General features: G+C 42.3%; 4 protein-coding genes and 2 pseudogenes across 17 annotated transcripts; 2 read left to right on the top strand and 4 right to left on the bottom strand.

Annotated features, from left to right (window-relative positions):
* Nucleotides 1-15,531: 15,531 nt before the first annotated feature.
* LOC109433988 (zinc finger protein 805-like) lies at nucleotides 15,532-34,866 on the bottom strand. Of its 3 annotated transcripts, XM_088800183.1 has the most exons (4): nucleotides 34,596-34,866; nucleotides 28,461-28,587; nucleotides 26,832-26,927; nucleotides 15,532-19,476 (listed from the first exon to the last, which is right to left on the bottom strand). In XM_088800183.1, the coding sequence occupies exons 1-4, from the start codon at nucleotides 34,608-34,610 to the stop codon at nucleotides 18,383-18,385; spliced, it is 1,332 nt and encodes a 443-aa protein (XP_088656309.1). In that variant the 5' UTR covers nucleotides 34,611-34,866; the 3' UTR covers nucleotides 15,532-18,382. The 3 variants fall into 3 exon arrangements, with proteins under 3 accessions (XP_088656309.1, XP_088656310.1, XP_088656311.1); XM_088800184.1 differs by lacking the exon at nucleotides 26,832-26,927; XM_088800185.1 differs by lacking the exon at nucleotides 28,461-28,587 and having other exon boundaries at nucleotides 34,596-34,865.
* Nucleotides 34,867-43,936: 9,070 nt separating this feature from the next.
* LOC109433987 (uncharacterized) lies at nucleotides 43,937-52,989 on the top strand. 9 transcript variants are annotated; one of them, XM_088800664.1, is made up of 7 exons: nucleotides 43,938-44,237; nucleotides 44,902-44,978; nucleotides 47,879-47,936; nucleotides 48,883-49,003; nucleotides 49,257-49,352; nucleotides 50,748-50,821; nucleotides 51,044-52,989. In XM_088800664.1, the coding sequence occupies exons 4-7, from the start codon at nucleotides 48,970-48,972 to the stop codon at nucleotides 52,217-52,219; spliced, it is 1,380 nt and encodes a 459-aa protein (XP_088656790.1). In that variant the 5' UTR covers nucleotides 43,938-44,237; nucleotides 44,902-44,978; nucleotides 47,879-47,936; nucleotides 48,883-48,969; the 3' UTR covers nucleotides 52,220-52,989. The 9 variants fall into 9 exon arrangements, with proteins under 9 accessions (XP_074171862.2, XP_088656790.1, XP_074171863.1 ...); XM_074315763.2 differs by having other exon boundaries at nucleotides 44,044-44,237; nucleotides 49,254-49,352; XM_074315762.2 differs by lacking the exon at nucleotides 47,879-47,936 and having other exon boundaries at nucleotides 43,939-44,237.
* Nucleotides 52,990-58,169: 5,180 nt separating this feature from the next.
* Nucleotides 58,170-69,863, bottom strand: ZNF599 (zinc finger protein 599). Its single transcript, XM_074316005.2, is given in 5 exon segments — nucleotides 58,170-60,659; nucleotides 60,662-62,296; nucleotides 65,354-65,449; nucleotides 67,498-67,624; nucleotides 69,514-69,863. Coding segments are annotated over 5 exon segments (2,280 nt in total). The 5' UTR covers nucleotides 69,526-69,863; the 3' UTR covers nucleotides 58,170-60,249.
* Nucleotides 69,864-74,662: 4,799 nt separating this feature from the next.
* On the top strand, nucleotides 74,663-75,157 carry LOC148757577 (mitochondrial ornithine transporter 1 pseudogene; annotated as a pseudogene).
* A 1,668-nt stretch (nucleotides 75,158-76,825) lies between these two features.
* LOC148757576 (porimin pseudogene) lies at nucleotides 76,826-82,549 on the bottom strand (annotated as a pseudogene).
* A 237-nt stretch (nucleotides 82,550-82,786) lies between these two features.
* ZNF792 (zinc finger protein 792) lies at nucleotides 82,787-91,474 on the bottom strand. Of its 4 annotated transcripts, XM_088800641.1 has the most exons (5): nucleotides 90,970-91,473; nucleotides 88,040-88,166; nucleotides 87,622-87,715; nucleotides 87,397-87,519; nucleotides 82,787-86,747 (listed from the first exon to the last, which is right to left on the bottom strand). In XM_088800641.1, the coding sequence occupies exons 4-5, from the start codon at nucleotides 87,476-87,478 to the stop codon at nucleotides 85,132-85,134; spliced, it is 1,698 nt and encodes a 565-aa protein (XP_088656767.1). In that variant the 5' UTR covers nucleotides 87,479-87,519; nucleotides 87,622-87,715; nucleotides 88,040-88,166; nucleotides 90,970-91,473; the 3' UTR covers nucleotides 82,787-85,131. The 4 variants fall into 4 exon arrangements, with proteins under 4 accessions (XP_088656767.1, XP_088656766.1, XP_088656768.1 ...); XM_088800640.1 differs by lacking the exon at nucleotides 87,622-87,715 and having other exon boundaries at nucleotides 90,970-91,474; XM_088800642.1 differs by lacking the exon at nucleotides 87,622-87,715 and having other exon boundaries at nucleotides 87,397-87,503; nucleotides 90,970-91,474.
* Between the last annotated feature and the right edge of the window lie 20,658 nt (nucleotides 91,475-112,132).

Genomic DNA, 112,132 nt, shown 5'->3' with positions numbered 1-112,132 from the left:
GTCAGACAAAACTTTCTGATGTGGAGAGTGAGGGAGAAGGGGAGGAATCAGGGATAAACCAAAGGTTTGGCCTTTGCAGCTGGAAGTTCCATATTGCCTCTGAGTCCCGATCACCCACACTGGCAGGGGGAACCCCTACCCCTACTTTAAAGGCCTCTGCACCATATCCTGTTCCTTGCTTCAGCCTCAGCCACCCAGAACCACATGCAGGTGTCAGATACTTAAGCTCTTGTACTGTACTGCACGTGCCGTCACACCAGCCTCAGCCTGCCTCTTTCCACCCAAGCCACATTCACCACTCAGCACCCCCGGTTTCCCAGGCAAGGCCTAGCCACTCGCCCAGCTGACCCATTTGTCCCTGAGCTTATCTGCCAACCTGAGTGAAACCCCATAGGCCCCAGCAAGCGTCACCACAAAACTCCTGTGAGCCTTTAGAGCTGTGAATAAGCCCTGGCCTTGGCCTCCCTGTCGTCTCACCTCCGTTACTGCTATGCTTCCTCATGCATCCCATGTCCATTCCCCTTTGGACGCCTTGGTCCCCTACCAAACCCACCTCTCCACAGCTACTACTTCCCCTCCCCTGTCTTTGTGATGCTCCCTAATGCCACTCAGGTGCTGGAGAGGCCCGGTCCTCCAATCTGGCCCTCCCCTTTGCCCTCTAACATTATTGTCACCATAACCTGAAGACTCCCCCTCCTAAATGTGACTCACAGCTACATCCCAGTCCACACACAGGCCATCAACTTGTAGTGTGTCCCCCCTGAATCCCTCCCCTGAACTCCAGACCTGTGTGCTCTGCTGTCTACTCAATGGCTCCACTTGGGAGTCTCTGCAACATCTCAGACTCAATGGCCAAAACCTAGCTCCTGAGACGCCCTCTGAAAATTACTCCCACGACTGACTTCCTCATTTCAATTCATGGTATCTCTTCCAGCTGCAAAGGCCAAACCTTTGGTTTATCCCTGATTCCTCCCCTTCTCCCTCACTCTCCACATCAGAAAGTTTTGTCTGACTTACTTAAAAAAAAAAAAAAAATCCGGAAGCCATATGTTTGCTCCCACATCCACAACCACTATCCTGATCTAGCCATCAACCTGGTCCAGCTGTCACCAACACTCATCTAGGCCACTGCAGTAGCCGCCCTCACCTCTACTGTCTGTTCTCCACTCTGTAGCCAGAGAAAGTCCACTAAGACCTGGCTCAGATCACTCCTGTCTTCTACGCCAAAACTTCCATGGCTCCCGGTGCTTTCAGAATAGAGGCACAATTCCTCAGCCTCACATTTCCACTGTCTCTATTCCTAATGCTGTACTCCGCCTCCTGTAACCATATACATACATATACATACATATATACATAAAATTATAGCTGGCATTCATTATTGTTCAGCTTCAGGTGTACCGTGCAGAGATCAGGCATCTACATCATCCCTGAGGTGGGGAGCAAGGCCTTCTGAGTGCAGTGAATGTGGGAAAGCCTTCAGTCTTAAATCCACACTTGCTCAGCACCAGAGAATACACACTGGAGAAAGACCTTATGAGTGCAGCAAATGTGGGAAATTCTTTAGCCGCAAGTGCATCCTCAATAAACAGAGAAGTCACATTGTTGAAAAGCATCAAAGTGCAGTGAATGTGGGACAGCCTTAAGCTAATGGCCTTTCCTCATTTGGTACCAGAAAGTTCAAACTGGAGAAAGGCCTTTGGAGTGCAGGGTGTGTGTGTGCTGTCGGCTTGGTGAGTGAGTAACACCAGTTCTGAGAGTAGCCTTTATGATATAGTCATAAATATAGTCATCAACCTAGAGTTGTATCGCTCATATGCGAACATCCACATTGGGGAGATTCCCTGTGAGTGCTGGGTATGTGAGAAGCTTTCAGGACCTGCATTGTACTTTCTGACCTGCCCAAGGCCCTTGCCTGAGTTAAATCACTGCCAGTACCTGTGGCAGAAGCCATCCCACCTCTACCAGCTGATAAACGTGCATCAGGGTGGTCTAAGGTTATTAGACCATCATGAGTGGTCTAAGGTTATTGGAGTCCACCAAAATTACATTCACACAGTGGGTGTAATACAGAGTTGGGGTGAGCAAACTAGAGAGGATGTGCCCTTTTCTAATGCTTCTAGAAATATTCTGGTCACCATAGGGATGAGTGTGTACAGATATCCTCAGGACTTCTAGATTTACCCCCTCCTATGGACAGAGTCACCTGTTGCCTTAGAGCTGCCGAGCCATTTGTTTCCCGCCCCTCTCCCAGGATTTCACAAAGGAGTCCCTCAGCAAACTGAGACTTGATGAAACGATGTCGATAAAGCTCCATTGAGGGGAGTCTCGGCAGACTAAGACCTGATGGAATAATATTGGCCCCTCCCCTTTCATCCCTGGAGTTATGGGTGTGTGTGAAGGCGCAGTACGTGCTGGAGCACAATGTGACTTTCAGAAAAACAGCCAGCAGGCATGAAACTCACAGATCTTGAGCTTAACAAGCTTTACATCCTCATTAATTAACTAATAAAAGCTATGCGTTGGCCCAATTCGGGGCTCAGTCCTTGAGGCTTGAGTCCTTTGGCCCCAGTTGCACTCTACTCTTGACTACTGTCTTTTCTTAGCCCTGCACCGCCCTTCTTGTTTCCCACAGCTCTTGTCGTCCAGGACGCGACAGTCACTGGCAAAACAAATAATCTTAAAGTTTTCTGGATTCCTGAGGCTACTTGGGCTATTTGCCTCAAAGCAGCTGTTACTCAGGCAAGAAAATGGAGACAGAGAAATATTGTAGTCCAAGGCTGTGATTCACAATCGGTATTGCTTGCCAGTCTTTACTTCCATTGAAGCAGGGCTGCCCCACCAGAGGGATGAGGGTAGTTATGGTCGAGGCAACATGTCTGTCAAATCTGGTTTTTCAAGAGAAGTTTTATGTGGAACCATTTTTTAACAGCTCTATTGAGATATAATTGACATGCAATAAACAATGCACATTTAAAGTATAAAATAAGATATGTGTATGCCCATGAAACCATTACTGTAATCATGATATTGAATATATCCATCACCCCCAAAATTACCTCATCCCCTTTTACAATCTCTCCCTCCCTGGCTCATTCCAATGATCATTGATTTACTGTCTTTCACTATAAACGTTCTTTTCTAGAATCTTATATAAATGGAATAACGAAATGTTTACTCTTTTCTTGCCTTTCCCCCATACAGCATAATCATTTTCAGATTCCAACATGTTGCATGTATGAGTACTTTATTTTTGTTACAGAGTAGTTCTCACTTGTATGGATATGCCACAGTTCTTTTTTTTCCTATTCATCTTTTAATGGACATTTGGATTGATCTAGTTTGGAGCTGTTACAAATAAAGCTGCTATGGACATTCATGTACTAGTCTTTCTCTTGGGTGAATAATTAGGAGTAAAAGGCTTGAGTGTCTCATTTGCATCCACGACACTTTAATTTATGGAGGTGATTAAGTGCTAACACAGAGAGGCCAGTACCATTGAAAGAAGAATTTATTATATTTCCCAAGGGAAGGGGTTCACGCCATGTCACACAGGGCCACGTGAAGAGCACCAGTGTTGGTCAGGAGGCTGAAAAGGGTGAGGGGAAGGCATAGGCTACAACCTTTGTTGGGGTTTTCATGGTAGGGCAAGGCAGGGTAGAGTAAACAGCTTAAGGTTGGCTATTTTGAATAATTACAGCGGGTTTCGGATTGATAGAATTGGTCACTAGTTGTCTGATACCTTGTCCTGGGATGGTTCAGGGCAGGGGAAATATTGGCTTGGTGCATGACCGATAAGCAGTGGTTGGGGCTATAGACTTGGATTGGTTGATTTATATATGAGAGACATGCTCCTGGCTAAACCATTTGTTATCTCAAGAATGGGATAGCCTTGGAGGGATGGTCTATCCCTGACCAGCAAGCCTTTTAAGATGTCAAAACAACAACAACAACAACAAAAATACAAAAAATAAAAAACATGAATACCCGGAGGCAAAGGGTGAGTGTGTATCTTTTTTATGAACTGACAAACTGTTCCAAAGTGGTTATACCATTTTACATTACCACCAGCAGTGTATGAGAATTTTGCTTGCTCTGTATTTTCACCAGCACTTGGTATGGTCAGTCTTTTTAATCTTAGCCATTCTTTTTAGGTTTGTAGTAGTATTTTTCTGTCACTTTATTTTGTATTTCCCTAATGACTAATGTTATTTAGCATATTTATATGTGCTTACTGTCATCCCTTTATTTTTTTAAAAATATTTTTATTAAAATATAGCTAACCTAAAATGTTAGTCTCAGGTGTACATCATCATTATTCAACAATACCCACCTGGTAGTATACATAGTTATTACCACATTACTGATTATATTCCCTATGCTAAAGAAATGTTCACCATGATAAGTCCAGCGACCACCTGACACCATACCGCGCTATCACAATATTATTGACTATATTTCCTATGCTGTATATTACATCCCCATGACTTATTTGTTTTATACCTGGAACTTTGACCCTTTTATTCCCTTTTATCTTTTCCCCCTTTTAATTTTTCAATTACAGTTGACATTCAATATCATTTCATATTAATTTCAGGTGTACAACATAGTGGTTAGACATTTATAAAATTTATGGAGTGATCCCCCTGACTAGTACCCATCTGGCACTATACATAGTTATTACCATATTATTGATTATGTATGCTTTACAGCCCCTTAACTATTTTATAATTACCAATTTGTATTATCCCTTCACCTTTTTCACCCTGCTCCCAACCCCCACCCATCTATCACCCCGATAAATCTAGTACCCAACTGACACCATACATAGTACAATATTGACTCTATTCCTTATTCTATACCCCACATCCTCATGACTACTTTGCAATAACCAATTTGTACTTCTTAATCCCTTCCCCTTTTTCACCCAATCCCCCAACCCCTTCCCATCTGGCAACCATCAAAATGTTCTCTATGAGTTGGTTACTGTTTCATTTGCTTGTTTATTTTGTTCTTTAGATTCCACTTATAAGTGAAATCCTATGACATTTGTGTTTTGCTGTCTCAGTACACTCAGCATAATACCCTCTAGGTCCATCCATGTTGTCACAGATGGAAAGATTTCATTCTTTTTTTTATGGTTAATACTCCATTGTATATATGTACCACCTCTCCTTTATCCATTCATCCATGCAGGGACACCCAGCTTGCCTTCATATCTTGGCTATTGTAACTAATGCTGCAATGAATATGTGGATAAGCACATCCCCTCGAAGTAGCGTTTTGGGTTTCTTCAGCTAAATACCCAGAAGTGGGGTTACTAGGTCCTTCTTTGTCTCTTGTTATAACCTTTGTTTTAAACTCTCTTTTGTCTGGTATAAGTATTGCTACCCCAGGTTTATTTGTTGCCATTTTCATGGAATATCTTTTTCCATCCCTATACTTTCAGTCTGTGTGTGTCTCTCGAACACACGTCTGAAGTGAGTTTCCTGTAGGCAGCATATGTAAGAGTCTTGTTTTCTTATCCATTCATCCCACATATCTTTTGATTGGAGCATTTAATCCATTTACATTTAAAGTAATTGTTGATAGATATGTAGTTATTGCCATTTTATTATTCATATTTTAAATCTTATTTTATTCTTCAAGAAGTCCCTCTAAGATTCCTTGTAATATTGATTTGGTGGTGATGAACTCCTTTAGTTTTTTCTTGTCTAGGAAGTTTTTTATTTGTCCTTTGATTCTAAATGATAACTTTGCTGGGTAAATTATTCTTGGTTGTAGGTCCTTACTTTCTTTCACTTTGAATATTTTATGCCAATTCCTTCTGGCCTGTAAAGTTTCTGTTGAGAGATCAGCTGATGGTCTTCCCTTGTAGATAACTAACTGCTTTTCTCTTGCTGCTTTTAGGATTCTTTCTTTGTCTTCATCCTTTGGCATTTTAATTATGATGTGTCTTGGTGTGGGTCTCTTTGGGTTCATCTTGTTTGGGACTCTCTTCGCTTCCTGGCCTTGTATATCTGTTTCTTTCACCAGGTTGGGAAAGTTTTCAGTCATTATTTCTTCAAATGGGTTCTCAATCCTTTGCTTTCTCTCTTCTCCTTATGGTATCCCTACGATGTGAATGTCATTATGCTTGAAGTTGTCCCAGAAGTTTCTTAAACTATTCTTTTTTTTTAAAATCCTTTTTTCTTTTTGCTGTTCTGATTGGGTGTTTTCTGCTACCTTGTCTTCCAAATTGCTGATTTGATCCTCTGCTTCATCTAACCTGCTGTTGATTCTTTCTAGTGGATTCTTCATTTCAGTTACTGTATTCTTCACTTCTTTTTTTTTCCAAATGTTTTCTATGTTCCTTTTTAATGCTTACTGTCTCTTTGTTGAAGTTCTCACTAAGTCCTTAAGCCTCCATATAACCATTGTTTTGAACTCTGTCCCTGGTAGGTTAATTACTTCCATTTCATTTAGTTCTTTTTCTGGATTTTTCTCCTGTTCTTTCATCTGAGACACATTTCTTTGTTTCCTCATTTTGGCTGCTTGTCTGTATTTGTTTCTATGTATTAGGTAGATGTGCTATGTCCCCCAGTCTTGGCCAGGTGACCTTACGTAGTAGGTGTCCTGTGGGGCCCTGACATAGTCTCCTTGGTCACCTGCTCTCGGTGCTCCAAGTGTGTCTGTTGTGGGTTTGTGTGTACCCTCCTGTTGTAGTTGAGCCTTAGAATGTCAGTTAGTGGGACTGACATTTAGGCTGCTGACTGTGGAGTTTAGTCACATCCACAGCTCACAGACTGCTGTGCAAGGGGCTTACCCCACTTAGTGGGACTCGCCTCAGTGGTTTCTTGTGCCTGTTGAGACTACCCTTCACGTGTTCTGCTGTGGTCTGAGGCCAACCTCCAAGTATGTTTGTTCTGGGGCCTCTTGGGAGGGGCTCCAGTGCAGTCCCAGGTGGAGCCTGTGACTATTCGGGAACTACCTGGTAGGAGCTACAAAGTGATCTGAGGTTGTTTGCCACCTGTGCTAAATCTTGAGGTGCGTGGGAAAGGCCACACTATGAACCAAGGATGTCTGTCACCAGTACTGGGCCTGGGATAGCTCTGAAAAAAGCCAGGACACCCCAAGGCCTGCTACCTCCCTCCTGCCTGCTCCCTTAAGGATCAGCTGCTGATAGAGCCTCGTGTGGTATGCAAGTTGGGTGAGGCAGGGTCTCAGGGAGTCACTAGAGTGAGAAGAATTGTGGTCACTAGATTAATGTAAATTCTGGTTTAGTGTCAGTGCTGAGCCTCAAGCTACTCAGCAAAAGTCTCAGAGCACACTGAGGCCAGTTGCTACCCGCTGGAGGCCTGCCAGACTCTGTTAGTTTTTCAGGAAAGAGTGCAATGTGGGCAGGGTTGGTGTCATGCAGGGTCTCTGGTCCTGCTCCCCGCATAAGAATGCAGGATATGATGAGGCCAAAAAGGAACACCCACGGAGCCATAGGTAGGGGAGTCATACCACTATATTCTTGCTGGCAACTGGGTTGAAGACACAGGAAGCAGGATCCACATGATCCACAAGCCACTGTCCACTTCTCTGCCAACCAACCAACCCTCTAGCATAGCCACGGCAGTTACATTAGTGGCTAATGGCTAACTGGTTACAGCTGATGGCCAACTAGTCCCAGCTGATGGCCATCTACTACCCAAGCCAGCACCTTTCCATGTGAGGCTGAGAGCCTGGAAACTGCTCTCTGGGACTCTGTCCCCACAGCTGTCTCCTAACAGAGAAAGTGCATCTGGTGTTGGGGGAGTTGAGTATGGCTGGGTCCCAATGAGTCAGCAGCATGGAGCAGCGGAGCTCACCAGACCAATCAGATTCAGAGTTGGTCGTAAGCATAGGGGGAGGGCTCAACACAGGAAAGATGGAGCCTGCCTGCCGGCTGCATGGGAGAAGGAGGACCTCACACAGGGAAAATGCCAATTATCCTCCAGCCCTTCCCCTGAAACCACACACCTCAGTCTGCCCCCTGTATGTCTCCGACACCTCCCGAGCCACCATCCCTCTGCTGGAGCCCAAGGTGGGTACCTGCGAGCGAATGAGTCTGAGCAGGCTATTTAAGAGGATGTCTGGGTTTCCCGTAGCCTTCCGTCCCACTCAGACAGTCAGAATCCCCATTGTTTTTCACAGCCAGATGTGGGGGCTTTTCTTCCCAGCACCAGTACAACAGGCTTGGGAGCCTGTGTTGGGGGCTGAGGTCCTTCACTCCTCCAGGGGAAATCTCTGCAGCCAAGATATCCCTCTTGATTCTCAACCACCACACGGAAGTTTGGGCCCTGTTTCATGTCTCCACCCATCCTACCAGTCTCGTGGCTTCTTTTTTATACTTTTAGCCACTGGACTTTCGTTTGGCTAGACTTCAGATAGTTCTCCAGGTTGATTTTTCTATAATTTAGTTGTAATTTTAATGTGTTCATGGAAAGACGCAAGCACAGTGTTTATCTACCCTGCCATCTTGGATCTCTCAGCTTTGCTGTTTCTTACAAAGCCAAACATACTCTTACCATGAGTTCAAGCAATTGTGCTCCTTGGTTCTTATCCAAATGAGTTGAAAACTTATGTCCACAAGCAAATATGCACACAAATATTTATAGCAGCTTAATTTATAGTTGACAAAACTTGGAAGCAAACCAAGATGATATTCAGCAGGTAAATGTATAAATAACCTGTGGTACATCCACACAGTGGAATTTTATTAAGTGATAAAAATAGAAGAGGTATCCAACCACAGAAAGTCATGAGGGAACTTTGAATGCATATTTTTAAGTGAAAGAAGCCATTTTGAAAATGCTACAGAATGTATGATTCCAACTATATGACACGGAAAAAAACCCAAAATTATGGAGTATAAAAAAATCAGTGATTGTCCGGGGCTTGGGGACACAGAGAGAGACAAATAGGTGTAGCACGGGATTTTTAGGGCACTGGAGCTATTCTGTATAATACTGTAATAGACACATGTCATTATATGTATCAAAACCCATAGAATGTACAACATAAAACTGTAAACTGTGGGCTTTAGTTAATAACAATATAACATATTGGCTCATCAATTTAACAAATGTACCACATTAATGCAATAGGGGAACTGGAGGTGTGGGGATATATGAGAATTCTCTGTACTTTCCCCTCAAATTTTCTGTAAACCTAAAACAGCTCTGAAAAATAATGTCTATTAAAAATGATGCATTTTATGTTCCATAAATGTCTCCAATATTTAACATTTGCAAATAGAATCATTTATTTACGTGTATAGGTGAATGAATTTTGACAAATATACACACCCATATAATCGTCACAATCAAAACAGAATACATCGATAAACTCCAATTTTGCTTGTGTCTATTTTCTGTCAACCTACATTCTCCGCTTTTTTATCAGCCACAGGCAACACCGATATGCTTTTTGACACTATAGATCAGTTTCAAAATTTTAGATCTATATGAATAGAGCCATCTCTTAAAACAGCTTTATTGAGATATAATTCACATAAAATACAATAACCATTTAAAGTGTACAGTTCATTGGGTTTTCATATATTCACAGATATGTGCAACCACCATCATGGCCAATTATAGAACATTTTTATTGTTTCAAAAATAAATCCTGTATCCTTAGCTGTCACGCCCTTAACACAATACTTCATTTCTTTTTATGAGCAAATAACATTCCATTGTATGACTGTACTACATTTTCCCCATTCATCAGTGGATGAGCATTTGGGTTGTTTCACCATTTTGCTGTCATGAAGAATGCTGCTATAAATATTCATGTACAAATTCTTGTGTGGATATGTTTTCATGTCTCTTGGGTATATACCTAGGAGTGAAATTGCTGAGTCATGTGGTAACTCTATGGCTAACTGAACATCTGTCGGACTCTTTCCCCAAAGCTGTTGCATCATTTTACATTCCCACCAACACTATATGAGCGTTCTAATTTCTTTATATCCTTGCCAGCACTTATTATCTGACTTTTTGAGTCCTGCCATCCTCATGGTATATCATTTTGGTTTTGACTTGCATTTCCCTGATGACTAGTTATATCTAGCATTTTTTTCATGTGCTTATTGGCCATTTGTCTATCTTACTTGGAAAAATCTCGAATGGGGTCCTTTTCCTTATTTGTTCTCTTTCCTCTTATTGTTCAGTTGTAAGAGGTTCAATATTCTGGATACTAGACACATATATGATTTACAAATATTTTATCCCATTCTATTAATTGTATTTTCATTTCCTTGATATTGTTTTTTTGCAGCACAAAAGTGTCTAATTTTGATGTAGTTCAAATTATTTTTTATTTCTTGTGCATTTTTGTGTCATATCTAAAAATCCTTTGCCAAATCTGATGTCAATAATATTTTCCTGTTTTCTTCTAAGAGTTTTATAGTTTTAGCCCTAGCCCTTACATGTAGGTCTCTTATAAATGAGTTAATAGTTGAAGTGTGGATCCAACTGCATTCTTTTCATGTTGTCCCATCACCATTTGTCCCATTATCCAGTTGTTCCAGCATTATTAGTGGAAAAGACTGTTATTTACCCATTGAATGGTCTTGGCACCTTTGTCAAATATCAATTGACTATACATGTGAAGATTTATTTTGGGGCTCTCTATTCTGTTACACTGCTCTGTATTTCTATTCTTGTGCCAGTACCACATTGTCTTGATTACCGTTGCTTTGTAAAAAGTTTTGAAATGGGAAGTGTGATTTCCCCAACATTGTTCTTTTTCAAGATTGTTTTGAGTATTATGGATCCTTTGAAGTTCCATATTAACTATAAAATCAGCTTAATTTCTACAAAGTAGTCAGCGGGGATTCTGTTAAGTATTGCACTGAATCTACAGATGAATTTGGGATTATTGGCAACGTTATTAAGTGTCCTTATCCGTAAAAATAGATGTTTCCCCATATATGTAGATATTTAATTTCTCTTAATGCTTTTCATCTTGTAGTATTGCACTTTTAAATTTTTTTATTGTGGGCCGGCCGGGTGGCTCAGGCGGTTAGAGCTCTGTGCTCCTAACTCCGAAGGCTGCCGGTTCGATTCCCACATGGGCCAGTGGGCTCTCAACCACAAGGCTGCCAGTTCAATTCCTCGACTCCCGCAAGGGATGGTGGGCAGCGCCCCCTGCAACTAAGATTGAACACGGCACCTTGAGCTGAGCTGCCGCTGAGCTCCCAGATGGCTCAGTTGGTTGGAGCGCGTCCTCTCAACCACAAGGTTGCTGGTTCAACTCCCGCAAGGGATGGTGGGCTGTGCCCCCTGCAACTAGCAACGGCAACTGGACCTGGAGCTGAGCTGCGCCCTCCACAACTAAGACTGAAAGAACAACAACTTGAAGCTGAACCAGAACTCTCCACAACTAAGATTGAAAGGACAACAATTTGACCATTGTTCCCCAATAAAGTCCTTTAAAAAAAAAAATTTTTTTTTATTGAGGTAATATTGGTTAATAACATAAATTTTAGGTGTGCAACATTATAATTTGATATCTGTATACTCTATTGCATGCTCACTACCAAACATCTAGTTTCCACCTGCTACCATATATTTACCCCCCTTTGCCTATTTTGCCTTCTTCACTCTCTTCTGCTCTGGTAACCACTATTCTATTGTTTGTATCTGAGTTTGTTACTGATTTATTTTATTTCATTTGTTATTTTTTGTTTTATATTCCACATGAGGAAAATCATACAGTTTTTGTCCTTTCCCTTCTGACTTATTTCACTTGGCATACCATGTTTCCCTGAAAAAAAGACCTAGCTGGACCATCAGCTCTAATGCGTCTTTTGGAGCAAAAATTAATATAAGACCTGGTCTTACATTAAAATAAGACTGGGTCTTACATAAATAAGACCGGGTCTTATATATTAGTTTTTGCTCAAAAGATGCATTAGAGTTGATGGTCCATCTAGGTCTTATTTTCAGGGAAACATGGTATATGTATATGCGCATATATATATTAATAAATGTTATGTCTTCTTGATGTATTGTCTTTCTTATCATTATAAAATATCCATATTTCTCTCTTGCTATTTGTTTTTCTTGAGATCTATTTTGTCTGATATGAGAATGGCTATACCTTCTTTACTCTGGATACTATTTACTTGGAGTGTCATCTTCCACCCTTTCACTTAAAGTCTATGTTTATCTTTGGAGCTGAGATGGGTCTGCTGAAAGCAGCATATAGTTGAGTATTATTTTTTAAAATCCATTCTGCAGCTCTGCCTTTTTTAAAAGCTTTCCCCCCCTATTATTTATTTATTTATTTATTTATTTATTTATTTATTTATTTATTTATTTATTTATTTATTGGAGAAGGGGAACAGGACTTCATTGGGAAACAGAGTGTACTTCCAGGACTTTTTTCCAAGTCAAGTCGTTGTCCTTTCAATCTTAGTTGTGGAGGGCGCAGCTCAGCTCCAGGTCCAGTTGCCATTGCTAGTTGCAGGGGGTGCAGCCCACCATCCCTTGTGGGAGTCGAACCGGCAACCTTGTGGTTGAGAGCCCACTGCCCACGTGGGAATCGAACTGGCAGCCTTCGGTGTTAGGAGCATGGAGCTCCAACCACCTGAGCCACTGGACCAGCCCCTTGACAGGTTTAATATAATGCATCTTGGAAAGTTTTGTATTGAGAAAATTAGGTGTTCTGTTAGCTTCTTGTATGTGAAAGTGCAGTTCCTTCCCTAGGTTTAGAAAGTTCTCATCAATTATTTCTTTGAATAGACTGTGTTCCCGTCTCCCTCTTTTGTCCTTCTGGGATACTCATTATCCTCATGCTGCCCTTTCTAATGAAGTCAGGTAGTTCTCATAGAGTTCTTTCATTTAAAAACAACAACAACAAATTTCTCTCTCAACTTCCACCAGAATCATTTCTAGATATCTACCTTCAAGTCCTCTAATTCTCTCTTCCATATGGTCTGTTTTATTTCCACTGTGTCTACCGCATTCTTCATCTCATTTATTGAGTTCTTTACCTCCAGAATTTCTTTGGTTCTTTTTTATAGTTTTAATCTCTTTGGTAAAGTAGTTCTCTGTTCATTAATTGTATTACTGAGCTCAATGAACTGCCTTTCTGAGTTTTCTTGTATCTCATTGAGTTTCTTCTTGACTGTTCTTTACTCTTCTCTATCATTCAGATCACAATCTTCCATGAGTTTGAATTTGGTTTCTGGAGAATTGTAATTTTCTTTCTGTTATCATGTTGCCTTGGTTGTTCATGGTGCTTGATGGGTTGTTCCTCTGTTGGTGCCTTTGAAGTAGTGAACACCCTTCTTATTTAGGTATCATTTTGATTTTAATAATTCAGTGGGTTGATAATTAGAGGTCTTTTGTTTTCTAGTAGATGGTGTATAGTGTAAGTTTTTGTTTTCTCTTACCTGTGCTACTTGCGCCTCTGGGGTCATGGTGGGGGACATAGTTGTAATTGTGGAAGTTGCCACCTGGGTGACTGGGGTGGTGGGTGTCCCGGCTACATCTGGGTCACCTGGGTTTTGGGGCACCACTACCATAGTGAGGGGCTGGGTTCCTGAGCCCACCGGGCTGTTACCTGGTTCCCTACGACTGCTGGCACTGCTGTTCTATAGCCATGAGTCTGTAGATGCATCTCCACTGGAGCTACCGGGTCCTGCTGCAATCGGGGTGGGTGCAGGATTTTCAGGCTCCCATGATGCTTCTGCCTCTCTTACCCTCCACCTGGCCATAGTGTGGCGGCCACACCCCAACTTCTCCATTACTACTATATTAGCTGGGGCCTCAGGTTCAGCTGCAGGGGCCAGGGAACTGTGTCTGCAGGCACCACCCCATCTTTACCCCATCCTGCTTTCCCTGGGTTCCAATATGTCCTCCTTCAGATATGTGGCTCTCTCAGGTGTGCTAGTGTGTTGAGCAGAGGAACCTTTGTTGGGTTATAGATGTCTGACTAGTTATAGATTTAAGAGGAGATACAAATGGGTCTTCTCAGTCCACCATGATGCTTATGTCACTCCTTCCATTTACTTTTAAAGTCATTATTGATAGTTAAGGGCTTACCATCACTATTGTGTTAATTCATTTGTTTTGTAGTTCTTTTGTTCCTTTCTTCCTACTTTTTCTTAATGAGTTTTCTTTCTCATTTGATCCTTTTCCTCTTTCTTGCATTTCTTTGTGGTTACTATGAGGCTTGCATAAGACTCTTATTGTTGTACCAGTCTATTTTAAGCTAATTACAACTTAACTTCAATTACATACATTTTTATTCCTGACACCCTTTTTATTATTGATGTCAGAATTCATTTCTTTTTTCTATTGTGTATCTACTAAACAAATCTTTTGGTTACTGTTATTCTTAACTTTTAATTTTTATACGAGGGTTAAAAATGATTTATGAATCACCCTTAGTTTTACTTTACTATGTATTTGTCTATATATGTATCTTTACCTGTTACTTTTCTTTTACTGCTTTAAAAATTCTCTTTGATTTTTGACAACTTAATTATGTGTTTAGCTAGCTACCTCTTTAGGTTCAATTTCTCTGTATCTTTTGGGCTTCTTTTTAAAAATTTTTATTGGGTAACAGTGTGTTTTTTCCAGGACCCATCAGCTCCAAGTAAAGTTGTTGTCCTTCCGTCTAGTTGTGGAGGGCACAGTTCAGCTACAAGTCCAGTTGCCATTTTTAATCTTAGTTGCAGGGGGCGCAGCCCACCATCCCATGCAGGAATTGAACCAGCAACCTTGTTGTTAAGAGCACGCACTCTAACCAACTGAGCTAACCGGCCAGCCCTCTTTTGGGCTTCTTGAATTTGGATATCCTTTTCCCTCACTAGATTTGTAGAGTTTTCAGCCATTTTTTGTTTAAGTAAGCTTTCTGCCCCTTTTTCAACTTCCGTGTGTACAGTTATCCCTCGGTATCCACAGGGGATTGGCTCCAGGACACCCTGTGGATACCAAAATCTGCAGATGCTCAAGTCCCTTATATAAAATGGCACAGTATTTGCATAAAACCTAAGCACATCCTGCCCATACCTTAAATCATCTTAAATCATCTCTAGATTGTAACCAGGAACCAACGTGGCAGGCCTGGAGCCTGGGTCTCCCAGGGCCGACCTGGCATCTGGGTCATATGGGGTAGACTAGAACCTGGGCCCATAGAGCTGGGTCTAGAATCTGGGATTGAGGGGGTGGCCTAATACAAATAGTTGCTATTCTATATTATTTAAGGAATAATGACAAAAGTGTACATGTTCAGTACAGATGCAACCATCGTACTGAACTATATAGGCCTAACTACATGGCATGTCAGCAACAATGTAACTTTTTTCCCAAATACCTTTGATCCATGGTTGGTTGAACCCAATGATGCAGAACTTGTGGATACAAAAGGCTGACTGTATATTGGTTTGCTTGATGGTATCTGTTTGTACTGGTCTCAGCCTATCAATAACCAATGTTGTGGCTAGATCAGTCCATGTGTCTCTTATTACGATTGCAAGAAACCCTTTAGCAATAACCATCAGGAAACTTTGAAAATATACAGGTTTATTACTTACAAGACCTGGAAACTACACAGTACACCTGGAGCCACACAGCAAATTTGCAGGTAGAGGGAGCACACTTAGGGTTCCACTTATATTGGGGTTGAGGGTGGGGGCCTAGGGTTTCGCAGGCTCACTCTTTATTGGTGAATTTAAAATATAAGGGTGGGAATTTAAAGTGTTGGAAGAGAAAACAAGTAGTCCAAGTGGTCAGTTATTATTAGGTTGGTGCAAAAGTAATTGCAGTTTAAAAGGTTCATAATTGCAAAAACCACAATTACTTTTGCTCCAACCTAATAATATCAACAAAGACCTCTAAAACAAAGGAGCCTCCGTGGGGGAAGGTGGCCTGGCTCTTTAGCTATTTGTGTGGCTGGCAATGTGTCGATTCACGATAGCTCTTTTTGAAGCAGATGCCTCTTTGAAATGAATGCCTTGACAATCAAAGCTAAGTCAGGTACTTGTATTATAAAAACAAACAAGCAAAAACAAATGTGAGGGCTTATTTTAGTGTCCTCTGAGTCCAGTAGACTTTCTTTGCTCTTTCTTTCCTTTTTGTTTCTGTGTACTTTCAGGACTGTTTCTGAACTCGCTGGTTCTTCCCTCTGCCTGATCAAGTTCACTTTTGAAGCTCTGTATTCAATTTTCTAGGTCAGTCATTGTTCTTCAGTCCCATAATGTGTTTGGTTATGATTTCTATCCCATTGTTCAACATCTTGTGTTGTTCACAGCTATCCTGATTTTGCTTAGCTGTCTATCTGCTTAGCTGTCTTGGAGCTCATGGAACTTCCTTGATAATTATTTTTTCGATCTCCACACCTTTAGGGTCAGTTACTGATGCTTTATTTCATTCCTTTGGTGGCACTGTTTTCTTGATTGTTCATAATTCCAGCAGCCTTGCATTGGCGTCTGCAAATTTAAAGAAGTTCCTCTTCCAGTAACGATAGATAGGCTTCAGCATGGAAAGCCTTTTACCAATCAGATTGTGCAGACATTCTGGGAGAGGCAGCTGGTGGATTTCTCAGGAAAGCCTGGTACCAGAGTCCTGGGTTGACAGGCCTGGTGCCAGGGTCTGTAGGAGCTGGCCTGACACCAACACAATCACCCAGACCTTGGCACTGGGCCAGTCAAGGACCTAGCCACATAGCCTATCCATATGGACAGGCCAGGAGCCTAGGCTCGACCTGGCATTGGGGTGGGCCTAGAGCCTCAGCCTCTGGCAGCAGGGGCCTAAATGCACAGGATCTGGCCTGTAACCAGGACCAAAGTGGCAGGCCTGGAGCCTGGGTCTCCCAGGGCTGACCTGGCATCTGCATCATATGGGGTAGAATAGAACCTGGGCCCATAGAGCTGGGTCTAGAATCTGAGATTGAGGGGGTGACCTGATGCCAGGAACAACTGGGGTGGGCCTACTTGTGTTCATGGGTGCTAGTCCAGAGGGCCCGGCCTGGAAACTGGGCACATAGTTCTGGAACCTGAGTCTGAGGGGAGTACCTCGGCCCCAGGGTGCACTGGGGAAGGACTAAGCCTGGGTCTCTGAGTGCAGGCCACTAGGATGGTAGGTGGGTGGGAGCTGCAGTAACCCTGGAAACTGCTGGAACCCAGGTCTGCTGGGGCGGGCCTGGACCCTGGATTTACAAAGTCAAACAGTTCACTTTTCCATGAGAGAACTTCTGAGTGGAGAGACTCTCTCTCAGTGCTTATCTAAGTGGATTTAGGTAGAGGTGATGAAGTGAACTGAAACTGTTGATCCTATCTACCATGCATCTTTTCTCATTTCTTTGCTCTACCTGAGTGCTGAAATCTCTCACCTGGATACTAGAGCTTTCGAGAAGGCATTTTTGTGTGTGAATCATTGTCAAATTGGAGTTTGTGACAGAATGAAGGCTGGAACCTCCTATTCCACTACCTTGCTGATGTTGCTTTTTATGTCTTAGAGTCTTTTTACATCCTAAGTAAAACGGAATGAAATAATTCAGTCTAGGTGGTCCTAATGATGCAGATTCCTTGAAAGGCACCATTTGTAGAGGAAGATAAAGAAGGTCAAGAAAATAATTTGATTTACTGAAATGGGTGAAAATGGTAAGCACCGGATCCAAGTTGGGAATCTGGGTCTGACTGTCTCTGGTGTCAATGCTGTTTAACCAAAAACTTCACAAATTGCTCCAGAAAGATCTTGAATCCAGCCATGACACAGTGGAGTCACAACAGCCAATCCACACTCACTCAGCAACGGATTCTATCTTAGGTTTGTCATACATGAAACCATTTACTCTCACAACAGCCCTGTGAAGTAAGTACTACATCACTAAATTACCCATTTTACCACTGAGGAGACTGAAGCAGAGGGAAATTTAATAACCTGCACAGGGCGATACAGCTCTAGCCAGCAGAGTTGGGATTTGACACCACGTGTTATGGCTCCAGAGCACTACACTAAGCAGGAAACACCTCACAGTCCTGTGAGGAGCCAGCAGCCGTGGAGAAAACAGGCCATGGTGGTGCAAGGGAGAGGGGAATGAGAGGATTCAACCATGGGAACATGAGAGCAAAGGAGGCATTTTGGTTAATTCACGAAGTAGTAAAAAATACCATTTCCTACAGTGAGGATCCTATTATGCTGGATAAAGATGAATATTAAGTGAAAGCAATTCCACATTTACTGGCTTATCTCATGTGAATCTGTTGGTGTTTTATGAGGTGGGACTTGAGAATGAAAGCTTTCCTACGCTTGGTGCACCATAGGGCTTCTCTCCAGCCTGAGTCATCATGTGTCTACTGAAATAGAGCAGTATGATAGCAAAAGGCTTTCCCACAGACTTTGCGGGCAAAGGGTTTTTATCTGGTGTGAGTCATATGATGACTGCAAGGTGAGTGTTGGGCGAAGGCCTTTCCACATTTATTGCATGCATGGGGCTTCCCTCCAATGTGTTGAATATTCATGTGTTGACACAAATTAAACTTGGAGCAAAAGGTTTTCCCACATTCTTTGCACTTAAAGGGTTTCTCGCCAGTGTGGATCCAACTGTGTTGGGCAAACCCAGAGTGGAAGGAGAAAGATTTTCCACATTTACTGCACTCATAGGGCTTCTCTCCTGTGTGAATCCGCCTGTGCTCCGTAAGGTGTGACTTGCGACAAAAAGCTTTCCCACAGTCACTGCACTCATAAGGCTTCACGCCAGTGTGAATCTGCATGTGTTGGCTCAAATTAAATCTGTAGCAAAAGGCTTTCCCACAGTCTTTGCATACAAAGGGTTTTTCTCCAGTGTGGGTCTTCCGATGCTTAATTAAATTAGAATGGTTGAGGAAGGCCTTTCCACATTTACTGCACTCATAGGGCTTCTCTTCAGTGTGACTCTTCATGTGTCGCCTGAGAGCAGAACTGTTGCAAAAGGTTTTCCCACATTCTTTGCATTCAAAAGGCTGTTCTCCAGTGTGAATCTGTTGGTGCTGCATGAGGTCTGACATCCACCTGAAGGTCTTCCTACACTGTATGCACGCATAGAGCTTTGCTTTGGCACGGACACAGTCCCGCACAAGATCCCGATTCCTGACATTCTGGCATTCACTGGATTCGTAATGGTTCTTCCCTGCTTGATTCATGGGGTCTTTAACTTGTCTGTGTGCATGACTGTCATGGAGAACACCTACTAAAGAGACTCGCTCCTGGAAAATCCTTGAGTGTAGACTGTCATCTGTCCCCAGCTCATTGCATTTAGGGTTCATCTTCCCAGTGCCAGTCTTCTTGTGGGGCTCTGTCACTGGCCTTAAGATTCCTTCCTGCATTTCTGATGGCCCTTCTTGAGTTTTGGTTTGTCCAGTCCTGGGGTTCCTTGAAGCTCCCTGTCTCAGCCATAACTGAAGTGAGGGTGCCTCAGACAAGAGCAGCTGACAAGTGGTTGACTCTGTAGTCTCTGATTTTGCTCTGGCTCCTGAAAAAGAATTCAGTACACAAGAGTGACCTATTAGTGACGCCAACACAGAAGAAACAAAATCACCACTTTTTGAGGGAAAATAATGCCTCTGAGCATGTTATGTTTTCACATTTCTGAAACCCAGGTTTATGATTTTGTTCTTTTCTGTTCCTTGGGCTCTTGACGTTTAAACAGGGAAAACTCAAGAGGGGATGCTGAGGCAGAGGACAGAAGGTCTGGTGAAAGAATTTTCCTTATAGTCCTGAGTCAAGGAGGGTGGACAGAATTATGATGACATTATATACAGTATGTTGGCTCTAAGAGAGAACCTCTCATCATCGTGCTAGGAAAGCACAAGTAAGATGCACTAATTCTGGTCCAGATGAGAGAGAGAGAAATCATAAGAGGTTTCCCAGGAGGTGCACCAGGAGTTGTTTCCTAATAGAGAGGCAGAAACTGCCTGACAGAGGAAGTGGAAAGGGGTGTTGCAGGCAAAGGAGACAGAATGTACAAAATCAGTCTTGAGTGAAACCCAGATGCCTAGAGAATTTCAGGGCATGAGAGGATGTTGGAGATATGGAGGTAGAAACACACAGAGGCAGAGGGCAAGCAGGTTCCCAGGATTTTGACTGGGGTGCCAATGAGTACAGTCATTGCTATTCCCCAAAGTTTACAAGGTAGAAGTGAGCACAATACGAGCAGATATATTGAGTCTGCTGTGCCAGAGGAATAGCCAGGTAAAAAGACACAAAACAGATATAATCTAGATAGCGAAAATTATAAATATTTACATAGAGGCATTATGTAAATGGAAATATTGACAATATAAAGGTGTTCATTCTTCCTCAATGGACTTATAAATTCAATACACTCTAGATAAATTCACAATAATGTTTTTCATAGAACTTAAAAAGATGATTCTAGAACTTATGTGGAAGAATAAAGGGCTAAAACATAGGGCCAGATGATTTACTGTTAAATTGTACCAAACATTTAAGGAAGAAATAATACCAAATATCAATTCTATATAATCTTTTCCAGAAAACAGAAGAGGATGGAACACTCTCCATCTCATTTTATGAGGTCACCATTACCTTAATATTAAAACTGAAAACCGATATTACAAAAACTACAGACTAATATCTCTCAAGATCAAAGACACAAAAATACGAACAACATATTAGCAAACTGAATCCAAAATATGAAATATAATATTAATACATCTCAAAGAACAGAGACTCAATGCAGGAATGAAAGGCTGGTTCAACATATAAAAATAAATCAATGTAACTGACCCTATTAAAGGACTAAAAAAAAAAAAGAAAGAAAACTGATTACATCAACAGACAGAAAAATCAATCAACAAAATTCCACTTATGATTAAAAAAAAGAGACTCTTAAAAACCTATGGAATAGAATGGATTAAGTGCAAATCTAATAATACGTGTGGAATTTGTATGCTAAAAATTACAAAACACTGGTGGAAAAAATCGGAGCAGATCTAAATAAATGGAAAAATATTCCATGATCATGAATTGGAAGACTCAGAACTGTTAAGATGTCAATCCTTCCCAATTCAATCTTTCAAGTTGGGGTGGCCGGATGGCTCAGTTGGTTAGAGCCCGAGCTCTGAACAACAGGGTTGCCGGTTCAATTCCCACATGAGATTGTGGGCTGTGCCCCCTGCAACTAAAGGTTGAAAACGGAGACTCGACTTGGAGCTGAGCTGTGCCCTCCACAACTACATTGAAGGACAACTACTTGGAGCTGATGGGCTCTGGAGAAATGCACTGTTCCCCAATATTCCCCAATAAAAAATAAAATAAAAGTAAACCAGTGTAAATCAATTTCAAGCATAAGGAAAAAAATAAAGTTTACTCTTTCAAGTCAACATAATCTCAATGAAAATTCTATCCAGTTCTTTTTGACGATACTACAAAGGCAATTATAAAATTTATATGAAAAGGCAAAGGAAGTAGAATTGACAAAATAATTCAGAAAAAGAACAAAGTCAGAGGATATACCTCACCCAATTTAAAACCTACTATGAAGTTACAGTAATCAAAACTGTGGTGTTGCTGAAAGAATAAACATACATAGATCTGTGGAATAGAACAGAGAACACAGAAATAGCCACCTTCAAATATAGTAAGCTCCTTTTTGAAAGATGCATAGTCAATTCAATGGAGAAAGACAGTCTTTTCAATAAATGACTCTGGATGTTCATAAGGGGTAGAAAAATATACCTTGACACCTCTTATAGAAAAAAATAACTCAAAATGGATCATGAACCTAAATGTAAAACATAAAAATATAAAACTTCTAGATAGGAGAAAATCTGTGAGACATAGTGTTCAGCAATGAATATTTTGATAAGAAAAACTCAATTGTTAAAAGAATTGATAAATTGGACTTTACCAAAATTAAAAATGTTTGCTCTATGAAAGATACTATTAAGAGAATGAAATAAGCTACAGATGGAGAAAAATGTTTGCAAATCATATATCTGATAAAGGACTCATGTCTATAAAGAATCCTTAAAACTCAAATATAAGAAAACAGTAACAACAAAATGAGCAGAAGATCTGGACAATTCACAAAAGAAGTTACACATGTGCAAAAGGGGCATATGTCATTAGACATTTGATTGTCTAATGACAATCATTTGTCATTAGAGAAATGAAAATTAGAACCACAATGAGTTACCTCTACATATGTTAGAAATGGCTAAAATTCTAAAGAAAAAAATTGCCAATACCAAATGCTGGTGAGATATGGATCACAGGACTTCTTCCTCATTTCCAGTGGGAATGAGCCACTTTGGAAGTCACTTTGAAGTCAACCCAGCAATCCAATTTCTAAATGTTTTTGCAAATGAACGGAAGTTTTATACTCACACAAAAACCTGTATGTGAATTATTACAGCAGGTTTATTCGTTTGTTCGTTTATACCAGAAACAGCCAAGACTGTGAATAGATAAACAAACTGATGTAGCCAAACGTTGTGATACTACTCAGCAAAAAAAAAAGAATGAGTTGTAGATTCACCCAATGACGTGGATGAATAGTAAATGCATTCTGCAAGTGAAAAAAGCCAGACTCAAAAGGTAACAGATTCCATTCATATCATTCTGGCAAGAGTAAAACGATTGAAACAGAAAACAGATCAGGGGTTGCTAGTGAATGGGGAAAGGGAAAGTGGCTGACTATAGAGGGCATGCCAAGGGAAACCTGTAGGTAATGGAACTGTATTGTATTGTACTGGGGTGGGGGGTACATGCCTCTACGCATTTGCCAAAACCCACAGAACTGTACATTACAGAGAGTGAATATTAATGTGTGAAAATTAAAACCAAACCAAACAACAAAAAAATAGGACGTCAGGGGATCCCAGGATGAAACGCACACTGTGACAAATGAACCTAAGTGAATTATAAATGTAAGGCATAACCTCATTGAAGGGTGGGTGGAATAAGGCGACATGAGTTAACTTTGGAAAATGGTGCTTTGGATGCACAATGTAAGGCTAAAGAGAAAACTAACTACAGTTGACCCCGGAACTACATAGGGGTTAAGCGTGCCTCTCACCTGTGCAGTGGAAAATCGCGTAACTTAAGTTGTATCTCTGCATAGATAACTCATTCCCAACCGTGGTTCCGAAATACATACACATAAACATTTTAATCTAGATGGTAAATTTGTTTCCCAGGGAAACTACTTTACATGTATAATTGAGTTGAAAAAATAAGTCAATAAACGGTAGGTAAGACAGATAGAAGCCAGGTTTGTCATGGTCAGAGAAGAAAGTTACAAAAAAGCAAAGAGGGAAGACTAGAGTGAATCATGTCCAACAAGATTAGAGTTGGAAAATGAGTATAGTGTACACACCTGTATTCCTTAGCTCTGTTCTGAGAGGGTCTAGAAGCAACACTGTAGCCACGTGCCCCCCCAGTACCTAGAGCTTGGTTCTCAGTACTACTATTTGATAGTACTTAGGAAAGGGAAGCAGGGATCCTTGGAGAGACAGCTGATTCCATGGCAGAGACAGGGAAAAGAGAGAAATCTGGCCTCTCATAGTACCAGAAAATAAGAAAGTCCTCAAAAACTAAAGAATAGGGACATATCAAAGGGACACAGAAGCCACCCTGAAAGAGCTCCCAAGGTCCAGAGTTTGCAAAATAAAACAAATAAATATAATATTGGATTACAACCCAAAGTCTAAAACAAATATACACGAGTCCACACTGACAAAGGACCAATTGGATAAATAAATAAATGTGGGAGACGAGACAAGTTGTCATAATACATAGAAGATTCCTAGTAATATATGCAGGTACTTCTCTTCCCCTTGAGTGTGAGCTGGACTTAGAGACTCACTTCCAAAGAAGAGAATACAGGAAGGGAAAAATAATAACTTCACAGTGAAGAAATCTGGTCGATACAACCTTAAGCCAGCGATTAAAGTCACCATCAGCAGTGACGTGTGCATATTATGTGTCCCTCACATGAGCTGATGAGAAGGACACTCACCTGTGCTAATCTCACCAAAACCTATTATCCCAGTCTGAACACGAGTCATGTAGCACCGAAACCAAATTGAAGGACATTCTACAATAGGCCTGACTAGAATTCTGGTTCAAAATTGCCAACAACATGAAAAATAAGGTGAGACTGAGAAACCATCACAGGCCAGAAGAGACTAAGGGCACATAATCAAATGAGATATGTTACCCCAGACTGGATCCAGGAAAAGATAAGGGACATGGGTGTTAAAACTGGTAAATTCCAAGTCTGGAGTTCAGTTAATAAACTAAACTTAACATGCGTAACACAGTTATGTATTAATACGATACTAACACAGGAGCAATAACAGGTGAAGGAAGAGGACACAAAACACTGTGTCATTTATTTAACTTTTCTATAAACCTCAAATGATTCGAAAATAAAAAGTTTACTTAAAAATGAACTTTTGAAGGTTCCTTTGAAAGCTATAGAACAAGTTGTTAAATGTGGTATCACAATTACACCTATAAAAATATTTTAATAAAAGAAACAATTCTAATGACAGTATTAAGGGAACTTGTGATTTGGGATAAAATCTCTAACATCAATCACGATTCATTTCACACAATATAGACAGGAGAAAATGTGAGATGGGTGCTGTATTAGATGATGACGATGCCAACGTTGAATATTTGAATAAAATTAATTCACGTATGGTCAAAAAGTATTATTAATAAGTTCTAGTCAATAACAGACAGATTAAAGAAAAAAATACAGCAAAAACTAGAATATATTTGCTACATATACAGTTAATAGAACATTAATATAAGGAATTTACAAAAATTCTTAAAAATCTAAAGCAGCATAAAACCTTTACTAGAAAAATAGGCAAAAAAAAAAAAAAAAAAAAAATCATGAACTTATATTTCACAGAAGATATACATTGGCCAAAAAACACATGAGCTCAACCTCAGTAGAAACAAAGTAAATATAAAGAAAGACCAGAGTGAGAAACCACTATGCACTCATTCAATTGAATACAGTTATAGAGCCTGACAATATCAGATGTGGAACCGGATGTGGTCCCTGGAATCTCTCATTCATTGCTGGTGAAGTTAATAAATTGGTAAAACCACTTTACAAAACCCTGGGCAACATCTTGTAAAGGTGTTTTCCATCATCCAGTCATTCCACTCATAAAAAAAATTACAACTAAAACTCCTGCACATGTGGATGACTACACATACATAAGATTCTCCATAGCAGCAGGGGGTGACCAGAGGGAAAAAAATAATGGATTTAAATCATTTACTGATCAGTTTAGTGCAGTCAGATTTTTTTGGATATAATTATGGAAATAGGTAAATGTCCACAAAAATGGAAAAATACATTGCGATATACTAGATAGAGTATTTTGAGAAAGAAAACTGTGGCTCACATACCATGATTCTTATAATGCTGAATTTTTAAAAAGCATTTTTCAGAAGACTAAATTAATATCTTAGTCCACTTGGGTTGCTATAACATACCAGACTGGGTAGCTTATAAACAACAGAAATTATTTCTCACAGTTCTGGAGGCTGGGGAGTCTAAGATCAAAGCACCAGCATAGTTTTCCATGGTTTGGTGAGCTTCTTTGGCATATCATTGTTATATATATATATCTATATAGATAGATAGATAGATCTATATATATCTTTGTCTTAATTGCCTTTACTTTCTGTCATTAGCATATTCTATTAATTGCCTTTGTCTTTTGCGATTGCATATTACTAAATAAATTAATTAGATAGTGCTAAATAAATTAATTAGAACCACACTAACGTATGTTCCTCTTTCTTTTCCCTGCTCGTCATTACCAGGTTTTATAGTAAAGAAGGGATAGGAAGCCAACGGAGCTGGGGATTGTTTCTGGCTGACAAATGGGAAGATGGATAAATGAATGGAGGAAGGTGGGATGCAGAGTATAGGCACATATAGTAAGATGGCTCTTTCTCTTCTGAGTCCAGAAGGACATGTGAGATATTATGCATTGTGATTGATATCATTACATGAAAGATCCTAATAGTTGAGCTCAGGCATGGTGCTAAGCAACTTCATGCCTTAAATGATTATACCTTCAAACAGCCCAATGAGTTAGAAATTATTACCACTTTCATTTTTCAAGAGTAGGCTGAGTGCAGCAGACTGGATCAATGCAGAACAAACCCATCTGCTCTTTTCCTTGGGCACAGAGCTAAAGCTCGTATCCCTGCTGCGTCCTAAGAGGGATGGCCAACTGCTGAGTTCTCGAACAGAATGCAAGGGGAAATGATGTGTGTGTGTGCAGCTGGGTGTGACTCTATCCTTCCTCTTGTTTCCCCTCTGCCAGCAGAATGATGCCAGGGTAACCATAACGCCACATACGGATGACAGAAGGCACACGAGTGACTGCGTGATATGATATGAACTCCCACGCTGACCCACGCTGCCATGAGTGAGAAAAATATTTTTCATGTGTTGAGCCACTGAGATTTTGGAGGTTATCTGTTACTGCCATGAGCATTAACCTAGCCTAACTTAGCTAAAGGAGGCACAAAAACGCCACCCCACCTCCCTATCGTCACAGGGCTGGTGAGGGGCAAAGGCAGGTTTTAAGAGCAAGCAGTTGGAACCCAGAGCCTCACTCTTACCTACCAGGACAGGTTCTTCACAGGCAGCAGTAAAGAATGTGTTGAGGTGCGAGGGCAGAGGGACCTCAAAACAAAGGGCTCTACCCCAACCAGGCACCCAAGGAGACCACAAGAAGCTTCCCCCGGAATTCCAGAGGCAGTGGTCCCCTCACAGTTAAGGCTGCCATGACACCCACTGCCTAAATCTTGGCCACCCACCTGGACAGACACTTTGGGAGAGGCCTCTCTTCAGCATCCATAGCTCCTGCCTATGCTCTGGTAGGTGGATCAGCTCTGATTTGGGAACTGGACATCCTGTTTATGGAGAAAGAAATAAGATATGCATATTTTAGCAAAGACAAAAAGAAATGTCTCAATGCTGTCTGGGATTTCGGGACAGAGAGGAGACCTTGGAATAAGGCTGCTCTTGTCCAAGTTGATCTGTGACCTGGGAACCAAGGCCAAGAATACCATCACTGGGTCCTAAAGGCTGAGTGAGGTAGTGCTGGCTGTCGAGGCCGATCCATCTCCCTTGAACTCCATTTTAGAGAACCCCCCAAACTGTTCAAATGCAGTCACAGGACCCACGAGCACCAGCGCTCATAGAGCATTCATTATGACCATTGCTATTAACTGCTTTTCTTTACACTGACCCACTTTTTATTTTGATATATGTCTTCAAAAAGGGAATCTTGTGTCAATGCGAGAAATTGAAAAACGAGTTTTATTTGTCATAAGTGGAAAGTTACTACAAGAAAATCAAACTAGCCCTGTTAAGTCTCCGTGAACTCACACTGCCTGCTCAGGGCTGGGAGTCTGAGGCTGTCCCCTCTGTTGCAAAGGGAAATTACCAATAGTCAAAGGGGCATTAAAAAAGACAGCACAAAACAGGTACTTCCTCCCTAAACAATCAGCAAGCAGGAAAGAGAAAAAGGAACGGCTTTCTCTGATCGTCTATCAGTGCCATTTCTCGTGTTTGTACTCCCTAAAATGGTCTCCCATACCAAGAGAGGTTCATGGCCCAGCCTTCAGGACACAAGGGATGAGCAGGTAGGCCTCAGGGGCCAAAGGAGCCTTTTACATGAACTGTGTGTAAAGAAAGATGCCCCCTGGTGTCCTGCCTTGTTCTCTTAGTTTCAGAACAACATCCCATTACCCACGGGTCCTGCTGACCAGGCCATGAACCAACCAAGCTTGGCCACTCAGTTTCCATCTTATGGGAATCTGGGCAACGGACAGACTACGGCCAGTCTGTGCCAAGCACTGGAGTGAGAGGTAAAGGGGAGTGTGGCCACAGGTGGCTACTTCCTGCCACTAGGATATCGGTACAGAAAGTCAGGTGGAGAGGAAGACAGAGAATGAAAAAAACAGAGAGAGGTAGAGACAAGTAATTGGGGGTTTTCTTAGAACGAGGACAGGGGTGGCCACTTCTTGGTATCAACAACCGGTGGCAGAAAAAGCCAATCTGCTGAGAATGGCACAAGAAGACTCACAAAGAGACATAAAGATCAGAAGTCCCTGAGGCCAAGATCTAATCAAGATTTCTTCTATTTCCTGATGTTAGCCTTTCATGGTACCCAAGTGGACATCTTGCCCTTGAATATTAAAAGAAACCCACATTGCCTCCTACAGATCCTTCTCCTTCGGTATCTGAGACATTTTGAAGGGAACTATGTTTCTTGCCCAAAATTCCCTATAGGAGATACAAGGAGACAAGGCAGGAGAAGGTAAAACCAATACATGTTAGGGTTGCGAGGTGGAGAGAGAGCATCCTGTAGAAATCTTCTCAACAAAAAGTGGAATGAAGGAGGCTGTAGGTCCCCACAGAAAGGAGCAGTGAGGCCTTACCCAGAGAGACCAGGAGCCTACAGGTATCCAGCATCACTTCTCTGTATAGGGTTTTCTGGGCAGGCTTCAGCTGCCCCCACTCATCCTGGGTAAAGATCACTGCCACATCCTTGAAGGTAATTGATGCCTGAAAAGTGAAACAGAGGTAGCTTCATTGGTCCAGGGCCAGTGAGATGGGATTAGAGCCCGATGCCCAGTCATTGGTAAAGGACCACAGAGCCCCAAGGCCCGTATCACTGAGCACTTCCTGGGAGACTAGCTCTGTGACAGGTTCCAAAGAGTCAGACACAGCCGTTGGATAGAATGTGATTGTGTTAGAGACAAAAGCTTTCTATGCCGAAACCATTCATGAAAGACACAAGACGCTGGCAAGGCCACGTGGCCTGAGAGGCACAGACAACAAGCACTTTGGGAATGAAGAGGAGGAGGGAGGACATGACAATGATTAAAGTACCAAACATGACAAAAGCAGTGGCAGCTGAGGCTTGCTGGTCCTCACTGTGTGCTGAGCCATGCTGAGGCTTCACAGCCACGGTCCAGCTCTGGAGCTAGATTCCGACTTGGAGTCTAGCCCACTGGGAATGATACTTGCCTGCTCTGCACTCTGGGGGAAGTCAACTTATTTCTCTGAGCCTTGATTCCACATCAATACAGTAGGTGTTCCCACTTCTCTAGGTGGTTGTGAGAATTCAAGAAAAAATATTCATGAAGCAAACACATGTGCTTGGCACATGTCAGTGCTTGGTGTTCTCCCTACTTTCCTTAACCCACCCACAGCTATGATGTAAACACCATTATCATCTCTACGGCACAGCCAGTGACCTGAGGCTCAGGCAGCTCTAGCAAGTCACCAGAGTCACGTGTCTCAGAAACACAAACAGAATTTGAGCCTCCATGAAAAATCACACAATCTCACTCTCCTGAGACCACCTCAGAGATACTCCCTGCCTGTGTATACACACTTCCATCTGGCTGGAAGGTCCGCCACCCCCCTCATTCCCAAGTCCACATGTCAAAGGGACACCTCCCTGCCTTCCAAAGTTCACACGAGGTGTAACCTCCGGGCGTCCCTCGTCTACTGTGGGTGGAAGGGTGATTAAGAACACTGGCTGTGGTGGTCAGTGTACCACGTGTTGACTTTTGGCTACTTAGGGGCTATGTGACCTTTGGCGGGCCTCAAATTCCTCTTCTATACAGTAGGGATGATAAAAACCTAACTGTAAGGTGGGGATAACTCTGCCTCAGCACAGATCAAGTGCTAAACGAAGGCCAGCTCTTACGGTTGTTTTAGTCCTTATTGTTCCTCTTTGCTCCCAGAACACTCTGAATAAAAAAATGAGCCAAGCCCTCGTGTCTGCTTTTGTAACTATACCAGATTCTGTGCACAAAGATTTCAGAAGATGGGCAGGTGGGGACGGGATGCTTTATCTAGAACTAGCAAGGCCAGGGAAAGACCCTTCTAAGAGGTGACACTGGGGCAGAGCTGGAAAGGGAGGAAGGAGGCAGCCCTGCAGAGATCTGGAGGCAGTTTTCCGGGCTGGGGAAATTGCATGGGCAAAGGCCCGAAAGTGGGAAAGAGCTTGGAATGTTCAAGACAGCTTAGCTAGAGAGCAGCGAGCAAGGAGGAACGGGAGAGAGCAGAAGGGGATGCAGATGTAGCATGGCCTTGTAGCCCATGGTAGGAGTCCCTGAGGAGTTACTCACTCATTAACCACTTATGGAGCCCCACTTACAGGTCCTGTACTGTTCTAGGTCTGAGGATAAGGCAGAGAACAGGAGGCCATGTTCCAGGGTTGAGGACAGGTACCCAAAAAAGAATGCAAAACTACGATCTCGAAGAGCTAGGAGTCTACAGACAACAAAACAGAGTGAGGGTATCAGAGATTGGGATGACTTTAAATGGGGTGAGTGTGGAAGGCCTCTCCAAGGAGGGGACATAGGAGGGAGCATGAAATGCAGTGAGAAAGGGAACCACATGGAGGACAAATAAGGCAAGTCCTGACAGTGATTAGGGTTATGACAAAAGTAAACAGGGTGCCATGCTAGAGGGCAATCTAGAGCCTGTCGTGTGTTTGTGTCTAAAAAGGACCTGCACACCATCGTTACTGATGTTGACATAAGAAACGTCCAAACCTGTTGAGAATTTTTATAAGAGTTTATTTGAGCCAAACTGGCAACACTGCCCAGAAACAAGATCTCAGATCTCCAGAGAATGAGTTTTGCAACTTCTTTACATGTGGAATTAAGGTGGGAAAGTAAGGAAGATTCTGTGAAGATGGGAAAAGGTAAGGTATAGGACAGTTAACAAGATCATGTGCTCCCTTGAGGGTGGTTACAACATCAAGGGTCTGGAAAAGAGGATTACTGCTGGCTTTCAAAGGTGTGTTAACCTAGAAGTACAAGAACAATGGACAGATTGTGCTTAAGGCACAGATAAACCTTTTACTAAAGAAGTTTTAGGCCTGGGGCATGACTTCCCACCATGACCTGTCCAGTTAGGCATTTAGGACGAGATCACCCTGTGATGTTATTTTTAGTTAGATTTATTGCAGCACCCCTTTTAAATACACTCTGAATATGTGATGGATTTGCTTTTCACATGTGAGTGTCTGTAACGCCAGGTGTAACACTGGAGCTCAGCTCTCAGCAGATGAACGTTGGATATGGTAAGGCTGAAGAAAAACAACGGTGCCACAGAGAGAGGGTCATACTGATATATTCTCGAGGGCAGTCGGTTGAGACACAGGAAGCTACATCTGCGCTCTCTGGAGCAGCCCAGACAGCTTTATAGCATACAGAACAATAGTGGCTAACGGCCACCCGGTTACATAAGTGCTTACATAGGGATGCGTCCTGTGCATGTGCGGGTTACATAACCAAGCCACTACTTTCCCACGTCGGGCCGAGAGCCTGGCTCTACTGCTCTCTTGGACCTCGCCCCAACACTCCACCCCTCCAGGGTCTCGCCTCAAATCTACATAATAAGTGTCTTCCACGAGGGACCCTGTGTGAGGAAACTGGAGCATTGCATCCACAAGCCACAGAACAGTAAAGGCTGCAGCAGCAGACCACCAAAAAGCAGGTGACACCTGCTATGGCCAGTAGGGTAGTGCGCCAGCCAGAGGCTAAAGAGGACCATCTTCATCCGGACCACAAGAAAGATTTTCAGTCCAGTCCAAGTCATGTCCCAGAGGGTGTCCCTCGCTGTCCATTTATATAGCCGTTGCCGTTTGGAGCAGTTGGCCAAATTTTCCACAGCAACCTGGAGGTTGAACTCGTGGCCAGTTCCGTACAGACCCAACAAGCCAAATGATTTGCCACACCGGCAAAAGTGCGGGCACAATCCACCCGGGCCAGACGGACCACTTTCACCCGGATGGACTGTCCACCATAGCTGTCAATGACAGCTGGCAGCCCAGGAAGGCATTCGGGATTCTCCTGCAGGAGTGAACATTCCGCACCTGTGTCCACGAGGACAAGGGCGCTGCACACTGAGGGGGAACCAATAAATAGCTAATTCAACATAAGGCCTCTGGTCCCTGCTTTCCTCCACCAAGCGGGTCTCTGGGCCTTCTCCTAGTCAACACGAAGGATCCAATCATCAGCCTCTGCTGCCCCTGAGGTGCCGGGTTTTGGGGCAAGGTAGTCCTGTAGCGAAACTGCCAGACACAGGGAGAGGCCTTGGCAGCAGGTTTTTCCTTCTCTCTTAGGGATCTGAATGGCTGTTCTAGCTTTAATTGCTGCCACAATTCCAACAGAATCTTGTTAGACTTTCCACCCAATTTCTCCCTGTTGGTCCCCGCCTCTAGCAGGTCAACCCACATTTGGGTTTGGGTGACCCGAGTGGGTCCCCTTTTTCCCTTTTGGGTGGTGCTATGTACCCCCTTCCATACGTGCACAGCTTCTGCCTCTCCCAGATTGGCTACAGTGCCAGTGACAACATACATTGGTTGTCCTACATATGGTGCCAAAATGGCCACCAAGGGACCGAAGAGGGCAGAGGGAGCTGTTTGCAAGATCATGTCTAGTATACCGGCCATAAAAACCTCCTCATCTGGCCTGTGTGTCCCTATATTGTAAATAGCATTCTTCATGCCCACCTCTTACAATACTTGCTGGAGGTCCGTGTAAGTTAACCAGTGGTTCCGGTTGCCAGGAGGTCACCGGCATTGGGCCAAGCAGCTCGGGACACAGCCATTACCCATTCCAGGAAGGAGTAGTTACCCCAAGTTTGATGAGCATTTTGTAACCACTGCTGCAAGGTAGGGTGGGTGGTGACAGAAGCCAACTTTCCCATCTCTGGTCCCGTCAGGAGTAGACCGTCTACCCCCACATCCCGTAACCACAGTAACCAAGTGGCGAGCAACTCAGGGGGCTTCTGCTGGAAGCAGTAACCCAAGTCCACCAGCTCTGCCTGGGTATCCGATCGGAACACCTGATACTTGCTCACCTGGGGCAGGGGAGGCAACTGTCCTGGGGCCCTACAGGGTTGCTGCGTCTTTACCTTCTGTGTTACCATGGGCCTGGCTTGGATACAGGGAGTGAGTACCAACCCCTCCTCGTCCTTACTGTCTTCCTCAGAGGTGCCTACAACTGTGGGAGAGGCCTCCTCACGCTAGGGTAGCTGCTCCGTCCTCTCCCTCAAAGACTGTACCTCTGCTTCTAAAAGACCCCGAGTTTTCTCCTAAGCAGATCGCATTTCCTGCTCCCAGTGCAGCTTCTCACGGGTTTCCTGCGACGGAGTGTCCATGTGCAGAGACTGCTCCACCACCTTTTGGAGAGCTGTGAGAAAGAACTAGCCCACGGCACCTGCAGCCACCGGGTAGTGCACTTTTCAAAAGAGTCCTCCAACTTCAATAAGGCCTCCTTCAAGACCTTAGGGGACCCATCCATTGCCTCCTACTCCTGAGGAGGGGGGCCAGGTCTCCAACAATGTGGCTACTGCAAACTACATATTGGTAGGGGGCCACTCCGGGATCCCACCCTCCGGGGGAGCAGCTCCATGCCTTCGGCCTCCACTGTATCTTGCCAACTACACCAAGTGTAACGCCAGGTGTAATGCCGGAACTCAGTTCCTGGCAGGTGAATGTTGGATATGGTGAGGCTGAAGAAAAACAATGGAGCCACAGAGAGAGGGTTCATACCAATATATTCTTGAGGGTCGCTGATCGAGACACAGGAAGCAACATCCGAGTTCCCCGACAGCTTTATAGCATTCAGAACAATAGGGGCTAAAGGCCAACTGGTTATAGCTGATGGCCAACTGGTTACATAAGCGCTTTACATAGGGATGCGTTCTATGCATGTGCGGGTTACATAACTGAGCCACTACAGTTCCATGTGGGGCCAAGAGCCTGGCTCTACTGCTCTCTTGGACCTCGTCCCAACACTGTCTTAAACAGGCAGATTGATTCACTACTGTCAGTGGCAAGCCAACCCCCCTTGCAAGATGGCAACTGCAAAAGATGAATTCAGGGGATTTCTTGGCTCTCAGCCTGACCTGCAATCTTCTGTGCCCCAGCAGAGCAGCAGCAATTCCAAACCCACCTTTCCCCCCAGGCTATCCATCTCCTACTCCACTCATCAGTTATGTAGAGGCCAGAACCAGGAAGGCCCAAGGGCCAGATTCTTCTTGGGGTGAGCCCCTAAGATCAACACACGGCCCAGGAAGGCACCTCTCTGGCAAGAGTACAGAATGATGCTCCGGGGCGTGCTGGGGGACAGACACATATAACACCAGGGCCCTTTCCAGTTCCCTAAACCAAGAGGGAACCATAGGTAACACTCATTTTATACCCGAGAAAATGTAGGCTAAAGATAATTAGTGGACTAAGACAAGGTCACAGTCCTGGAATGGGTAACGGCCAGAATCCACACCGAGTCTCTGCACCTAACAGCCCACCTTACACCCAGCGGGAAGGTCCACGCGGACAGCGTGTGCTGGAGAGATTCTGAGAAGCTACATTTCCTCCTTCCAAGCCGCAAACTGGTGAGTGTCAGAAACGAGAATCTCTCCATGCAAACCCCATTCTGGATTTCATACCATGGGCCGCGAGTGACCCCCATGCCAGGACCCCCAGATCCTACGACAGCGGGGGGAAGGTGAAGACACCCCCGATTAAAACCAGCTCCTACCTGCGCTGGGTCCATGAGAGATAACACCAACAACGAAATCCGTGTACCAAGCGGGGCCAAGAGAAGCAGCGAGAGACACGATCTAGTGAGCTCACTCGAACCTTCCTCCAGGTCCTACAAGGCGCGGACGTGGCTGCCTTTTCTTACGGTGCTTCTCTGCAAGTTGCTGAACGGCCGCCAGTCCTGGTGAGTCCGGTGTGCACAGAACACCCAGGTTTGCAGAACCAGGTGGACAGTAACACCGGAAATTCCGCCCAACCATACGGGACGCAAGAAACGCCCCTTTCACGGTCCCTGATTGGTCCACGTTGCACAGACTTCTGGGGAAAGTAGTTTCTCTCCTGCTTGCAGCCAGACCCCGGGAACTCTTTCCAGTCTCCTGAACCACCCCACCTGACCCTGTAGGGCGCTGGGAAAACGTGGCTTTTAGAATGGGGCAGGGCTTCGCTTTTCTTAAGGGGGAAGCACCCAGATTTATCTGTCACCCATCACAGGAAACTAAAGACACATGATTTCATATGTCCCTGTGGGAGAGAAAGAAACTTTCCTCTACCCTCAAGGTTCTTTCCGCTAATCTAATAATTAAATCTATAAAAGACAGTTAACAAGGGACAATAAGCAAATTTAATACGTACCTGCTGTGAACAAAAAAGGGGGTATGTAGTAAATCTGATAAGCTAGTGACCAAAGTAACCTCACAGGGTGATCTGATCGGAAATTCCTGACTGGGCAGTTCAGGGTGGGTACTCGCGCACCAAGCCCATAACTTCCTTAATAAAAGGTTTATCTTTGCAGTAAGCACATCCTATCATTTGTTCTTGTGTATCTAGGTTAACACACCTTTGAAATGCCAGAATAATTCTCTTTTCCAATCCCTTGGATGTTGTGACCACCTGCAAGGGAGCGCATGATCTTGTTGTGTATATGCCATTCCTATTTACTGTGAATATTAAATATTAACTATCCTGTACTTACCAATGTAAAAGAAGTGTGTAACTCTCCATTTACTTTTTATCCAACCCTAGAGATTTCCCCGTTTTGCTTTCTCCTGCCTCCTGAATCTACCATCAATTCTTTTCATGTAACCTTCCTTACGTTTTCCCCTTTGTTTCTACCGGTATATATCCGGTATCTATAAAATGAACTGCAAAAGTGCCATTCTCTGGAGCATTTTCTCAATCTGTTGAGATCTTGCTTCCAGGCCAGTCCTCAATTATAAAAATTTTCTATAGGTTTGGACTTTCTTTTGTCAACAGTCTATAGGGTCTCGGTTGCCTTTAGCTCAAAATAATCTGCATACTACAGAGGCACATCTTGGGGTGACTTATTCTGAACTGCCACAGTCCCCTCCTCTGCAACTTCCTGAGAAGTTTTAATTTCCAAAGTTGGTTTGATAGATTGTTCCATATCTCATTAAACTAGTCTCGGTCTTGAGTAGTTCAGTTAAACAGTTGTGTCTCATTTCAGGAGGCGGAGATGCAGGTAGGCTGCCAAAGCTAGGCCTATGGTGCAAACAATTATGTATTTAACAAGAGGTGTCGCTATAGAAACAAAAGAAAAATAATGGTTAATGACTGAAGCAGACTATAAACTCAGTTTCTGAGTTTTGAAGGCAGCCAGTTGAGATTGCTAGATGTCTGCCCCCAAAGCATCTTCAGGTGGAGTGAAGGCAGGCAGTGACAGTCTGATAGATTCTCCTGTTCTGCAGTTTGAATGTCTTTGGTGATTTTTCTGCAATAGGCATAAAGACTGTCCATATACTATGAGTTGTACTGGTGATTTCTCTGAAGTTCATATCAAGTCATCCCACTTTAGCTTGCATGGCTTTGGCAAATGGCAATTTTGTTCTTTATATATTTCTTTATGAATTGTATGTAGTGATTTTTATTTTTTTAAAAATTATTGAGGTAATATATTAATAATGTTATATAAATTTCAGGTGTACAACTTTATAATACAACATCTGTATACTCTATTATATGTTCACCACCAAAAGCCTAGTTTCCTTCCATCACCATGTATTTGACCCCCTTTATTCTCTTCATACTCCCCCCACCCCCACCCACTCTGGTAACCACCATTCTGTTGTCCTTATTATCCATGAGGTTTGTTTTTTTGTTATTTTTTGTTTCATATTCCACATATGAACCGAAATCATAGGGTTCTTGTCATTTTCTGTCTGACTTACGTCACTTAGCATAATACTCTCCAGAGTAATCCATGTCATTGCAAATGGCAGTATTTCTTCCTTTCTTATGGCTGAGTAGTATTTCATTGTATGTATGTATCACATCTTCTTTATCCAATCATCCATTGAAGGACACTTAGGTTATTTCTGTGTCTTGGCTATCATGAATAATGCTACATTGAACATAGGGGTACATATACTTTTACAGATAAATGTTTTCAAAATTTTCAGGTAGATTTCTACAAGAGGGATTGTTGTATCATACAGTAGCTCTATTCTTATTTTTTTGAGGACTCTTTATATTGTTTTCCATAGTGGCTGTGCCAATTTACATTTCCACCAGCAGGGTATGATGGTTCCTTTTTTCCCACATTATCTCCAACACTTGTTATTTTTTGTCTTTTTTGACAATAGCTGTTCTAACAGGTGTGAGGTAGTATCTCATTATGGTTTTGATTCACATTTCCCTGATAGCTAGTGAAGTTGAACAACTTTTCATATATCTGTTGGCCATTTGTATGGTTTTGTGGGGGGCAAATGTGTCTGTTTAGGTCTTCTGACCATTTTTAAGTTGGATTGTTTGTTATATTGTTGTTGAGTTGTATGAGATCTTTATATATTTTGGATATTAGCCCCTTATTGGAGGTATCATTTACAAATATCTTTTCCCATTCAGTTGGTTGTTTTTTTGTTGTTTTGTTGATGGTAGCTTTTGCCATGCAGAAGCTTTTAGTTTGATGTAATCTCATTCATTTATTTTTGCTTTTATTTCCCTTGCCTTTGAAGTCAATTTCATAAAATCCATTCTAAGACCAACGTGCATAATTTTAGTACCTATGTTTTCTTCTACTCATTTTTTTGTTTCAGATCTTATATTTAGGTCCTTCATTCATTTTGAGTAAATTTTGGTGTATGGTGAAAAATAGCAGTCTAGTTCTATTCTTTTGCGTGTGGCATTTCAATTTTCCCAGTGCCATTTATTGAAGAAGCTTTTTTTTCTCTCTATTGTATGTTTTTGTCTCCTTTGTAAAAAATTAGTTGTCCAAATACACGTGGGTTTATTACTGGGTTCTCAATTATGTTCCATTGGTCTGTGTGTCCATTTTTCTGCTAAGACCATACTGTTTTTATTATTATGCTTTTTAGTATAACTTTAAGTCAGGGAGTGTGATACCTTCAGCTTTGTTCTTTTTTCTCAGGATTGTTTTGGCTATTTGGGATCTTTTGTGGTTCTATACAAATCTGAGGAATTTAAATTCTATTATTGTAAAAATTCCATTGGGGTTTTGATAGGGATTGTATTGAATCAGTAGATTCTTTAGGTTATATGGACATTTTAACAATGTTTGTTAATTCTTCCAATCCATGAACACAGAATATCTTTCCACTTCTTTATGTCCTATTCATTTTCTTTCAATAATTATTGCAACTATAAATGGATTTTTTTTCTTTCTGTTTTGGTTTCAGGTGTACAAAACAATGTAATAATGTGGGGAAGATGTTAGGGAAATGTCCCTTCATTGGCTGATATGACTCCATTGTTTCTTTTTGTCTGTTTCTCCCTCATCTCATTCCCGGCAGAGGAGAGATGAGGAGAAGTAACCAAGTTATATAAGAGGACATGACAGACGTTGCCAAGCCTTAAATGGCCTTGGGCCGATGGCCCCAGGTGGGAACAGCAGGTTGTTTGTCCAGATGAACTCGCCCTTCAGCCACATAAACAATATCCTTATCACATTAGCTGCTGAACCCTCCCGGAACTGGCCATTCCCTGAGGGGGAAGCAGGAACAAGAAAATTGGCTCTAACGTGCATCTAAAGAGATATATAAGACAGACCTCAATTGGCAGTGCATTGGAACTTGCATGCAGCTTGCAGCACTAGGGGACCCCTCAGTCTTTAGCCGCAGACCTGGCGAGGTCTTTTTCTTTGGTTCCCGACCTTTCCAGTGTTGTCTCCTCACTGGAGTTTGGTGAGCTTCTTTGGCATAATATTATTAGTAATGTGTATAGTTTAGTCTTAACTGCCTTTACCTTCTGTCATTGCACATTTCCTGATTGCCTTTGTCTTTTGCTATTGTATATTTCCAAATAAATTGATGGGGTCCTTTTTGGCATGGGCTCCTCTTCATTTCCCCACTCATCGTTACAAACAGCTAGACATTTACACCCCTCACAAAGTGATAACCGCCCCCAATCTACAACCCCTCTGACAGCAAATATAGCTGTTACAATTCCATTGACTGTATTCCCTATATTGTACTCCACCTCATATATAGTTGACATTCAATATTATTCAACTACATAGTTGACATTCAATGTAATTATAGTTGACATTCAATGTTATTCAACTTCAGCTTTAGGTGTATAGTGCAGTGGTCAGGCATCTATGTAGCCTATGAAGTGTGTAAATGGGATTTTTTTCATTTCTCTTTCTGATATTATTATCAGTTTTAAGAATTGTATGTTCATTTAGAATAGCATCTGTAGTGTAGGAATTGGAATACATAACTATGAAAAGAGTTAAATTGCTCTGCACGGTAGAAGGTTTTCCTCCCCTCGTCTTCAAGAAGATAGGGGTAAATAGGAGAGATTTAGCAGGGCTCGGATGATAAAAGGAGACCTGAAGAAAAAGATTGAGAGGAAAGCACTGAGTTCTGTTCAGCTCCTTGTTAGATGCGAGCACTGGGATTTCTCAAATTGAATCCTCACACGCAAGATGAATTTGAGAATACCGACCTTGTTTTATGCCTGGCTTTTTGCTAAGTTACAAATTATTTGGGGGTCGGCTCAGTCTGTCTTGTTTCTGAGTCTGTCCACAATCTGATTTGATTATAGTGAGTTCTTAAATAAATGGGAGAATGAATTTTAAAATGAACAATATTCAAAGGCATAAACTCTAACTTGTATAGTGCTCTGACCAGCTTAGAGAAATGTGTGATCCTTGAGCAGAAGGCAAAGCAGAATCTAGAGACATGGGGGTCTCTGTAGCTGAGCACAGAGGGGCTGAGAGTGGGGAAACCTGCAGCAATAAGTAGAGTGGCATTCATCAGGAACCAACTGGGTTTATCAAAGTGAGACACATAAAAGGTAAAGAATGAAGGTCGTGAGTAAAAAGAGACAAGTATGCTGACAGATGAGGATGCTCTATGTGGCTTCGTTCTTAGTGAGCATTTTTTTTGATAAGAGTTTTTTGCTGTGAGTGTGTAGGACATCCTCACGTCTATCACGTTGAGCACCATGGAGCCAGTGGCCGAAATCACAGCCAAAACAACACATCATTGGAGGATAATATCACTAAATGTGATTAGCACACAGTTCTGTCAATAATTATGCCAGAACAGTACCCCAAATTCTGTTTCTCTGTGGGGATTTTGCTTTCCCTTGTGCCTGTAATATACATAGGTACAATAAAATTTACCAGCATATGAAGGTTCCGTCAGAGGTTAATTAAAAAGCCAATGTACTTGGGGGCTTTGACCCTGAGACCTTTCACTGAGGGCTGCTGAGGCTACTTGTGATGGCCTGGAAGCCATTCAAGATAGAGGTGGTGCCAAGGGCCACCCCTCCGGTCATTCTGTGAAGATAAAAAGAATAATATGTAGGCACACATATTCAGGAAATATTTCATTCTGAAAGCTGCATTGTCTCAAGTATTCGTTTAGAGAGAAAAACCAGTTGGCAAATATCAGGTTTTTGAAAATCAAATTTGTGTGCCTTAACCCCATCCAATACAATAAATAAAGATGTAGTAACAAAGAAGTACAGTATTCCCTAGTGTTCCACCTGCTGGCTGGGAAACAAATATCCCCATTGCCAAGGCACTGTATGATATTCAATCAAAGGATAATAGGTTTTTTTTGTTTGTTTTTTTAAAATTAATTAATTATTTATTTATTTTAAAATCAAGTTGTTGTCCTTTCAGTCTTAGTTGTGGAGGGCGCAGCTCAGCTCCAGGTCCAGTTGCCGTTGCTAGTTGCAGGGGGCACAGCCCACCATCCCTTGCGGGAAGTCAAACCAGCAACCTTGTGGTTCAGAGGACACGCTTCAACCAACTGAGCCATCCGGGAGCTCAGCGGTAGCTCAGTTCAAGGTGCTGTGTTCAATTTTAGTTGCAGGGGGCACTGCCCACCATCCCTTGTGGGAGTCGAGGAATTGAACTGGCAACCTTGTGGTTGAGAGCCCGCGCTCCAACCAACAACTGAGCCATCCGGGAGGCAGCTCAACTCAAGGTGCCATGTTCAATCTTAGTTGCAGGGGGCAGAGCCCACCATCCCTTGTGGAACTCGAGGAATTGAACTGGCAACCTTGTGGCCAAGAGCCCACTGGCCCATGTGGGAACTGAACCGGCAGCCCTCGGAGTCAGGAGCACGGAGCTCCAACCACCTGATCCACCGGGCCAGCCAAAGGATAATAGGTTTATTCAGGACCAGTAAATCCTAGGAAGGAACATAAGTGGTGTACTTTATCAAGGCAATTGAAATCTATTGTATACTGCTAATCATTCTTCCCCACTCAGAAATGCCGTACATAAAATACATTCCTTACCTTAAGAACTTTAAAAAATATTGAACATGAAATGTCAGTTAGGTTTAAAACATACACTTAACAAGTGTGTTGTTTCAGTTCGGCATATACATCAGTTCTATTTTTTTTAATATATTTATCGGGGAAGGGGAACAGGACTTTCTTGGGGAACAGTGTGTACTTCCAGGACTTTTTTCCAAGTCAAGTTGTTGTCCTTTCAATCTTAGTTGTGGAGGGTGCCATTCAAGCTTCAAGTTGTTCTTTCAGTCTTAGTTGTGGAGAGTGCAGTTCAGCTCCAGGTTCAGTTGCTGTTGCTAGTTGCAGGGGGCGCAGCCCACCATCCCTTGTGGGAGTCGAACCAGCAACCTTGTGGTTGAGAAGACGCACTCCCAACCAACTGAACCATCCAGGAGCTCAGCAGCAGCTCAGCTTAAGGTGCTGTGTTCAATCTTAGTTGCAGGGGGCAGAGCCCACCATCCCTTGCAGGCCTCGAGGAGTTGAACCGGCAACCTTGTGGTTGACAGCCCACTGGCCCACGTGGGAATCGAACCGGCAGCCTTTGGAGTTAGGAGCACGGAGCTCCAACCACCTGAGTCACTGGGCTGGCCCCACATCAGTTCTTTAAATATCCATATCCATATGTATCTTGTTCTTATGCCATTTCTGTTTTGTCTGTGCTAGAATATCTTTCTGCACTCTCTCTGGTCAAATGTTCCACTAATGACTAAATATTTTATACAGTCTATAAATGAATTTGAATGAAAATGCTGGTGTTCAAGATATAATATGGATGACCTATGTCAGAGTATAATACTAACAGAATAATCGACCATAACCAAACTAGATTATTAAGTGTAAGAGCCATTCAGTATTAGGATATTGAAGCTGAAGATTCAGTTGCATTTCAATGAGGAGCAAGCTATAATGACCACTACCATAGCAAATATTCAAAAACGTTGCAGGCCCCTCCAAAAAAAACTGGAAAAAAACCCATAAAAATATTCCAGCCTACCCCAAACAATAATGAAAATGAAAATATAAAGACTGTAAAGCAAATCATTAAACAATTTTATTTTTAGATAATGCAATACCTTTCTTTTTAAGTGAAGAGGATTAAATAAAAATTTAGTAGAATATATGATGCCCAAATACAAAAAATATATTAAAAAATCAAGGCTTTATATATCTTAGCATCAAACATATGAAAATATATTTAAAATACAGTTGACCCTTGAATGACACGGGTTTGAACTGTGTGGGTCCAGTTATACACGAATTTTTAAAATAAATACTGGAAGTGTATTTTCTCTTTCTATGATTTTATTTCATTTTCTCTAGCTTACTTTATTATAAGAACACAGTATATAATACATATAACATACAGAATGTGTGTTAATCGGCTGCTTATGTTATTAGTTAGACTTCTGGTCAACAGTAGGCTACTAGTAGTTAAGTTTCTGGGGAGTCAAATTATATGCAGATATTTGACTATATATGTGTGAGGGGGTTGGCACCTGTAATCCGCTGTGTTGTTCGAGGGTCAACTGCACTTATTTCACATCTTTAAATGTCCACTAAAAACTTGAGTAATAATGACAAGAAATGTGCATTATGTGGATAGTGAAAAAATTTTAATTCTTTTTTTAAAATTAAATTTGTGGGGGTGACAATGGTCAACAAAACTACATAGGTTTCAAATGTACAATTTTATAATACATCATCCATGTATCACATTGTGTGCTCACCACCCAGAGTCAGTTCTCCTTCCATCACCATATATTTGACCCCTTTTACCCTCTTCTACCACCTCACCCCCCCTTCACCTTACCCTTTGGTAACCACTAAACTGTTGTCTGTGTCTATGAGTTTTTGTTTGTCTTGCTCCTTTGTTCCCTTTAGTTTTATATCCCACATTTGAGTGAAATCATATGGTTCTTGACTTTTTCTTAGCATAATAATCTCAAGGTCCATCCATGTTGTTGCAAATGGCAGTATTTCATCTTTTTTATGGCAGAGTAGTATTCCATCATGTGTATATACCACATCTCCTTTATCCAATCATCTATTCAAGGACACTTTGGTTATTTCCATGTCTTGGCCACTATAAATAATGCTGCAATGAACATCACAGTACATATATCTTTATGGATAAATATTTTCAGATTTTTGTGGTAGAAACCCAGCAGAGGGATTGCTGGGTCACATGGTAATTCTATTCTTAATTTTTTAAGGAACCTCCATAATGTTTTCCATAGTGGCTGTACCAATTTACACTCCCACCAACAGTGTTTGAGGGGTCCTTTTTAGTAGAGGCGAGTTCTCATCCACCACCAGCTAATAACTGCCCATATCCAGGCAGGAGAACATGAGCGCCAGCAGACAAATAACCCAAAAATCTTTCACCCACATTATTTTCTGAGAAGTGTAGTTTCGTGGTTCAGATGCCATTGTCTTTACAATGCAAGTGTAGGGTAGCAGTGTTCAACACAGGCGAGGGTTGTCTTCTCCATACTCTGCGTGCATGTCCTGATGAGATACTCTGCCAGGACAACTCCAGGTGGAGAAGTTTCTTAGAAAGCCGTCAGTAGTTCTCGCGGTGCTCGGAGACCACGCGCTGCCACGGGGACTTCTGGGAAATGTGGTTTTGCAGGAGGCGACCACGACCAGCGAGGCGCCGGTAACTTGTGTGCCTGACACCGAGGAGTATGAGAAATGCCGCTCTAGTGTGCGCTCCGTCCTTGGTCCACCACGCGGTAGTCTTGGACCAGGCGGCGGAATTCTCCGTCCTGGAAGTTGGAAGGACTCGGGGCAGTGCAGTTTCCGCGAGGGCGGCGGCCATTGTTGGCTCACAGCGACCCGGCGCGTCCCGTACGCGGAGGTGCGAGCCCTGGACGTCCCCGCTCGGGCCTCCGGACCGCTGAGGATTCGGGCAAGTGTGGGTCCGGGGAGGGCGGCGGGCGGGCCTCAGGCTAACGGTGCTGGGCGCTGGGCACTGCCGCCAGCTCTTGCTGATCCCAGGGTCTACCCTCCATGTGAGCCCAAGCAGGGCCATAGCTTTATGGGCCTCTCTGTCCTGCGCTTGTAAAAGGGACCTCAGGATGGCCCTACCTCTTACCTCATAAAGCTTCGCGGAAAGAAAGTGGGGGAGTGAATGTACATAGTACGTACTGAAAGAAAACGCCGTCTACAATTGTTTTTGTTATCCAATCATGAAGCGGGGGCTCTCTAGTTGTATCACCTTGAACAAATTGCTTCAGTATCGCCAAGTTTCAGTTTTTTCATCGTTTAAAAAGGAAATCTGGAATAATGTGAATGCCCACCTGCGTAAAGTAGTGAAGATTAAACGAGCGCACATTTAACATTATTACTGTTTTTTTATGAATTTGTCTCTTATGTATATAAAAGCTGATTTACACGCGGGTGGCACCCGGTAAACGGTTGCATCATCCCAAGGAACACTCTCTTAGTTCAGAGAAAGATCAGATCCCTAGAAAGTGATTCCCACTGTGCTTTTCCAGTGCAGGTGTGGCCCAGAGCTGCAAGATAAGCATGGTTTTTCGTAACTGCTTTTTCCTGTTCTTGATCTCCCTTAGGACAGTACCCTTCTGTAAGAAAAGAGCCTGGGAAGACGACGGTGTTGACGATTGGAAATTGCGAAGTCATGTTCCAGGTAAGTTAATATGTCCCCAAATCTTCCTGAAACACCTTCTGATTAGGACTCTTGAGTGTTTGCTTTGCTTCTCCTACCATTTCCCACTTAACAATGTCCGTTTAGGGACTGGATCCATGATTTCTTTCGTTATAACAAAGGATGGGGCCTGCAGAAGAACTCCAAAGTATTATCTTCTCAGTTTCTCATCTTTTCCACCAGTTTCTTGCTAGAAGCCTCTGTAGAGTCTTGGACGGAACTTTATACAATTACAGTTCAAAATTCAAGTTGGGAATTTAGGTTATTTGCTTTATGGTTGTCAAAGTTGTATCATGTGGTCTCAGTGGTATATCAATCCTTTCAGTTATTCAAGTCAAGAGACGTTTGGAGTCATTTTGATTTCTCCCTTTCTCTTATAACTCACATTCAGACACTATAGTTGGTTCTAAAATATATACAGGATATGTACAGAATCTGACTATTGGTTACCGTGTCACTGCCACCACCACTGTCACCCTGATCCAAGCCAACCTAGATTTCAGTAGCCTCCTAGCGGGGTTCCCTGCTTCTGCTCTTGACTCTCTTCAGTCTCGTCTCAGTACAGCTGTCACAGTGATCCTTTTGTTATATAAAATCTTATTCCTCAGCTTAAAACTCTTCGCTTGCCTTAACTCAGAATAGAAGTCAGAGTTCTGTAGTGACTTAAAAAGCTTTATCCAATTGGGCTCTCTATGACCTCTCTGATCTCGTCTTTCTTCTCTGTCTCCTTGTTCCCCGTAGGCCCCAGCCACACTGGCTCCTGCCTCCGGGCCTTGGAAGTTGCTGTCCCATCTGCTTGGAATATTCTTTCCCCAGATATATGCATAAGCTTGTATTCTTACCTTCTCTATATTTTTGCTCATTGGTTGCTTTCTCAGTAAAGCTTCCCCAAACACCTATTTAAAATTGTTAGTCACCTTCTTTCAACTGTCACTTTCACCCTTCCATCACTGTTCTGCTGTTTTCCATAGTACTTAAATCACTCACTAGCTGATACAGTATGTGTTTAGTATATAAATATGCTCATGGTTTGTCTCCTCCCACTGGGAGGGAGGTTTTTTCTTTTTTGTTGGCTGTTTTATCTTCAGTACCCAGAGTGGTACCTGGCACAAAAACAGATGCCTAGGAAATAGTTGTTGAGTGAATGAGTGATGAAAAAATGGTGGGCAGAATCATGGGGTGGAAGGTGAAGCTTGCACAGAAGGTATGAGTGGCAGATGTGCATGTTGGGCAAAGTCTGGTTTCTTGGGAGTATTTGATAATTAGAATTGAAAGAACTTTTGTTTTTTGAAGTAAAAGCTAAAATGAATTGATTGCCAAAATCATTCATTGATTCATTTCCTACACACTAATGGAGTACCTGTTAGGAAGAGTCTTCCCTAGGTTTGAGTCACACTGACATGCAGGACTTCATGTGCAGTACTGTCTAAGAGAATTGTCTACAGTGGTGGAAATACTCTAAATGTGTGCTGTCTAGCATGGTAGCCACCTGCCCCATGTGACTATTGAGTACTTGAACTATGATTATTAGAGTGACTGAGACATTGGATTTTTTATTTTATTTAATTTTTAATTTAAATGTATATAGCCAAATGTGGCTAGTGGTTACTGTATTGAGCAGTGTAGAACCTGTAGAAAAGTAAGAAAGCATAAGAAATTATGGTAGGTGCTAGGACAAATATCCTAAGTTCTCCTGTGGACAAAGATGGACGAACATCCCAGGTTACCCAGGCAATTGACGGGGAAGAAAGAGTTGAAGCATCCCTGGGGAAGCAAGGCCGGAACTGGTTTTGGTGGCCCATAGTACCTGGGAGGCAGAGGTGGAAGTGAAGTTATACTGAACGGAGTACAGGTAGAGATGCCTAAGAGAGTCTTCCAAGGAACTGCAAAAATTTTCTAAAGCAGTGGTTCTCGAACAGGAGATTTTGTCCTTCTTGACCCTACCGATAGGGGGCATTTGGTGATATTTAGAAAATTTTTGGTTGTCACAACCCTAGCGAGGAGGGGAGTTGCTACTAGCATCTAACGGATAGAGGTTAGGGATGCTGCTAAACATCCTATAGTGCACAGGACAGCTCTCCACAATATGAGGATTATACAACCTAAAATGTGAATAATGCCAAGGTTGAGAAACGTGATCTAAATAAAGAGCAAAGAGTGTTAGTTAATGAGGTTTCTTCTTTAGACTTTTAATACAGTGGCATTCATTAATGCGTTCAAAACTTAAAATATGAAATATCTTTGCCTTGGTGAAATAAAACCTAGTGTTTTATGCATTTAACATAGTGTTGGTAAGAGTAAATACGAATGGAAAAAAGAATTTTCCCTGGTACAAAAGGGAAAAGACTCCCCCTTCCCATTTTCTTAGAGTATTTCCTTGAGAAAAACCTATAATTGTAAATCCTTTCCCCCTGCCCTTGAGAGGCTTGTAAATCTTTTTCAAAGTGAAATAAGTCTCTGCCAATTTTCCAAGGCAGTAAAGTCTTTCTTAGGGTTTTGGATCCATCTCTTTGAAAGGCAAATATGAAGTAAGATGCTCCCTTTAACTACCTGTTTGTGTGGGAGTTTTAGCCTAGGATCCTGGCTCCAAGTTGAAACTATGTGCTTATCATAAAGATAAGAGAGGTTTTATTTTTTCTTATTACCAGGTAAATTTAGGATGAACTATGTATAGCAAATGATGCTGTCAAATCCTCTTACTGAAAGACAAGTTATCATTTATTTTGAAAGCATGTATGTAATGGATTGTATCTGCCTGGCTTTGTGAAAGGGTGAGATTTCTTTCTGTCTTTGGCATCTCATTAGTGATTGCCTATCACGTGCATTACAGTCTGGTTTAATGCTTATTCAGTAATAAAACCTGTCTCTTTTCTACATTGTAGAGAGGATTTTCTGCTTGACAGATACAGTTTTTAATTATTTTCCCAACACCTGACAAAGGTAAATTCTCAGTGTGGAACTAAAGACCAGTGTCACTGGTAAACATACCCCAATTAAGTAATAGGATATTGAATCAACCACTTGTGGAATGAAAAATTTACCATAGCCAAACAATGTCTGTTTTGCCAATGAAAGATAGTAATAATGCCATTTTAAATGCATACATTTTTGCACATATTATAATTTGACTAACCAGTAAGCTGTTATTGAACATTTAAGCTTTTTCTAAAGTTTCACTGTTTTAAATAATACCATGAATGAGTACTCTTGAGAAGAAATCTATTTCCTTAGAATATTTTCCTTGAAGTGTGCCCTTTTATTCTTAGTATATGTGCTGCCGAAGCGAGCATGACCCTTTTATTCTTTAACCTTACTTTAAGGCCCTATTCAGGGACTACCAATCGCATGAAACCATCCTTTAGTTTTCTTGCCAGAGGGTCTCAAATTATTTTAATTATAGATTGATTATCATACATATTTTAAGTATATGCCATAAATGCTTTTCTTTTTTGTTTATAGATTAGTTATGTGTGTCTATCTTTAATATAAAAGTGTTTTTTTTCTGACCCATTGGATATTTTTTTGAACTGTGGTGGATCTTCATTTTTTTATTATTTACCTAGCATGTAGCTATAAGAAACATAACTAAGCACTTGACTATGTGCTGTCTAATGTTGAATGCTGATTTTTAAAAATTTTTATAATTCTGTTCCCTAACAAATTAACTCTCCTGAAGCAAAGCTCTTACTATTTGTCTCTCATGCTTATGGTACAATACCAAAAACATAATTATCCAATTATTACATAAATTAGATCAGATTTCTGATTATTATCACAACTGCTGAATCTTGTTCCCTTTTTTCTACAACCAGGGTAATTTTATCCCTTGTCCAGTGACAGAAGAGACCTGGGCTATGGTTGAGCCTAAATATGTTTATTATTTCAGGTAACATTTAGTGATGTGGCCATAGACTTCTCTCATGAAGAGTGGGGATGGCTAGATTCTGCTCAGAGGGATTTATACAAGGATGTGATGGTTCAGAATTACGAGACTCTAGTCTCTCTAGGTAAGCATATCTCCCCTTTTCCTCAGTGGGGGAGAGCTTTCTTTTGCCGCTCTGAATTAATGGAAATTCTCCTGGGTAAATGGCTGAATTTCTGTTCCATGTTCCCAAGGAAGTTTGTAGCTCTGTTGTGCCTGAAGCTTATCCCCATTTAAGTGGACATCCTTCAGACCTTTCTTTGGTCCCTTTTGTGATGACGGCTTATCCTCTTTGAGGACCACAGCTTACACAAGTTCCATATTTTTCCTGTAAGCAGGTCTTTCCATACCTAAGCCATATGTGATCACTTTATTGGAGGATGGGAAAGAACCTTGGATGGTGGAGAAAACACTGACAAAAGCTATGTTTCCAGGTAAATCATGGTGAATCAAGCAAATCAGGTCTTTGTTAAAGATGCTTGTAGAAAGGATGTGTGGGGGGGCATTTTAGGATATTTTAGGGTGACTGTTTTCAGAGATTCCCAAATGTAACAAAAATTGAGGGATCCTTAGCTTAGATTTCAAAATGACCATTCCTCCATCCCAAATTATTTTCTGTATTAGTCATGTCATCTAATCAAAAGTGGAGGGTTTTGCCATTATAATAATTCAAAGTGTTACTTTATTTGAAACAAAATAAGACAAATTACTCTTTTTAAGTCCACTTAAGGAAAAATATACTGGTGGTTTTAGGTTAAGAAAGATGTCAATTAGATGGAAAAATCACTTGTCAACTTAAGGCTGAGCTTCAAAGATTAAATACAAACATAAGTGTTAGAGGAAGTAAGTAATGTATAAGAAGTTTTCTAAGAACAATATTTTCTAATGTCCAATAAATAATATGATTTCACACAGATCTTCCATAAACTCACAAAAGCCTAAATTTTTGTGAGCCATAAAGTATATTTAGATTATTTTGCTGTCATTGTAATTTTAATGCAGCACTATACATTTTGCATTTTTTTTTTCATGTCTTTAAGTTCTTTTTTTTTTTTTTTTTTAAGATTTTTTTATTGGGGAAGGGGAACAGGACTTTATTGGGGAACAGGGTGTACTTCTAGGACTTTTTTCCAAGTCAAGTTGTTGTCCTTTCAATCTTAGTTGTGGAGGGTTCTGTTCAGCTTCAAGTTGTTGTTCTTTGTCTTAGTTGTGGAGGGCGCAGCTCAGCTCCAGGTCCAGTTGCTGTTGCTAGTTGCAGGGGGCACAGCCCACCATCCCTTGCGGGAGTCGAACCGGCAACCTTGGCTTTGAGAGCCCACTGGCCCATGTGGGAATCGAACTGGCAGCCTTCGGAGTTAGGAGCACGGAGCTCTAACCGCCTGAGCCACCGGGCTGGCCCACATTTTGCATTTTAAGTATACTAATCTGACAGCAAATTGAGATTGATTGAACGTTGGAGTACCAAGGCTGTGAGACAGATGTGTTCTTTCACATAAATATATAGGCACAAAATGTTGGGTTTGGATTCCAGAATGCCTTCCACATTGTCTTTCTGATAGTTGCATTTTTTCCACATACTGATTGCTTATATATAACCCAGGTTCTTTATTACACTCTGTGCCTGCCTCTGTGAGCTGTCTGTATTATTCTCTGTGCTCTACTTGAACTGTGTTCAGAAATCATTGAATATTTGAGAGTTGTCAGAGCCATGTGTTTTCTGGGAGGTCAGGGTAGACCTTTATTTTTTAATCCAATTCTATTTCTATCATAGAAATTTATTTTCAGGAAGTACAGAAAAAGCAGTGTTTTGCTTTCTTGATATATTTCAGATTGGGAATCAAGATGGGGAAACAAGGAATTATCAACAAAGGAGGATATTTATGATGAAGATTCATCCCAAACGGTAATAGCAGAAAAAATTATAAAACAAAGTCATGAATTTTCAAATTTTAACAAGGACTGGGAATATATAGAGAAGTTGGAGGGGAAGCATGAAAATCAGGTAGAACGTTTCAGATCAGTGACTCTCACTATTAGAGAAACTTCTACTGGGGAAAATGTTTACAAATATACATTTAGAAGCATCTTCCATTTAAATTTAAAGTCTGTTCTTTCTGAACCACAGAGAATTTCTGCTGAAGGGAAATCACGTAAACATGATATATTTAAGAAGAGCTTACCGAAAAAGTCATTTATAAAAAATGAGGATATCAATGGTGGGAAGAAACTTTTGAATTTTAATGAAAGTGTGGCAGCCTTCAGCCAGAGCAAATCTCTTACACTTCACCAGACTTATAATAGAGAGAAGGTCTATACATGCAGTGAATGTGGGAAAGCCTTTGGCAAACAATCAATCCTTAATCGCCATTGGAGAATTCATACAGGAGAGAAACCCTATGAATGTCGTGAATGTGGGAAGACTTTTAGCCATGGCTCATCCCTTACTCGACATCAGATAAGCCATAGTGGAGAGAAACCTTACAAATGTATTGAATGTGGGAAGGCCTTCAGCCATGTCTCATCACTTACTAATCATCAAAGCACTCATACTGGAGAGAAACCATATGAATGTATGCACTGTGGAAAGTCTTTCAGTCGTGTTTCACATCTCATTGAACATCTGAGAATTCATACTCAAGAAAAACTCTATGAGTGTCGAATATGTGGGAAGGCCTTCATTCATAGGTCATCTCTCATTCACCATCAGAAAATTCATACTGGAGAGAAACCTTACGAATGTAGTGAATGTGGAAAAGCCTTTTGCTGTAGCTCACACCTTACTCGACATCAAAGAATTCACATGATAGAGAAACAGTTCGAATGCAACAAATGTCTAAAAGTCTTTAGTAGCCTCTCATTTCTTATTCAGCATCAGAGTATTCATACTGAAGAAAAACCCTTTGAATGTCAAAAATGCCGGAAATCCTTCAACCAACCTGAATCACTGAATATGCATTTGAGAAATCACACTAGATTGAAACCTTATGAATGCAGTATATGTGGGAAAGCCTTCAGTCATAGGTCATCCCTGCTTCAACATCACAGAATTCATACTGGAGAGAAACCCTATGAATGTATTAAATGTGGGAAGACCTTCAGTTGTAGTTCAAACCTTACTGTACATCAGAGAATTCATACTGGAGAAAAGCCATATAAATGTAATGAATGTGGGAAAGCTTTTAGCAAAGGCTCAAATCTTACTGCCCATCAGAGAATACATAATGCAATAAGTGTGGAAAAGCCTTTAGGCCGTATGAATTACTATACATGTGAAAAATCATGTAAGAGAGAAACTGTATGAATGCAGTATTCATCATAATACACTTCAGCCATTGGTCCTCCCTGATTCGAAATCAGAAAATTTATGTTTGAGGTAAGTCTTATGAATGTAATGAATATGGGAAGGTCTTTAGCAATAGTACAATGCCTTATTGTCCATCAGATTTCACATTGTAGAGGGACTATATGAAGGCAATAAATGTGAGTATGCCTTTAGCAGTATTAATCCCTTAACTGACATAAGTAAATCCACTGTTACATATATGTAACAAATATGGGAAAGACATTAGCAATATGAATCTCTTATACGACATGTATAAATATGTACAGGAGAGAAGCAATGTGAATATAAAAGTTGTGGATAGTCCTTCAGTTAAAGTACATCCCTCTTTCTACATTAAAGAACTCAAACTGGAGAGAAAGCTTATGTAAAAAATGTATTCAAGTGTTCACTAAGAGTTCTTATTTTCCTAGATGTCAGAAAATTAATGCTGGAACAACCTGAAGGATGTAGGAATTATGTTAAAATATTTGCAGTGATGCTACTTGTAAATGTTTCTACAGGAGAGCAAACAAGTATATAAATTAATATGCATTTCTTATGTAGGTAGCTTACAATTTTACTTGAGTTGTACATAGAAATTACCTTCAGTTAATGGGCATGTGAACATATTTAGTCATCCAGTGGCTCCAGTAAATGTTATAAAGTTGAAAATTAAAGTTGCAAAAGAAGTAAAAAGTGGTGTGAATAAAATTCTTGGTTTCTAATAAAAATCAGTTTTATGTAACAAACTTTCACTGTGGCACTGGTATTTCTTGCAAAACTTTCTATTTCCTCTTGAAGAATTAAGTTCATCCTTACTATAGCCTTTAGTGGGAGACTAGCAAACTTAGAGAAAAATGGCCTGATCTTTGTGCTAAAAATACCATTATTTTGGTAAGGATAATCCATAGTCCATTTGCAGTTGGATTAATTAATCCATGTTAATGTTTATAAGTACTGTGAGAACATAACCAAGAAACAACATACTATGAGAAATCAGAGCAGGCTTAACTGTGGCTATGCTTTTTAATCTGAATCCTAAGGGATGAGTACTAATTATGTAGCTGTGTGCACGCACACACACTCAGGGTCAATCTAGCAGAGCAGATAAGCAAGTTCTATCATGTTTGCTGCAGCTGGACTCCCAGGATCCAGTGTCTAGTTTCAGGTTTTGTGTTTTTGAGGTATTACTGTTGGCAGCATCACTAGTAACAAGAGCCAGCATCTCTCTATCCCTGGATCATAGTTACAGGGGTTTACCTTGAAATTAATAGTCCGGAGCTGTCCCCATTACTGCTCCAGTCCACCTACCAGTTTTTTGTTTTTTTCTTTCCAAAGCTGTAACACAAGAGGAATTTTTTTTTAATTGGGGAGTGTTGGGGGACAGTGTGTTTTTCTAGGGCCCATCAGCTCCAAATCGTTGTCCTTCAATCTAGTTGTGGAGGGCGCAGCTCAGCTCCAAGTCCAGTTGCTGTTTTCAATCTTAGTTGCAGGGGGCGCAGCCCACCATCCCATGTGAGCATTGAACCGGCAACCTTGTTAAGGGCTCCCGCTCTCACCAACTGAGCCATCCAGCCGCCCAACTCACCAGCTTTGAAAGCATTAATTTTCTGCAGTATATGTCTTGAAGTATACATAAGAGAATTTTTATTTTCTCCACTGAAACTTGACAGAGAATTATAGTTTGTTAGGAGGATGGCTTTAAAGTTTTAGATGAGAAATAGATTAGTCTTACACATGGTTCCTATCTTGTGACTAGAAAATTAACACAGATCAATGATTGGGGTTGTGTGGACACTGTTGCAGATAAAGGGCAGTTTATATTGCTTGTATTTCGGATTATGTTCTCTATGGCATTTGATAATTGTAAATAAGAAATTATTTTAAATAGGAATATTGTTTCACTGGTATAATAATTCTGGTGTGGAATGAGTGATAGGGTTTCTGACTTTAAACAAAATACTCTCATTCTCTAGTACATGTGCTATCTTAACTGAAAGCCAAGAGGTGAAGTCACATTCCATAGCAATTCTCAGTAGAGAGAGTGGTTTGGAATGGGATGCTGAAATTTTAATGTTAAGCAGAGATTTAGCTTTCCTTTGATTTTTTTAGTCATGAGATTTACTTTGAAATTCTAGGGAATATTGAAGAATATTTGAGAGATAATTAAGGAAACATGGCATGGTATCAAAAATTAAGAGCAATTATAATTATGGATAGACTGGCCACTATAGATAGTTGTGGGATAATGTCAGTAGCTTTTTGTTTCTCCCATTCTCTGTCCTTCCTTTGCTCTCCCAAGCACTGATGCTGCACAGATGAGGTAGTCCTTTTAGAAAAAATACAAGCGGAGTAACATTTCATGACACGTGAAAATTACTTGAAATTCAAATTTGTTTCCATAAAAACTCTGAGCTCCAGTGTTAAGGCAGCAGCTCAAAGAGCACCAGGGACATACGGGGAGGTACTGAATTGTCTGCTTCAGGGTGAGGCCTGGAGGGGCAGCTTTATCCTGGATGGAGGAGTTGGCGGAAGCCATTGTTTTTTTGAGCCCTCCCACCTCCTTGCTTACAGACACAAGCAGCTGCCGTATCTGAATTTCCATCAACCTGCCTAACAGCAATTGTTGGCCCACCCTGGTAATTCCCTGGGACCCCACCACCCCAACTTTCAGGCCCACCCAAGCTGCTTCCAGTGGCTTCTCCATACAAATGGCCTATCTTGGCTCACACTGTGGACTTTTCCTAAAATCTCCCAAAGGTTCACAAAACCTAAACAAGCATCATCTAGCTTTGAAGCGAACCTCTGGCTGAGCAGCCCTAAGCCCAGCAGTAGTGACAGCCAGCCTTGGTTTGTGGATTGGCTTCTTGAGGCACCTTCAAGCCCAATGTGAGCAGTGGCCATCTGTGGATTGCTTTGTGGCTCATGCCAGGGCTGGATACAGAATGCAGCTGAACTTGGCCTGTGGTGGGACCCCTTCTAGGAGACACCAGGGCTGGAACACCCAGTGGCCAGCTTCGGACCCACCCAGAGCATCACCTGCTGTCTATGAGGACAACACACCTGATGGGCAGACTGGGCAGGCAGCAGATCCTTGCTAAAGTGAATCCTGCTCTGTAGGGTCAGCCCCTGCACTGTAGTCACAGCCAGTCCTCACAACAAGTCAGCCTCAGGGTCATGCCCATCCACTGATGTGCCAAGAGCAACCAAGGCTCAAGGCAACAGGAGGGCATATACAACCCACATAAGGAATACACCTGGAGCATCCAGCTTAGGTGACCAGGGATACTGTGCCACTGGGCCACACAGGACACCTACTACATAAGGCCACTCTACTAAGATTGGGAGACATAGAAGCCCTACCTAATACATAGAAACAAACACAGAGAGGCAGCAAAAATGGGTAGACAAACATGTCCCAAATAAAAGAACAAATCAAAGCTCCAGAGAAAGAACTAAAGTGGAGACAAGCAATCTACCAGATGCAAAGTTCAAAACACTTGTATAAGGATGCTCAATGATCTCAGTGAGAACTTCAACAAAGAGATAGGAAACATAAAAATGGAGATTAAAAAAAAAAAAGGAACCAGTCAGAAATAAAGAATACAATAATTGAAATGAAGACTACACTAGAGGGAATCAACAGATTAAAGTGGAGGAACGAATCAGTGATTTGGAAGATAAGGTAGCAGAAAACACCCAAGCAGAACAGCAAAAAGAAAAAAAATCCAAAAAACGAGGATAACAACATCAAGGGGCCTCTAGGATAACATCAAATGTACCAACATTCACGTCATAGGGGTACCAGGAGGAGAGAGAGCAAGGAATTGAAAACCTCTTTGAAGAAATAATGACTGAAAACTTCCTTACCTCACAAAGGAAATAGACACACAAGCCTAGGAAGAACAGAGTCCAAACAAGATCAACCCAAAGAGGCCCACAGCACGACACATTATAATTAAAATGCCAAATCCTAAAAGCAGCATGAGAAAAGCAGTTTCTCTTCCCCCTACAAGGGAAGACCATCAGCTGATTTCTCAACAGAAACTTTGCAGGCCAGAGGAATTGGCATAAAATATTCAAAGTGATGAAAAGCAAGGACCCACAACTAAGAGTATTCTACCCAGCAAAGCTATCATTTAGAATCGAAGGACAGATCAAGAGCTTTCCAGATAAGAAAAAGCTAAAGGAGCTCATCACCACCAAACCAGTATTACAAGGAATGTTAGAGGAAAATCCCAGTGCCCAGGCCCCACTCCACATCAGTTAAATCAGAACCTCTGTGTATGTGTGTGTGGCCTGGACATCATTATTTTTTCAAAGAAGAAGAAAAATATGATAAAAAATATGAATAATAAAATGCCTATGAGTACATATCTATTAATGATTACTTTAAATGTAAATGGACTAAATGTTCCAATCAAAAGATAAGGTGGCTAAATGGGTAAGAAAGTAAGATCCTTACATATGCTGCCTATTAGAGACTCACTTAAGATTGAAAGACACACACAGACTGAAAGTACAGCGATGGAAAAAGATATTCCATGATAATGGAAAGAAACAAAAGCTGGGGTAGCAATACTTACACCAGACAAGAGAGACTTTAAAACAAAGGCTGTAACAAGAGACAAGGATTCAGTAATCCCACTTCAGGGTATTTATCCAGAGAAACCCAAAACACTACTTATCGAGGGAATGTGTGCATATGTTCATTGCAGCCTTTTTTACAATGGCCAAGATGTGGAGGCAGCCTGGGTGTCTGAATGGAAGAATGGATAAAGAGGAGGTGGTACATAAATACAATGGAATGTTGCTCGGCCATGGAAAGAAATGGGTTCTTGCCATCTGTGGTGGCATGGATGGACCTGGAGGGTATTGTGCTGAGTGGAGTATGTCAGACAGCGAAAGACAGATGCAAGGTGATTTTGCTTATATGTGGAATTTAAGAACAAAATAAAAAACAAAACAAACTCATTGATACAGAGAACATTTTGATGGTTGCCAGATGGGAGGGGGTTTGGGGGACTGGGTGAAAAAGGTGAAGGGATTAAGAAGTACAAATTGGTAGTTACAAAATAGTCATGGGGATGTAAAACATAGGGAATATAGTCAATAATATGGTAATAACTATGTATAGTGCCAGGTGGGTAGTAGACTAGTCAGGGAGATCACTCCTTAAATTATATAAATGTCTAAGTACTATGCTGTACACCTGAAATTAATATTGAATATCAACTGCAAATGAAACATTTATAAGTGGGAAACAATGGTGAAGGGGAATAAGAGGTTCTAATTTCCAAGTATAAAACAAGTCATGGGGATGTAACGTACAGCATAGGGAATATAGTCAATAATATTTTGATAGTATAGTACAGTGTTAGATGGTTGTTGGACTTACCATAGTGATCATTTTAGGTATGTAAATGTTGAATAACTAAGTTGTACACCTGAAACTAATATAATATTGTATGTTAGCTGTATTTTAATAAAAATCTTTAAAACAACCTTATTTCAGTCAATATCAAGAAGCTTATACACTTCTCATGCTGACAATAGTTATAACAAGAAGTGAGAGCTTCACTGAACACACATTTGCATCTGATACATTTCCCAAGCTCAAACTACAATTCCTGCACGGATTTTCAGACTTGATGCAAGTTTGCAAAGGAAATTTCCTTATGTATAAATTCATTTAACTGTGCCACTGAGAAATTTCCACCTTTAGGAAATAACCTGAATTGGAAGTGATTAATCTGCAATGTAATCACATGCACAAAAGGCAAATATCAAGAGAAGAATCCAATGGAATTCTACACATGCCACCCAAGTGATAAATATATTCGACTGAAATTGTAGTCATGGAATGTTGTCAATATTTGACAGTACTGATGTCATGTGTAGAGACACTTTAAAAGATGAAATAGGAACATTTTATTAGTGCTATATTGCATTTTATTAAAATTCACTAATTTTTTTAAAAAGATGAAATAGGTTAAATAAATCCAGATATGCATTAACACATGAACATTTGTCATCTATTTTGATAAACATTAACTTTTATCTCATTAAGTGAAATGTTAGCTCCCCCCAAAATAATAATATACATTGTACTGGTAGACCAATATTGCAAAACTATACACTCAATCATTATTATATTTTGAATTTTAAATAAAGAATTAAAAATGTGTAGAAATTTGTTTCTCAATTGTTATATGCGTGCTGATATAACATCCTTTATTTTTGCCTCTTGGCCTAAAATATTTACTATTTGGCCAATTAGAGAGAAAGTTGCCAACCTCTGATGTATACCACAAACTCTAAATCAATCACTAAACTCAAAAAAGCTAATAAATCAATAAGAGGACATAAAAAGAAATTAAAAAATAATCCAAAGGCTGATTTAGTAAATACTGAGCCACTGCTACACAAGGGAAATCCAGGTTCAGGTTCCTGTGAGTCTCTGGTCAGCACAACCAATCAGTACATGACCTTTTATGGAATGTTTTTTTCTGTTTAAATGCACCTTGTTTAATATGTTTCTTATAAATAAATTATATGCAATATTTCATTATAACAAAAATATTTCATTATAACAAAAATATTTCAATTACGTCTTTTGTGTAATGTACTCTTGTTATTGTATTGCTTTCACTCTCAGTCATACATGTGTACAAACAGTACATATGTACAGTACTCAAACAATAAAATAGGACACACCGCACAGTACTGTGAACATACACACTATGCTGTTCAGTACAGTCCTGTAAAGTAATTCCTAGAAAATAAAACTGAAGGTTAACTATTCAGGATAATCTTTTGGCCAGAGAAATATCTTTCTCAGTATCTGATAATTCATACTGAAGAGAAACATAATTGTCATCCCTTTGAAAATTTTCTGTGGCAGGTAATTAATCACTTGTTATCTAAACGGTCATATTAGAAATTGACCCAGCCTAGAGCCTTACACTACACCTGAGAATTTTCCATGAGAGACTCTCAGTGGTTATCATGCATTTAGGAAAAATGTATACAATAATCTCATGTTCATACTATAAATCCATCTGAAGAGTATTTTAAAAGAAGGAGAGGTAGAAGAGAAAGGAAATGGAAATGTGTGTATGGCTTCTTTCCAATTTCCCTGACACGCTTATAACTGGTTATTTTGAGGTGGGGGGATTGGGATATGAGGGATAAAAAGGCCTTCCCCCCTTTATGTGTTTTTTATAACATCCAAAGTTAGACCATTGAGGGTAGCTCTACCAACAATTATCAAAAGTACCCTTTATTCCAAAACACTGTCCTGTCTACCTTTGAGGAACATAAGCTAAGTGATATGCAGACCCAAGAAACATGCAGGAGCCCTACCGAGGTTCAAAGGTGGGGCCTAGCAGTCCCGGAAAAGAGAACTGCACATCTAAGGCCCTGAGGTTGGCTGGCACCAGGTCAAGGCCAGTGTGGCCAGAAAGAACAGCAATGGATAATTGATGGAGTGGGGTAACAGGGCCAGAGGCACAGATAGGGCACCATGGACATTTTTATTCAATTATTATTCTATGAAACCATGAGAAGAGTTCAGCAGGAACACAAAAGATTTTCTCCTGTTTTCTAAAAATGTTCTAGTTGAGTGTTTTACATTTTGGTTAGAATTTCTCAACCTTCTAAACACTGCATGTTTGGCTCCTCATTTTGGCCGCCTCCCTCGGTTTGTTTCTGTGTATTAGGTAGATGTGCTACGTCTCCCAGTTTTGGCAGGGTGGCCTTATGCAGTAAATGTCCTGTGGGACCCAGTGGTGCCATCTCTGTTCACCTGAGCCAGGTGCTCCAAGAGGTTTATCCACACAGTGCACTGGCCCATCACACATCCTGCAGCTCCATCAAAAGTAGAATTGTAGTTAATGTGTATATTTAATTGGTTGTATTTAAAAGGAAAGGTATTTCACTAGTATGAGTTCACTAAAATCGACTGAGGTGAACATACTTGCAAAAACCTTCCTACAAAAAACTTCCTTTTAAACTCTGGTATGAATCTTTCGATGGTGAGTAAACGATGAACTGTGGCTGAAGACCTTTCCACATTCACTACATTCAAAGGGTTTCTCTCCAGTGTGAGTTCTCATGTGTTGAGTTAAGGCAAAGTTGTCACAAAAGGCCTTTTCACATTCTTTGCACTCATAAGGTTTTTCTCCAGTGTGGATCCTATTATGCCGAACAAAATTTGCAGGTTGGGAAAAGGCCTTTCCACATTCTCTGCATACATAGGGCTTCTCTCCAGTGTGAATCCTCATGTGTCGAGTAAAGGAAAAGCTATAGTAAAAGACTTTTGCACATACATTACATTCCAAGGACTTTTCTCCACTGTGGATCCTATTATGTCGGATAAAAACAGAGTGGTGTGTAAAGGCTTTTCCACATTCCCTGACTCATAGGGCCTCTCACTAGTGTGAATCCTCATGTGTTGAATTAAGGAAGAACTGTCACAAAAGGCTTTGCCACATTCTTTGCACTCAAGGGGCTTCTCTCCAGTATGGGTCCTCTTATGCCGGACGAAAGTAGAGCGATAAGTAAAGGCCTTTCCACATTCACTGCACTCATAAGGTTTCTCTCCAGTGTGAATCCTCATGTGTTGAGTGAAGGATGAGTTGAGGCAAAAACCTTTTCCACATTCTTTGCACAGAAAGGGTTTTTCTCCTGTGTGGGTTGTACTATGCTGGATGAAAGTGGAGCGGTAGGTGAAAGCTTTACCACATTCTTTGCACTCATAGGGCTTATCTCCAGTGTGAATACGCTGGTGCTCTGTGAGGTGAGACCTGCGTTTGAAGACCTTCCCACACTCGATACACTTGTTGCACTCAAAGGGCTTCTCTCCAGTATGGGTCCTCTTATGCTGGACGAAAGTAGAGCGATAAGTAAAGGCCTTTCCACATTCACTGCACTCATAAGGTTTCTCTCCAGTGTGAATCCTCATGTGTTGAGTGAAGGATGAGTTGAGGCAAAAACCTTTTCCACATTCTTTGCACAGAAAGGGTTTTTCTCCTGTGTGGGTCATACTATGCTGGATGAAAGTGGAGCGGTGGGTGAAAGCTTTACCACATTCTTTGCACTCATAGGGCTTATCTCCAGTGTGAATACGCTGGTGCTCTGTGAGGTGAGACCTGCAATTGAAGACCTTCCCACACTCGATACACTTGTTGCACTCAAAGGGCTTCTCTCCAGTATGGGTCTTCTTATGCCGGATGAAAGTAGAGCGGTAAGTAAAGGCCTTTCCACATTCGCTGCACTCATAAGGTTTCTCTCCAGTGTGAATCCTCATGTGTTGAGTGAAGGATGAGTTGAGGCGAAAACCTTTTCCACATTCTTTGCACAGAAAGGGTTTTTCTCCCGTGTGGGTCATACTATGCTGGATGAAAGTGGAGCGGTGAGTGAAAGCTTTACCACATTCTTTGCACTCATAGGGCTTATCTCCAGTGTGAATACGCTGGTGCTCTGTGAGGTGAGACCTGCGTTTGAAGGCCTTCCCACACTCGATACACTTGTATGGTTGTTCCCCAGTGTGAAACCTCATATGTCGAATGAAGTCTGCCATATAGCGACAGGCTTTCCCACATTCATTGCATTCATAGGGCTTCACTCCAGCATGAATCTGTTGATGCTGAACAAGAATCCAATTCTTGCTAAACCCCTTTCCACATTCCTTGCATTTGTAGAGGTTATTTTGTCCATCAATCACAGGGCCGTTTCCTGGTCCTTGGGAATCATGTTCATGCAGCACATCTCGTGTAGTGACTTGCTCCTGTAAACCCCTTAAACGCAGACTATCTTCTGTCTCCAAATCATCATGTTTATGGCTCAGGCTCCTATAGTTTATCTCCTTGTGGGGGTCTGTTCCTGGCCTCAAGCTCCCTTCCTGCATTTCTGATAGCTTTTCCTGATCCCTTGCTTGCCCCAACTTGGAATCCCTTGAGTTTCCCTGTGTCACTTCTTCCTTACAAGAGGCTTCCTCAGACAAGGCCAGCTGAGAAGCAGTGGGCTCTGTGGTTTCAAGTTTTGCTTCTTTACCTGAAGGAAGTCCAATACAAAAAAGGTGTGTATGAGTGATAGTAACAAAGAATAAACAAAATCACCATTTTAGGGAGCGAATGAAGATGAAAATAATGCTTCTAACACTTACTGCATTTTCACATCTCTTAAACCCAGATTTACAATTTCTTTCTTTACTAACCCTTGAACTCTTGACATCTCTGAAAGGAAACCCAGGAGGAAAAGCTGGGGCAGGGCACAGAGAATCTAAAGTGGAGACTCCTCCTCCTCAATCTCCAGAATGGGGGAAGGTGGGTAGAGTAATGATTACACTGTATGTAATGACTGTGCTCTAAGAGAGGATATCCCATGGTGCAATGACAGCACAGGGAAGGGGCACCTAATTTGGCCCAGATGGGAGACAGAAAGAGGTCAGTGGATGCTGCTTGGAAAAGAAGCTATGTGGGCTTATTTCTACAGGAGAGTAGAAATTCCCAGGCAGAGGAATTAGGAGGAAAACCATAGCAGACAGAAAGTACAAAGGTTCAGAGTCTAGAGAGAATGCTGAATGCCAGGTGAAGTAAAGCACATAAGAGGATGAGATGGTGGCGATATGGATGGAAAGGCAGCAGTGACAGATGAGGAACATTCTCAGGATTATGGCCTATGCAAAAGTGCGGGAGTGTGAGAAGCCACGGTGCACACACTGAGTCTACTATGTCTGAATAAAAAGTTGGTGAACAGACACAAAATTGATAACATCTAGATGAAGGAAATTATAAAACTTAATGCATTAATAAAGATCTACATGAAAGTAATATAAAGTCACTGATTTTCCTCATATTCTTCTGAAAATTCAATACAACTTCAGATAAAATTCCAGTAGGGCTTTTCATGAATACTGACAAGCTGATTGTGGGATTTACATAAATGAACAAAGGAACTAGGATATCTCCGAAGAAGAATAAAGCCAGGACGGCTTGCCCTTTGAAGGTAGGATTATGATGAATTTATACATCAAGACAATGTGACTTAGGCATAGATATAAAAAAAATTGAAAATGTTAGTTGTTAATAGCAGTATAAAAATGATATGTACACCTTAAATTTATTTTTTAGCACTTTTTATTGTGGCAAAATATACGTAACATAAAATTTACCACTTTAAGATGAAACGATCTTAAAAAGTAATGGATAGAATAATCAAATGAAGTGGACAAATTCCTTGAAAGGCTCAAATTACCAAAACTGACACAAGAAAAAACAGAGTATGTGAACAGCCCTATATTTATCTAAAACAACAAATTTGGAATAACAAACCTTCCTAAAGAAAAAGGAATGGAATAACAAATCCAAAATAAAGTGGTTATCTATGTGAGAGAGACAGCACAGGAACGGAAAAGGAAAGAAACACATTGATAGATGTAAGGAGTAGATAACCTTCTAGTACTTAGGTCAATGGTTTGCAGGTGTTCATCACAATGTTTTAAAGGGGAATGAATGAATACTGAAATACAATGAAATAAAATAAAACAGGACATACACTGACTAATGATAACAGTATCATAAATCACAGTTGATGGTTTTTCTAAATCTGTACACCTTGGGACAATTATAAAAGTTAGAGGGCCTACACAGTTATTTACTGTAGTTTTCTTTAGGGTCTCTGAGACAAAGGCCCCCGTCTGAAACTCCAGCAGTATCTCACACTAGCTCTGTGGCCTTTAGCAAGCCACCCAAAGTCCTTTAGCCTCCCTGATAGGTCTGTTGTTAGGATGGAGTGAAAGAGTACATATACAGCACTTAGTAAGATGCCAGTCACTGAGTAAGCAGTGTATGTTAGCCATCGTGTCTATATTATGGGACCTAACACACTCAGGTTGAAGTTGAAGGTATAAACATGAGTGAGTTCACCAAGATAAACAGCATAGAATAAAAAGTAAGGGCTGTCAGATTCTTGCTGAAGCCAATGTTGAAGAAGGGATTAAAGACGATGACAGAGAAGGTCAAGTCAGAAGAGGAAACAAGAGCAAAATGTTACAAAAGCTCGGGCATGATAATGTGGGAAAAGTTTTTGCTGAGTTGAGAGGCCAGATCCTTGGATTATGCATGTACGTGTATATAAATAAATGATTGGATGGAGAAATAAAAAAAGAGTGGGATGCAGAGTATAACTGGAAGTAGTAATCTGCAGAAGAAAGGACGGTCTTTTCTGAATCTGGAAAGAAGTTTGAGATGTCATTATTCATTATGACTAATAAGACATGAATATTACTAATAGGTAACTTTTGTTGAGCCGCTTACTTCAGGTCAGGCAGTGAGCTAATGAGCCGTTTTGTGTTATCTAACTACATTCCTGAGTAATCCAAGGATCTGGGAATTACCATTACGATGTTTGTCAAACGTAGGCCAAGTTTAGCAGACTGAGTATATGTTCTGTATACCCATGGGTTCTCCTTGGGCACAAAGTTAAACCAAATTTCCCAGTGTAATACAACATGGACACTAATGGACAGTTCTTGACCATGGAATGTGAATGGAAGTGACGTGTGTGTGCAAGTGAATAATATGACTACTCTCCTTCTCTCCTGTTCTTCTTGGCCAGTTGGATGATTCCAGGGCAACCTTAAAGCCATATATTGACAAAAGAATGCACCTAGATCCCTGCATAATTATGTCGTACAGATTCCCCTGCTAACCCACATTTGACATGGCATGATGAGAAAAAAAACCTCTTATTTAATCTGTTGACCCACCAAGATTTTGCAGTTTATCTTTCAAAGCAGGTACCAATAACTCAGCCTAACTTGTATATCACAGGCACAGTGAGATCACACAACTGTCCCAGGATCATGAGGCTGGTGAGTGGCTCAACATTGCCAGCCTGTCACTTACCTAACATACCACCTTTTAACCCTGGTAATGGCAAAGAGAGTGATGGGGGTGGGAAGACAGGAAACACAGTTCAAAGTGCTCCATGACCACCTAGGAAGACCACAGCAAGGCCACAAAAAGAAACAGCCGCCCACAGAATTTCAGACACAGTGATCCTCTGCCGACTTCATGACACCCACCTGCCAGACTCTCAGCCACTTACCTGTACAGATGCTTCTGGAGAGGCCTCTCTTTATTGCCCATAGTTCTTGCCCATGCTCCAGGAGGCAGATCAGCTCTGGTTTGGGAACAGGCTGCCCTGTGCATGTAGAAATAAATGGGGCAGGGATATATAGGTAAAGACGAAAGGAAAAGTCTCAACTATACAGGACTATACACTTTTAACACACCACCATGAAACCCCAGAAAGGGGATTCCTCCTTCCAGAAGGTTTTCCCTAATTAAGTCAGTAGGATTCAACCTCCCTGGGCATCAGAACTACCTAGAGATATCTGCGTTTCGAACACAGAACAAATTAAACCAAATCTCTGGACATAAGGACTGAGCCTTGGTATAGTTTTTAAAGTGGCCCAGTGATTCTGGTGCCCAAGGATGGCTAAAAATACGGGACTAAATCAACTGGGGAATGGCATCTAATGATAGTCAGTTGTCTGAGGTAGCTCATGACCTAAAACTGCTACCCATTCTGAAGAAAGAGGCTTTCATCCAGGTTGGGAAGATAGGGCAAAATGTGGGGACCTGCTGTCCTACGTGCTGGGGCATCATCCTGTGCCGACTTCAAGGATTCAAGCCTGATGACCTGGACCAAGGAGAAAAAGCTGACAGAAAACTGGGCTGGCATCTACCAACCCAGGAGCCTGCCCCACCTCAGGACCTCTCATTAAGTGAAGTAATAAACTTTTTTCAGGGTGAAACCAGTATGAGGTGGTTTTCTGGTACATGCAGCCAAACACGTTTTGTCAAATGTGAAAGTTTAAAACCAGGAGGACTCTGGAGAGAAGTCAGTGACTTAGGCACCAGGACCCACAGAAACTTTGAGTAGAAAATCCTGTACTGCAAGCCAGAATTCATCCAGTCGTCACTTAGCAAATGTTCACTGATGTCTGCTATATGCATGGCACTGAGCGCCGTGATGCGACAGTGAAATGGTGAATCAGATCTTCCTTTATATCTAAGGGACTAAGCTCACTGCCCCCTCAGGTACTTGGCTTGTGTTGGTCCTCCACCTGGAATACCATTCCCGATATTTCTCCTTTCAGCCACTAATCACAATTGTCAGAAAATAACACTGTACTTACTGCATTGATGACTGATCTCCTGGGAGACACTATGTAGACACAATGCTGGGAAAGCCCTGTCAGACGTAACCATTTGGACATTTGGGAAAAGGGAGACCTTAGGTCTCCATCAAGTTGTATTCAGACCAATTTCTGGGTAAACTGGACATTTAGAGTTTCGGTGGAAGAACATTTGGGATTTATTAATTTATTATATATAATATGTACATAGCACTTGCTATGTTCCCAGTTCTATTTCTAAGCACTTTAAAGATAATTTGTTCACTTGGGCTAAGTAAAAGGATACTACAAAAACATGATAAGATCAAAATAATTGTGGTCCCAGCAAACTCATGCTGCCTGCTCAAGTCTGCAAGGCTGTTCTTTCTGCTGAAGGGGAGATGAGCGAACAGCCATGGGAGTATTACACATGCAGCACTAAGTCCAGACTCTCTCAACAACAAGAAAGAAGCAGGAAAGAAAAAGGAAAAAGAAACAGCTTTGGCAGATGCTTATCACCACCATTTGAAAATGTGTCTGTGCATCCTCTAAAATTGACTCCTGTAGCAGCAAAGAAAGGCATAGGCCTTAGGAAATAAGGGTCAACTGTGCAGGTCTCAGAGGTCAAAGAAGACTTTTAGCTGAGATTGTGTTGCTTAAATGCCAGTAGCACTGATGACAAATAACTTCTTGTCTGTCTGATTCACCCCCTTCTTGGAGAACCTCCTGTTACCCACAGGTCCTGCTAACTGGGCTGTGGGGACATCCAACTCAACCAAGCTCAATCAATCAGCTTTCCTCTTATGGGAATCTAGAATAAAAATGTCTGACTGGGGCCAGCTTGTGCTGGACACTTGGGTAAAAGTGTTGAGAAGAACTGTTTCTTATACAATAATCCCTGATGCAGACACAGGGAAACCAAGCAAGAGGAGGTTATACCAGAACATGCTGAGGTTGTGGGGAGAGGGGAAGGTGAGTTCCTGAGGTCTTCTCAATCAGCCATTCTTAGAGAGAGAGGATGGAATGAAAGAGGATATGGGTACCACATGGGAGACAGATGAGGCCTTACCCAGTGAGACCAGGAGTCCACAAATCTCCAGCATCACCTCCTGGTGTAAAGTCTTCTGGTCTAGGTCCAGATGTCTCCATTCTTCCCTAGTGAAGGTCACAGCCACATCTTCAAATGATACCAATGCCTAGAAAGTCAAACAGAGGTGGTGGGGTAGCCGTATGCCTACTGAGATTACAGCCTACTGCTTGGTTAGTGGCAAATATCCAGGGAGTCCCAAAGCCTCAATCACTGAATATCTATTGAGAATCTAGCTCTGTGCTGGGCTCAGGAGACAGGTAAATGGTGCCTTTGACAGAATACAAAGGTGTGGGACAGAAAAGCCTCCTATATGGGAAGCCATTGGACAGTGACACAAAACAATAATAATCTCATGCGGACTGTGAGCAGCAGACACGAAGTGCTCTGGGTCGTTATGAGAGTGGGATCAAAGTAATAATTCCAATAATGATAACAGGAGCAACACTGGTCGACACTGCCTGTACCTGAGAGCTTTAGATGCTGTGTTAAAGCAACTAAAGTTTCTAGGTCTGGAGCTAGACTCCCAGGGTTTAAATCCAGCTTTTTGAACCAACACATGCTAATTTCTTTGAGCCTCAATTTCCACATCAACACAATAGTTCCCACTTCACCAAGTGGTTGTGGGAATTAGACAGAAAACGTTCATAAAGCAAACACTGCAGTGCCCAGCACGTCAGTGCTAGATGTGTTTGAGAATTTGATTAATCGTCCTGCAACCCATGAGGTAAATACCATCACTGTCTCCACTTCACAATCAGCAAACGGAAGCTCAAACTCAAGTCGCTTAGATTTACATGTGTAATGGCAAGGGGCAAAATTTGAACCCAGGTCCCTCTGGTGTTTCAGATTTAATCTAAGTGTGTTCCAGAGGTGGAGTCTTTCATTCATCAACCACTTAATGAGCACCTGGTACAGGCCCAGCACTGTTCTAGGCCTGGGATAGAGTAGAAAGCGGAGCTCATTGGGGAAAGATGGACAAGAAACTAAATAAATGCGCAAGATAAAATCATATGATGCTAAAGGCCGAAAACAACAAAAGAGAATGAAATGAATACAAAGATTTGGGGGATACTTTAGATGGGACAACCGGGGACCTCTCTGAGGGGATTCTGGAAAGGGGCTGGAATGAAGTTAGGGAACAAGCCAGGAGAGGAAAAATGAATAAGCCCCGAAGGTGATCACACCTATATGATGAGAGCAAACAGGTGGCTCGAGGAGAGTAACTTAGGGCCTGCTGCGTGTTTACGTGTCAAGAGACTCATTCACATGCGCTGTAACTAATGAATATTGTAATGGATTCACTTTTGAAACACAAGTAAATGTGTTAAACAGGAAAATGGATTCGCTGCAAGTGGCAAGCCAACTTCACTTGTATTACACAGATGGCATCTGCAAAGATAAATCCAGTGTCGGTCCTGTCTTCCAGCCTGTCCTGGACCGTCCACTTCTGTTGGAGGAGCAGCACTTCCAAAAACGCTGCTCCCACTTCACCTCTCCTCTCCAGGCTCTCATCCCCCGTTTTCAGATGGATCAAGGCCTGAGGCAGGGAGGCCTGAGGGTCAGACTCTCCGTGGAGTGAGCCTAAGACGACAGCAGGACCAGGGGACTCACGCTCCAGAAACCACATCCATAGTGACGCTCTCTGGGCCGTGCTGAGCACTGAAGGACGCAGGTCCCACGTATAGCCTATCCAATTCCTCAACTGAGAGAGAAAAAGATTCCAGTTTGAGACCCGAGGGAATGGAGGCCAAGAGCGGCGGAGCGACAAGCTGAAGGTTACAACCAGAAATGGCGGCCTCTTCTTACACCCCCTGGCCTGGATTCAGAACCCTGGGTCGGAAGTGATCAGACCTGCCACTCCTACACCCCATTCATTCCCCAGGACCTTTAGATCCAAGAGCATTAAGATGGAAAGGCGAAGACTCCAGGGATCCCCTACGTCACAAAGGGTGGAACCGTACATGCGGCGACCCCGGCGCGGAACCTTCCACTCACCGGCGCCGCCATGGGGAGCGAGACCGCGAGAGGCGGCGACAAAAGCCGGTCCAGGCTGCTCGGCCGACCCCTCACGCCAGCCCTGGGCAGGGTGACCTGGCACCTCAGTGTCCGCCGTGTGGAACGCGCACGAGGCCTAGGGCGCCGCGTCCCGGAGCTGCGGAGACGAACGGCTGGTGCCGAAGCTCCGGAGAGCGCTGGGCGGCCACCCCTGCTACAAGGCTCAGACAGAAGCGTGGAGGTGGGTACTATTCTCCTCACGGTCCTTTGCTGGGTCTCCAAGACCGCTCTGGGTAGGTGCCTCTGCCTAGCGCTCCAGCCACCACGGTAGGTTAGGACACCGGCCACAACCGAATGACGTCCTAACAAGACGCCGGAAGTCCCGCCCACGCCACCTCAGGAAACGCCCCTTTGTTTCCGTCATTGTCCTAGTGTCTGCCTGCGACGTGCTAGGCACTGCCTTTGGGTAATGTAGTTTCCAACAATCCTGATGAACCCGAGAGCCCACGTTCTGTTTTCTGGGAAACCGTGCCCTAAGGATACAAAGAGAGGGCGTAGCATCGCTTCCTCTTAAGGGAGACCCATACAGATATCCCGAGCACTTCGGGCAAATTCCTGACCGTAAAGACCTCTAACATGTGATCCATGAATTTTATGTTTTGACAAATATCACTAATGACTCTGCTAAGAAATATATCAGAAGATCCATGCCTGGAACTTTCCTATGTACCCCTGCGAGAGCACGTCACCTCTCTGAGCTAGGATTTACAATGAAAAATGAAGATAATTCTTTAATATAGTCAATGTTCCCAGAATCAGTAGTTTTCAACCCACAGACCACATCAGCGTTACCTGGGAATTTGTTACAAATACAAGTTCCACTTTTCACAAATAGGTTACCATCAAAATACAACAACAATGAGATCAAAATAATGCTTTAAGTTCCAGTAAGCTTATGTGGCCTGCCCCGCGCTATGAGTCAGGGGCTGCTTCTTCTGTTGAAAAGGAACATTAGCCGAAGTTGGGAGAGGTGTCGATAATTTATCTCTAAAGCAAAACTATCCTGACAACAATCAGAAGGCAGGAAAGAGAAAGGAAAACTGAACGGCTTTCTCAAGATGTCCATCAATGTCAGCTGATGATATGTCTGTACACCCTCTAGAATCATCTGTACCATCAAAGAATTGTGGCCCAGGCCTTAGGAAGCAAGGGATGGTCATGTAGGTATCAGGGAAAAAACAAGCCTTCTAACCGAGACGGTGTAATTTCGGTGTGCTGGGTTGCCTGCCTGACTCATGAACTTTTTAGAGAATGGCCCCTCACCTCCAGCCCCTGCTCACTGGGTTATGGGGACACCTAACCCAACAAAGCTTGACCACTCAGTTTCCCTCTGGTGAGAATCTGGAATAAGGACCTCAGACAGAGGCCAGCCTATGCTAGATATTGGAGTGAGAGTGTAGGCTTGGTTTAATTCTTGGCTTAGTTTTTGATTTCACTTCCTGTGTGTTTTGGCCCCTCATGGTACCCGCTTGGACACAGGGAGAACAGGAAAGAAGAGGCAAGACAGGAACACCGCAGGAGTTATGGCTAGGAGGAAGGGTGGGCTCCGAAGGCCTCGTCCACCAGTCAGTTCTGGAGTGAGAGGGTGAAATGAAGAAAAAGGCTGAGGGTTCACCACATGGGAGGGTAGTGAGGCTTACCCAGTGAAACCAGGAACCTACAGGTCTCCAGCATTACATCCTGATACAGAGTCCTCAGAGGAGCCAAGTCCAGTTGCCCCCACTCCTCCCAAGTGAAGGTCATGGCCAAATACTTAAAAGTCATCAACACCTGTAAAGTCAAATGGAGACAGCCACATTGGCCTTGGGACTGTTGAAGGAGATTAGAACCTGTTGCTTGCTCACTGCTAAAGATGCAGAGAAATCCAAGGCCCAAATCATATCTAGTGAGCTGAGCTCAGGGCTATGCTCAATGTGGAGGCAGGTGTGGCCTTTGGATGTAATGCAAGTGTGCCAGAGAGAAAAGCCATCAATGGAAGAGCCATTGGAGAATGACACAAGATTAGGACAACACCGTGGGACTATACGGTGCTGACAGTAAGTGCTCTGGTGTGTCAAAGAGAATGGAAAAATATGATTAAAAATTCCAACAATAAGAGCAACAGCAGCTGAGCCTCACTGTCTGTCAGCACCATGTTGAGGACTTCACATGCTCTGTTAAAGTGTCTAAAGTCAGCTCTGGACCCAGATTCCCAAGTTTCAGTCCAGGCTCTAGAAACCAAGCTTTGCCAGGTGCATGACCAAGGGGAAATCACTACATTTCTTTGAACCTCAATTTCCCCATAGATACAATAATACTTCCCACTTCACCAGGCTGTTGTGATCATTGAAAAGAAAACATTTCAAAATCAACACTGGAGTGGCTGGCTTATAGAAGGACTGTGTGTGTGTGTGTGTGTGTGTGTGTGTGTGTGTGTGTGTGTGTTTAAGAGTTTGGAAGTTTCTATTTTTGTTGTTGTTATTACTAGACTTTTTTAGAACAATTTCAGATTTCTAGGAAGTCAGCTGATAATAGAGTTCCATAGTAAACCCCCCACCCAAATTCCCCTATCATTAGCATTCTACATTAGTATGGTACATTGTTATTAACTAAAGCCCACAGTTTATTCAGATTACCTTAGTATTTATCTAATGTCATTTTTCTGTTCTAGGATCCTATCCAGGATACCACACTGCATTAGTTATGTCTCCTGAGGCTCCTCCTGGCTGTGTCAGACTTTGCTTGTTTATGATGATCATGACAATTTTGAGGAGTATTAGTCAGGTATATTGTAGGATGCCCCTCTGCTGGAATTTAACTGTTTTTCTCATGAGTATGGGTTTTTATCATGGGGTTATAGGTTTGGGGGTGGAAGGTCACAGAAGTAGAATGTCATTTTTAATCACATCATATCAAGTGTACATACTATCAGTATGATTTATGACTGACTGTTTAAGTTGACTTTGATTACTTGGCTGAAGTAGTGTTTGCCAGGATTCTTCACTACAAACTTACTTTTCCCCCACTGTACTCTTTGAAAGTAAGTCACTATGACCTCTCCCCTAGGGTGGAGTATCTACTAATTTATTTGGAATTCTTCAGCATTGGAGATTTATCTCTTCTTCCCCCTTTCCTAACTTATTCAATAATCTATTTATGTAAGTATGTACTCATATATTTTAATACTGTGGGTTATAATGCCATTTATATATTTGTGTTTCTCAAATTATTTCCCCTGTGGCCATTGGGAGTTCTTTCAGTTGGTTCCTGTGTCTTTGACATGCCCCTATTATTGTTTTTTGAGCACTTCCTTACTTTTCGGCATTACAAGATGCTCCATGCATCATCTTGTATATGCATGCATATTTCTTGCCCCAGTCCTAGACTCAGCCATTTCTCCAAGGAGCCTTGATTCATTTTATTAGAGAATTGTATTAGAATCAAGATCTGGACACTGGGTGGGCTGATTGCTACTGGGGTGTCATTGTTTTTAGGCCCTTTCAGCTGACAAAACATATGTATATGTACTAACCTGTGTAAATACCATCTGTATCTATATTAAATTAAACATAAGTTCTTACTGATGTCTCCAACTCTAATCCACTACCACATGGATCATTCTAGCCTCTTTTCCTTGCTTATCTGTAAATTCTCATTTGAACAGTGAGACACCTGGCTCCTACCATCCACCATCCATTTACCTGATACAGGCATACCTCAGACATATTGCAAGCTGAGTTCCAGACCACTGCAATAAAGCAAGTATCACAATAAAGTGAGATGTAACCTTTTTGCTGGTGGAAGGTCTTGCCTTCAATTTCTAAAAAATGCAACATCTGTGAAGCCCAATAAAGCAAAATGCAATAAAACTAGTTGTGCCTGTATACATGAAAAGCAGTATTAGAATTGTTAACCTATACCCACATGGGGACAACTTACTCAACTAGAGTAAAGTATGTACTTGCAGTTCATTTTGTCTTTTGACTCCATTCATTTCCAACTTACTTACTTAGGTCAGCAGCTTTTCCCACACTCCCTCTGTTTCATAGTGAGGTTGTTTCATACATTCACAATACAGATTCTCTTGTCATAGTCGGCATTCTTTTCTGGGATCCCTTGCCCTCCTAAATTATTTGAATTTGCATACATTAAAGTTTACTCTTTGTGTTGTACAGTTCTATGGGTTTTGACAAATGCACAACGGTATCACAGAGATTCTTTTCCAGCCACAAAAAATCCCCTGTGCTTTACATATGCATCCTCCAACCTTCCTCCACCCCTCTGGCGACCACTGATATAACTGTATCTATAGTTTTTGTCTTTTACATATAATTAGAATCATACATTGTCTTTTCAGACTGGCTTCTTTCACTTAGCAACTTGCATGTAAAAATGTTCCATGTCTTTTGTGCCTTGATAGCTCATTTCTTTTTATCACTAATTTCCACTCTATGTATGTACCACAGTTTTGTTTTGGTTTGTTTTTTTTGGCCCACTCACATATAGCTATTGATATCTTTTTTGCTTTCAGTTTGGGGCAATTACAAATAAAGTTGCAATGCACATTCATGTGCAAGAGTTTGTGTGAAGTTAAGTTTTCAAATCAATAGTTTAAATACATAGGAGCACAATTGCTGGATCACATGGTAAGAATATTTTCTTATACATTCAGCTACCCTATGTTTTTGATCGAATCATTTAATCCATTCACATTGAAAGTAATTGTTGATAGATATATAACTATTGCCATTTTGTTATTCATATTTTTTTAGGGGAACAGGACTTTATTGGGGAACAGTTGTACTTCCAGGATTTTTTTTCCAAGTCAAGTTGTTGTCCTTTCAATCTTAGTTATGGAGGGCGCAGCTCAGCTCCAGGTCCAGTTGCTGTTGCTAATTGCAGGGGGCGCAGCCCACCATCCCTTGTGGGAGTCCAACGGGCAACCTTGTGGTTGAGAGCCCACTGGCCCATGTAGGAATCGAACCGGCAGCCTTCGGAGTTAGGAGCACGGAGCTCCAACCGCCTAAGTCACAAGGCCAGCCCTATTATTCATATTTTTAATCTTTTTTTTTTCATCTTAAGAAATCCCTCTGCAGAAGAGTGGGCGAACATGAAGTCCAATCCTGCCATCCAAGCTGCCATTGACCTCACGGCAAGGGCCGCAGGGGGCACAGCATGTGTTCTGACTGGGCAGCCGTTCGACACGATGAAAGTGAAGATGCAGACATTCCCCGACCTGTACAGGGGCCTCGCTGACTGCTGCCTGAAGACGTACTCCCAGGTGGGCTTCCGGGGATTTTATAAGGGGACCAGCCCAGCGCTCATCGCCAACATCGCCGAGAACCCTGTCCTCTTCATGTGCTATGGCTTCTGCCAACAGGTGGTACAGAAAGTGGTGGGATTGGACCAGCAGGCAAAGCTGAGTGATCTGCAGAATGCAGCTGCCGGTTCCTTCGCCTCTGCGTTTGCTGCACTGGTGCTCTGCCCCACTGAGCTTGTTGAAGTGCCGGCTATAGGCCATGTACGAAATGGAGATGTCAGGAAAGAAAGCCCAAAGCCCGAAGTAAGCACCCTGGGCGCTAACGGTAGGTCTCTGTTGCCTTAGTGTATTGAGTATTTTGTAATTTTATATTGTACTAAAATTAAGTGGCAGAGAAAAAAAAAGTCCCTCTAACATTCCTTGTAATACTGGTTTGGTGGTGATGAACTTCTTTAGCTTTTTCTTGTCTGGGAAGCTCTTTATCTGTCCTTAGATTTTAAATGATAGCCTTGCTGGGTAGAGTAGCCTTGGTTGTAGATTCTTGCTTTTCATCAGTTGGAATATTTCCTACCAATCCCTCTGGCTTGCGAAGTTTCTGTTGAGAAATCAGCTGACAATTTTGTGGAAGCTCCATATACCACTGTCATGAGTACAATATATTAACTCAAGAGTAAACCTCTTTTGGATTTTGCCACTTTTTCTTGGTGTGTAGTTTAATGAAATTTTATCACATGTATAGATTCTTGTACTGTTACTTTCTTTAAAGCATCTAGTATTCTCCAGAACATGGTCATGCAATTGATAAGTGGAGCTGATGTGATTTAGCAGGGAAAGCATTTGGCACAATGGAAAGAATGTTGGACTAGTGATCAGGAAACTTGGGCTGCAGCCCTGGCTCTGTCCCTGACTTGCTGTGTGATGCCGCATGGGTCTCTTCTCTCTGGGGTTGGCACTGAAAACATTTCCACCACCATCCAGATCTTTCAGGAGATAGTGTACAGAAATGAATCTGGCCTGAATTCTGGTTTGTGTGTCGGAAAGTTGGTCAATTGTTTCTGATGGGGATGACTTAATAGTGCTGGTCTGTGTCTCCAAATTCTTTCAGAGGCACCACCACCAATGCTATCAGTGGGCGCTTAAGGTGGCACTAGTGTCTGTTGGACCTGGGTCATATGCTGGCTCTGCCATTTGGGAGTGCTATATTTGGACAGGTTAATTAGTCATTCGGAGCCTCAGTTTTCTTTCTGTGGCTGGGGATGGTACGGTATCTACCTCAGAGTAGACTAGGAAACATTTTAAAGCTTATAATTTTGTTGTAGACACAAAAGATTCTACACTTTCAGGATATGGAGCCTCCATCAAGGGACTATTTAGGTAAACCACTGAGTGCTTATAAGCATTAAGAACCATTAGCCCATGAAGAATTTTAACACATCAAACTAAAACCCTTAAAAAAATCCCTGGGGCCGGCCCGGTGGCTCAGGCGGTTAGAGCTCCGTGCTCCTAACTCCAAAGGCTGCAGGTTCGATTCCCACGTGGGCCAGTGGGCTCTCAACCATAAGGTTGCCAGTTCAATTCCTCGAGTCCCACAAGGGATGGTGGGCAGCGCCCCCTGCAACTAAAATTGAACACGGCACCTTGAGCTGAGCTGCCGCTGAGCTCCCGGATGGCTTAGTTGGTTGGAGCGGGTCCTCTCAACCACAAGGTTGACGGTTTGACTCCCGCAAGGGATGGTGGGCTGTGCCCCCTGCAACTAGCAATGGCAACTGGACCTGGAGTTGAGCTGCGCCCTCCACAACTAAGACTGAAAGAACAACAACTTGAAGCTGAACAGCACCCTCCACAACTAAGATTGAAAGGACAACAACTTGACTTGGAAAAAAGTCCTGGAAGTGCACATTGTTCCCCAATAAAGTCCTGTTCCCCTTCCCCAATAATAATAATAAAAAATCCCTGGTTCTCAATCAATTATGCAATAAACTTGCCCTGAAAACAAAACAAAAGCAAAAACAGTTTTAACATGAGATATAGTGGTTCTACTGGGTTTATAAAAGGCAAGAAATTTATTTCTGCATGATTATCATTCATAACATCCACATTACCTAAATATATTGGATTAAAATGTTATTTATACAATTAGTTACAAGTTTTATATTTATAGACATTAGTCCACATGAGTCTTCCCAATTCATGGTATTCTCAGGACATTTTTTCCCCGCTTGAAATATCCTTCATCCACTATGCTTAGGAAATACAAGTAAATATTTTGGGTGTCAGCTTAAAGTGAAATTTGCAGCTGGTTTCTCCCTCCAAACTCACAAATCCTGAAAAATCTCAGTATTACATTATCATGAAATTCCCTGAATGTCTCTAGTCATAACATTGTACATTAAAAGATCATCTTTGAATAGTTACACAATGTTTGTTTTTGCATCTACTATACGTGCTATTAGGTCAGGGTTATTATCTTTTTGTTTCAGTGTTGAATCTCAAATTCCTGGCAGAAAAACTGGCATGGTGTATGAGGCTTATAAATATAAAAAAAGAGGTTATTCAATAAATTATTGAATGTGCTGATGGGAATGTATAGATAAGTGCTGTACTTGGAGAAAATGCTCTCCTTACTCAGCAGGCAGAGTAGAACTGAGAGCTGTGAATGTCATTGCTAGTGAGCACAATGGGGCCGAATGTCACAATCTGAAGACACAAGTGCAGGGGTCTTTCAGCCTGTAGTTTGGGTTCACTATCAGGGCTATGCAAAAAGACAAAATAGAAGAGAGTAAAATGTGACAAAGAAACTCATCAGGATCAGGACGGCTCATGTGGCTCTCGCTTATGGGAAGGACTGGGGGAAGGTCTGGACCTGTGTAGGACAAAAGCCATGGAGCCATCAGTCCAGACCCGCAGGCCCGAATATAACATAAATAGTAGAGACAATGAATATATTTCCTCACCCTCTCAATCTGTCTGCAATATCCCAAAGAACAATATGCATACATTTTTATTTTATACTGATGTTTCTGCTCTTTAATGTGCCAGAATGTAAAAATGTGGGCGTTTACCAAGAGATTTGGGGTCTAGCAGAGGAAATAGCAGAACTCAGTGCACTTTGGGGAGCTAATTCTCAGTTCTCAAGGCCTGTTTATATGATTTTCAAAAAAAGAATATTGTCTTAAACTAATTGATAGGGTTACATCAATCTTCTTTCCATTGTTCCTTGGATTTCCTTAAATGATAACATACATTTATCAATGGTTCTACACCAAGTGCCCCTTCTTGAACAGTACATTTTGCATCCAATGTAATGACAGATAAAATTCCCAGTGTTAATGCAAAACCACCAACAAAGTTTCCAATACCAAATTTTGATCCTTTATTTTCTTTCGAATTTGTGGGTTGTGTTCATTGTGGATGTTGACATCTGGGCTGTGTTTTGTGAAAACACACTTGTTATTTTGGGTGTAAACTTTTAAGGTGATGGAAGTCATATTTGTTGAGACCTCTGGTGTTGTCATTTTAGATGTTGCTATGGGTTTCAAGGTGGTGACTGACACATTTTTTGAGACTGAGGAAACTGGAGTTGTTGATGGTTTTGCTGTGGGTTTCGAGGTGGTGACTGTCACTGAGGAAACTGGAGTTATAGATGGTTTCACAGTGCTTTTAGAAGATTCACTTGTATGGCTGAAAGGCACCATGTGGAGTATTCCCTGTGGGTTTAGTAGTTAGTAGTGGGGATTTTGAGACGTGTGGAAGGATTTCTGCTTGAAGATCCCACCGAGTTTTCACTGTCAACTATGGCCTTCAACAGCACTAGCACCAGTAGTGCCCCCACCATGAACACGGCCAAACCACCTCGCATGCCAAATCCCATTATTCTGAGAGCAGGGCACAGAGGCCTCATGGGTCCCCAACCAAGGTGGCAGTGGTACAAGCAAGGCAGCCCTTCTTCACATCCGAGTCTGCCCTGTGTCCCCTTCCACCACGCATGCCTCCCCTCCTGCCACCTGCCCCCCACTGACCAAATAGGGCACAGGTGCTGAGCCTGGGTCGTGGGATGGGGCCGCCCTATATCTATTAATTAAATGTGGAAGTAGAGACCTTTGCACAAAGCAAACAACAGGCTAAAATGCTTCAGTGGCGAATTCTCCCAAACATTCAGGAAATAAACCGTACCAATTATAAACTATTCCAAAAAATTGAAACGTAGGAAATGCTTCCCAACTCATTCGTGATGCTAACATTATACTGATACCAAAACCAGACAAAGGCATTACAAGAAAACCACAGACCAATATCCTTCATTAACATACATGTAGAACCTCAACAAAATTTTAGCAAACTAAACCAATAATACGCAAAAAGTATAACATATCAAGAAAAATTAGTTTATACCAGAAATGCAAGGTTTGATATTTGAAAATTAATATATAGCTCACCAGTAAAAGACAAAAAATGGTAAAACATACTAGTAGTGGGGGCTCTAAGATAGCACCCCCCAAATCCCTACTTCCCAGTATTCTCACCCTTGTCTATCCCTCTCACATTTTACCAGAGTTCATCTGTATGAACCGTGTAATACGGCAAAAGTGAGGGCATATCACCTCCAATTTTAGGTTATAAAAGCCACTGTGGTTTCCTTCTTGGGTGCACTCTCTTGCTCTTGGATCACTTGGTTTCAGAGAATTTTTGTGATGAGCATCTCTGTAGAGACAGACTCACGTGGCAAGGAATAGAAGCTCCTGTTAACAGTTATGGGAAAGAGCTTGAAATTGAATCGTCCAGCTTCAGGCAAGTTGTCAGAGACTACAGCCCCAGTAGACAGCTTGACCACAATTTCATGGGGGATCTTGAACCATAACTACCTCCCTAAGCTGCTCCCAGATTAATGTAATTTTCAAAAAAATGTAAACAAATGTATAGTGACAAAAAGCAGATTAGTGGTTTCCTGAACATGAGCAGGTAGGGAGAGAGAAATTATAAAGGGCATAAGAAAATCCTTAATTTTATAAGTATAAACATGTATCAAGTTGCATTTTTAAATATATGTAGTTCAGATTTCAATTAGGCTGTTTATTTTTAAGTTAATAGATACTCAAAACTCATCATTCCCTAATTATTTGACTACATTCTACTATTATCTATCCTTCACAGGTTATTTACAGCTATTGTATCTGTATGGTGGAAATAGAATACAGTGATGTGCTACTGCACATCTTTTTGCAGCTTCAAATTTAGAGACATCATTGTGTAACTTGAAATTGGCTGTGTGGTAAACACTACAACTTAGAGCTTGATTTGTTGTTTCATTGGCTATGAAGATTTAAGAAAGTAAAGAGTATGTTAACAATTCAGATTAAACTTAAAAGTGTATTGTGCCTATACTTTTCCACTGGAAACAGCACAAAATTTTGAGGAAGTATTCCTTCAGTATTCAAAAAGTATTATCCCATTAAGGAAACTATTGTTGTAATTGATGAATGACTGAAGTTCCAACAAATTTCTTTGCTGTGTCACTGTATTCTTGTTAATGAAAATAGAAACGTCAACCAACATTTATTTTAACAATAGGTAAAAGATATGAATGGACATTTCACCAAAGATGGGTAACAAATAAACACATAAAAAATGCTCATAATCATGAGAAATGCAAGGTAAAGCCACAATGAGATTCTACTACACGCCTGTTAGAATGGCAAACAACACAATTAAAAAATGGACATTGGACCTGCATAGATATTTCTCCAAAGAGGACATACAGATGCCATAAGATACATGAAAAGATGCTCAATACCACTAACTATCAGGGAAATGCAAATTAAAACCACAATGAGATATCACCTCACACCTATCAGAATGGCTATCATCAATAAATCAACCAATAACAAGTGCTGGTGAGAATTAAACAACATGTTCAAATGGGATTTATCCTAGAATGCAAGGATAGTTGAACACGAAAATCAATGTAATATAATATACCACATGAAAAGAATAAAGGGGAAAAACAAATTATCATCTCAGCTGATGCAGAAAAAGTATTTGACAAAATTCAATTCCATTTCACAACAAAAACACTCAATAAACTAGGAACAGAAAGAAACTACTTCAACATAATAAAAGCCATACAAGAAAAACCCACAACTAACATCATACTCAATGGTTAAAGACTGAAAGCTGTTCAATCAGGAGTAAAGCTTGCCCTCTCACCACTTCTATTCAACATAGTACTTTAAGCTCTACCCAGATGAATTAGGCAAGAAAGAGAAATAAAAGACATCCAAACTAGAAAGGAAAAAGTAAAACTATCTTTGTTCACAGATGATATAATCTCATATGTAGAAAACCCTCAAGAATCCATGAAATTACTGTTAGAATAAATGAATTCAAAGTAGGATACAAAACCAACACAGAAAAATCAGTTGCATTTCTATACACTAACAACAAAGAATCTGAGTAGAAAATTATGAAAACAATTCCTTTTACAGTAGCATCAATAAGAATAAAATACTTAGGAATTAACAACCAAGGAGGTGAATACTTGTACTATAAAAACTATAAAACAGTTCTAAAATAAATGAAATAAAGAAGACATGAATAAATGGAAATACATCCATGTTCATGAGTTGGATGACTGAATACTGTTAAGATGTTGATATGACCAAAGAATCTACAGATTTCATGCAGTCTCTTATCAAAATCCCAATGACTTTTTTTTGAAGAGAAAAATATATATTCTAAAATTCATATGGTATATCAAGGGACCTCGAATAGCTAAAACAATCTTGAAAAAGATCAATGTTGGATGACTTGCACTTCTCAAATTCAGAACTTACTATAAAGCTACATTAATGAAAACAGTGAGGTACTGACATAAAGACCAATGGGATAGAATAGAGAGCCCAGAAATAAACCCTTGCTATAAAGACAAATTATTTTTGACAAGGGTGCTAAGATTAATCATTGGGAAAACTGGATACCCACATGCAAAAGAATGAAGTTTGTTTTTTTTTGGTGTTAAGTTGTATGCATTTCTTACATATTTGGATATTAATCCCTTATTGGATGTGTCATTTGTGAATATCTTCTCCCATTCGGTAGGTTATCTTTTTGTTTTGTTGAAGTTTCTTTCTCTGTGCAAAACTTTTTTACTTTGATGTAGTTGGACCCTTACCTAAACCATACACAAGAAATTAACTCCAAATAGATCAAAGACCTAGACGTAAGACCTAAAACTATAAAACTCTTAGAAGAAAATGGCAAAATCTTCATAATACTGAACTTGGCAATGATTTCTTGGATATGACACCAAAGGCACAGGCAACAAAAGAAAAAATTGACAAACTGGATCTCATGACAATTAAAAACTATTGTGCATCAACAGACGCTATCAACAGAGCAGAAAGGCAACCTACAGAATGGGAGAAAATATCTGCAAATCACACATCTGATAAGGAATTAATATACAGCATGTATAGAGAACTCCTAAAACTCAACAACAACAACAAAAAACCCAATTTAAAAATGGAGAAAGGATTGTCACCCCAATAAATTTAATTAAAAAAATAAATAAAAATTAAAAAAAGAGAAAAAAAATGGAGAAAGGGCTTGAATAGACATTTCTCTACAGAAGACATACAAATGACCAATAAGTACATGAAAAAATGGTCATTATCATGAATCATTAGGGAAATGCAAATCAAAATCACAATGAGATACCACTTCACACTCATTAGGATAGACAATATCACCCAACCCCTCCCCTCACATAACCCCACCCCCCAAAAAACAGAAAAACAAGTGAAGATGTGAAAAAACTAAAGCCCTTTGATACTGTTGGTGGAAATGTAAAATGGTACAGCCACTGTAGAAAACAGTATGGAGGATCCTCAAAAAATTAAAAATATAATTACCATATGATCCAGTAACTCCACTTCCAAGTATATACCCCCCAAAATAGAAAGCAGAGCCTCAAAGAGATATTTGTACATTCATGTTCATAGCATTACTGACAACAGCCAAAAGGTGGAAGTAAACCAAGTATCCATTGACAGATAAATGAATAAACAAAATATGGCACATACATACAATGACATATTATTTAGCCTTAAAAAGGAAGGCATTCTGACCCACACTTCAACATGGATGAACCTGGAGGACATTATGTTGAGTGAAATAAGCCAGACACAAAAATACAAATACTACATAATATGAGGTACCTAGAGCAGTTAAATTCACAGAGACAGAATATAGGATTGTGGTTTCTAGGGGCTTGGGGAGAGGGGAATTAGGAGTTATCATTTTACAAGATGAAAAGAGATCTGGAGATGAATGGCAGTGATGGTTGCACAATATGAATGTACTTAATACAACTAAACTGTGCACTTAAAGATGGTTAAATTTTAACCATCTTCATGGTTATGTGTTTACCAGAATTTTAATTTAAAAACTAAAGCATAAGCAAATAGTGGGGGATTCATACAATAGAGTACTACTCAGCAGTAAAAAGAATGAACTATTCATACAGCCTGGGTAATTCTGAAGATACTTACTCTATATGAGAGAAAGTAAACCAAAAATAGAGTATAAATACTTTGATTCCAATTGCATAAAATTCTAGGGAAGACAAATCTATAGTGGGGGAAAAAAAAGGTAAATCAATATAAATTCCTTAGGATGTGGCGAATGGTTTCCGGGGGAAGGCAAAGAGGACTAATAAAGGAGCACGAGGTAGCTTTGTGGGTTAGATAAGTTCATTATCATGAGGATAGTGTTGGTTCCCTGAGTATATACATATTTAAAAGCTTATTAGTGCACCTCAAATATTATGTACAGTCAATTATTGCCTGACAATTTTATCTCAACAAAGCAGTACAAGAAATTGTTGCACATAAAAATCTGATATCCATTCATTTTAGAAAACTGGATGATTTGGCAACCCTCTACTGACTCTACTATATCTCCTTGCCTTGGCAGCAAAAATGGCTACATCCCTGGAGTACAGGATCTCCCTCCACTCAGTCCCCATTTTTCTGCCAATGCAGCAATGGCCTTGAGATGAACAGTGCAGTGAACCTGCAGTAATCCACAAAACCTTTAGATTATTTGCTCTGCTAGTGACCTTACTCATAGGACAGAGTTCTGGATATTTTGAGATTTTCTCCAATGCCTGAATCCTGCATAGTCAGATTCAAAAGAACACTGTGGATGCATTTTTTTTAATTTCTTTTTTTTTTTAAGGAGGGCACAGCTCACAGTGGCCCATGAGGAGATAGAACTGGCAACCTTAGTGTTATCAGCACCATGCTCTAACCAACTGAGCTAACCGGCTACACTGTGGATGTGTTTTTGGAATAGGTACATTCCTTCTAGTTTGCTGCAGTCTCACCTACTCCCTGTTATCATCCCCCAGTGTTTCTGTACAAATTATGGTCCCACATGGGCCCAGTAAGTCTTACAGTTAGAGACACCTGTATACCAGATGTTAGACTTCAAGGTACATGGCTCCAGAGCAGGTGTCAGGTAAATAGTGTCCATTCAATAGTGTCCATATTAGGCATCCCCTGGAAACAAGGGGCCTAATTCATGCTGCTCTCAGAAGCACTGGAGTTTGTCACAAATGCCCCTTTCTCCAGGTAATCGCTGACCCACAAAAATTCATGCCATTCAGACCCCAACATTAGCCCCCCAAAGCTCTAAAATTTTTCCTAGGAGGCCTTGAGTAGCAATGCAAATGAGGCCAAATCTGGACTGAGAGCTGTTCTCTGCCATCCTGCTGTTCCCTCTGATGCAATAAATTTGGAGACCCCGTTAATTCAGTAGACCTTAATTCTGTTCTCAACACATTTCACACAGTGATAAGAACACAGAAGATTAAAGGTGGCTTTATCAATAAGACCCTTATTATCACCCAAACCAGAGCACTGTAAAGCGGTAGGTAGTTGCTGGGATGGGTAATGTGGTGGCTGGATAAATTCATCATGAGCATGATATGAGATCAACATTGTCCTTGAAAAAGGGAAACCTCAGCCAGCTGCCAGCAGAACCCAGCTCAGGTCTTCATAGCCAAAGATGCATCGTGTGCACAGCTAAACCAGTCACAACAGAAGCGAATGAAGCACTCTGATGGCCACAGGCTTTTCACAATTCCCTCTTAGAGAGAACAAAGGTTTTCCACCCCTGAGCACAGGGAGTGGTTGACACACAGTCTGGAGACGTGCCAGTGGGTAGAGATGAGATGGCTTCACAAACACTAGCAGTGACAAAACTCTGGTAAACTCCATGGTCAGAAAATGCAACTTAGCTGTAGAAAACTTCCAACATATCTAGCATTCATAGGGAATTTTCCCAGGGTGGCTATTTGGATGAACGAGGTTCAACTTCTGGCCGATGGCTCCCTCATAAAGACTACTCTCAGAGCTTATCTCTAGTGTGTGTTCTTTCATTGAAGGAGGGAGCACATTCTCTGCACTCCTTTCTCTAGTGTGAATTTTCTGATGTCGAATGAGGGTAGGCCTTTGGCTGAAGGCTTTTCCACATTCACTGCACTTATATGGCCTATCTGGTTTGTGAACTTTCTGATGCTGCCTCAGATTAGACCTTTGTCTGAAGGTTTTCCCACATTCGAGGCATTCATAAGGCCGCTCACCGGTGTGAAGTCTCCGATGGTTATTGAGACTAGAGCTTTGGTTAAAGAATTTCCCACATTCAGGGCACTGATAAGGCCGTTCACCAGTGTGAAGTCTCCGATGACTATTGAGGCTGGAGCTTTGGCTAAACGATTTCCCACATTCAGGGCACTGATAAGGTCGTTCACCAGTGTGGACTCTCTGATGTTTCATGAGGTCGGAGCTTCGGCTGAAGGCTTTCCCACATTCACTGCACCCATAAGGCCGTTCACCAGTGTGAACTATCTGATGTTGGATGAGACTGGCAATGTGGCTAAAGAATTTCCCACATTCATTGCATTTATAAGGTCTTTCTCCAGTGTGAACTCTCCAATGTTTAATTAGGCTGGAGTTGCAGTTGAAAGATTTCCCACATTCACTGCACTCATGAGCACTTTTACCAGTATGAACCCTCTTATGATGAATGAGGTTGGAACGCTGGCTAAAAAATTTCCCACATTCACTGCACTTATAAGGCTTTTCTCCAGTGTGAACCCTCTTATGTTGAATGAGGTTGGAGCTTCGGCTAAAGAATTTCCCACATTCATTGCACACGTGAGGGCTTTCACCAGTGTGAACCCTCTGATGTTTAATGAGACTGGCGTGTTGGCTAAAGAATTTCCCACATTCGCAGCACTCATAAGGCTTTCCTCTATTGTGATCTCTCTGGTGTTGAAAGAGGCCAGCAGTGTGGCTAAAGAATATCCCACATTTGCTGCACTCATAAGGCCTTTCTCCAGTGTGGGTTCTCTGGTGCTGAGCAAGTGTGGGTTTGTCACTGAAAGCGTCCCCAGGTTCACTGTAGGTGTTATGGCTTTGCATGGTGTGAAAATTCCCCACACCTTCGGTGCCCTGCTTTGGCTCCTCCACATTATGGACGACCTGATGCTGCAGAAAGCCAGATCTGGCCACAAAGTCCTTCCCACCCTCCCTGAATGTGAAAGGTTTCTCAGATGTGTCACCTCTGCAGCTCTTCCCAAGCGAGGCCCTACCCTCCTCCCTTCTGATAGACTTCTGCTGTATTGTTTGCTGGTGAAGGTCTGCATTGAACTCGAACTGTCTCCCACTTGCCTCATACACGTATGGTTTCTGACTGGGATATGTTGCCTGGTGTTCAGCCAGGTGCAAAGTGTCTTTCAAGTGTAGGTCACACATGTCACAAGAGTAGTCCTTCTGGGTGGATAGAGCTGCCTTTGGATTCCTGTGCTGTGACACTCCTACAGAATCACTATGCTCAGAAGGTGACCCCTCACCCTCTGCTCCACGGCAAACATCTGAAAGTAGAGAAATGCTGGTGAAGTTCATGTTAACTCTGATAGAAGAAAACAGCCCCATCACAAATGTATGTCGAACCCATGAGTCCATGGAACTATTGGCCAGATGAGAGGCCTGAGGACAGGGTGGACAGTCTGCTTTGCAGTACTGTGCCTAGCAAGGTCATAAAACAGGGGAGCCTTACTAGGACCAAGGGCACAAGAATGGGGTACAGTATCAGGCAGACAAGCAGACTTTGTTATAAAGGCTTTTCAGCAAGGCTCTGGCTGCTGGTAACACACGAGCCCTGTGCACAATGGTATGTCTAGGCTCAGGAAAATCTGATTGCAACTGGGTAGCTGGTGTTCAAGGACTATTAAAGGGAATGTGCATATCTCATGACATATTAATTGTAGACCCATGTTGGAGAGTGCCACAGAGGGAGCTGTGGAAAGAGTGAGACACAGAGACCAGAAAGGTGGGGCACAGCCAGAGGCCCCAAGTCAGACTAGAAATGACAAGTAGGCACTGTGTCAAGAATAGGAAAGGAAAGGTAGAAGAGAGATACGGCCATCGGCTTTGGCACCAAAACAATGATGAACATGAGAAAAGTTGCAAGTATGATGTAAGGCAGTACTGATGTCACATGCTCCCCCATCTCCCACTTACCAGAGCCAGGCCCTCTATATGCCCCTCTTGCCATGGCTGAAGTCATGTCCACTCTGTCAGGCACCCAGGGCTCTGCCCCCATCTCCAGCTGGGCAACTACGTGGGACCTGAAAGATGTAAGTCCTAAGGAAAAGACAGGCCAGGTAAGTGGCTAACACTTGCCCAAGTGAACTACTCCACCAGAGACCACAGGAAAGAAAATAAAATAATACAAAAAGAACATACAAGGAAGGTCTGGCAGGAACATCCAGTGGTCACAGCAAGTAGTAACAAAGTCAGTGCCCAGAGTTCCTGGTAATCAGGCCTTAGGAAATGTTAGCTAGAGGAAAGGATTAGGACAGAACTGGGCGATCAACCAGGCAGGAAGTGGCCAAGTCAGGATCCTGGGCTGACTGTAAAACTCCGCATTCCTGGCCGCTTCCCAACGAGGCTTCAGGGCAGCAGGTATCAGGGCTGCTCAGAAATAGGATGGGACCCTTCACAAAGCTCAGCCCTGGAACCCATAGCACACACGAGTATACCAGGCAAGTGAGGAAGGGAGCAGCACCCATGGTCCAGCTGAGGGAAGGAAAGTGCTGCCTCTTGGGAAAAGGGGATAGGAAGAGCCGAGCTCAGGACACCAGGGTGGGGGCAAAGGCCTTACCCAGTGAGGCTATCAGTGCAAAGTTCTCCAGCATCACGTCACAGTACAGGAGTCTCTGGGCCTCATCAAGGAGTCCCCACTCCTCCTGGGAGAAGTAAATGGTCACGTCCTCAAAGGTCACACAGTCCTGCCATGATGGGGACAATTCATTTCATGATCAGCTTCTCTCCTGAGGACTCCCTATCTGTCCCCTGCTACCCTGCCTCTCCAGCTCCCCATCTCAGAGGAGATCCCAGACCCTGGTTCCATTGGTGTGTGCTCTTTTCTCAGGCCTCACATCACTGCTGGGTCAGCCCACAGCACTAACAGGCAGGTGGCAGAGAGACACCAGCTAAGCTCTAGAGACACCAGCTAAGCTCTGGGCCTGAAGTGCAGGTTCCAATTCCCTCTCCTGTGGGCCCCCTCCCTTAGTGTCACTAATGTGATTGTACCTCCCAGGTACAAACGTGGGCTCAGTCTTCTCCCTTAATCTCCAGTACCACGGCCCTGGGGCCAACAGCTCACACTGACTCCCTAATGCATGTCACTTTTTGTTTTGTTTTTTAAATTGGGGAACAGTGTGTTTCTCCAGGGCCCGTCGTCAGCTCCAAGTCGTTGTCCTCTAGTTGTGGAGGGCGCAGCTCAGCTCCAAGTCCAGTCGCCATTTTCAATCTTTAGTTGCTGGGGGCACAGCCCACCATCCCTTGTGGGAATTGAACCAACGACCTTGTTGTTGAGAGCTCACGCTCCAACCAACTGAGCCATCTGGCTGCCCCTCCGGATACAGATTGAAGGCAGCTAGTTGTTTTCAATCCAGTTGTGGAGGGCGCAGCTCACTGGCCCATGTGGGAATCCAACCAGCAACCCTGTTGTTCAGAGCTCACGCTCCAACCACCTGAGCCATCCGGCTGCTCCCTGCGTGTCACTTTTTGAACTGCAACTTCCTCAAACTCTGTATCTCACCACTGCATCCCCATTGTCACTACAACGTCTCCACATCCCGGCCCACATCACAGCCACCTCCATGAACTCCCACTTGTCACTCTGCACAAAGCATCCAGAGAGTTCTTGGACAATACAACTATGATCCCATCCTGCCCTAGACCTGTGATAGCTCCCATTGCCAAGGGCAACACCCACCATTGATTTGGAGGCCTGCCCACCTGGCCCTGTTCCTGGCTTCAATCTAACCCCCCAGAACAACACACAGCTGTCAGATCCCAGTGGCCCTCTTCCTCTTCTCTGTTCCACATTCTGTGCCTTCATCAGTCACACTCATTCCAAAGCCAGCTCCTCTGGTCCTCCTATTCCTACCCACCCTGGGTCTAGTGGCTCTCCCAACTGTAATATTTCCATTATGACTAAGCCTCAGCACTTTTCTCATCACTACACCCCCAGGAAAATGTGGCCACCTGCCAGACCCCCTTTTCCCTACACAGCCCCCCCACCACCACAGCCACCACTACTCTCCCTCATCTGTCTATATGCTGCTAAACAAGCCAATCATGGTTCCCAAGCAAGGTACCCCATTCTCAGTTCTCAGGCTTCACCCTCCTCTTTCCTCCTAATGTCACTGCCATCATGACCTGAAGTGTCACCCTCCTAAGTTGGACACAGAGCTACACATCAGATGCCACATTTTGGATGTTTCTGTGGAAATAAATGAAGACCAACCAAATGAGAAAAGCAAAGGCTATTTATTCCGAGCTTGCTACAGCAAAGGCCATTGGTGTGTATGTTTTGGCTGAGAGGAGTGGGGAAACTTTAGAGTGGACAAAAATAGGGCTTCAAGTGGGCCCCGTTGACATGGGGGAGCTGTAGGCAGCTAACTAGAAGCAGGGTATCCTATGTGATTGGTCAGGGTGCATGTTTGACTTTCTCTGGTAGGTTCTAAGTTGGAAAGACAAACAAAAATTAGAGAGGCTGTCAGTTATTAATCAAGCCCTGGCCACTTGGGGCCAGTTGTTACAGAGGTTATTGTTTATCTTCCTGGATTGTCACTACAGATAGTAATCTGACTTCCTGCAGGTCTGACTTACAGCAGGCTGGCTTTCCGGGCTGTTTATTGTAGATAAAGAGGTTGGTTTCCTGGGCAGGTTACTGTAGGTTGTGGGTCAAAGTTCTATTTTTATAGATGGTGTGGCCATTGTCCCTTTGGGTATTCAGTCTCTCATTACAGCCCCCCAGAACACCGTAACTGTGTGTCTAGCTACCCACTCTTCATCTTCACTCAGGGGTCTCTGGAACATCAGAGCTCAACATGGCTAAAACCTAACTTCTGTTTGCCACTGAAAATTCCTTGTACAACCAACTTCCCCATCTCAGTTGATGGTTCATCTATCCTTCCATCTGCTAAAACTAAAAGCCATGGAGTCATCCCTTCTCTTTCCCTCCACATCAAAAAATCTGGTAAGCCTTACTTAAAAGACCCAGAATCGAATCACTTCTACCTGCAGCCACCTGCCCTACTCACCTGGACAAGTGCAGTAGCCTCACGATGGATGCAGTTTTCCACTCTGCATCCATAGGGATAAGACCTGAGTCAGATCACCTTTCTCCTCTGCTCTGAACCTTCTGTGGCTCCCAACACCCTCAGAATAGAGGCCCAGCTCCTCAGCCCACAATTCCATAGCTGACTTGGGCTCACCTGCTCTCTGGACACTCCCAAATGAGTCTCACTGCCAGGCATTTGCACAGGCTGGTCCCTGTACCTAGGAAACCCTTTCCTACCTCATCCCACTAAATTTCAGAAATGGGAACCGCTCTATGTAATCCTTGGTCTGGATTCAATACCCGAGGTTGGGAGTGACTCCCCGCCAGGCCCCCAGACTCAAAAGCAGAGCGACGGGAAAGGTGGAAAGCCATAGACCACGCCCACCTTTTCTATCCCTGCGCGGGGCGCCTGCGGGTGGGAGTCTGAGCAGCCGAGGGCCTGAAGCCGGTATACTCACCTGCGCCGGGTCGCTCAGAGTCGCCGCCGCCATCGAGGTGGGTGACCGAGGCTGGTGTCGCGGGCTCAGCCTATCTCCCGCTTTGCCTTGCCCTGGGCTAGGTGTGATCTGGACTGGGGTCACACTGCTAGCCTCCGTCTCCCGGTGTAAAAGGCTCACGGGGCTAGGGGCTCCCCTTCTCGCCCCGCGGAGAGCGCGCGGCCGGTCTGGGCCCTGGTGGACTCCTCGTCACGGCTGTCACCGCTCATTCGAAGGCGTGGAGGAGGGTCCTGGCCTCGCTGTCCTTCCCCACTCGGTCCAGAAAAGACGCCTGGGAAGCGCCCACGGCCAGGGCGCACAGACCCGCCAGGGAAATAACTTGCGGGGCTGAAACGCAGGAAGTTCCGGCCCCCACCTCCCCGGCCCGAAGAAACGCCACTCTCTTGGGCTGTCATTGGCCTAGCGCCAGCCGGTGACGCACAGGCACAGCCTCCTGGATTGTGTGCTTTGCGTCCTGCATCCGGCCAGGCGGTGGGGGGCGGCGGGGAGGAAGCGCCCGGAAAGAGCGGACCTCGTTAATTCTCGGTGACATTGGCCGCGCTGCAGCCAGAGTTTTTCCTCTTAAAGGGGCTGCCCCCAGACTTCTGTGACAGCCTGGGGCCAAGTCCTGCCCACCCTCAAAGCTTCTCAAACCAGTAACTTCAGCATCATCTGGGAATTTATTTAAAATGCAAGTTCTTGGGCAACAACCCAAAAGAGATTCTGAAATTCTGGTGGTGGGGCTCAACTTTCTGTGTGTCAACAAGGGCTCCAGGGGACTGCAGTTTGAGAAAAGGGACTCTCATTAAACCCAGTAAATAAAATGGGAAAAATAATGCTACGTATCTCATGGTAGATAACAGAGTCTTAGGCATGGTTACTACTTGATATTTAGAGCTGTTGTTACTATTACCATCACAAGTCACAAATGCTGCTGTGGGAGGAAAAGTCAGAGACACTTCTCTACAGGGTAATTAGGGGTGTTTGTCAAAATACAAATATACAGTGACTCTTGAATTCAGCAAGTAGCTGCATAGGTAATGATGATCATTTTTTTTACATGAAAGCACACCGTTTACCATGTGGCTATTTTATTATTTAAAACACATCATGCAGGAGAGCTTCATAAACTATAGTTGGGCTTATTGCCCAAGGGACAGAGTTTTACAGCTATCTGATTCAACATTTGAGAAATCAGGGCTAAATGCCCTCAGTCATAAGTGGACAGTGGAGTTGACCTGGTTTCAAGTTTGTGACAGATGACTCATCTCTAATTCTCAGGCCTTAAATAAAAAGTTACTCAAGATATTTGTTAAACAATAGCAAGGCAGACTATTCAGGGGCACTATTGTGATATATATAGGGACCACTGAAGTAGAAGCTTGTAGTGTGTAAATGTAAGTATATCCAAACCTGTAGAGAATTTTTATAAGAATTTATTTGATTCAAATTGATGAGATGGCTGAGAAGCAAGGTCTTAAATGCTCCGGAGGACAATTTTGCAGTTTCTTTTATACATGTGGAATTAAGGAGGGAATGTAAGGAAGATTATGTGAAGGTGGGAGAAGGTAAGGTACAGGATAATTACAAGATTATATGCTGCTCCCTTGAGGTGGTTATGCCTTGAGGGGTCTGTATTTCAAAGGTATGTTAACCTAGAAGCACAAGAACAATGGACAGGGCTTGCTTAAAACCTTTCACTAAAGAAGTTATAGGCATGAGGTGTGACTATCCACCATGACCTGCCTAGTTAGGAATTTATGATCAGGTTACTCTTTCCCCACTTTCTGTCACTGGTCTTGTCAGTTTTATTACAGAATCCACACTCCTCATTGTTATCTTGTTGCCCGCATGCTATCTCTATTTATTGTTGTTAAATGTTAAATAGCCTATATTCACCAACATAAAAAAAGTATGTAGCTCTCCATTTTACTTTTTATCCAGTCCCAGAAAGTTTCCCTCCTTTGCTGTCTCCCGCCTCCTTAATCTACCACCAATAGATTTCATGTAACCTTCCTTATCTCTCTCCTTTGATTCTAAATGCATAAAAAGAACTGCAACACTGTCATTTTCAAGAGTATTTTCTCAATCTGTTGTGATCTTGCTTCTGCGCATGTCCTCAGATTTGGCTCAAGTAATCTCTTACACAATTTTTCTATAGGTTTGGACTGTTTTTCCTTAATGATGTTATGTGTGTATGGGAGAGGTACCTTGTTTCCCTGAAAATAAGACCTATCTGGGCAATCAGCTCTAATGCGTCTTTTGGAGCAAAAATTAACATAAGACCCGGTATTATATTATATTATATTATATTATATTATATTATATTATATTATATTATATAAGACTAGGTCTTATATTATAGTAAAATAAGACTGATTCTTATATTAGTTTTTGCTCCAAAAGACGCATTAGAGCTGATTGTCCGGCTAGGTCTTATTTTTGGGGAAACACAGTGTATAGCAACCCTCTGTACTATCTACTCATTTTTCCGTAAATCTAAAACTAGTCTAAAAAAGTAAAGTCTAATATTAATGAAAAAATAAGGGCTCTCCTGGAGTTTACAAATGTGATTGTGGATAAAGGATATTCCAAGAAAAGTGTGGAAGTATAAAAGTAGATCTATATTGCTGTTGTTTCCAGATAGGGGAATTGGGACTTGCAGATATGAACTCTTCTGATGAAGTTCAAGGTTAATCTTTTGCTAATGTCATTTACAGAGAACCAAATCTCCAGTTTCTACATATGGACTAATTTAAATGGGAAGACAGGAGGGAAAATAGTGCTAACCTGTTGATAAGTATGGGTATAGTTAATGAGTCCATTGAAATATTTGAGGATGTCTGAATTGTCCAAATTGGAATCTTCTATAACCCATGCCATGTATGAAATTCTCATGGATCTTCCAGTAATTATGTCATAGAGGAAGAGTTGATGTGCCCTTGGCGATGACAATCAGAGAGTTATAAAAGGAAAAGGTAAAACCTTGTGTGGATGAGAAAAAGGGGGTTCTATGGCAAGAAACCTCACAGGGTGATCGGATCATAAATTCCTAAGTAGTCAGGTCATGGTGGATAGTCACGCCTCAGGCATATAACTTTCTTACTAAAAGGCTTATCTTTGCCTTAAGCAAGCCCTGCCCACTGTTTCTGTTCATCTAGGTTAACATGCCTTTGAAATAAGCATCCTCAAGAGAGCACATAACCTTGATAAATATCCTGTAATCCAATCCCTGCCTTGCTTTCTCCCACCTCTGTGTAATCGTCCTTACTTTCCCTTTTTAATTTGAAATGCATAAAAGAAGCTGCAAAACTTATTTCTGGAGCATTTAAGATCTTGCTCACTGTCATGTCATAAGTTTGACTCAAATAAACTCATAAAAATTCTCTACAGGTTTGGGTGTTTTACATTGATACTTGGAACATGGAAGGCCAAGTTCCTCAGAGTTTTGCAATTTAACGTTTAATAGTTTATTTGCTCACTCAATCAGACAGGGCAAGAGGAGTTATCCAGGTGGAGAAAAATCACTCTCACAGAAATTTAGCAACAGTAGTACCAGTGGCCCTCTCACATGAGAAAGCTTCGAGCCAATAAGAAAACATGTGAATAATGATGAGGACATATTTATAATCATGAGATATAAGGGATTGAGTAAAATCTAATTTCCAATGAAGAAAGGGTCCTTCTGGAGGTGGCTTTCTTCCTTGCCCCACTTTTACAGCTTTATAGATTCTGTTTTTGGCAGATGCGGCAAAAGGATACAATTTGTTCCAGGTAAGGAGTAAAACTTTCCCACTGTTGCCAATAGAGGAGCTAATCTAGTTTTTCTTTCCCATTTTGTGAAAGCCATAGACGAATTCCAGGCGAGGGATGGAGGCGAGACGAAATAACCATCTGGTGTCTCCAAATTTTATCTAGGTGCGTAAAACATCCAGCTTGTTTCCAATGGGCCTTGTAATTTTAGGGGCTTTGAACGGATTTTCATTTCCTCTCTTAGAGATCTGGTGGTTGGCAGAGGAGACTTAATATTCTGTCTGGTTGTAGTGGAACTGAGGCAGATTTGCGAGCTGCTCGCTTAGCATGTTATCAGCTAATGAGTTTCCCCTTTGCCTCAGTATCTTATTGTCCATAGAAGCTTCTTTTGAAAATATGTCCACCTCTTTTGGTAATAAGAAATCCTCTAAGAAGACAGCCACCTGTTACCCATCTTTAATTTGTATTTCATTTGTTGTTACAAATCCCCTGGATTTCGCTAACATATCAGTCATGTACTAACTCAAAAGCATATCTGCTATTTAAGGAGATGTTAATTCTCTTATTCTTCACTAAAGTGCAGGCTCTTGTGAGAATTAATGTAAGTTCTGCTATCTGGGATGATTTGGTGTCAGGCAGAGACTCATATTCCACAGGGTTTTGGAAATTTGTAATGGCATATCCTGTGTTGCCTAGAATGTTTCCTCTGAGCTGCGGCGATACTATCCATCAGCAAAGAGGGAGAGGTCTGGGTCAGTGAGGGGAGCCTCTAAAAGGTCAGGGTAAGGAAGGGTTAACGTGTAGGTGGCTGGCTATCCTTCAGTTAGGAAAGGAAGACAAGTAGCAAGGGCAGATTCCGGAACAACTGGAGATCGTATTGGGAGAAAGAGAAAACAAAAGGCCGCAAGAGAGGTAAGATGAGAAGTCAAAGAATATTGGGTGTTTCAGTTAGGAGAAGCATTTGGGCAGCACGGGGAACATAAATTTCAGGGTATGACCTAGCGCAAGATCTGCGTTAGCTTGAACCAATTTTGTTGTTGCCGTAACTGTTCAAAAATAAGAAGGGGAGGCTTCAGCTATGGGGTCTAGAGTGAGTCTGAAATACCCAATGGGCCTTTGGTTTCTGTTATTCTTCAGAAACAGGGCACCTAAAGCATGCCCTTCTCTCTCATGAATGAATAGGGGACAGGACAAGGAAATGGTGAGGGAGTCCTAAGGTCGGGGCAGAGAAAAGGGAGGTTTTAAGGATTCAAATGTCATCCTGGAAAGTAAGTTGTTCCATTGTAGAAGATCAAACACAGTTTCCTAAGTTGTGCCATAGAAAGAAGATGTACAACAGAAAAGTAGGAATCCAGTTCCTACGACATCCAGTTAATTCTGGGAGGTCCCAGAGTTGACTTTTTTTTGAGATAGAAGATAATTAAGGATGGTCTTGATAGTTCTGAGGACAAGGTTTTTCCCTGGGGAAAAGATCATGTCTTAAATAATGCCCCCAAGGACAGCAAAGTTCTGTTTTGACCCTTGAAACCTTATGTTCCTCGCAAGCCAAAACTTCTCGTAAGTATTAGGTGTCTGTGAGTTTCGGAACCTACCATAGCAGAACCAAGACATTCATCCTCATTGTGTCAGAGGGTATAGAAGCAAAGCTAGTATTGGCATTTGGAAGCAAAAACAATATGGGTTTTACAATTGTATTTATGACTCACAATTCTTGGACCAATTGGCAACCCTTTCCATCAGGTTTCTTTACAGGTAGAATAGGTGTGTTATGAGGCAAGACATGGAGATAAGAAGGCCCTTGTCAAGGAATCCATGAGTAATAATAGGTCTGATACCATCAGCTGCCTCAGGTTTTAGAGTTTAGGGTTAGTTTAGGGAAAGGTATAGTGAGGTCTATGTCCTCCTTAAAGGCTCTGCTTCCCAGATGTGTCCTACATCTGTCATTCCTTTATCCCAAAGTGAATCAGAAATATGAATGAACATGTCCTGAATGTGGGGAGTAGCAGGGGCTTGGGGAGCTGTGAGGGTTCGTGAGAACTTGAGTAATTTATGAAAGCTGGCAGATGGAAAATGGGGGGTGGAGGACAGGGAGTCCAGACTTCAAAGGTTAGTCCCTTGGACCAATGTAAAATATTAACACTATAATTAGAAATTAAATCTCTGCCCAGCAGCTTAAAAGCGGTTGTGGAGTATAACATAAAAGCTATGGTGGGCATTATGGGGTCAGATGCAGAAGGGGGTTTTAAAAGAGATAAATCATGTGGTATATTATCTAACCTCACTTCAGAGTTGACTTGTGTTCTCTGAGGAATTATGGTGGGGAGTTGTAAGGTGTTGAGGGTGGAGTAGGTGGCTCCAGTGTCTACCAGAAAGGTGTAGGGGGTTGGTGCTCATTGAGATTATAATTCCACCCAGTGTATTCAAAGGAAGGGCCCTACAGGAGCAGATTTCTCAGAGAGCAGTCATTGGGACTCCTGTAATTGTCCTTTTCTTTAAAATTAGACAATCTTTAAACCAATGTCCCTTTTCCCTGCAGTATCTGCATGTGCATCTCTATTAAAGATCTTGGTGGCTACCTCTGAGGACTTGGGACAATTTCCGTCAAGTTATTTAAGTTGTAGAGCCACGGGTTTACATTGTACGGATTTAGTTTTACCAGCCTTTGCATCCCAGTGGGGCTGCGGTAAGCATGGATCTCAGAGAGAAGAGCATTTTGCCAATTAAGAGGATGTTTTTGAATAGCCCCTCTCAGTTCCACAAGGAAGCTATTAGTAAAGTGAATACTTAAAGCAGACACCGTATGGTCATCTGGGGTTAGGCCCAAGTAATCCTTCCAGATCTTTTCTAAGCAACGCCTATAGTTAGCAATTCATTGTTTCCTGCATTCTTGAATCTTTGACCATCTATTTTAGATGGATGGTCTGTAGGGTTGGAATCCAAGAGCTTGTCTCCCATTTCCTTACCTCTGTGATAGGATGTGGGTGTATTGTTATTTCATTGTAAACCTTCAGAGTCTCTGACCCATTTGGCCTTTTTAAACCATAAGGTGGCATTTCCAGGACCTTGAAGAAGTTGGACTAATGGGTAAAGTTCTGAAAACCTGGAGAACATACCCCTAAGACTAATCTGAGACTAATTCCTTCCTATCTTTTTCATGGGTCAGGGAAGTATTATTACAGCTTGTAAGTCAGACGGAGACCAAGGCTTTATAATGACGTGTTTGGCAATCGAGGTCCTTCACATTCGCGTCTGTTCTCTGGCGTCTGCATACTAGGGGAGCAAGACCGGGGTCTCAAATAGCTATAGGAACCTGGGATCAGGTCCAGGGAGAGGCAGGTAAATACAGAACATAATGTCAGAACATAATGGCGTGGGAGGCAGGAACAAGTTGGGAGGAGTGGTGGGCAAGGAGAGGAAAAGGAGGGAAGTGGGTGTGTCTTTCAGGTTGGAGTGAAGGAGGGAATCATGTGATCTTTGAAAGATCAGCTCAGATAAGGTAGACTCAGATTGTTGAGTGACCTGATTAAGGTTAAACTGAAACGGTCGGTTTTCAACTTTACACGAGAAGAAATAAGCAGACCGTTGTTTAAAGGGAATTTTGAAACCTCAGGATTCCTTCCCAATGATTCTTTCCATTGAAATTTAGAAATCCCTTTTCAAGTACCAAACAAATAATTTTCTAAAAATTTTTATGGGACTTGAAAATGAAAGTGGTTGGGCCTGATGCTCCCGTGTCTGTGGTGTGGGGTAAGAAATAGTGACTTTCATGACTTTTAAGTTTTCTTTGGGGGTTATAGCTCTCGTTAGGTTTCCTCTCCTTTTCAGCTTTTATGTATAACTTCTAGTGCCCAGATTATTGTTTATGTTATCTATATTTTAATGTATTAGTGTAACTTTGTACGTTTTCTAATAAATTTGTTGTAATGCTATCTGAGATGAAGTGTAGTGACAGTTAATATCGGTGTCTCTGGAATCAGGCACAGATTTGATTCCTGGCTCAGCTGCTTATTAGCTTGCCTTAGCCTCCAAATGCCTCATCCACAAACGCTCCAAAGAGCCCGCTGTGAAGGTTAATGAGAAGATGTATCCAGAGATGTAGTGTACAGCACAGGGAACATAGTCAATGCTATTGTAGTAACTTTGCACACAGTGACAGATGGGTACTAGACTTAGTGTGGTGGTCAGATCATAAGGTACACAGTGTTTCCCCCAAAATAAGACTGGGTCTTATACTTTATTTCCCTGAAAATAAGACCAGCTCTCATATTAATTTTTGCACCAAAAGATACATTAGGGCATATTTTCAGGAGGTGTCTTATTTTTTCATGTACAACAATCTGCATTTATTCAAATACAGTCATGTCATCTTCTTCTGGAACATCATCATAACGTACTAAATGAGTCAGTCTGACTGACGATTTTAACTGGCGCTTATTTTTCGGGGTAGGTCTTATTTTCGGGGAAACACAGTAAAGGTCAGATCGCTCATCCAGAGAGAGGCCCAGAAGACTCTTGGTCAAACTAGGCAAAGGATGAGTTTCAGGTGGTACATCTGAAACCTATATAATGTTGTATGTCAACTATAATTTAAAAATTTAAAAAACAAAAGTAAGACGAATAAAATAATTTCATGGAAAAGAAAATGTATGTATAACCAATCACGTTACTAGTAATCAAGTTGTCTGTTTTATGCTAGTAGTTTTTCTGATGTTGTTCCTTTCAAAATATAGGTTTCTCTTTTATACAGGTTCTCAACTATAATTGTTTCAAATGATAGCGGCATCAGTTCTGGCTCCACACATAAGACAGGTACCCCAGACCTGACCCCCAAATTATGTACCGGCATCACATAATTTCTCATTGTCCTCTCCAAATGCTCAACTTCCTGTGCAGTGGAGATGAGTCTCTGAAGACCACGTTTTCATTCCCCCTGAATACTGTACATTTCCTCCAGATTTCCAAACGTATACAGTTGACCCTTGAACAATGTGGGGGCTAGGGGTGCCAACCCCTGCGCAGTCAAAAATTCATGTATAACTTTTGCCTCTCCCAACACTTAACTACCGTAGTCCCTTGTCCCTCAGTATCCACAGAGGATTGGTTCCAGGCCCCATGCAGATACCAAAATCTTCGGATGCTCAAATCCCTTAAGTAAAATGGGTGTAGGACAATGTGTATAGTTGGCTGTCACACTCACAGACTCCCAACCACCGATCAAAAATATAGTATTTGATCTGCAGTTGATTGAATCCATGGATGCAAAACCCAGAGACATGAAGGGCTAACTGTATATTAATTGAAAAAAAATCTGCCTATAAGTGGACCTGTGCAGTTCAAACCCATGTTGTCCAAGGGTCAACCATATATAGACAGCTCTCACTTCTCTGCACTCTTGGCCAGTATTTCCAATAGATATCTCACAGCCTCTCAAAGTGAACGTTTTTTTCCTCCAAATCTATTCCTTCTCCAGTATTTCCCATCAGTGAGGAAGAGAGAGGTGAGAAAAGGTAGTGTCTGAGACCGAGGTATGGAGAGAGAGAGAGAGAGAGAGAGAGAGAGAGAGAGAGAGAGAGAGAGAGAGCAAATCGAGTCTTTGAACCTCAGAAAATAACAGATTGAGGAGCAGCCCTGGGCCAGACACACTAAAGACAACCCTGATGGTCTGGGAACCTGATTCCAGGTATTGGGATGGGAGTCCCCAGGTTAAGTCCTTTCCTGGCTGGGACTGATCCCTGAGGACCATCAACATTTAAATAGCAGGTGCCACTCTTATGGGGATACCCTGCAGGCCGAGAGTTTGTGTACAGTTGCCTGAGCTTATTATCCTTGCCTAAGGTGCACCTCACTCATGCCTTGTCCCTCCCTCCCACTCTGCTCTCACAATATTATAACTTGGCTCATCAAAAGTGTCAAGGTCATGAAAAACAAGGATAGACTGAGGACTTATCACAGATTGGAGGAGACGAAGGCAACAATGACAACAAAAGGCAATGTGGGATATTAGATTGGGTCCCGGAGTAAGGAGAGTATATTACCTGGTGAAATCCCAGAAAAGTCTAGAGTTTAGTCAACAGTATTGCACCAGTATTCTTTCATTTTGATTATTGTATTATAATTATGCAAGATGTTAGCATTAGGGGAAGTTGAGTATACCTGGTATATGGAAACTCTGAGAGTTGTTTTCATTCCCCTTCTATAAATCTAAAATTATTTCAAAACAAAAAGTTACAAAAGACAGATGGAGGAATAGAACATTTCAGGAAAATGTGGGAAGGATTGGCGGTGTCACCTGAAATGGGATTGATGGGGGCAGTTGGAAGGGTCATAAGAAAATCTGTCCAAGAGGTGTTGAAAGTCAACAATAAGCAAGAAATGTGGTGAAGCCACCCAGGAATCAGGTGGGTTCTGGAGATCTGAGGACCGGGCTGAAGATGGAGATTTGAGACTCATTGGTCTCCAGGGAATAATTAACACCCGGCGAGTGAGAGTGAGGAACAGAGAGGGTGGACAGAGAGAGGAGCAGGAGGGGCCAGACTAAGCCCTAAAGAATAATACTATTTAAACACAGGATGCGTTTTGTGCTTTAGAAAATAAGAATCTAGATTCGTATTTGCTTATATATGCATAGAGAATCCAAATGCTACAAATCAATGTTTTTTTTCCGTGAACAGGGAGCCATTGGTAAATATTTACCAGCATACCACTATATGCACCGTAATTCACTTACTTAGTCCCCCATCACTGAACCTTTCATTGGTTTCCAATCTTTCTTGGGGAAAAATGGGAGGAAAATGGAAAGGGAAAAAAAATGCTGAAGTGAATAACTTAATATCTATGTCATACCTCATATGTGTGCATATATCTGTAGGAAAATTTCTAGCACCCTAATTCCTAGTTAAAAGGAAGGTGCATTTGTAATTTTAATAAATATTTCCAAATAGCTTTCTATAGAGGTGATGTCAATTTATGCTCCTACCAGCAATGTATGATGATGCCTGTTTGCCCATATCATCACCATCACAGTGTTATCAAACTTTTTTTGTCATAGCCGATCTGATACATGAAGAATTATGCTTCCTTGTAGTTTTCATTTGCATTTCTCTTAAGATGAGTGAAGTTGAGTGGCTTTTCTTATGTTTAAGAGGGTTTAGATTTTCCTTGTCTATGAACTATCTCTTCATATTCTTTGCCCGTTGCTTAAACTGGATTGTTGGTTTTTTCTTATTGATTTGAAGAGCTCTTTATATATGTGGAAAATTAACTCTGTTATATGACTAGCAGTGATTTTTATCAGTATCTCGTTTGCATTTTATTTTTTTATGGCATTATGTTAATGTGGACATTTTTTATTTTTTATGACATCATACATAGAAAGGCCACCCCAAAGCTGAGTTTTAAAAATGCTCTTCATATTTACGTATAGTATTTTATGGTTTTTGGGCTTGATGGTTACATCTTTGCACCATTTGGAATGGATCCCAATTTAGGATGTTGGCTTTGTGGGGAAAGGAAAAAACTTCCCATTTCTTCCTCTGGTTCCTTTGGCTGGTTGATAATGAAATCAACATGAGACAGATTGACAAAAGAAAATTGTCATAAATGGGAACCTCACATACATGAGAGAGTCAGGGACCCTGTATACATGAGAGGTTCAGAGACAAAAGTTAAAATAAGGTGTATATGGCATTGTGAGCCAAGGATGAGGTAAGGCACGTTGGAGCTTCAGAAGGGAAGAAGGTCATTGCAGAATGATAAAAAGCACAGATGTTCAGTAATCAGTAGTTTGACCTGCCCTATCGATGGGTAATAAAAAAACTTATTTCTGGTAATAACTCTTTTTATGGGCAAAGCCCCTAATTAAATTCTTCTGCGTAGTTAGGAGGGGTGGATGCAGAAGTTTCTCTTGAGCCTGCAACATCTTGTTGCTTATAGCTCAAAATAATTCACGTACCACAGAAACAAATCTTGGGGTGACTCATTCTGAACCCTTACAGGTCTATATGTCTTATCCTCCTCCTCTGTAGCACTAGTTCCAAAGACAGTGTCTGGAACCTAGTAGATACTCAATAAGTATTTGTCAAATGGATGAAAAAGTTAGCGTGCAGGCCTGCTAACACATGTCTCCTGAAACCATTATTTTCTGTTGCCTGTGGTGCTTTATTGTATCTTAGGGACCTCCACACTGCATGCCTCCCATTTCCCTTATGTCTCACAGGAGATCTCACTCAGACCATGTCCCCACAGAGCAATGTGCACTGATGTTTCTCAGAAGTTGAGAAAACTACCAGCATTCTCTCTCCAGGTGAGGGCCTAGGCAGGGAAGACCAACGTGGCTCTGCTTACAGCTGTCTGCAGTATTGGTCTCTGTATGGTGCTTACCTAACTAGTCTTGCTGAATCCTTTCTCATAATGTGGGGTGGCAACTAGGTCATAACTACAGTACGCCTAGCTCCAGAATATAGAAAACATCCTCTTCTATTTCTGGCCCTGAAAACCATTGCAGATGTGAATACAAAAAGTCCTGGGAAAATGCTCTTTTCTCTAGTAATTGAGAACCAAAGCAGGTCCATTTTCCTTGGTGTACAGTGCTTGGTTCTGGTTAATAGAATGTAAATTAAGGCTGTAATGTGTGAAGACAAAAGGAAAGATTGAGGGTATGAAGGCAACCTTTGTGGGGGAAACAACTTATGTTGTCACATAATATAAGTGGGTAGATGTGGGAGCAGAGAGGGGCGGCAGGGAGACCAAGCAGAAATACCCAGGTGGCCTCAGCTTTCACTGTCCTGCTTCCAAATTGTTCTTCATCCAATAAAACTCAGCCCAGAATTCCACTTCTGCTCCTCTCGTCTTCTGGTCTGCTCACATGGAGAATTCCTCCATCAGTCACACTGGGCAAGTCTTCTCAGATTTCAACATGGAGAGCATAGGTGGCTTCTGACCGGGTTCCAGATCTGCCAGAGAAGGAAAGGCAGGAGCTCAAATGAGAGACAGTTCATGAGTTGGAGGAAATGGGTTCTTCCGGCCACAGGAAGAGACAGTACATCCTGAGGAAGCCACTTGTGCAGAGCCAGAGCCTACCTGGCCCGGAGGGAGAGTACATGAATTTGCAATATTCAGGGGTGAAGTGTGTGCCTGAGGCTTTACCTGATCAGACAGAATGTGACACAGGCACCAGGGGAGAAGATTTATGGGGGTGAGGCAAGGAGTCAAGTGTTCCAAGATCGGCCCAACAAACACAGGCACAGACACCAGGGAAAGAAGGCAGCGGGCATGTGGCACTGAACTGCTTCCTTCATTTAGACATCGGCTGGAACGCTAGGGTGAGAATGCTGGTGGGTGTGGGCATATGTTTAGCCTGAGTGTGATTGGGGATTCTGATAAAGAAATGACACACGGGCAGCCAAGGGAAGGGTAGTGTATCAGTTATTTACAAAGGGTGCCAACAAAATGTATACACATTGTAAGAAAGGAAAAAACTGTATTAAAATTGTAATACAATGAATGACGCTAGCATTCATTTGATTAACGCCACCTTTTGAGCGAACATCATAGGACACATTGCTACCGTAATTCAACTTTGAAAAGTAATAACATAGATAACATCTCTTAAAATGTGTACAGTTTTTGGGCACTCCCAGTATTACTGCGTAACAAATTGTCCCCAAACTTAGTGGCTTAGAATAACACACAGTTATTCGCATTATCTCCCAGTGTCTGTGGGTCAGGAGTCCAGGCACAGCTGAGCTGGCTCCCCTGCTCAGGGTCTCTCCCGAGGTGCTAGCCAGGGCTGATGTCTCTTCTTATGGCTCAACTGAGAAGGAGCTGCTTCCAAGTTCTTTCTGTTTCTCGCAGGCTGTTGAACTAAGGGCCTCAGTTCTTCACTGGCTGTTGGCCAGAGGCTGCCTTCAGGTCCTCTTCTCCAAATGGCAGCTTGTGTCAGCAAAGTGTGCAAGCCAAGAAAACAACTGAGAGAGTCTGGTAGTAGACAGAAGCCACAATCTTTTGTGGCCAAATCATGGAAGTGACATCTTCCCTCTGCCATATTCTATTGGTTAGAAGCAAGTCAGGAAGTCAGAGCCACACTGAAGGGAAGGAAATCACACAAGGGCACCAGTAACGGGGTAGGGATCACTGGAGGCCCCCTTGGAAGTCTGCCTCCCACAGATGGGAAGATACCTGGAGAAAAATGCCTAAAGCTACACTTCCCTCTGGTCTACACTGTTCTTGAGAACTATTTCAATGAGTTAAATGGCAAAGAAGAAGTTATAAAAATGCCAGCCTTTATAAAACATTTTAGGGCTGATTTCCTAATAGTTTATAAGCATTGGACTTAATCTCTAAGGAGACCGTCTTTTAAAAATAGCAATTAGGGCCGGCCTGGTGGCTCAGGTGGTTGGAGCGCCGTGCTCCTAACACCAAGGTCGCTGGTTTGATTCCCACATGGGCCAGTGAGCTGCGCCCTCTACAACTAAGATTGTGAACAACAGCTCTCCCTGGAGCTGGGCTGCCGCCGGCTGCCACAGGCTACTTACTGTGTGCCAGCGTGAGTGGCCCGCATGCTGGCGAGAGCTCCCATGAGTTGCTGTGAGCGGCCAACCGACGACTGGCAGCCAACTGCCTCAGCCTGGGGGAGTACAAGGCTCATAATACCAGCATGGGCCAGGGAGCTGTGTCCTACTCAACTAGAGTGAGAAACAACGGCTTGAATTAGAGTTGGGGGAGGGAAGGCGGAAGAAGTGGGGAAAAAAGAGAAAGGGCTTTGTGACCCTTATTTAAAAAAAAGTAATTAATGAAAAATAGGCCACTCACCTGTAATTAAACAAAACCAGAGTTTCCTCACCTCCACCCCCAGCCACTGTCAAATTCAGTGTATTTTCCTCGGGAGAGAGTGAGAGTGTTCCAGTTGCCCATTGCCACATAACAAATCACTCCACAGTTTAGTGGCTTAAAACAGCATTTATTTTGTTCACAAATCTGCAATTTAGACAGGGCTCAGTGGGAGCAGCCGATGTCTGCTCCACTCGGCATTAGCTGGGGCAGTTGAAGACAGGGAGCCAGAATCTTCTAAAGGCTGTCTCACTCACGTGTCTGCAATTGATGCTGGCTGTCAGCTGGAGCTGTGGCCCTGCTGTGTGGCTGCTTGGGCTTCCTCATAGCATGGTGCCTGGGTTCCAAGGAGGTGTATTCTGAGAGAGAAAATCAGGCAGGGTGTATCACCTTTTATGATTTAGCCTCAAAAGTCACCTAGCGTCACACCCACCGTAGTCTCACATCTTCTAGATTCCAGGGCAGGGAACATAGACCCCATATCTTGATGGAGGAGTCTCCAGGTCACATGGTAAGAAGGGCATGTGGGATGGGATTCAGTTTTGGAAAATACAATCTGCCACAGAGAGCAAAATAGCCCCCTGGCCCATCCTTGAGCTTTCACAAGTGTCACTGACAACATACTCCATAAGATTAAAAGAAATGTGCAGTTATGGAGAAAGAGGCAGCAGGTATAATCTTGATACATGAAAGTGCAATCCTTTCTGCCTCTTCTCCTACTGGGGCAGGAGGCTGGGAACCAATCCGTCCGCATGGACTAGAGAAGAGGCATGATGCAGGGTCACTGGCCAAGCCTGTAGGCTTGGGATTCTCATTATCCTGTTATTGTGAAGCCTATAAAACTCTCTGTGTTTTCTATTGCTACAAAACAATTTCCTACAAATTTATCAGCTTAAACAATACTCATTTATTACTTCACAGTTTTATAGGTCAGGAATCCAGGAAGGTTTGGCTTGGCTCTGCTCAGGCTGCAGTGAAAATGTTGGTGGCTGGGCTCTGGGGAAGAATCTGTAAATATTCCAGAAATTATACTTATTAGAGGAGGCTTCTAACATCAGTTCTTCTCTGCTAGATGCTGCTAGGGAGATTTTGACCACCAGAGGGCGCAAGAACCACAGTCCCTGTCGCATGTGAGCGTGGCCTGAGTTCCAGCTCCTTTCTGCCACTGTGGTCCAGTTACCAGCAGCATCAGCATCACCTGGGAACATGTTAGAAAAGCAGAATCTCGGGCCCCAGTCCCAGACCTGCTGAATTAAAATCTACATTTTGTCAAGACCCCAGGCTATTCGTGTACACACTGAAGTTCAAGGGGCCCTCTGGATTAGTGGTTCTCAACATTTGTTGGTAGGTAGAATCATCCTAGGAGCTTTAAAAATTTCTGATACAAGACAGCCTTCTCCCCACCCCCACTCCCCGAGATTCTGATTTTAACACTCCTTGTGGCTGGATTCTTAAAGGCTCCCTTGAGGATTTTATGTGCAGCCAAGGTTGAGAATCGCTGAGGCCAGCTCATTCCACACTGTAAGAACCTTGTGTGTGAACAGAGCTGTGCTGTGTACGGTGCCACACCACCTGGTGGGGACAGAGAAGGACATAGAGCCCACGCCCAGGGATCTCCTGGAATGCAAGACCCCAGGCCTCGGGGGCCTCCAGGTAATAGTGAAGTCAGGGCCAATGTGAAAATGTGAAACACTGAGGAAGTGTTATCTCGCATTCCAAATGCTTTGAAGACCCACGTCAAACGCCAACTCTCAGACAGAAATTGTAGTTCCCTGGGCAGGTGCTCAGTGATGGTGCTCCCTGATGGGTGCTCTCTGATCAGTGACGGTGCCTCCTGACTTCTACCTCACGCTGCTTGAGAGCAGGGAATATGTTGGTTCTCCTCTGCAGACTGTTCAGTGAAGCAGTTTCCTCAACAATTTCCTCAACCCTCCGCCACTGCCACATGACCTGGGCTGACGCCATCTGGTGTTGGACCTGGTGAGCTGAACCTCAGGAAACAAGGTACCTTCTGATGGACATGTGTCCCATTTGGGAGACCACCTCAGGGATGATGTAGATGCCTGATCTCTGCACAGTACACCTGAAGCTGAACAATACTGAATGCCAACTATAATTTTATATAAATATATATATATGTATGTATATTTATATATTTGTATGTATATTGTTACAGGAAGCGGAGTACAGCATTAGGAATAGAGACAGTGGAAATGTATTGGCTCTGTGCGAGGTCAGAGGGATAGTGGATGGGGGGGTTCACACAGTGTGAGGGATATAAATGATAAACGTCTAAGTTTTGCTTTGTCTTGTGCACCTGAAACTAATAAAATTTAAAAAAGAAAAAAGAAAAAAAGAAAGAAGGTACCTGGAGGACAGAGAAACTCAGCAGTGTCAGGAAGGACTTTAAAAATATTTATCCCTTCCCATTGATACAGCACGTTGCAGTTCTCAATGCACTTTTATGTGCGTTGTCTCATGATACCTGTCTGCAGCAGGTTAGATTGGTAGAGATATGGAAAAGTGAGTGGCAGAGAGATAAATGGTCATGCAGAAATTTGCAGGAGGAGTCAAGCAGAATTAGAACTAGAAATTGCTTTCCTCAATTTCCTGAGTTTCTAAGCTCTATGTCCAGGAGGGAGCAGTATCCCACATCTGGCTGCTCTATCCTCACTGCTTGAGGGCATTTCTAGGGATTTTGTCTTTGCTCTTCCTTCTCCATTCTCTTCCCCACGTTGAGGGTTTGTTTTGTCATTCTGGAGTTCTCAGTCTCCTACCAAATGTCTGCTGCCATATATTTCTCATTTTCAATAGAAGAGTCACCAGGTGTGGAGTAAATTCTCAAAATGTGCTAGCAATAATGATAATATTTTATCACATTATAGATTTCTTGAATGCAAGGAATTTATTTCCCGCTGTGTCTCTAGCACTTTAACAAAATATTTGCGGAATGAGTGAATCACAAATATGAGCAAAGTGAATGAATTTGTGAAGTTAAGTCTGAGAGAGACACAGAAGACTATTCCAGCAGCAGGTGGTGGGGTGGGCAGGGTTCTGACCTCTGAACCAAAAGCTGTGAAAGATAGGGTATGTAGAAATACTGTCAGCACCACGGGGAGGGATTTGGTTTTATCTTCTAAAATAACGGCCCACTCCCCTGCATCACACAGTGCAGAAAAAGGAAGTTAAAGTCTATATTTTGTACACAAATGAAATGCTGTATTGTTCCTTAAAGAATTCAGTGAACTTCCGGATGTTGACTCTTTTAATCTGGGGCTTCCTGCTCTCTCCCTTTCTTCTGTCAAGTGCTCTTACTCCTCTGGTCTCAGAAACACTTCTTCTTGGGGCCCTAAACAACTCTCCTCCCCAGACATCTGAGATGTAGGAAGGATGTGAAATGATGGGTTTCTGCCCATCAAAATGAGGCCCCCATCTCAAGCCCACCCCTTCTTGAATGGCTAACCTTTCCCTTCTCTCATGGCTTGTCTCCCACCATCTCCCACTTTCTTCCTTGAGACCTGGCCCTCCAAGGATCTGAAGTGCCCATGCAGGGTGGGGCTGTGGCCAAGGGGCATGGCTCCTGCTCTGCCCACTCTGCCCTTAGTACCGAGAATCATTGCCTGGCACCCATGGTGCAGGAGGCCTCTGTTTGCTCTTGGTCCATATTTAGGGCCTCATGAAGGGCAGGTAATGGTGGGTAAAGAAGCTACCACCAGTGGACACCTGAGACTGACAATAGGCAGGCTGAGGGAACAGTGATGGTACCTGGTTAGAGTGCTTCAGGAACAGCATCCCAGGGTAAAGAAAAACTTTGTTTCTCCATATCACAAGGGAAAAACTTACATGAGTGTGTGGATAAAAAGAAAGAATATTATGACTGGATAAGTTGAGGCTGATTTGGGGTTGGATCCCAGGAAAGTGAAGAGGCCCTAAAAGCCCAAATCTTTCCCTTCATGTTGCCTGCAGGGTATTTAGAATTTCCTGTTTCTGCAAGACCCAATCCCTCTCCCTCAGCTTGTCTTGGATCACATCTGAATGAGGTAGCAGACATTTATTAAGAATTTTTATCCCCAAAACTCTGTGCCACGAAGGAACTTCTGGGGCTCATGAGTACATATATTTGCCAAACCATTGAAGTGTACACTCAAAACAAGTACATTTTATTGTGTGTAAATTTTATCCCAGTAAGTTAATTATTTTTAAGATTGGCAAGCATATTGATAACTGTCAAAGCTGGATGATATACACGTCACAGTTCATTATGTTTTTCTCTCTACTTCTGGGAAAATTTGAAAATTTCCATAATAAAATGTAAAAACAACAAAAAAAGATGTACTCTTTGTGCTAGACTTAGTTCAAGGAAGCAAAGTCATGCTTGAATTCTCCCATTTCACAAGCAATTCTTTGAGCCTCAACTGTGTGCCAAACATTGCCACTGGGGATCTGATGACCCAGTCATGCCCTGTCCCTGCCGTGGGCATTCAAATAATCACCCAGATAAATTATGACTTTCAAAATCCATATAAAGAGTACGATGCCATGAGCTATTATAGAAGGACCCATCTGACTCTAGGCAATCAGAAAGGCTCTCTAGAAGAGGTGATAGTTAAACTGGGTGCTAAAGGATGAACATGAGAGAGAAAAATACTACAGAAGCATATTAATTCAGCAAACTTTTATGGCGTCAATGATGTGTGACTAACACCTAGTACTTTCCCTTTGGGGATTCTTATTCTATCAGGAGATTTCAAATGGCGGTGAATACTTTGATTCAAGGTACTTTGATAAGTACTCTGACAAAATCATTCATGTCTTTGGGGACCAAGATGAGAAATATTTCTTGGAGAGGATTATTGCTAACGTGTTTACAGTGAAAGTTGCCAGCAAACTGAGTGTTAAAGCACAGTGTGTGTTCACCAGGTAGGCCAAAGGGTATGCATGAAGCAGAAATGCTCCAGCAAGTCAAAAAACTGAGTGAATAGCGTGTCTAGAGATGATCCAGAAGGAAGATATAAACTTGAAACTGGATTTTGAAAAGTGGGCAGATTTATACAGGGAGAAAGAATATTCCATGCAGCCTGGTAACATGAGTTTGGAGGGGGATATTTCCTAGGATGTGTGTGGGAGGTCATGGGACTTGATCTGAGGGTGCCCTCTGAGATGCAGTGGGAGATATGGTCCAGCATTTAAGTTAGATGGGGTCAGGATGGGGTTCTTGAATGCCAAGCTGAGGAGGTTGGAGGGGCAAGTGATGTCATTGGTACCAGTTCAGCATCAACAAGAGTCTCCAATTGGGGGTACAGTCACGGGGGAGACTTTATTCAGTGCAAATAGCTCAATTGTAATACAGCTCAATTATGATACGGCATGGCTGTGGAATATCATGGCGGTGAAGCTGAGGCAGCCCTGGGCACAAGGCAGCTCAGCCCCAGTGTGGCAGTTTGGCCCTTCTCCAGAGAGATGGCTGCAGTCCACGGAGACAGCTCCACTCTGCTCTAGCCCTCTGCTTGGTCCAGCAAGACAACTTTGGTGTTACAGCTCCAGTAAGGTAAACACAGAGCCCAAGGGGTGCCAACCTACAGAAAGATAAGTCCCTGCCTCTGGTCCCTGATTGGTTCATTCCATGCAAATAAGGGCTCCAAATCTCAGTTTGATTGGTTCAAAAAGCACTCTCCTGATTGGTTGGAATGGAGCTGCTCTGGTGGGTCGGTGAAGATGCAAATGAGGATATAGATACGTGGCTCCAATTGGATGGGACAGCCTCCTCCTAGTGGAATAGAATTTCAGGAACTCCTTTATAAGAGTTGGCTCAGCCAGCAGAAACACAGTACAGGCAGATTAATGCAGGCTTGTTCCTGAAGTGTGACTTGTGTGAGAGGCCCCTGTTCAACGATAGCTGCTAGGCTCTATTTTTAAATGTCAGCCCAATTAACCACCACGATCCTTTTTTGGTAGGTATTTTCTTTTTCAAGTAAACAGAGCAATCCCCGACAGTAGGAACTCACTGCCAGTTGTGGTTTCCTCTCCCCACCTCAACTTTAGGCCTGTGGAAGAGCAGAATCTGGTGGCATTTTACTGCCAAGATGAGTCTTCTATCAAATTTGCTGAGGCTCAAGCCTGGCCAGGACACTTCATCTGGCTGGAAATGAATGTGACCAGGAGCTTAGCATCAAGTGGAGAAAGCTCACAGCATGATGATGAAAGCATAATCCAGTTTACATCTTTCTTTGTGAAAGAATCTTCAGGTTCTCCTGCTTGAACCACAGGCAGTAAGTTTCACGTGTCCCTGCTTATAACAAACACCCCACAGCAGTTCATGCCCTGCTGGACGTGGTGCATGGAATTGACAGCTATAGAAAAGAAAGACAATAATGTCATCCACTATGAAATGAATTGACAAAATTCTAATCTTCTCAAAATAATTGCTTGAAATATTAAGTGCTATATTTTTATGTGCCTTTCAAACTCTAGATACATATACAGTAAAATTAAAAGACATATTTAACATTTAAGCATCTGTTACACGGGGAGGCCTCCGGGTCTCTGCTCCCGCTCCCCACATAAG

The sequence above is a fragment of the Rhinolophus sinicus genome, chromosome 8 (genome assembly GCF_057876585.1).
Source record: "Rhinolophus sinicus isolate RSI-liver-muscle chromosome 8, RSI-T2T, whole genome shotgun sequence".
In the NCBI taxonomy this organism is placed as follows: Eukaryota; Metazoa; Chordata; class Mammalia; order Chiroptera; family Rhinolophidae; genus Rhinolophus; species Rhinolophus sinicus.
The sequence above is the reverse complement of the archived record's forward strand: the minus strand, read 5'-3'. Positions and strand labels throughout refer to the sequence as shown.

Bases quoted from the DNA above. Each gene is read 5' to 3' on its own strand.
- LOC109433988 (XM_088800183.1), bottom strand. The intron at 26,928-28,460 runs GTAAGGCCTCAC...CTCCATAAACAG, and splicing joins TAGGCTCCTGGTCTCTCTGG to GATGTCCAGTTCCCAAATCA. The intron at 19,477-26,831 runs GTGGGTGGCCAA...ATTCTTTTTCAG, and splicing joins CTCCCAAAGTGTCTGTCCAG to GAGCCAGAGCAAAATCAGAG.
- LOC109433987 (XM_019710623.3), top strand. The intron at 49,004-49,253 runs GTAAGCATATCT...TTTTCCTGTAAG, and splicing joins CGAGACTCTAGTCTCTCTAG to CAGGTCTTTCCATACCTAAG. The intron at 49,353-50,747 runs GTAAATCATGGT...GATATATTTCAG, and splicing joins GACAAAAGCTATGTTTCCAG to ATTGGGAATCAAGATGGGGA.
- ZNF792 (XM_088800640.1), bottom strand. From the start codon at position 91,002: ATGGCGGCGGCGACTCTGAGCGACCCGGCGCAG. The intron at 88,167-90,969 runs GTGAGTATACCG...CCATCATGGCAG, and splicing joins CTCTGAGCGACCCGGCGCAG to GACTGTGTGACCTTTGAGGA. The intron at 87,520-88,039 runs GTAAGGCCTTTG...TCTTTTCCTTAG, and splicing joins TGCACTGATAGCCTCACTGG to GACTTACATCTTTCAGGTCC.